General features: G+C 33.5%; 1 protein-coding gene across 3 annotated transcripts; it reads left to right on the top strand.

Moving 5' to 3' along the window:
- The first annotated feature begins 24,669 nt into the window (after positions 1–24,669).
- On the top strand, positions 24,670–101,949 carry LOC118199267 (WD repeat-containing protein on Y chromosome-like). Of its 3 annotated transcripts, XM_085817044.1 has the most exons (10): positions 24,670–24,933; positions 44,866–44,950; positions 69,890–69,952; positions 76,022–76,262; positions 84,075–84,121; positions 85,895–86,026; positions 86,139–86,330; positions 92,124–92,315; positions 95,995–96,181; positions 101,748–101,949. In XM_085817044.1, the coding sequence occupies exons 2-10, from the start codon at positions 44,918–44,920 to the stop codon at positions 101,852–101,854; spliced, it is 1,194 nt and encodes a 397-aa protein (XP_085673170.1). In that variant the 5' UTR covers positions 24,670–24,933; positions 44,866–44,917; the 3' UTR covers positions 101,855–101,949. The 3 variants fall into 3 exon arrangements, with proteins under 3 accessions (XP_085673170.1, XP_085673171.1, XP_085673172.1); XM_085817045.1 differs by lacking the exon at positions 69,890–69,952; XM_085817046.1 differs by lacking the exon at positions 44,866–44,950 and having other exon boundaries at positions 24,672–24,933.
- The last annotated feature ends 42,230 nt before the right edge of the window (positions 101,950–144,179 follow it).

The raw sequence follows: 144,179 nt of genomic DNA, 5'->3' as shown, positions 1-144,179 counted from the left end.
CAATCGTTTATGAGCTACTAGATGGTCAGGCTCTGAGTAGGTTACGCATTGGTGCATTGTAAAATGCATTAAATCCTCTCTAATACGATCATCCGCGTTTCTAATTATTTTGGCCTTTGGTGGAAGTGGTCGTCTTAAAGAGATAATACTCGGTACAAGTGTTAATTTCTACTCTGAAAAATTATTTTGGAAGAGGTCGCCATAAGAGGGTTCATTGCATATTAAATGTTTAAATCCAGATCGCGTGGTTATAGGATCCATTTTAATTAGATTTTAAAATTTTAGTAAAATAAAAAATCTGAAAGGTTTCAGATTTTAAATTACGTTCAAATGGGCCTTTTTTTTAACATTTTGTGTGTTACCTTTATTTATTAAATATCATATTCTTCGCACTTAGACCATAAAATTCAGTTCAAGAGCAGTATCGCAAAATAATTTTAAATTGAGCACATTTTTAGAATTTCCGATTCACAGTCTCACGCGCTGGAGATAAAAATGTTTTTTCTGTACAACGTTGCCATGGCTCGCTTTGAAATTCTTGAGTTTGTTAATCAAAAATTCGTTACAAAATATAAAATCGATAATAAAACTAATTCCAAATTTCAAATTTGGGCTTCCAGCAGTAGGATTACGTCATTCGAAACTCGATGGCTCTAGGTACCGTTGTTTTATCACAATATTTGGTGGCAACAGTTTGAAAAGTGAAACGGACATTCAGAGTGATTCGACGCAAAATCACAAACTGAAAACATTAGTCCCTCAGGGACTAATAATTTTGAAATAAACCTCTTAATTTTAATAACTGTGGTATTCTTGTTTTCAAACTTAAGTGCAAAATTAAACAATTGTTTCCTGTGCAGATGCGTTACTTTTAATCAAAATGAAATGAGAAAAAAAAATTATGCGAAAATTAATTAGGTAAAAAATTTAGTCCTGTTCTTATCGCAAACCGTAACTTGAAATTGCATCTACAACTGTTGCTTATACCAAAGCTCAGGATGAATTAGTTTTCTATAGTGCGTCAATAAATGTTTCACTAAACCGCAGCTTAAGGCTATAACTACATGGGGTGCGAGGAGAGTAATTACTAAAGACCTGACAATGACCGACGCTGGACAACCCGCTTTCTCCCCTGGCTTCCATCGCGAAAGCTTTCTTCTCTAAACAACCCTCTATTTTTAACCTTAACGAAGAAACCATGGAGGTAGGCTCCATGGAAGAAACAAGCCGCCAACACATCTGCTTGCTTCTACTCGCACATGTTTCCAGTCATCCGAAGTTACGGTTGTTGAGATAAAACTTTTATCACCCAGCTTGGCGATCTTTCTAAACATGCCTTATATTTCTCATTGCAAACGAAGGGTGACATTTTTTCCTTTCCTTATTTTCCGGGGACATTCTTTCCGTTTCCCTTTTTTCCGGGTGACATTTTTTCCTACAACCAGTGTGACACCCGATCACCAAGACGGCAATCCCCTGAGGGTTCTTCACCTGCTATGCTTTAGCTGGGCATGTTGGAACGGCCTTCACGACTAGGGTGGCCCTACCAGGAGCTATGCTCCCGACGTACTTCGCCCGTTCCGCCCAGTGACACCCCCGCCACGTTGGGGCAGCATAGCAGGACTTTGGCTAAAACCATGCAAAGCCATCACTCCCATTGAATTTGTTTGCTCAATTGTTTTTTTATTGAAGTACAAGTTAGTGTTGTAAGTAAATGCTTAATTGTTTTAATTTTTTACTTAAATAATAAGTAATTATCTAATGATGCTATATATATGTTATCTAATTTGTTGCGAAAAACACTATTTATATATGAATAAATATATATTTTTCTTATGAATAAATAGAAATTTTTTCTTATGAATGACTAGAAATTTTTTCTTATGAATGACTAGATTAATTTTTGTTTATCAAAAACTTTATTTATGCGAGTACTATTTATTGTTGGCAAGAAAAATATTTGGTGGCTCTTTAAAAACTTTGAAATTTTGTAAACTGTAATTTTTGACTCTTCCGACTCAAAAGGTTGCCGACCCCTGCCCTTGAGTACAGCTTCCGACTCCGCGGTTCAGTCTTTCCCGGAGCTCAACACACTCTGTGGCTGATGCACTAACCGCGATACAGTAAGAGACTCTTTCGGTGCACTCGACGACCAACTCGGCATGCGCTGACCAACTCAGCACTCGCTGACTGACTGTCAACTCGATCGACTCCGCACGGACTAACTAACTCGATACTGACGAGACACACTCACTCTCGACGTGCCAGCACAGTTTATACAGCTTTTGCCTTGTGTTCGAGAACATTCTGGGCTAAACCGGTAAGAATTCGTTCTAGAAGGTTCTCCATCCGTCCATGGCATCCAGCTTTCCCTTGCCATTTTATGGCAACCCCAAAAACTGCTTTGTGGGGAAGCTATCTTACCGAGTCTGTACATTCCGTAACAATATCATGCATTGATCCCTATACTAACTCAATGTGATTCATATAATGGTTTGGCGGAAGTCTCCACATTTTTTTGCCATATTTTAAAATTTCAATACAGTTCTACACTGACTACCAATAAGTATTTGAACACCTGTGATAGAAAAGGAAAACTAACTTTATTCAAAATCAATAGTTGGTAGAGCCTCCACGAGAGGTAATTACAGCGTGGACCCTCCGGGGCATACTTTCCACAAGTCTTTGTATGACAGCTAGTGGTATTTTCTTCCACTCGGCTTGGAGAAGACATAGAAGTTCCTTCACCGATTTTGCACGGGTAGTGCACCCCTGAATTCGGCGATGCAACTCGTCCCAGAGGTTTTCGACAGAGGTCTGGACTCTGGGCAGGCCAGTCCATTCGATGAATTCCATTAGCCCCATACCAAGCCTTGGTTAACGTCGAAACATGACAACTGGCATTGTCGTCCTGAAAGTAACAGGGGTCCAACCCGTAAAACTGCCACAACGTAGGAAGCACATTGCCATCCAAAATAGTGCAGTAGGCATCGGAGTTGAGCTTACCATGAATGGGAACGAAGGGTCCCAGCCCATACCAGGAGAAACACCCACAGACCATAATTCCACCTCCGCCGAACTTAACTGTTGGCACAATGCATTCTGGCAGGAGACGTTCTCCAGGTAGACGCTAGACCCAGACCCTGCCATCCGAATGGTAAAGGGTGAACCTTGATTCGTCAATTCAAAGAATCCGTTTCTACTGATCTCTACGGTTCAATTTCGATGTGCTTTGCACCACATTAACCTAGCAGCGCGGTTGGAATTTGTGATCAAAGGCTTATGGGCAGCAGCACGACCATGAAAACCAAGCAGATGTGCTTCCTTACGGATGGTATTCATTGAAACAATACTCCCGAATGCCTGTTGAAACTCCTCGCGGATGAGGGCCATCGGTTAGGTGCGGTTCTTCCGAATTTCTCTGGACAGCACTCGTCGGTCTCTATCTCCCAGTTTCGTTGGTCTGCCGACTCGGGGCACATTCCGACAATCACCGCTCACCTTCCACTTCTTAATCACATAGGCCACTGTCGATTTTGGGTACTTCAGATCGCTAGATATGTCCCTTAAGGATCGGCCGCATTTGTGATATCCGATAATTATACCTTTCTCGAAATCAGAAAGCTCCGAACTGCGAGGCATCTTGCATGCGACTAAAGCCGATGCTGTTTCCTACACGATATATACCGGCGGAGACCGTGACGTACCTTAGGACCGCAGATATCGTCATTTGCATAGGTGTCCAAATATTTATTAGTAGTCAGTGTACAGTTTAAAAAAAAGCAAGTTTGCTGAAACAATTTCACAGTTTCACTTTCCGCAATATTTGATCATGTGGAATATTTCTCCTTTCTGCGCACAGTTTCTGTTTCTATCAGAGCTGCAAATGGCGCGTTCTCTGCGGCAGCATTTCTTAATCTTTTTAGTAAGTGAAACCTTCAATTTCCACTTTTATAATGGAACTTCTGGTTTGCTGCAGTATTATGGTTTTAATGGCAGCATTCTGTAAACGGATCATTCGCTACAAAAATGAGAATTATTCCAGATTGTTTTTATTTCCCTCAAAAAGCAATTTCAAAAGAACCCAAAATTTCTTAAAATAACATATTCAAACAGGACGTGTAAATTTTAATGAAACCAGCGGTACCGTTTTTTGTCATTGCAGATAATATCAGGCTTTATGATTGAAAGCTGAATTCTCATGTCAGGTTCAGCATCAAATCTGCTGTGGTATGATTTTTGTTGACACTTAAGCTGAGAACCGATGTCAATACGTCAAGTCTAAGAAAGAGACGCTATCAAATTTTTCCATAAGTTGAATGTGAGCCAGCAACTGCATTCAATTTATTTGAAAATTTGCTACTAGCATATTTATATTAACTGTAAATAGATCGTACAAATTTCTGATTATTTTTCCGAAAATCTTGAAATTTATTTTTCAAATCTTGTATCAAATCGAAATTTAGGATTATGTTTGTCCCACGAGTTGCAATGTAAATAATTGCATTTATTGGGCTTGCCGTAATCCAAATTTCATTTAAAACACATTTATGGTTTCAAACATTGTACTAATAAGCTGGATTTTACCTTGAAGACGCGTCACTTAAATAGGCAGTCAAATAGAAGAGAAACGCTGATTTTGATATAAAAGACCCTGATGATACGTGCAGACACAAAACAATATATCAAAATGAAGCTAATCACTTCAAGAAAATGTCAAACGAAGATTTCAAACCGCCACTCAAAAATGCATTTTATTTGCTTTGAGTGTCAAATAACCTGTTCATCCATGTTGAAAGCCAGCCTTGAACCCCGATGGCAATAGTAAAATACATCTTCGGGGTAGGATCTTGATTATCTTTTGAACTTCGCGATGGCTTCTTGGACCACGTTGATACTTGCTCTGGGATGCAAGCTTCCCGCGGTCTGTGCTTTGGACATTCCTGCTCTACAACAAAGCTAGCCAAACTTGTTATAATTGGAGCTGCATGCTGGACTTCAAGAAATTTCTAGACTTTAGATTTTGAAATGCATATTTATGTCTTTAAAAAAAGAAGCTGTCTCTTGGAAAGAAATATAAAGTAAATCAAAAAAATTTCACCTTTTTATGGAATTAATATGGTTACGTATAATATATAACTCATATTCAGAATTCCTACGATGTAGAAACTTCACTACGGTACAATTTAATATCAGCAAGATTTGATTGATTGAGAATGATTTATCAGCATTATTTGCACATCGTAACGCTAATATATACGAAAGCCATTTTAAAGTGATATATAGTATAGCGGAAATGCGAAATATGTGGTACAAGCAGATTGAAATGTATGCCCTGAATACTGAGCACCTCATGAAGACTCCGAATAGAACAACTGAAAAGAAGTTTCATGAGACAGGGTGGCAGAATAAATAGGATGATCAGATATGCAAAGAAACATTTACATTCAAATTTCTGCCACAATTTTTAACATGATATGTATTTCAGATAGATGTTTGAGTGTTCCAAGTATCTAAGAAGCGCCTCAGCACCTGTCAAATAGCATCTTTTTTGAATAGCTTATAGAAATAGCCTACCATCCCTTCGGTAGGACCATTCAATTTTCTCATACAAACATAATTTTATCCTTTATGCGGTATTATTGAATTGCAAATGTATTTATGTTAGTTATTTTCATTATTGCTTGCGCAGAGTAGGAGTTTTCAATATTTCGTTCATAGACATCAATTAAATCTATTCTGCAGTTATATTGCTTCGCGTGTGTACTGTTAATTTGTTATTTTCATTACCACTTGCATAAAGAAAATAATTTTCCAATATCTTTAACTGCTGTACAGCAGGCAAGCAATACTTAATTTGGAGAATTATTCCAATACTGCTTGCAGTGGCGTAAATAAGGGTATGCAAGGAATGCCGTCGCATAGGAGCCCGAAGGCTTAGGGGGCTCTTAAATGTCCTGCTGAAGTATGTTTAAACTTAAAAGTTTAAACTTAAAAGACGGATTCCATTACATATATAAAGAAGCTTTAATTCGTTTTCCCTTGATGAGTTCGGAATTAGAATTTCAATAAAAGAAGATTAATTATTATTTTTATATTTTTTATCTTGTATTTTTTCCCTTTTGCTTTTCATTTTTATGTTTAGAATTTGTACTACTATAAATTCTTATTTTAATATTGATATGCTTTGATTTTGTGTTAAACCTCTTTTACACGATTGTTAATATTAATATAGTTAAGGAATAGCCTTGATTTGACTCCAATTTACTTTTAACTTTAGAATCTTTAAGTATATGTAGATAATAGAATTCGTTTTCTTTTAAGTTTTTAAGGGCCTCCTACCTATATGGTGCAGTAACGCAATTCTCTGTATGACGCAGACAGGAGGCCCTTGGAAGCACCTGAAATAGCTAAATTCAAGTGTTTGCAAAAGTTAAAATTCCAGCATTCGACTATGAAATAATAACTTCATGACCCTATGTTTAGGGATAGCAGTGAGAGGAAAATAGGAAAAGTTTCTTTGTATTCCTTAGTCTCAAACCTGAAAATTATTAAAGGCGACCCCCTAAAGAAAAGGTTTCTCCTTTTGCAATCCCAAATCAAAAAGCGGTGGAAGTGGAAATTAATTGTAACTATTTATTATAAAGTACTTATTTTATATATTAATTTGTTTCTGTATAATTCGCATTATGATCGAATAATCAGTAGATATATTTTCTAAGTATAAATCAAAGAAGTAACTAGGCAGGATTCTGGTATTTTGAAATGAACTTTGCAAGTTAAGAGAAATCTTGGTATATTATTTGCAGTTCGTAATTTTCATTATATGTCATTCCGTAGCGTTTAATTTTGTTCATATACTGAACATCTTACTAGCTTTTCCATTAAACGCAAGTCCAGAAATCAGTCCTAATATTCAATTTGAAATTGAACTTATTAATGTGAATGTTTCTTAGAATTTAACATAACATGTATTTCGTTGGTTCGCTGTAAACGGCGTATCACTTTTCAAATTGTTGCCACCAAATAATTTCACCCTGTATTATTTTTAAAGAAATTAAATAAGGAAGAATCTGCATGTTTGAATGTATAGTTCTCACAATGTAAGAAACGATGGTACTTGCAACCTGTGTAGTTGCACAAAGAGGCAAGGTAAGGGACAGAAACATTTTGGATTTAGAAGCACGATTGACATTACAAAATGGCAAAGTTAAAGGTGGATTGAATTTTTTTCTCTGTTTTTTACACTAACAAGCTGGAGGGGGGAATCATTCGTAAGTATTAATTACTAACTCCAGAATACATGCTTTTCTTTCTTAAGGACATAAAATCATTGACGTAAGTTGAGCAGTTGTGGCATGAAAGGACTTTGCTCCACCCCCCATGTCGAAATGCCGTTCTGGTCCAGGAAACGCAAAGAATTTATGGCACCACATTTGGAAAGGGGAGATTTCCCGTTCGGCTTAGGGATCTTTGAATTCAAAGTCCAAAAAAAAGGGGGGGGTAGTTTTACGACAGGCTACGAATGCACAGATGCTCAAACATTAAGCGGCCAAATATTTCAGTTAATTTCCGATGTAAATTTAATGACATTTTTTTCATTAAATTTATCGAAATTCATTACTTTTTCACTCATGAAGGTAGGAAATGAAATGGATGAATATTTTTACTTGAAATAATGAGCAAATAAATATTTATCCAATTTTTCATATCAAAATTTTCAAAATATTCTCACATTGCAGATAAAATACAGGTTAGGAATTCTTTAAAATCCCTAATCGAGAATTAAATCTGAAAGCACAGAACTCGTTTGAGGATTTACTTGATTTGCTTTAGAAAAGAGATGAGCTGTAGTGTTTCTTAACCTGTAAATTACCCATCTACCAAAAATTCACACTTATCTGTAAAAGATAATTCTGAAGACATTAAATTTGTTTTGAAAGTAATATATTAATCTCTCTTCATATCAAAATCTTCCTTTGAAAAAAATATAATAAATTACAATTTATTTTAACAACGTGAAACATTTAAGCGTATAATTGAGTAATGAGCAATAATTTGTACGTTATTTAAACGACATTGAATTGAATTATTATATAATAATAAAGCACTCGAGGACTATTTGGGAAAGAAGGGGAAGAACGCCTTCATGGAGTACTTTCTAATCGTTATTTGAAATGAAATTTTACAATTTACTCTACTTTTGCTTTTACTTTACTTTCCACAGCATTCAGTACGTAAAATCATCAATAATAGTATAATAATGCTAATAAAAATGGCATCGCACAACTAAAAGTATATACTACTTCGTAAATTTCGGTAAATTAATTACTGAAAATATTAAACATATCAATGGCAGCGTTGTCCTAATAGATTTAAGTTGCATTTCAACATCTGAAAGAACGAGAATTACATTGTTATTTTCACTACACAAACGAATGGAATACTTCAGAAAAGAATGCTCTCCCGTTATTGCAATATTTCAATAATTTTTGCAAATTAAAAATTTTAATTAACACGTTTTAATAGTAAATGATGCGATTTTTCACTCATAAAATCCCTTTGTACATTATTCTCTTTCATTTCGGCATCACTGCGTAACTTTTCTAAGACATAAATAGCTTCCGTTAATATATGTTCCCATACATTATATTTATTTTTTATATTTTTGTCATTAATAAATTAATGATTAAGATAAAAAAATTGATACTGCTTAATTTATAAGCAATGTAAAGACTGGAAATCTGAGGTCATTAATTTCTGAGACATAAATAGCTTTCTAAGATGCAAATAAAACATAACAATAATCATAAATATTAATGCTCCTAAAATAAATCCGCTTTTCCTAACTGATTTTTGCTTTTTGATCCACCTGGGGTACAACAAACCTATTTTCATAAATGAAGTTTTGCGCATTTCTCTACGAAGTGCGCAAAACCTGTTTCATAACAATTTTATTTTTACTAATTATGAAGAAACTTTCTACTTGTTTCCTAAAATATTTATGTGTACTACTTTTAGAATCCATGCGACAGAGTGTGAGTACTCATCTTAAAATATACGTTAGTATCAATAAGCTTAACTCTAAATTTTTAAACATTTCTGGGACCTTGAAACTTGGAAGGGAATCGTCACATTTTGCTACAGTGGGTATTTAAATTTAGATTAATTTTAACATTTCCATTTCGTATTACACAATCATTTTCAAAGTTCTTTGGATACATATCAATAAACTTTGTTTCTACCTGTTTATGATTTCATCGTAAACTTGCGAAGAATTTCCTAAAAATATTCGAATATCCATAATTTTTACTGTTAAATATTTAATAATTATACATTAACTGAAGTGCATTTATAGTACAGAGGAAATATAGAAAGATATTGCAGGTCATGTATTATGTATCATTGGAATTGGAATATGAGAATAATAATAGTACAATTTGATTGAAGGGAAAAAAAAAACCCAGATGTTCAGCTGTTTTAGCATTTTAAAAGGGAAATGGACAATGGACATCTTTACAGTAAAGTCTTGGATGAAAGTTTTACTGTGACTCAACTTGGGGAGACACTGGAAAATTATAGTGGAGGTAGGGTCCCTTTCTTCGTTAAACAGCTGCATTGAAGTGTGAAACGCTACCCTCTCAAGTATACTTGTAAATTGGCTGATGACTCAGAACAGCAAACTGAACTTAAACTTGCTCTTATTCTAATGCCATTTCTCTAGTCTATGGCGAGAACAAACAGAAGTTTTTCTTTAAAATTAAATTTCAAAGGGATCTCAAATATAATTCTTCATTATAAAGGTAAGTTATTGATTTGTAATATCTAAATTAATCATAAACTAAATTCTTATAATTTAAAACTTGCTAAAACTTTAATTCAACTAAACTTTTAATCCATTTATCTTAAAAATCCAAAATTATCACCATTAACAATGCAAATGTCTACTAATATTAATAACGTATGGTTATATTAACATGAAATATTTTTATGCTAAATATGAAATATAAATATAATCTATGTTTCCATACATTAAGAAACATCATAACAGGCCAAAATTAAAAACAAAATTTTTTAAACACGTCCTGCGCTATAGTGCAGGATCGATCAACCTATCAATCGGCTCGACAATCGAAACTCAATCAACTTGAATGGAGCACATCAACATCTAAAAAGCTTTTCTATTAATATGCAAGATATGAGAAACAAGTTTGAAGACATTATGAAAGAAGCTGAGTTTATTGCAAATAAATGGGGCATAGAAACTAAATTTGAAAAATAAAAGAGAAATAAAGAACCTAAAACACTGTCATTGTTAACAAATATGGAAATTATTAATAATGTTTAAAAAATACAGAAAACATATAAAGAAGACTTGCACTGGAAGTACAACCTTTATTATTTATAAATACTTTCAGAACAGAAATCCAAAATTTGAAATCCTTTAAGGATTTAGCTAAATTAGCAATGGTAAAATATTATGACATGACAAGCAGTTATTCGGGAGTGTGCAATTTACTTATATTGTATTTATCATTACTTGTAACCACAACCACGAGTGAGAGGTCATTTTCACTACTGAAACTAATAAAAACATATTTAAGAAACATATATAAGAAACAGCATGACACAAGATTGGTTGTCAAACCTTTCACTATTGAGCGTTGAAGCTGAGATGGCTGAGAAAAGGGACGTCCAATTATTGATAAATAATTTTGCGGAAATGAAGTTTAGGAGACGCAAATTTTAAAAGAAAGATTTTTTTCTTTATGATGAATTTTGGCCACCAATGTTATTACACTTACTGAGGGAGGAAAAAATTAGAGAAGAAGAGCAGTACGGACTGAGGAAAATGAAAAGGAAACAGTAAAAAACTTTATCATTCTTTTAGCTTTTTTTTATAAAAATCATGTATTTAAGTAGTTTAGTTTACCAAAAGGTTTTTTTAAAAAGGTAGAAAAAAACTTTACCATACATATTTTCTACAAAAATTGTACGTTCAAATAGGTTTCTTTATGAAGTTTATGATAAATATGTTTTATATTTAACAAATGTATCATTTACATTATAAAAGTTCTTATTTATTACTTGTATATTATTGCATAAATCATGTTCGAAAGGTAGGGTACGAACTGCGCCAAATTTGATATCACAGAGCACTATACATTAACGTAATAGCCTTTCTGTACGTTTATCAATTATCTTGTCCGTCAGTTTAAAATATAACTAATTATTTATAAGTTGGCTAACTTAAGCGAAAAACTTTGATAGGCGCAGATTTTATATAAAAATTTAAAATATTAGTATGTAAAACTTCTTGGATTTTTTATAAAAATCTCCGCAAATCTAGGCTTTCTACCTTTTCTTAACGTCGACATGTTCCTTTTTTTTATATAGACTTATTCATTTATTATCAGTATGCATCTCAGTGAAAGGAGAGAAAAATATGTCTCTCGCACTCACACAAAAAGTCTTAAGTAACTGAATTAAAATCATCTGACGTCAAATGCCCAAACTAAAGCAAATTTTCATTTCACCAGTTGGTCAAGGGAAATTATTTTCCTTTTTATTCTTTCTTCATGTTACGTACCTTTCAACTGGTTTCCTGGAATCCTTGATTTTTTTTTTTTTTTTTTTAAACTTTTCGCGGTTTTTTTTTTTTTAATTTTTTTAAAGCACATTAAATTTATTGGGAAAGGGGCCCAAGAAAATGTTTTGCATAGGGGCCCAAGAGTTCTAGTTACGCCACTGACTGCTTGTGCAGAGTAGGACAGTTTAATATTTCCTATACGGCTATTAATTAATTCATTTCAGCGGGTTTTCTTGTATGACAGCTGTATTAATAATTTTTTTCCTTCTTTATTCTATTTGATGATATATTGCTGTATTATTATCATATATTCTCTTTATAATATTCATTGTATTGCTTGTATATTAATGTTTGTTATTTCCAGTACTGCTTGCGCAGAGTAGGTAGGACAGTTTAATATTTCCTATACAACCACTAATTAACCCATTTCAGCGATTTTTCTTGTATTGCATGTGTATTAATAAATTGTTTATATCTATTCCTTTTCTCCTTATGGCTTGCAAAGAGCCACTTTTTTTCGGAATATCTAAAATTTATATTACTGCAGGCAAGCACTACTTAATTTGAAGTACTATCTGCACCAGTTTTACCGCTGGTATTGTTAAATAATATTCCGCTTTACTATAATCAGAATTCAACAGTGCAAGCCCTTTTATTTGAGAAGGTTCTTCAGTCAGATCATTGACTGTATTGTAAATTTTATATCCTCTTAATGGTCAGTTGCTTTATTACACCTTGTTTAAAAGTACTAGTTTTATTCGACGTTGGTTTTATGATTGATGTAGCACAGACTGGTGAATTACTATCACTGCTTTAAATATAGCGCTTTACTAGGACTTTCAGCAAATGGTTAAAGGAGACAAGACTTTATGTCTTGAAGAATTATACAATATAACTGATATACAAATAGGTACCAAAGCAATCCTGTGGTGAGTTTATTAAAAGATGTGCTTTAAAAATGGCATCTTCATTTGGACATAATAAGATAGCTAGAAATTTTGAAACAGTGTCCTTGTCCCATCAGGCAGTAAGTAGAAGAACTAATGATATGGGAAGTGAAGTTTCAGGTACTATAAAGGGCATTTTGGAAAACTGTTAATTTTTACTTTCTAGCTCTAGATGTTAGCACAGATATAGCTGACATATAATATATATAGCTGACAGATATATAATATATATAGCTGACAGATATATAATATATATAGCTGACAGATATATAATATATATAGCTGACAGATATAGCTAATATAATATATATAACTGACAGATATATAATATATATAGCTGACAGATATACCTAATATAATATATATAGCTGACAGATATAGCTAATATAATATATATAGCTGACAGATATAACTGGTCAAAACAATAAATGAAGAATTCGAAATTCAAGAACTGTTGAAATTAAAATCACTAGAAACTAGTACCAAAGGTATTGATATAGTCAACGTCCTGGATAATGTCATTTCTAAATATGAAGGCTTCGGGAAATGCTCTGGCATTGCTACAAATGGAGCTAAAGCAATGGTTGGTCATAGAACTGGGTTAGTAAGACTGTGTAAAGAAAAAGGAATAGATTGTTTGTTTTTCCACTGCATTATCCAGCAGGAGGCTCTCTGTAGAAAAATTATAAGGCTAAGTGAGACAATGAAAACTGTTGTAAACACTATAAATTTAATAAGGGGAGGCAAAGCCAAGAGACACAGATCATTTATTGCATTTGTGGAGAATTTGGATGCTGAATATGTTGATATTTTATTGTACTGTCACGTGCGCTGGCTAAGTGCTGAAAATTGTCTGCAACAGTTTTTTGGGTTGAGGAATGAAAATCTTCCTTTCCTCAAAAAAGAAAACATTGGGCATGAGTATCAAGAAAATTTGGAAAAAATCCAGTTTTTAAAATAATCTTGTTTTTCGGACAGATTTAACATCTCATCTAAATGTTTTAAACTTGAAACTACAAGGCAGAAAACAAAATATATCCCAGCTTTATGGACATATTGAAGACTTTCGCAAAATATTTAATGCAAAGTTAATTGCACTGAAGGCAAATAATACGGACATCTGAAAGAAGAAAATGACTCAAATTTTAGTATCCTTCATGAAATAATTACTGATAGATTCCAGGATTTTGACTCTCTAAAAACAAAACTTTCATTGTTAAACAATCCCACGGAAATTGAAGTAAGTATTTTGGCTAATTTAAAGTATGGCGGACGTCTGACGGTGTGTTACTAATATCGTTCTAGAATTCGCACTACTTAAGCTGGGTAGAGAAACTACACTTTTTTTTTTTTTTGTGCACTAATATCAATTACTGATCCTAAGAAACAACATGAGAAGTGTACATTACACAAGAAGAAAGATACGTAATATTGCACAACTTCTCGCAGTTTACGAGTATTATGTAGAATTTTCCTGTTTTATTTTGTACCCAGTGTATAACATTTTTCTGCATTCTCGTATTTTTTGCTTTTTCTCATATAATATTTATTGGTCATGTTATATCTTGCAGTATAAGCCTGTTTAAGGTTCAATGAGCTGAGTTTTTGATTTAATGGCACAGCTACGGATCTCTCAACTGATTTTTATAGATCTCTTCGCGTTCTTTATAAGAACTCCTTTGGAGTAGAAAAGCAGGTGTTCGGTTGAGTTCTTTATAATACGGGCACTTTGAATTAACTTATCTTTGGAATTGAGTCTGCATCTTTATGGTGCAATGTGACTGTAAAAATAAAAAATTATAACACATATTTTTTTCTCTCAGTATAACTAAAACATCTCGGAGCTAATAACTAAAACAATGAAGTGTATGACGAACACCAGTTTATTACACAAAAATAAAGTCACACACAAAAATAAAAGAGAGATGTTTTGTTAGGGTACATTACTCGCGCGCAGAGTTCAAATCCTAACGAAAATTCATTTATTCGCATGACCTGTGGAAAAGGAAATGAATGTTTATATTTTGGGGAACTTCGCATCACGTAACTAGAGCAGGCGCTCCGTTTGAAGAATGACTCACGCCGTCTGTTACAAGGTTATATTTAAAATCTGGAAGATTATATTGTAAACCTCCAACAGAACTTCATAGTTCATTTGCATGACACTGCATGGCATTGGTGCCATGATTCACAATGCATGACATTGGTGGCGATCGGGTAGAATTTCATAATATAGTCTTCCATCGTGTTGCTGGCTTTCATAAAGTATGTGTCAGGCGCACAAAAGCTAAACACCAGAAAAGTCAGAACAACAGACGAAGTAAGTATATAATTATGCTGGGATACAGAGGAAGAAAATTGCTGAGAAACGTGGGATAAAATATCATACACAGTTTTATCAGCATCTACATGTTGTATTTTGACAGAAGCTTTGTAGAACAGAAAGTTTGTGTCTTCTGTTCTTCTGTTCTATTTCTTCTTGAAATTTTGTTGAATCCATCACTCTTGATGCAATGTTTTGAAAGGGAGATTTAGTGATGAAAGATTTCTGTCACGGATAATCGTTTAAGAGCAAACGTGATTTACATACTTTGAACCATCGAGGTAAGATCAAAAGGGAGTGCCAGCCACGCTCTACGCCTGACGCAGTGCTGCTGAATTTCGGTTTCGGAAACGGTGTCACATCCAAAGCATTTTGACAGCGGTTTGGTGATACTTCCACCCACGACGATTCTACACAAATTGAAAAGTGGGAACACTTCTGAATCTTATTACTATTCCGTTAGAACGGCGTCAGTTAAAAATGCGCCACTTCTTTTTTTTGGCCGCCAGTTATTCCCAAGTATAAAATTATGAAATAATAATAGAGTTCAAAAGACTAAAAAAATTACTGTAAAAAGACATTTTTTTAAGTTCATAATTCTTTAAGAAAGTAAATTTTTATTTTTAATTCTTTAATCTAGAGAATTCTACCCATAAATAAAAAATAACAAAACAAAACGAAATTTAATCTAAACAGGTGGCATAAAGAATATTCTACACATAACTAAAAAAATAATGAAACAAAAGGAAATTCAATCTAAACAGGTGGCAACAAATTACAAATACCATTCAATATTATAGAAAAAAAAGTCAGTTTTTGAATATAACCGACCACATAAATTCTATCAAATATGACTCTAAAAGGTAACGAGCAGTGCTCCGCTGAAATTTATTTCCCCATTTAGCACTGCCGCACAATCGCTCCGCAGTTTGGATATGGCATCCGGTTTCGGGGGTCTTTAAAATTATAACTGCGATTCACAGTGAAGTGGTCAGCATTTCTTAATTCCTCTTTCTTATATCCTTTCCAGCACTCTGAAAGTATGCTGCCATCCGCGATGTTTTCCTGAATGGAAGTCATCAATGTTGTAGCCCAACGATCGGGGACGGCGACCAGAAAACATTCCCTGTTTTATCGATTTAAACTCCGAATACCCATTGTTCCGGAAGAACGTATCGAATGCTGTTTTTCTTTTTGTGAATGACTTTCGTTTATTTCTACGATTTTATTGGCTCCACCAATTTTACGAGACATCAAACTATTTGCACATACCTCCTTCAAGTAGTTATTTGATTATCTTATTATGCCTGATTTCTAAATTCACACAGACAGATAATACGAAAGTCACTGAGAAAAGGAAGACGGGAGCCTTCAAACCATGTTTTGGTTCTCAATCCTTTTTTTTTTTTTTTTTTTTTTTCACAGCAAGAACGTACTTAACAACGCCATATATGAGCTTTGGTTGAATTAAAAGTTAACTGCATCGAATGATTTTGAGAACAAAGTCCATTGCTATGAATAATTCCTTTGTCTTGAAAGAATCTTATGGCCTCTTCGCCTTTAGTTAATTTCTAAATTGTGTAGTCCATAATACTAAAAAAAATGGCGAAATATGCGCCCCCTAAATAACGTGATAAATAAATAATATTTCAAACGAAAATTGAAAATCTCGAGCCACAATATTTGGCGTGAAAGAAACATCCATTGTTGGATGGGAAATAATAATTTGTATAGTGGCATTTAACGCGAAAATCTTATAAGGCATTTCTTCCGCCTTCTTGGCATGCCTTCGTGGTGTGGTGGTCTGCACGCTGGGCGCGTATTCCAGAGGTCCGCGATTCGATTCCCGGAGAAGGCGTTGCTAATTTTTCATCTTGCCTGCTTCCAAAAATACCTAATGTCTCTACAATCTTATTTTAGTTTATTTTTCGATAACTTGCAACAGCGATTTTGATTATGAATTTGTTTTACAAAATACTAAATTACTGTACTATAAAAATATAGATTTTAACAAAATGTTTATGTTTAAAGAATGATAAATACCTTACGGTATTTTTAAAATGCCAAAATATCGCAAAAATCTAACACAATTTAGAGCTAAATTTCCTTATAACTAGTATTAACGTAAAAAATAGTGTACTTCTTTTGATGCTCTTGATAGTGTATTTGCCACTTTTTTTTTATGTTTCGATTATCAAAATGTTTTAAATAAAATACATTTTTCATCATCCACATAATACTGTAATATGCATGCCCCCCCCCCAAAAAAAAAAACTTAGGGGGAGGCATAATAGTAACTCATTTCAAACTCATCATTTTATTTTTATATAATTAAACAATTTTGCGTTTATTTATCGTAACTGAAGAATTAAACTACTCCAAATCCTGTAATCTTTGTTAAAATTAATAAATATATAGACAGATATGCTAATAAGTCAACTTTTCCTTCTTGTGTAAATGTAACCATATATTTGTGTAACATTGTATACAGAAATATTTGACAGTTCGGCGGAACTGGTATGTGCGGTCAATGTGATATGACTATGTGAACGTGTCTCATCATCTTGGGAACTTATTAGCAGTTTGAAAATAGGGTAATGTCAATGTTATTAACCGGTATATCAATACATTTTGCATTACCATGCAAAATGTAAATATCTGGTATTTCTGAATTAAGATCAATTTGTTCTTTTAACTGTTTCAAAAAATGAAGCAATGTTGGTACGCAGAGTAAGGCAATCAAGATTGCTATGTGATGACAATGAGGTTAATGTTTAATTGTGAAGTGGATAGCTGTTTTTATTATAATATCAAAGAACTGTTAAGCTGAGTAAAAGTGCTAGGAGAGGTATAGAATGCTCTGCCAAAATATATTTACTAGAAAATTTGAATTTTATAATTGAATGTGTCTAAAACGTGTTTTAAATCAAAAGTTTGAAACTTGATGTCTAAATGTAAATATAAAATTATGTATGTTACAATATTTGCAATACGCACTTAATAGGTCAGGTTACGTTTTTTACATAGCGTAAAGCATGCAAGGACTATCTGCCTAAGGAAAGAGGTGCCTTCCTGCAGGATGGAATTTCGAAGGAAAACTGACCTTTGAATCCGTATTAAAAATAATGCATGCCATTTTCATTCAATTTATATTTCTACATATTTCTTATGTAACACATTCCGATGTATGCTAAATTATTGTAAATTACTTAACTCGAAATGTATAGTAAATGTACAGAAATTAAAGAATTGTACACGCAGAAAATGAAAAATATTAAATATATATGGGTATTTATGCATATCCTCGTAAACAGCATAACATTTCACAAAATACTTAAATATTTATTAAATTATTTATAAATGTATTTGGAAATGAAAGGTTTATTCATTCATAAACTCCTGCGAAAGTTACTAGTTATTAAATATAGAACAACTTGCTTATAACGAGCCCTGATTTAACGAGAATCCGGATTTAACGAGGATACCGAAAATATTTGGTTGGCACAATATTAAGCCTATGGGAGCATAACTCGCTTTTAACAAGCAAACCCCAGTTATAGCGAGCAATATCTTTCTGAGTCATAAAATTTCTATTGACTTCCACCTCTCCAGCTCGGCTAATGCTTTCCTGGAAAATTTTCTTTAACATTCCGAAGTCTACCGAAAGTTAGTAATGAGTCATAAATCCTGCGAACACATGACGGCGTCTTTTTTATCTTGGAGAATGATCATGATCGAATTTTTACCACTGAATTCTACCGGCGTTATCCAGTGTATGGACCAAGGTATCATCAGATGTTTTAAATCAAACTTTCATAAGTACTTGATTTTGATGCTTCTCGATAGAAGAGAAAAAACAGGAATAACCTCAAATGCTAACGTAAACGTACTCGAAGCGATATGTTTGTAGAGTCATTAAGATTTTTTTTAGAGGCAGAAAAGATGAAAAATAGCAAACGCCTTCGCCGGGAATCGAACCACAGACCTCTGGAATACCGGCCCAGCGTGCAGAACCACTACACCACGAAGGACGCTAGGGAAGTGGGAGAAATACCTTATATATTTAATGAAGGATGTATGGAAAAACTTTACATCAACATGCATTACCAACTGCTTTCGTAAGGCTGAACTAGACAATTCTCAAGAGAGACAAATCACTGAGGATGAAGAAGTAGACGTCTTGGAAAATGTGAAAATGAGTAGAGAAGAATTTGAAAACACGCCAGTATTATCACTTTCGAGATATCTACAACCGAGGATATTGTAGCTGAAATTCAGGCTAAAGCAGAGAAAAAAGTAATGAAAGCGACGATGATAGCGCAGAATGTGAAAAATTTCAAGCTGCACCATCCCCAACATACGGAATTTTTTTTGGAGTGCGCAGAAAACCTTCAAACGTTTTCAGAAGCCAGAGGTGCAAATGACGGTGTTTATCGGGCCATGAGTCTTCTCCAAAGAATAGCAACACAAGAAAGGGATAATAAGGCAGTTCAAAGGAAATTAACACACTTATTACTTTTGTGCTGTATAGAAATAATAAATAAATAAAATATTTACTTTTGTGATTTTTTTTACGAACCCGTTTTTTACGAGCACTCGGTTATAATGAGCACATATCGTGGTCGTTTCACGCTCATTAAAAGGGAGTTCGACTATATATGAATTTATAATGATTATTAACAGCATCTAAACATATAATAACTTTAACATTTAACTGTAAACATAACTGAAATTCTTTTGAAAAATATATTTATAAAACTATTTAAGCAAGAATTGTTCGTACTCAGCGCCGCCTGAGATAACCACTGACCTGACTTTGTTGTAAAAGTCTTACAATGTTAATAGTCATCCTGGAAGAAGGGAATATTCCTTCCGTGTAAAAATATAAATATAAATATTACATGGGCATAGAAGGCCTGTGTATAAGCTTAGATATGTTACTTACAAACATTGTCTTGCACAAGTTACATATGATAGTTGCATAAAATCATGACAGCTATGTGTACATTTAAACATTTTCTGAATTCATATTTACAATACTTTTACTGAGACAATCAAAGTAAACTTGTAATTTATTTACACAGTGACTGGATTTTCAATGTCATTTTAAACTGCTTTGCAATATTATTTTTATCAAGTACATATAAACTGGATAGTAATATGCTTACATTACAGTCCTGTTACTATTCTACGGGGTGAGCTATTTTTTTAGTGTTGATTTTCAGTTGTTGTAGTATTTTGAATTACTATTAAAATTATCTGCGAAGATTCAATTCTCAAGGGAGGGAGAGAATTTCTTAGTACCTTGCTGAGCATAGCCTGATTACCTTCTCTATTTTAGTTTTCGTCTGCTTGTTGCCTCAGGTATTCTCCGCCATTGCGGCCAGTATTCACTGCTTGGCATTTTTAAATGCAGTTTATCGGTTTGTGGGCAGTTGAAGAGGAAGTGATCTGCATCACCTACCGCACCACAGTCACACAATTCTGATGCTCGTTTGCCGAATGGGAAGGGATTATAGCCAGTGTAGAATTGAGTTTGTGCTTCGCTGTATATATTAATTGAGCATGTAACTTTCGGAAAGAACTTGTAGGAACCCTGTGCTTTCCCTTTCCCATGTTTTCTGCCATTCTTGTAAAAGGCTATTGAGGGTGATTTTTTTTAAATAGGACTGCGGAACATTTACTGCGTTTTCCAGTGTACTGGAGTCACTGGTTGCAGATTTCGCAAGCATGTCCGCCGCTTAGTTGCCAGTAGTACTCACATGAGCTGGAACCCAGATAAGGATAGGTCTGTCATCTGGTGGGATACTTAGAATTTTCTGAATATCTTGCACCAAAGGACTCTTTGTCTTGTGCCCTCGGATGGACTCAAACTTGAGTCGCTGTATATGTTGACCTTTATTCCTAATTGATATTTTACCAAATTGATGGCTGCTTTTAATGCAAGAAGCTCCGCCTGAAAGACGGTATTTTTGTCTGCCAGTCGTCTTTCCCAAGTTTTAACCACTTCTCCTTCTTGGAGTACACAGCAGGCGCAGCCTGTGCCCTTCTCTGTCTTTGAGCCATCTGTATAAATATCTAATGCTTTCTCATTTGGCGGGGTGTATTGCAGGTGTATTGTGTGTGATAAATCTGTATCTGCAGGGTGTCCAAGCATGATTCCAAGCAATTGTTCGTAGTGGAAAACAATTTGTTAAAAGGTGTAAAAATTGATAAGTATTAAAAGAATTATTTTCTTACATTTTACAATAACTAAGTTACAACTTAAAAAAAAATATTAAAAAAAACCCCTTTTTCTTATAGCTTTTAGAAATCCTCATAGAAAGTTAAATACATGGAAATCAGTAGGAATATTTAGCGTATTTCACTATTAAAATAGAAGGTGCTCTAATTTGAAATGAAACGAACAGAGCATTTATTATAAAATAACTCTGAGTTTTGATTTAAAAGATGTCTCAGAAACTAAAAAATCAACTCACATTTGAGAAAGTTTTTCAGGAAGAAGCTCTGTAAACAGAAAAGAAATAATGCGTAATTTTAATATTAATAATACAATAAACTTTGATTTTAATTTTTGTAATCGTTAACAGAATAAAATCGAATTCCCTCAAAATTTCTGTCTAATGCAATTAACGAAAATTTGTGAAAATATTTCATTCAAATTAAAACTCTTCTGAGTAAATTGTTCTGGGAAAAGTATAGCATTTAATTCCGTTCAGAATGAAATGCTGTTTACTAATTTGTTCTTTCACATACTTAGGGCTCACATACTACTTCTCTCACATACTTAGGAATTATAGCAGAAAAAGAAACTATATACATTAAAATACATACATTTTCGACGTAATTACAAAACGTTTACTTATGATCATGTCAAAACCTGTTGATCTTAATGGCAAGTCACTGAATGTTTTTGTCTCCAAGTGGGGTGAACCACTGCTTCAAGGCAGTGCAAGGGGGAAACTCGTTAGCGCATCTCGTCTTATTTCCTACCCCGTGCTTTGAACAAGAATTGAAATTGCTGTCAAGCCAGTGCAGAAATTCTCCTCCTCATGATACTAAGAATTTCGACATGCACAGTGATAGGTGAAGTAAATGATGATCTCTACTTAGGATTGCCGAAGGAGGATAATGCAAAAAATGTAGACTTAAAGTAGGAACAAATGTGACGGCTTAGGAGTGGTTGGCCAAATTGTCCAGGAAATTGCACAGAACTCACCTCGCTTGCTAAATGGTGGGCTAATCATTGCTGAACAATCATGATTTAGAGTCTTTGAACGAGAAATGAAATCGTTGTCAATGCAGTGCAGAAATCATATTCCTTATGGCCCTAAGAATTTCGATATGGACGATGATAGGTGAAATAAATGATGATCTTTGCTTAGGATTACGAAAAGCTCATAATGTAAAAAATGTACACTGCATGCAGAAACAACGTAACAGCCTTCGAGTGAGTTCTATAACTAGTTCATTAAGTGGATGCTTAATGAAGTAGTTTAATGTTTAACCGTCGGTATTATACTCCTTGAAATATTTTTTTTAAATTTCTGTTCCAGAAAAGAAAAATATTCGTAATTCTTTTTTAAAATTTTAATACTTTTATATGTAACTGAACTTTATTAATAATTAATAACCTATCAAAAATTATCAATCAAACGTAATGCAAGAATGCTAGAAATTTAATATATTCCTAATAAATAAATTATACCAAATAATTATAGAATTCTTCTTGTCTTGCAATATGCTAACAATGACTTTATCAATATTCAGGCAGTCTTCGAAACTCCGTTTTTTTATTAAAGTCAGAATGAAATAAAATTTTCTTAGTATACACAGATGTGATTGAAAATTAATTCAAGTTATTTTATAGTTAGCTTTTCTAGCCCAAAGAAGCGTTATCCCAGAAGGGTTAGTTTCAAAACGGGATTTTGTGTTGAATCACTATAAAAATCTGACTAACTTTTCGAATTGTTGCTACCAAATATTATCGCCCTGTACTCTATTTAAAGAAATTAATTAACGAATTTTTGATTAATAAACACAATGATTTCAAAGCGAGTAATGCACGTGAAAAAACATTTTTATCTTCAGTGTGCGAGACTGTCTGTCGGAAATTCTAAAGATATGCTGCTTTTAAATATTTTTATCCCAAAGAGACATTAACCCAAATGCTCCGGGAACCTGTATGCCATGGGTGTCTAAACTATGAACGCTTGAAACCGCACTGCAAAGGCAAAAAATTTGCGGGGCAATACAATATTTTTTAACAAATTAAAATGAAAATTAGCTGTATGTTGTTTTATTAAAATAAATTATCTTCTTTTTATTATTATTATTTTTTAAATTTGAATTAGATATGTATAGGCACATATTTATTATTAATTTGTAAAAGTTTCGTTTCATTTAGTTTGGCTTTCATAAAGATGAAAAAAATTCAAATTAATGAAATGGATGAATTTGCTTTTGATATCGGGCTCAATGGACGAGGTTATAATTCTTAATCCCTTTTCAAGATGTTTGTCAGTGATCTTTGTCCTAATTTTGATTTTTGTATGCTTAATTCTTGAAAATAATTGTTCACAAATATAGGTACTGCCAAAAGCTGAAGACAATAAAGCATGATTGTGAAAATTAGGATATTTATCGCGGGGTAGGTAATCTTTATAAAACTCCAGTAAAGAAACATTTTCAAATTTTTCTTTCAGTTGAATGTCACTTTGCAGTTAATACATCAGCACATACTAAGATGTTTTTATTTAAATTTTTATTTTAAAATAAATGCCAACGAATCGATTATGTATGAATCAAATTCAAACATTTATTTTTTAATAAAAATGTGAAAATTTAAATACTTTTATAATTTGTGTTCGGGCCGCATTTTAAAGATTTTTGGGCACAACCGGCCTGTGAGCCGCACTTTAGACACCCATGGTGTATGTGTTATATAAATGAAAAAATTCCCCTTTGGGCGTAAATATAAAATCTGAAAGCTTCACATTTTTTTAATCGCTAGAAGTAGATTCTTGTTTACTTTTTTTACCGTTCATATTTATGCCTTTCTTCTAGTTTAAGAAGCCTTCTGAAATCAGAAGAGAACAGAGCAAGTTGAATTCAATGGAGTAAATAACGAAAATACCTTATGCATTTTCATTACTCATTTTATTGAGTTCAAATTCTTTTCCGATCGTACTGATTTCTTCTACAGTATTATAAAATAGGTTATTAAATTTTTCGAAATCAGTTGCCCATTCATTGACTTGTACTGAAATGCCACTTTTAATTAGATGCTACTTAGAGACACATATATTGACGAAACATTTCATTCACTGATTAATAACTGAAAAAAACACTACTCACTGATTGATAATTAGATAATATTGATAATTGATAACTAGACAATATGCTTAAAACGAATAAATAGTATAATTTAACTCAATCGCCCTGATTGTCAAGCGTATTCATTTTACTACAAGCAAAGTTTTCTTAGATAGAGATATATATATAAAAAAAAGACCAAGGTTTAATATTTTCTCGAAAAGTGCGTCAGTTACATTTTTATCAATCGATTTTGTAATTAAATTTTTATTCAAAACTTTTTTTCTTTTTAATGTTGGCATTGGGAAGAAGCATTTCAAACCGGTACTGTATTATACAATCAAAGTTGTCTGTGAGTTTTGTTGTGCGTGACTACTAGACGTAGTGGCTGTCCAGTTATCTTTTGTTACAAATTTTCCAATGATAGTAACTAGGCAACGGCGTAAAGATGCTGTTAATCAAATGCAATATCGGTAAACGGAACAGATAACTGCTTCCCATAGCGATCGAAGCGAATGGAGGTTTTTGTTTTGTTTCCTGTTTCTGTCAAATTTCCACTCACATGTTACACATATTCCTCAGCAAATTTCATAAGCACACTGTGATTTCTATATTTCCTTCTTCACTGCTTTGATGTTAATAATGTGTGGTCTTTCAGTTGTTTCAGTATAGTTTCATGGCTGGAATTTCAATATTCGCAAGCTTCTCATCTGTGGAAAGTGAAAGCTTTCAGTTTGGAGAGAGTTTATTTGAACAAGGTGAGGATCATTTATTTCATGGTGCGTAATTCCCATTGCAGTTTTATGGTTATGGGTGTGCACAGTGATTACGTTTGTAGAAACGGCCAATCAAATTATGTCTAAAATACAGGTAATAAACATTCAAAAGATTATTTGCATCATCAGAAGGCTTAATGCGAATGGACCGTACAGAAAAGTGCACTGATTAATTTAATTTTTTCTTTATGTACTTTACTATTTCTTTAAAGCTGTTAAAATTTTGTTAATATCTAATTATTTTCCGATTATGTACATTCTTTACGGGAATCGGTTTTACTATACTGACTTGCTTCGGTTACTCAGGTTCAAAGCTGGATTTAAGATTCACAAGGGCCTGAGCTAAAGATTTTCAGCCTTCCTTCAAAGCTGAGATTTGTGTATGATAATGCATATAAAAATTCCACTGATTTTAAGAAAGATAATTTATTATTAAAATAGTAATAACTGCTTATAATAATTAAAATACTTTATTTATTTATTTTAAAAAACCAGATCTATTTAATTTATTACCATCTTTAAAAAATAAACAATGTAAAACAATCTTCCTTTTTTTTTTGAAAATTTGACTTATCATCTTAAAATAAGTTCTCCAATTCATCATTTATTATGTATAAAATGCTCGAATAAAAGGACTTGTTTTGCAGCATGTAGGAGAATGAAAACCACTTTTATTCTCATTAGTTAATTTAATGAAAACATTTAGTTTCCTAAAAATACGAGAGACTCCTAAGCTGAATATATATCTTCATTCGCAAAACTATGAAGTATAGTATGAATTATAAAAGGCCAAGTTTCGGTATATTTATATGCACTTTCATGCCGCCCAGTTGGTATAGTCCAGAGACTCCAAAGTTGAATATATATCTTCATTCGCAAAACTATGAAGTATAGTATGTGGGTAGTATAAATTATAAAATGTCTAGTTTCAGTATATATATATATGAACTATCATGCCGCCCAGTTCGTATAGTGGTTGGCTTTCTTAACTGCCTCAGCGATGGGCCCGGGTGCGAATCCCAGAGAAGGCATGATTGTAACTGTCCTTCCCTTCATATGAGGTAATGGTGGCCACCTATTAGGTGCTTCCATAATGAGATTGTAAAGCTAATGGCTATTAAATAATAATATGGGCTAATGATAGGTGGGATAGAAAGCTAATGGCTATTAAATAAAGCACCTGGCAATTACCAAAATAAATAAATAAATAAATAAATAAAACATGAATCATCATTGCCTTGCTTACTACTGTTCATGTTCTGCTTTTGAAGTTTATTGGAATTCTTTATTTTAAAATTATCGTTTCATCTAAGTGATAAGTGTTTTTTGTAACTTTACTCCGTACTTTGTAACTGATACAGACCAGCTCCTTAATTATTCCTTAATGAATTTTTTAATTCGCATTTTTATTGTACTTACAGCTATCGCTGTTATTAAAGAATGACAAAAGGGAAATTTGTTATAAAAATTAGAATTCATATGAAAATGCTACTTTTACAACTAATTCGAAATTTAAGTGACGGCAACAAGTTACTTTTATGAATTTTCTGCTATTATGAATATTGTAACTTTTCACATTATATAGAAGCAAGAATAGTACCTAAACCTTTATGTACTTTATTGTATATACTTAACACAAATATTACTTTACGCATATAGTGTTAAAACAGTATTTGACCAAATACTGAAAAAAGAAGCAAAATAATAATATTAGTTGTATTTGATTATTACAAAGAGATTGTTAGTGAAATCTTGAAGAATATGTTTTAAAAACCAACGCGCAGTTTTGATAACATTTTAAAATTTTCATTCGATACGAATTTATTCTTATATCAGTTGGTCTATAAAAGTAATGGGAATTTCAGGAAATTAATTTTTAAGCTACCAGAACGATAAATTGGCAAGACCTATAAGTAATTACATATGTAAGCAAACAGGAGTGTAAAATATTAGAATTTAAGTGATTTTTTTAACATCTATAACAATGCATTCTCAATTTTAAGTATGCTTTCTTAAGCTGTATTATAATTTGTAGTCATTCTATATTGCACTTTTCACTAAAAATGAACTTATACGCTGAAGTTATTTTTGCATTGGTAAGCAATGTTTTATTGAGATGTGTTAAGTGATGCTTGAGAATGCATAAGCATATTTCTTATTACGATACTTTATCATTTCCATGGAGTTTGAAAGAGTTTTCGGCTGATCAAACAGAATATTGAAAAATTAGAATAACATAGGGAACTTATTATATCAGAAGAGATTTATGAATATAAAATAAAAAACATTTACCTAATAAGCATTATCGTTTGTCCCCTTTACCACTTTTCAAAGCTTGCATTGTGTTTCATAATTTGTCGAAATTATGTGATATTAATCGACTTCGAAATATCATATTCTTAAATTGAACTGTATGTGCATATATATTTTGATGCACTTCTAAACGAAAATATATTTTTGTTTTCTTAGATTTCTTTTTATTTATTTGACGAAGCTTTTGTGTTATTTCTCTTTCATCTGCTAGGGTTCCTTTTTCCTTCAATGCCATTTTTCTTTCATCTCCTAGGGTTTTTTTTCCTTCAATACCATTTCATCTGCTAGGGTTCTTTTTTCCTTAAATATCATTATCTACACATGTAGTTAAATCTTGAAGAAGTGAAAGAATACATTGTACACTATTTTAAGCTATCTTGTCCTAATCAAGAAAGGAGCTCAGCAGATTCAACGCTAAGAAGTAACGTCGGGAAAGGAATTGACTTAAATGGTTCAAAAGGAAAAGTATGCACAACACATTGAGGTTAGATCTAAATAACCCTTATCACGTTACTGAGAAGAAATGCTATTGGTTGCCGAGTTTGCTGGAACTGACTCATCTTCCGTATCTTAACTATGAGACATCACAACTTCCACATATTATTTTTGCAAGCGCCATCCAGTTTTAGCATTGCTGTCCTTTTTTCATCACCGACATGAGCTAAACAGTGCTTCTTTTTACATGGATTTGGAAATGATAAACTGAAAATTAATGGTGCTAGTACACTTCAGATTCTTCCGTTAATTGTTTTAGTAAACACATCAAGCATTTTAAATGCACAGGAACTTTGAGAACATCGTTTTTATTCCGTGTATTTCTTCAAATTTAAGTACTAAGTAATTTTACATGAACGTTTAAAATTACGTAGGTAATAAAGTCAGAATATGAAAATAATGATCTATAACTACAATCAAATTATCGTCAGGAAACGAGAGTGTATTTCCTGAATTATTTAATTTTGTTATTGCAAAACTAATTATCTTCTCATATAAAACTCCTACAACAGTTTAGAAACATTTTTAGGAGTGACTAGAAAAAAAAAAAAAAAAAAAAGTGTGAAGAAAAGAACATAAAAACTTTACCATTGTTTAACTGCTTTGCGCGCATTTCTTTCAATGATATTAAAACGTTTTTAGACGCTATGCAGCAGAAAATACAAAATACTGGTGTGGTAGCCTTTGTAAATTAAACAGGATGAACTTTTAGCGTTGAATGCCAGTTTTCCATTACATACTTTTAAAGCAGATAACTACAAATTTATATAAAATATTAAATGTAAATTTATATATTATTTTCCTTTAAATTTTAGCAACGCAAAATATGAACTCAAAAAACGGTATTCCGACACTCGCAGAAGAAATGTGGAAAGGGTTATTAGAGACTGGAAAATACTTTTAAATTATTGTACCATTTTAATTCAATGTTCTAAATTACATACCGTAAGGTATAATTTGATTCTGAAGTCGTGAGACAGCAGATATGTTAGATTAAAAGAATTCAAAAAAATGTTTTTGTTATTTATTACAAAAAATGCAATACATATTTGAAATATAAATGAATAAACGAATACTTTGTAAGTATCACATAACGGGTTTTGTGGCAAATAAAACTCAGTCTGTATGACAAAGTGTTTTCATTTCAAATGAAAGAAAGTGATTGGTAACAAATTAACTAATAACAATAACAACAACAAGAATAATAATAATTTTTTCTGAAAATTGATAAGAAGCAAGAATTTAAGGTTGTCGTTCTTGAAAACAGACCTTATGTAAGTGAAGTGAATCATGAGGGATTGGCTAAGAATCATTTAACTGAAAAAAATAAAAAAGCTCCAGACATCAGTTATTTTAACTGAAGAGAGAATTACTGAAGCACACTAATTATTGAATCTTCATATTACCTTAAAATAAGATAGGAACAACTAAATAAGTTACTTGCTAGTTGCTTGGAAGCAAACGACGTAGAATCATTTGACTAAAATATAGATAAATCCACATAGTTAGACTGACATTTTAAAACGAAATTTGATGCGAAGTTCTCAAAGTATGAAAAAATAAGGCATTTTTTGGCTCTATATTATATTAGGATAGTGACCTAAAGTTCGCTGTCATACATGTAAAGTGTATTTATTACGTAATTATCTTAATGTCCATAACTCAATAACCATAGCTTAATGATTAGATTTTAATGACATGAGAAATTTATAGGATTATGCTCTACAATTAAATAAGACAAAGAATTGTGGTGTACTTATAGTGTTCTGCTAGAATATCAAAAAAGAAAACGAACTGAGTAATTTCATTTTAAGATTGAAATAGACGTAGGGATAAAAACGAAATTCATAATAAACAATTTAAAAACCATTTTATTAATATCCAAAACTTCAAAATATGACAAATACAAGGGAGGGAAAAAACTTTAAAAATTTTGGATTTAAAACTACGTATATGAATATCAGCAAGAACGGACCTTTAGGTTCTGCATTGCCAGTTCTTCCGTTTGAAAATAATTATGCTTTTGGAAAAGAAAAGATGTCTGATTGAAATGCATTTTAGCCAGAAATGTTAAATCCTCAATTTCGATGTATTTTAAACCGAGATTTTTCAAGAGGTTTTTGATGCTATCAAGATGCTTTACACCCTTTCCCTGTCTCTGTGGTATATACATAGTGAACATAGTGAAAATTCACTATTTATCTTTTAGAGTTTTGGTTTAATTTTATGCTAAAGAAGGCCATACCCAATAGTTTAATGTAATAATACATATGTATCGATTGATTTCATTGGCTAAATGCTAGCAAGCTTTGCAAGAAAACACAAGAGATATTAATCATTTTAAATGAAATCGGTACACTTAAATGTTTTGTAATATAAATGGGTAAATATTAATTATATAATGTATGCTGTTGCTTAATGTTACATATTTGGTTGCCAAAATAGTTATCCTAGATTATTTAGAAAAAAAAATGTATTATCCAAAATGGTTCGGCCTGAATTAGTTCTGACCAACGGGGTTATATTTTTTATTCCAGAATCATATCATATAATATTTTAGAACCGCTATTTACCATAGAATCATTTTTACAACTTGCAAAAGTAAACACGGCCAGTCTATCCGACTTAATCACATGGAAATTTCGAGCATAACAAATTCGAAATTTACTTTCGATCATCTGCTTATAAGTAGATATATAATAAATAATAATGATAATGTAATATCATAAAAGAAAAAAATGTTTATATATTTAGAAATCTGCTCATTCCAGTCCAAAACTTCTGTTTGCAATAGCTTAAATATGTTTAAAAAAACCGAGTTAAATATGTTTAAAAATGTTGAATATGTTTAAATATGTTTAAAAAAACGAGTTAAATCTTTTGCAGGAAGTTAATAATTAAAATATTTAATTTGAAATAAAAATTCCTATGATATATACATAGTTCTAAAAGCATTTTAAATTTGTCAACAGTTTAAGTTAACACTTGTTATCGATTCATCCAGTTGTTTTAAATTTTTAGTTTCTTGACAAATGAAAAACAGATTTATAATCCTTGAAGAGTATGGCAAGCAATTAAATATTAGTTCGCAAAAGTTTCAGTAAATGAAATTGTGAAGAGTTCTAAAATTGGTTATAAGTTTTTTTAATTAATTTTTCTTAACTGATCTCCACTGATTATAATGAAGCATAACCGGTTGCTACATCTTAAAAAAAAAGGAAACTATATTTAAAAATATTTATTATTTTACAAACTGCCGCGATCGGTATAACTGTTTTAGTGTTCTTGGCTACTGTATCGTGGGTTTCTGGTTCGAATCCCTGAAGAGACATGGATATTTTGTAAGCTCATAGTGTCGTTGAGGCATGGGGTGCACTTAAAAACATATCCATCCGAAGTCTTTTCGAGTGGTTTGGTGGAAGGGGAAGAGGGTTAAGAGACCCTATGCAATCCCCAGGGCGCTTTTCGTCAAAACTGGAGGGAGCTGGACAAAGACGTACTGTCATCTATAGGATGCCGAAGACCCATGCCAACGACAGACGCAAACTTGCGGTCCTTGTGAGGATAAAACTCGTCGACTTATTTTGATAAGGTCAGAGAAGTGAGATAAAGCCTCAACAACAACATTATTCTGCGGTGGATGTTCACTCCCAAAGCCACTTTTTTTTTCAATAATTAATTCACGACATTTTTATATATCTCTTCAAAAAACAAAATGCATTAGTAATTAAAAAAAAAATATTGAACATAATGCATTGTTACGATGCTGCATTTGCGAATGAAGTTCCCTTTGTCTCTTTTCGGCTTGCAATGCGCTATATATTTTAGACAATAATACATAAAATTGTCTCTCCAGAGTTGGCAGCAGCATTTGAATGAAATATCCCCATCCTTTTATTTTGAATGTCAAAAAAAATTTTTTTTCTTCTTGATTTTAAACAGGTAAAATAAGTTTCCTGCTCTACGACCTCTCGGAAATGGCTTCTCGTCTGACTGGCTCTGACCAACGCAGTATCCTCGCCTGATTTTCTTCCTCTAAACGGCGGTCACGTGAGCATTAACAATTAGTTTGCGGGGTGAACTATGTAATTTCATCGCTGAGCATAACTTTGACCTTGCCATCCTGTGGCCTTGCATTATTGATGAAGCCACGTTATTCCTAGGTACTTAGAGCTAATATATAGCTTATTTGGACTCAAATGTAAAGACGCTCTTCATTCAAATACGTTTATGTTTAGATTGATTCGATGGATATGTAGCCAAATATAGAAGAGGGGGATTTTTAAAGCTGCATAATATGTATTTGGATTAATTTTCTTCGTGTCTGTCTACTATATACAGAAAAAAAAATATTTTCTTTCTCTACGTCTAGACAATTAATTTTATTAACTGAAATTTTTCTTTCAAATGTTTTGCAGAACATTTGAGGATACTTAAGTAGAATTTATTTTTGAAGTTTTATGATGTATGCCTACGCGCATAATTCTATACTTATTTTTATTAATTTCTGAATCTTAACTCCAAAATTATAAACATGGAGAGAAGAAATTTGAATACTAACAAATTTTCCTGAAATTTAATAAAATTGTCCTGAGCTTCTGGTCTCAAAGAAGCTGCTTTTTTTAAGTTATTATTTTAAGATTGGAACATATTGAGGAAAATAGCATTCAGAGTAAACGTCTGCCCTTTAAATAAGAGATGTTGAAATGCGTCAAAATCAAATCAAAAACAATAATAAATGTAAAGATAGTATTACCAGTACTACGAATAAAGGGAAACGGTAAGGAATTAAAATTTAATAAATGTAATAAAACTTGTGAAACATATGAAAATATGAACGTATGAAATAATGAATGAAACATATGAAAATTTTTTTTTAAATTCAGAAGAAAAAAGACCCGAGTAAAATGCAGAACGGGAAAATATTTTAGAACCATACGGAAAATTTTGCAATAAAATAAGTCTGGAAAATTTCAGGGCTAAAAAAGAGAAAGGATTTTAAATAAAGTTTTAAGGACTCCTATTCTGTGTCTACAATTTATAAGTAAGTTATAGCCGTAATCTAGATTATGAATTTTCAGGGGGTGTACTCCAACTACGCTGATGAAAATCCCCCCCCCCCTCGTCCTGCTATAGTCCAACTGCGCCGATCAAAATGTCTTTCCCCCGTTGCCTACAGGTTTACAATTTTATTTTTTGAAGCCAACTGTAGCCAAGAGGAAAATAAAAATAAAGAAATATATTTTTTATAAATGAATAGTGGATTTGTTGCCAATCTAGAGAAACTAAGCTTCGGCAACAACAAAGATAACGCTTTCTTTTATTATTATTGCGAATTAAGTCATGCTCAATCCTTTCTGGAATTTATTCCAGGAAATAAGTGTTTAAGATTTACTTCGTTATTTTTAATACAGATACGTCGAATTTTTATGTATTTTTGCCTTGTCGTGAAGTAAGAACTGAATTAATTGATGAGAAACACTGAATTGTCTGTGAAAAATCGTTTCTTTTTTGTTTCATTTCTTTTATACATCGTTTTAGATTTACTTTTGTTAATTGCTCTGTAATACAAAAGAAATTTTCAGAGGACTTGCCAAAGGTTTCGTAATACTCTTGCAGACAATAAATTTATCTTTGTAACTACATGTGGGGCTACAAGGCATTCTTCATGAGCACAACTATTGGCTCTGACCTTTTTCACCCCTACAACCGGAAGTCAGTGTATATTCCTTAAATAGCTAAATTTTAAATCAGTTCCGAACGATTCTTTGACTATCTTGGTGAAATATATATATTCTTCTTTTATAAATTCAACCTTGAATTAAAATTGGTGTCATTTAAGCATATTTACCTATGATGGAGTTTATTCGCAATCAGAGAGGAAAAATTCTAACTCAGGACATAAATTTTATAAGGACTGTGGAAAAGCAGAGTACCAAAAATGTCGTTGTACAAGCAAAAAATGCAAAGCAACACTTTATCTTGATAAGCCAAATAACGTGTTATCAAAATCTTATCTGTGTCACTATAATGAGCGTTGAAAGACTATTTCTAGACAAGTTGTTTCAAACGGTGTTAAACAGAAAGCAGCGGAAGATACATCTGAAAAACCTCATAAATTAATCAGGAAAGAATTGACTAGTGTTGCAGCTCATCATTCAGATACTGTTAGCAGCCATGATGATCACTGTATTCGGAGAAATATGTACCGACAGAGAAGGAAAGTCCTACCTCCACTTCCAAAATGTATTTCTGATGTGTATTCTGCATTAAATGTAATGCAAGTGATATCTTATCGACATGAAAATCTTCTTCAGATTAATGACGATAAAAATAATATAGTTTGTTTTTCAACAGATTCAAATTTAAGGATCTTATGTGACAAAAACGTTTTTTGTTGATGGCACTTTCACATTTTGCCCAAAATTTTTCTTTCAGATGTTTACGTTTCATACAGTGAAAAATGGACACACTTGTATTTTTTTTTTTTTTTTTTTTTGCTACCAGGAAAGTCTACGGCAATATACGAAACTATGTTTCAAAAACTGAAAGAACTCTGTTCTAACTTGCATTTGAATTTTCAGCCAGAAATTGTGGTGGCAGATTTTGAATATGCAATCCATGAAGCTGTGAGAAAAATGTGGCCTGAATGTGCTATTACAGGACATAGATTCCACTTGACTCAAGCTTGGTGGCGAAAACTTCAACAGTGCGGATTGCAGCAACAATATAGGAATGGTAATTCAGAAATTGGCAGATGGCTTCGACTGATATTTGGATTACCCTTTTTGGATGCTACTGAAGTTTCGGATAGTTTCGTTGAAGATCTGATGTCAGAGCAACCACGGGATGCAAACATCACACGCTTTACTGATTACATAAACGAGAACTACCTAGATGAGGATGCAAAATTTCCCCCGATACTTTGGGCTTGCGCTGATATTTCATCGGAAAGAACAACTAATGCATGTGAAGCATTCCATTCAAAATTCAGAGCGAATTTTTATCATTCCCATTCTAATATATTTGTCCTTGAAACTGAAATACGGACATAGCGGCACAGAAAAATATTTTTTGAAAAGAACTATGTAGTAATGCATAAATGAAAGAAATTAAATAAAAACTATCAAAGAAAATATATAAGAATTATTACATCCAACACTCTCTTGACCGCAGGTGATAGAATTTTGTTTTCTCGTTTATCAGCAAAGCTTATACAATTAAATAATCACTTTCATTCGCGTAAAATTATAAACAAATGTAAATTATTATACAAAACGCATAAAGTTAAACACTACAGTGTGAAAGGAAAATTCTGGAATAAAAATGTTAAGAAAATTAGATGAGAAATAATCCATAATTTATTGATATCCATATAAACTTTATGCTTTTGGAAAAAGTTACACATAAATTGCACTGAGTTATCAATCACCGAAACCAAGTTAATTTCTTTCCTTACTTTTTCTTATCAGAGGGATTTGTAAAAAGATACGCTAAGGTGAAAAATTTTGCAATATTTTTAAAAAATAAATTTTAAAAGTATTTTTACTATACATTTTTACACAGTAAAAATAAGTACAAAAAAAGAAAGAGCTAGGGGATCACTGGGACTAGAAACTCGGGTCGAACTACCAATGTTTAGTAACTTTTCCACAAAACCTTTTGAAATTAGGCTGAACAGTATATTAAAGAAAATAGAAGATACAGCACACGTAAGAACAAAAGTGGGCTGAATTAGAGATTTACATGTTTGGTGAATGAGTTAAACTTACCTATATGCCATTATGAAATATTAATAATGCAGCATAAAAGCACGAGTGAAGAAGGCAATGGCAATCTAAATCATTGTAATCTAAATGTATATCATTATCAGTATCTGCTATTAATTTCAATACTGCTGAAAAAATTATAAATGAATTATATTATAAATCACATGAACTCGTTGCGTTATAAATTACAACAGTTAAAAATATTATTAGCGTGATTTAGCGACCATCTTTGTTAACAAATAATTTCAAGTAATTAATTTTACAAATAATTCAGCCTGAAACTACGTTGGAAAATAAGCTACATGCTGAAGATCAAGCTTTGCCAAGGTGTTAGAAACATCTGCTATTAACTAGAGTTGTGGTGCAAGAATTTGTAAAAATTATCATTTAAATATAAATTGGCATAAATACAATACAAAGTATATAAATTTTACATACATGAAAACTTGAGTACAGTGCAACAATATGTGAAAAAGGAATGGATTAAAAGGGAACTGAAAATCCCAGGAATTGAGTATAAGGGAGTTTGATTTTTTTTTTTTTTTTGGTTAATCATGAAAATTCTGCTGACGCTCATAATTATTAATTTATTAATTAAATGTGTATTAGAAATTAAATCTATGCCAAAGTACATCAGGTGGAAAACAGAATAAATATTTAAACGTTTCTAGTATTAAAATATGGAATTTGTAACAAAGTTAAATAACCTTAAAATAACTTCAATGATTAAAAATGGAAAGCTTAATACGGGAATATATTGCAATAATATTAGTGTGAATTTAGAACGACTTAAGAAGTCCAATTTTTAGATTTAATAAAGATAATTTTTATAATTAAATTAAAACTTTTTACCTAAAATGGTAAATTTGAAAGTTAAAACCATTCTGCTATCTAAGAAGATTTGTTAATATTTATCTAGACAAGAAACTTATTGAGCTACAAATCCGATATTTGATAGGTTGATTATGTATCAGTTTTGTGTATGTCATTAATCTATCAATTTTACTATTCAAAACTGATATATATATACTCATGTCCATAAATTAAGGATAATTCGGAGTCACGCGGAAATCGAACTCTAAAATAAATATATCACCTGTAAAATCACTACACACATCTTCAAGAATCATATGCAAATTTCAGGAAGTAACCAGATGACACCGATGGTACGTCACAATGACGAGAGTGTAGGAGAGGGATATATAAGGAATACAGGCAAAGAAGTAAAATTGTTCGCAGGAGCTTTATAAGCATTTGAGTGCAATAACCGAATAGTTATGACACAAAGGAAGCATTTGGATGATTTTTTACGTGGTAGAATTATCGGCCGTCCGGAATATGGGCGTACCCAACTGGAAGTATCAGACGAACTTGAAACTGCCCAGAGTGTCATCTCCAGGCTTTGGCAACGATTCCAAGATGATGGTAATGTTACAGCACAGATCGCCCCAGAGTTACAACGCCGAATGAGTACCGGTATTTTCAGTTACTGTCAAAAGAAACAGGCGGAGCACAGCCTCAGACCTGTCTCGTCAGCTCTCTTCAGCCACTGGCACAACAATTTCAAGGCAGACCGTGTACAGACGCTTAGGGCAGATTGGTCTATATGCTTGTAGACCTGTCAGATGCGTTCCACTTACTGCAACTCACTGTCACATGCGGTTAGCGTGGAGTAGAGAGCATGCATTGTGGACACCGCAACAGTGGGCTTGTGTCATGTTTACCGACGAGTCCAGGTTTAGTTTGCAGTCTGATTCTGGCCGGACTTTCATATGGAGAGCTCCAGGTACCCGTTACCACCGAGCAAACATCATTGAACGATACCGTTACGGTGGTGCAGGAGTGCTCATTTGGGGTGGAATTATTCTGGGTTCCAGAACTGACCTGCATGTTAAAATTGGAACCATGACAAGCCAAATCTATCGGGACGTCATTCTGGAACAACATGTACGTTTGTTTCGGGGCGCCATGGGCGCACAATTTGTGTTTATCGATGACAACGCCCGTCCTCACCGTGCAAACATCGTAAGAAAATGCCTTCAATCGGAGAATATCATCCGTATGGACTGCCAGCATTCTTACCGAACTTGAATCCAGTAGAGCACGTGTGGGACATGCTTGGCCGACGAGTTGCAGCCCGTCAACCTCCTCCTACATGTCTACCGGAACTTCGGAGAGCATTGCTTTTTAAGTGGTGTAATATCCCCCAAAATCAGATCGATAATTTGATACTCAGCATGCCTAGGCGTTGCACGGACTGTATTGCATCGTCTGGGAGACATACAATGTATTAACAATCATACCAACCATGCAATATTGTTTTTTTTTGTAATTTGCTCCAAGGGAGAAAAAATCGCTATTTTTTTAATAATATCAAACATATAGCATCTTTTTTTGCTCTTTACCTTTTGTTTAATAAATAAGCTTTACAAATTAGTCAAACTTGTTTTGCTTCTAACTCTTCCTTTGCCTGATTTTGCATTATCCTTAATTTATGGACATGAGTGTATATATATATATATAATAGTAGGTAGAAACATTGCAGCGATCTTGCTAAAAAGTTACCAGGAGCTGTAGCTCCACGAAATAGTTCAACGCTGTATTTCTAAAATATGAACTAAGAAGAATTTAAAAAAAAAAAAAAATTATCTGGAAAAACTGGATAAAAACTGTAAACACGCGAAAAAAACCGTTAAAATTAATGTTGGAAGACATGCGAATGCACGAAAAAATATATCTGACCGTTGTGATATGTGAAAAGTTAATACACATAAAAAATACATAAAAAATACACATAATATATATATATATATATATATAATAATTTATTTCCTAAACAGTATTGATAAATTGATTATATTATCTCCTAAGTTTAATTAAAGTAGAATTATTTTAAAAGTGTGCATCCATACTGGTAAGTTATATTTTGAAAGATGTTTTGAAGTAATTTGAAAGCAAAATGTTAATAATGTTTTAACGGGGACTGGAGTTAAAAGTTAAATCATCACGAAGAATAATATTGCAATTGTAAAAGGAAAAATTAAAACATGTAATCATTGTCATTGATCGGAAATTAGTTGACTTTTTAAGGGGAACAAACCAACTCCCGTTCAATGAACAATAATTGATAAAAATACGTAAATACGAAAGTGTTTCGTCTTTACTCGAGTTATAAGTTAAAGCCAAACCGGCAATTTTAGTCAGGCCAAATATTTCCGCGAATAGTAGGAATTATGAACTAATGCTGATACTCAAAGAACTTATTCTCATGAAGCATTTTAGTCAATTCAATTTGGAGTAAAAATCAATTACTGAAGAGAAATCCTGTAAAACTCGAGTAACCGTCCCCGACACTTTCATCGTTAAGCATTTGAGTACTATATTATTTGTAGAAATTAAACATTGGAAATTGTCATTATGAAATCGAATTCAAAGTAAAGTTGAAATAAACATAGAAGATTATAAAAAAGATAAATAATGCAAAATTTGTAAAAACAAATCAAAGAAAATATAAAAATAATATAAAAATAATAGTAATATAAATAAGATCAGTGAATGCACATGAAGATATAAAGGCCAGAAAGGTATTAAGTAACTTACATTCTTTCTAGTGGGGGAGTTGGCAAAGTGTTCTCTTCGTGTCTGACTCAGAAGTGTAGGGTGTCCGAAAATTCTTAGCGGCAGTAGGGGCTTTGAATAATATCAGTCGGTAAGACTTGGGTGAAGTAATTTATGGTAGTGGGTGGGACTTGGATTTCTTGAGGGATGTATTTTGTGGAGTTCTTATCTGAGAGAGACCGTCTGTTAAGATTTTTGGAAAATACTAGTGAATGGAAATTAATTAATTTCTGGCTAATTGTCGTGTCGCAATGAATAAGAATTTAAGAAAGGAAAAAGGCATTTTCGCTGTCCAAGAGCTAATGGACAGTCTAAAGGCAGGAAAGAGGCCCATTTTTTTAGTAACAGTATAGTAACAGTATATGTCTGAGGACAATTAGCTTTTTACAATATATACAATTGAGTAATTACACTATATACAAATCTTTCAACTGACAGTCATCCAACTTATACCGCCTTCTCAGGTTTAGGAATAAATTATCATATCCCTATCAGTTAAATGATTTAGAGTGAGTATTTAACGCCTGCTCTTTTAAGGCAATGGTTGATAAATTGAAAGGGAATTAGATTATTTTTGAGAATTTTGATAAGGATCAAAATTTCGTGTTGTAAATCTATTGTATCTGTGCATATAGTTTTAATTCGTTGTATTTGATTAATTATAGTATTGTTAATTACTTTTTTGGATATGTTGGAGTTCCAATATATATCAGCGACTAAAATCTAAAACTTGGAAAGTTTTTAATTCTTACAGAGAATAAAAAAGATCTGGCTCATCATTACTTTAAGCATCATTAAAACTTTAAAATGAGTGTAAAAGAAATTTATTTTTTAGCACACGCCAGACTTTAAATTAATATTTGTTTTACATGCACAATTTTTACAATATTGATAAACGAAAATAAAGGCTTGCAGTCTCAATAGAATGTCCAATTAATGGTGATAAACGACTTTTTGTAGCACCCAATCTTCTTGGAAAGAAATGGGCGACAGGAAACGTGCTATAGCAAAATGACTGCTATAGCATGTAGTTGTGTACCTCCCTTTTCCGTTGCAATCGGTCGCATCAAACGTGTACATATATTTTCCCACTCTATTACCCGGCTCAGTGAGTTCAGTTTTTTATTCTTATACGTTGGTAGATTGTGCATTTTTTGCTTGAGGTGCTCAAGTGATAGAATTATGTTGTTCTTATGTTACGATTAAGGTTTTTATGCTTTAGTTAATCTGAATGCAATAGTTGTAGACTTACCAAAAATTTAAAATTTTAAGTGCCGCTAAGCCTAACGAGGCCGCCATTTGTTTACATTTATAAAGAAGGAGGAGAAACTCGTATTACAACTTTTCCCCAATACTGTCCACTTTTTGTCACATTATTTATAGAGGGCGCTGCAGTCATCATCCTTTTACCTTACCCTAGTATTTTACGTAGGCGATAATAGAGGAAATACTGATTTAATATCGATTTTCATTATGCATAAAGCATCTATCATCCCCGCATGCAACAATGGCTATAGAACTTTGAGGGACAAGAACAAAAGCTTGGGAATAAAAAACCCAACCCTGTTTATAACTCTAAAGGAAAACAACATTTATGTCAAACCTGATTATAACTAGACGAATTTATATAAATTATTAGAAAAATGACAAAATATTTGCACTTTTATTTCAGTTACTGAAAACAATGAACATTTATTTCTTTCCGTGTTCTTTTCCGTTTGAAGTATGCTTTTATACTATATGGAAAAGAACAAAATATTTTTATACTATATGGAAAAAAACAAAATGTTGTTTAGGATTAACGTACTTATATGGTTAAGTGAAAATTTAGGGGCAGCAGATGATTGTAATAAAAAATGGATTGCTTATGAAATAAAGTCAAAATATTAAATAAGTTATGACTATTATGAAATCGCATGAACAGATTATATAAATAAACGGTTATTAAAAACTAAGATTTTTAATCCTGGCACAGTGCAGGGACTGCTATGAATTTTTTTATTATTGCGCATTTTTTTAAACTATAAAGATTTTAAATTTGAATTCTTTGAACTAATCCAGTGTTATATGTTAAAACTAATTTTTAATTTGGCATTAAATTTTCAAATTAAATCTTAGTCATTAAATATTAGATTAAAATCACAGTAACATGAAAAATTTAAGAGTAAATTAATCAATACATTAAGCAATTTTTGTCTCTTACTGAAGTGATTTGTAATATTTATATGTTCTTGTTGAAATACATATATATATACATATTTTCAAGACCCTCTTCTGTTAGGAAATGTGGCCGAGCGCTAAAGTCGCTGAACAATGATAGTTAGACTTGCGCTCGATTCCAAGCGAACGGGCTGGCTGCATGGGCATTTCTGCGAATTTTCCTATGTCTTTTTAAGTTTCTTTTAAAAAGTCCTCCATGAAGGCATCCTTCCTAGTGCACTTTTCCACAATCAAATGAACTAAACCAAACCAAATATATTAGAAGAATGGAGGCACGTAATTCCTCGAGCAGACCGAATACTTTCGGGAAATGATGTTATTTGTGAACATCATTTTTCAGAAACTGACCAAAAGTTAACCTTCAGTTTTGTGCACAGAAAATTTTGTCTTCCTGTCCGCTGGTAGATTTGCTTGTTTTTGTACAGAAACTCTGATTTTAATAAATAAAAAAAAAAAAAAAAAAAAAAAAAAATTAACTGTAGTTGGTGTTATAGGTTTTTCTGCGTTTTACAATTTTTAACGAAGATTTATTTTTTATATATTTTTGCTTCGCCAAGAAGTGAGAACTGAATCGATTGAATTAGAAATACATTTCTAATGAAAATCGAGGAAATAAATTTAAACGAAGTGCAGCAAAAACTGTGTTTAATTTTGTAGACCATACAAGGATGTCATGTGGTGCATACATGAGATAATTTTTTGTAAACAAATATCATTAAATTTTTTATTTTACTTTATTTATTTCTATAATTTCTTAAAATTAATGGGTCTAATACGGAAACTGTTTTCTTAAATTAAACAATGAAATCCTCCAGACTTAAAAAAAGCAAAGGGTCAAAAATGCATCCAAAAGAATAGATATTTGCATTATTTTCAAGAAGTCATAGAGAAATTTATGAAAATCCACATTTACAAATAAGTGTTGCATTTATGACTTATCACACTTGCCTGACATTAACATCAGATCAAGTTCACAGATTGTATCGCAGCCAAGAAGCAAACGTTGTGACTATCGTTTTCTGAAGCTTTGGGCACTGTGTTGAGTGATGGTGCGAATTTACCCAGCTGCTTCTCAGCTTTGAAAGAGAATAGCTTAGTGTCCTTAGCTCGTCTTCTCCTGCCACTAAACCTCCCGAAATGACTTTTGGCTCATCAGCACTTTAATTGCTTCCATGACGCAGATACACCATTATACTTGAAAACATTCATGCCTTCTCTGGGACTCGAATTATAATTTGAAAAGAAGAATATAGTTCTTGGTTTTCATGAAACGTTTTGACTAAATGATAATAATATGTCCGTTACTAGACCATTTTTAACTCTTCGCATATCATGTTGTTACGAAAATACAAAGGAGAGTTCGTGGTTATCTGCAGAATGCAGTTCTGGTTACTTGGAATTGTTTTCCATTGGTTTTCGAGGAATACGCCCAGAATGACCACACGTAACACAGTATGGAAATGAAAATGGATTTATGAACACGTATACACATGCAATTAAATTGTGCTACACATAGAAGTGCGCTTCGTGAACAATTACTTAACCTGTAACTTATGTAGGAACTCGCATGTTGCTTCAAGCGAAAAATATGTAGGCACGTTTCAGCAGACATTAAGACCCAACAGGTATACGTCTCAGTTCTTGAATTGAAAAATCCTTTTTTTGTGTGTATTTTTAAACAGAGTCATAAGTGATAAGTTTTTTAATCGTCTAAGTGGTCGCCAGAAGAAGATAACAGTTTGCAAGCACGGATTGTTTACGTAATTAATAGAGACTTAAAATTGTTCAAAATGACCTCTGGTCTTTGAAACTGTCACATGATTAAAATTCTGAGTGAAACATTACCTAAAGAGCACAATTCCTAATAAAATATACTTAAAAATATTTTTAAAATGTGTTTCGTCATTTACAAAAGGCTCGATTATGTATATATGTAAAGCATTTTATGTTAATTAACGAATTATTCTGATTTAAACTTTTATTATAGCTTCTACTTTTCCCTAGTCCTTACTAGGATGCAAATTATTTGGTAGAGTATTTAAGTTGAAGATTTTAAAGGTTTCAGTGTTAGAGGATTTGGCAGCTTAATCCTGCAGTTTACTAATCCAAGTCTGTCAGTGAATATCCTGGCTTTAACCATTTCTTTAGCCGACGTTAAAACACGCCATTAAACTATTGAGCCAGCTTAAGTAGACCACATTGTGTACCGTAAGTGGCGGGTTTTTGATTGCAAGCACAAACGGTACCCTATGTTTAATATCACAAGTTAATAAAAAGGTTATTTTAACCTTCGTTGGATTTTGTCCTTAATATTTTTATCCTCGTGATAGTGTCATTTGATTTAATTTCTACGCACTAGGACCCTATATATCATTGAACAGACAGTAAATAAACTTTCCGTTATTTTCATACGTACCTTTTTTCAATGGTTTAAGTCTTAAATTATGTTTTTGGGTTTACTGTTCATTCCCATATTACAGCATATAGACCCCGGAATGACCTCCCGAATAATAAAGTATCGAACCATAAATGTCTATTGTTGGTTTAAATTCTTGTTGTTGCATAAAAGTCTTGGGTACTTGTGGTGGCAAAATGAGTTTTTTAATTTCCTCCGAAGTATAATTAAGAGCATTCCTGTTGGAAGAATCGAGAGGTTTTCTACCCTTCTTCACTTTTTTCTAATCTCTCCAAGTAGAAGTGGATTTATGAGATTGCGCATGTCATAGTCGCGAGAGAGCTCCGAATCATTAATTAATTAAAAGAATAATGAATATAGTGTCTTAATGGCTTAGGTGAGATAATCCACATTTCAGAAATCCTCCAGCATCTCCAGGAATTTTTGGCTCAACGGGTTTTTAAGTTCTTCATTTTCCTCAAAAACGATGTACATTCATTAATATCCATACTCTGCCCAGACGGGAAAGTGATTAGTGACTCTGACTACCATACCGAAGGGTTTGGGTTCGAATCTCGGAGAAAGCATGGATTTAAATTGTCTGTCCCTTTATAGGAGGCAACGGGGGCCCACCTGTTAGGCACCTTTATAATAAAGTGACCAACGCTTCCGGCCTTAATAGTGGCCAACTTCTGTAACGGCTAGTACCCGCCATTGGAAAAAAAAATATTTACATCCATACCTTCTTCGAGATTAGAACTTGACCTTAACGAATAAAACCGCCGGCTTTACTAAACACCATACCTGCCAGCCTTAAGTAAGCCTCTTTATGCTTATTGGAAATTCTAAATATTATTTTAATAATTAATAAAGGTAAAACTGAAACGTTAAACTTAAAACTTTGGAAAAGAAGATCAAAGAAATATTATATTTCATTCGTGAATCCACTTATTCTTTGCTACATTTAAGTTTCATTGTTTGCCATGTAATAAGTAATACAGAAAATCTAGTACTACCGAGTTCTAATGAACTCCTAAGCTCTTTATTGATATATAACGATATATATTTATTTAATTGTTTAGAGTATAATGGATTTTGTTTCAGATAAAAAATGTAATCTGAACTAGAATAAGAACAGGAATTTTATTGAAGCATTATGTTTAAACACGCTAGGCTACAAAGTGGCACGGTAAGTTAGTTTCTTATTTCTTTCTTCAGATAACCATTTTAATTAAATTTTTAGATTTATACTCTCTATAAAGAAATCAAGCACACATTTGAGCATAATAAATGAAATGTTATAAATAAAGCATTGGAAATGCCTTAAGTGGCAATGATGATTATAAATTCTTAAATTGTTACATGGCGAATAATACAATAAATCAAACTGTTCATATTTTAAGGGAAGAATGATATAATAGAAGGATCTTCGACATTTTAATGTTCTAGAGATCGTAGATGCAATGAGTGAGTTATATACACAGTTAGAGTTACAGATGATAATAACTCATATTAGGATTTCATAAAATGGGATATAATATTAATAAATTTTTGTCCTATCAATTATCAGATCTAAAAAAGGGAAACTTTCAGAAGTTGATATCTTTGGCTCTATAAAGAAGTCTTTCTTCGTCGGTATGTTCCGTCACTTTCTTCAATTTTTGTTTAGATGTTTTACACTGCTGTTCATAAAAAGTGCAATTTCATGGAAAAAAATATGAAAATTTTCAGATTTTATATTACGCCTATAGGGGCATTTTTAACGTTTTGTGCGTTACATTTATTTATTAAATATCATGTTATTCGCACTTAAATAACATAAAATTCAATTCAACAGCAAAATCAGAAAATATTTAAAAACAGCATTATCTTTAGAATTTCCGGTAGACAGTCTTGTGCGCTGGAGCTAAAAACGATTTTTTCCATATAGCGTTTCCATTACTCGCTTTAAAATCTTTGAGTTTGTTAATAAAAAATTCATTATAATTTTGCAAAATATGAAATAGATAATGAAACAAATTCGAAATTCAAAATTTGGGTTACTAGGTGCCCATGTTTGGGTGGAGGATTAAATAATTAAAATTTTGATGGCTCTAGGAACTGTCGTTTTTTGCACAATGTGAAAAATATACATACATTCATGGAGATTCTTCATTATTTAATTTCTAACACAGGGCGATAATATTTGGCGGCAATATTTTGAAAAGTGATTTAAAGCAAAATGCCGTTTCGAGAATAATAGCCCTTTTGGGCTAACGCTCCTTTGGGCTAACAAGAGCTATCATACAGATAACTGAAAGTGCAGAATAAAATTGTTTTACATATCAGTTAAACCGTTGTGGAATACAGAGAATTTGCTTTTCATTTAGCTACCATAGACGGCAATAATTACATTTAATTCTTATTCGATCATAGACAGCGCATATTCAGTGGAAGACAAATCCAGTAAATACTTAAAAAATGGAATATGAAGGCTTTCCTTAAATGCTAGATATTGCATTTCGTGTGGTCGTGATTATTATGTTGGTATGTGGCTCCAAGTAGACCCTGATGATGAGCTAGATCAATAGATTTCAGAATTTCTGCGATGGAATGGTAGTTATTTAACATACAAGAAATTCATATTATTATGTGAGAACTTGACTGGAATGACAATGTTATCGTATAATATAAAGCCATGTGCCGGACCTATAAAGCATAATGTCATAATACTACCAAACAAGGCTGAACTATCATGGTGCAGCAGAAAGAAACGGGATTTACCTATAATGATGAGTTATGCCATTCATCTTTCCATTCATACTGTTCATCATTCAGCTCAGAGGATTGTGGCGTACTGTCAAAAGTAGGAAAAGCAGTGGGTATTTTTAGGGGGGGGGACAACAACCCACCACTCCGATTCTACAGACGAAGTTGAATAGTAATGTTTAAATTGGTTGCTGTATAACAGGCCTTATTTCTGTGCTAGAACTGTACTATCCATAAGTGCTATACATATAGGATATCTCTCTTCTTTTGTTACCATAGAAGGTTTTGTTGGGATCTATTATGAGGATAATTTTGTATCTTCTTTTTCGATGGATTTTATGTACATATCACTAGCCGCTCTGATATGGTGGTTAGCGAAGTTATCAGGACTTGTGTTCCTCTTCACTTGCTTTGGAAACATGAACTGTCCTGACTCGGAACAGGGAGCTTACTCAAGCTATGTTCAATAAATTGTGAAGTAGACAATACACACAGGAAGGGTATACGAAACCCTTTATTTTTCTATCTTTACAGAGATTTCCGGAACTTCGGAATACAGAGACCAACCACTTGTGGTCTGAACGTAAGAATATAAAACTACTAACTAAAACTCTAACTAAAACTAACTTTGGATTAATACACAAGTGCCTAGCTTTAAGATTGGCCGTTATTTAACAAAATCCGTATGTAGTACAGAGAGCTGCTAAAACTACGATACGTTTGAAATTATCAAGAGGACTAAACCTCTGGCCTTGAAGGCAACCAGCAACCGAGTAAAACTACTATGGCAAGCGGCTTGCTTCCAATAACTCCTTCCTCTCTCTTGCTTGGCAAAAAACCACAACTTAAGTACTTGGCGTTAGCAAGACAAATTTGCATAAATAAGTTAAAGCTTTTAATTCTGGCCGGAAGTAGAAAATAAGAAGTGATAGTAAAGATTTAAAATAAAATAAACGTTAGTAAAACTTAGGATCATTACATACTTCCCGCCAGAGTTAATTAGTTTGAAACTGAGGTCTAAAACGACCTTGTTGAAAACTTTTAGCTCTAGAATCTAACGCGATGCCAATTTTTTACAAACATTTCTCACTAGAAATTATCTACTCTAGAAATTAAAAAGTCGTTTTTACATTATCAACTTCATGGACAATTACTTTTCATCTGTACTGCATCTATAAACAGGAGTTTCTTAGTTGTATCTGGTTCCTTCCAGAGATCTAGAAGGAAAACTAGCTTAATGAAATGTTACACAATCAAATGGCAAGTAACATGAATATTTATATTTTTCTTTTAAAATTCTTACTTCATTCATGACGTTATTTAATTATCTCCCCGTGCTCTCTGACATGTGTTGTAAAGAAAAACACCAAACACGTGCGTGTCTATGTACAAGTGTTCAACACTACCGCCTGCAATCAAAACACTAACGTGTTAAAATTTAACATAACAAGACCTCAGAACACGCCTTATATTCATCTCTGAATCCTGAGGTACTATTCTGAAAAGTGACTAACTCTGAAGTGTAGCGTCAGAGAGCCTAACTACATTCATTCAACCTTTAACACATATTCACAATAATTTGCTCTTTTTACAGTCATACCAATAAGTTAAAATTTCTGGGCATTACTCTAATATTTTCACTTTTAACATATCACAGTATTTCTTAACTTTTAAGATAACAGTTAACATTGTATATAAGGACATATTAACATGCCGTTAATTTTACGCATTTTAAAACATACATTAGTAGTACATTGTTTGTTAACTTCTATTCTTTTCCAAGCAAGTGCCAATTCTTCTACATTGAAATACAACATTTCAAAAGTCTTTCAGACTAAAACTTCTTTCTTGCCAGAATCTTTTAAATAAAATTTTATACAATAATTTTTACAATTTTCTTAAGGTACCTTTCTCAAAGATTATCAATGCTTTTACAATATTCAAGTATTTACACATTCCTATTATACAATAATTTTAGTTTTACTCGCGAGTAATTGAAAAACATAATACCAAAATAGGTAACAACTCATTTCTCGCCTTTTTGGCATTAAAGGTAGGTCTCACATGAGGTAAAACTTCTTGAATTCTGCCACTTGCAGTAAGAATGAAAAATTAACTTAAAAGTTTCAAAGTAACATAAAGTTTTACTTATCTTTGTGATATTCAGACATCCTTTTTTCTCCCCGGTCCTGGAAAGTGGCGAAGACTACCGTCTGGTTTATCTTCCTTCTTGTGCGGGTTCGCCCTTCGGTTCCTTCCTCCATGAGCTTTCTTTTTCTTCCAGTTCGGTCAGCCTTGAAGACCTTCTTTTTAGCATGTGCTTGTGGTCTCGGCCGTTTGATGGCAGCTGGTCTTGGCGGAACCGGGACAACTCTCTCTCGTTGTTGCCTGGATCTCGTTGCTTGCTGTTCAAACTTTTCTTGCTTCTTTGCATCTGCAGCTGGTTTTCCTTCATCAATTCGTCGACATTTGCTGCGTAGACTCCTATTCGATGGGTAGATCTTCCGTTTGGGAGCCGTGTTATAGTTGCTGCCATTTCTCCTGGCTCTCTTTGCATTAGTCGAACTTCTCCCTTCTTCATTCTGGGGGTGGTCGTGCCCTCTCTTTTCTGGTCGGTGGAACGGCTTCTTTTTCTTGTTACCTTCAGTTTTCCAACGGGGGGAACTTTCTTTTCAATTGCTCCTGTCTACTTATGGCTTGCCCTTGTGATTGTCGTTGTTCCACCTCTGGAGATTGTGCCTGCCGTGCCGGATACTGCAAAAGATCTTGAAATATTGGCATTTTATTACGATTATAAAATGGTTTTATCTGGTCAACGTTTGCGGTGCAGGTTTCACCATTCTTGGCTTTTAACACCACTACAGCCTGAGTTACTTTTTTATGACATATGGTCCTTCAAATCGTGGACAGAATTTGGCAGTTTTATCTTCTGGTGCTGAAGAAAAGTGAATGCTTAAATTTTAATACTTCATTCCCTACTTTATAACTTACTCCCCGTTGTTTCATATAATAATACAGCTTCTGTTTTCTTTGTGCTACTTCAGTGTTTTTTTTTTTGCTTCTTTAATTAATTTTTCTATATCGCCCATTTTAAATTCTGGGGCTCTTTGTTGAACATAAAATAATTTATCTAACGGCGTTATAATCTTTCTGCCTAAAAATAACTCAGCAGGAGTTTTGCCCGTCGTATCATGTTTTGCGGTCCTAAGGGCGAAAGCTAATTCATGACTAATGACATAGTTATCCCAGCTTTTATGAAAATTTTTAACACAACTACGGATAATTTTCACTATATTTCTATTAACCCGTTCCGCTATATTTGATTGCGGCCGATACGGGAACATTTTTAAATGACGTATGCCCAGTTTTTGGCACATGTCTTCAAATATATTACTTACTAATTGAGAACCATTATCCGATATCACTTTTAGGGGCGCTCCGTATTTTAAAATATATTTATTTAAAATAGAATCAGTAACTAATTTCGCGGAGGCTCGTTTTAAGGGAACGATTTCGGTCCACTTACTAAAATGATCAACCATAACAAGGAGATACCGACTTTTATTTAACTGACTTTTCGGGAAAGGGCCCAATAAATCGATGCCAATTATTTCATTTGGAAATTCCGATTTAATGCTATTTAGAAACCCGGCCGGGCGGAAATTAATATAATTAACTGCTTGACATGTTGGGCAGGACTGGACATACGCCCTTTTTAACTTTTGTAGCTCAGGAAAATAAACTGTTTCGCGTACGCGTTGGATGGTTTTTCGAATACCAGCATGAGAAGCTAGAGGGGAGTCGTGCAACTCCTGCAGTATATTTAATCTAAGACTAGCTGGGATAACAGGACGAAATTCGTTGTTGGAATTCGTAGTTTTTGTATAAAATAATAGACCATCTATTAGTCGTAATGGGCCACCCTATTTCTTATCGCCACAATATCTTGGTGGCTAAAATTTTCAGGATCTTTTAAATAATCATAAATATTTTTAAATTCCGGATCCTTACCCAGTTCGGTTATTACAGTTTCTCGGGAATTTATTGTACATGCTGTGAGCATTGCCACCTTTACAGTATTACCTTCTTCATCTATTTTTATTCTGGATAGGGCATCTGCTATGATATTTTTCTTTCCGGTGGTGTGCTTAGTTACCAAATTATACTCTTGTAACTTGAGTGCCCATCTTATTAACCTTGGGGGTAAGTTTTTTCCTGAGTACAATCTAGTTACCGCCGCATGATCAGAATACACTGTTACTGGCGCCCTTCCAAAATAGACTCGGAAATTTTGCACTGCTAACAGAACTGCAAGTGCCTCTCTCTCAGTCGCGGAATAATTTCTTTGTGTTTGATTTAAAGTTCTACTAAAAAATGCCACGGGCTGCTGATTTTGCGAAAGTACAGCTCCTACCGCATAATCCGAAGCATCCGCTGAAATTTCTAAATTCTCATCGTTCTCAGGAAATTTCAAAACAGGGGCTTGCGTTAATGCTTGCTTTAATTTTTCAAAAGCACTATTGGCTTCGGCAGTCCACGAGAATCTTGCCTTTTTAATTTTAACAATGGTTCAGCAATAGCTGCAAAATCTTTTATAAAGGACCTATAATATGAACATCGTCCTAGAAAAGGAGACAGCTTCTTCGCCGTATTTGGCGGCGGATACTTTTGCACAGCGATTATTTTTGATTCGTCCGTCTCTATTCTTTTCTGAGATATTTTGTAACCTAAGTATTTTAATTCAGGGGCTGCAAATTTGCACTTTTCGACATTAACTTTTAGACCGGCCTCATTTATTAATGAAAACACCTCTCTTAAATCCTGTACATGTTGGTCCAGATTATCACTAGTAATAATGATATCGTCTAAATAGATAAATGTGGTCTTTCCTAGAACGGGCCTTAGCACAATGTCCATACATCGCTGAAATGTTGCCGGTGCCCCTGAAAGGCCAAACGGCATACGCAAGAATGCATAAGTGCCAGACTTGGTTATAAAAGCAGTCTTAGGCACATCTTCTGGTTTAACACCTATTTGAAAATAACCAGTCGTTAAATCTAACGTAGTCATGTATTTCGTAGAAGTTATGTTCCTTAAAATTTCTTCAATAATAGGTAAGGGATATACCGGATATTTAGTCATGGAGTTTAATTTACGATAGTCAATTGCAAAACGCCACCTTTTCGGATGTGTTACTGGATAGTCATTATTTTTCTTACATAACACAACCGGGCTAGCATAACTACTTGAGATGGGCGTTATGATCTTTTTACGTAACATATCTCGAATGTGCCACTCTATAATTTTTTCTTTATTCTTATCGTACCGATACGGCTTGTGGCGAACTGGCAGTGAATCTCCTGTGTCGATACTATGGTTAGTAACTTGAGTAAATCCGGGAATATCACTAAATAACGAAGCAAATTCACTTACCACTTGGCGAATTTTTTGTTGCTCTCCCGTAGGCAGGTGGTTGAGATTTAACGTGGGTGGTTATCTTTTTTCTTCCAGAACTGGTTTCATGGTCAGCTTAAGGGACGCTTGTTTAAAATACAGCGTTGCTTCTGCCTCTGAAAGAAAATCTATCCCTAGAATTACATGTGCTTGTAGATTTTTTACGATAAAAAACATGATCTTTACTTGCTTGTCCTTAATGCGAATATATAATGGTATTTTACCTATGCATTTGCATCTTTCTCCCTGCGCAGCTAACACTGTCGTATTATCCGAATTATATATTCTGTATCTACGGAAGTACTTCCTAAAAAAATCTTCTGCCACACAGGAACACTGCGCGCCTGTATCCAGGAGTGCGGTGGCTGGGTTGTTGTTCACCAACACTTCAATCTTCGGAAGAGTCAAATTTTTCACCATTACTGTATTTAACTTGAAGGAAGAGGGGATTTCTTGGCCTTCGGATTTCCGCACCCTCCCGTCAGCAGAAATCCGTTTTAGTTTAAATCCTTTTTTCTTTTCATGCTTTCCTTCTTTTTCCACTGGCCTCGAGACTTTTTTCTTGGATTGCTATTGAACTGTCGACGTTCGCCGGCTGTTTTTGGATACTCGGGTTTCCTTGCCCACTGATTCGCTTTGCTTCCGTAGCCGTGTTCTTGCATTTGATGTAATCTTGGCGCACCAAATTGGCTTCTTTGCTCATACTGGCGTCTTCTTTCAATGTCCGCCGTTCTTCTACTTTCAAACTGGATTGCTATCTCAAATAAATTTCCAGTGTAGTCGGATTCCTTAATTCAATAAAGTCTTGTACTTGGGGAAGTAAACTAGGCAAAATTACTTGGATTATCTCAGGATCCGGACGGCTTCCATACAAGAGTTTAAAGACGTGAATTTTTCTTAAAATAAAGCTTGAGAGATTTTCAATTCGTTGCTGGTATATGCTGAAGTGTTCCGCTTCTAATTTTGCACGATTTCTTACGACAGGAAAAGCTTTTACTAAGGCAGTCTTAAAATTTTCGTAAGTATAGTTGGGACTTCCCGCTTGACCCAAGAGGTTTCTTCCTATTTATTTGAACCAATTAAGCGCTTGGCCCTTCAAAGCGCTGGTAGCTAAGGTGACTTTCTGGAATTCATGGACTGGATACAGCATGAAGTGGTCATCCAATTTTTCCAAAAAACTTGTTACCCGTGAGTTTCCATTAAATGTTGCTTCTGGTTTCATCGATGCGCGCATGGTCTGGACGGTGTACCCAAATCCTTCCAGGGCGGCAGCTGGCATTTCTGGATTCTGAGCCGCTTCTGCAGGCACCACAGGTTCTTCTTGAAACTCGGCCATGGTTATTCTTCGTCGAGCGCCACTATCAGGACTTGTTTTCCTCTTCACTTGCTTTGGAAACATGAACTGTCCTGACTCGGAACAGGGAGCTTACTCAAGCTATGTTTAATAAATTGTGAAGTAGACAATACACACAGGAAGGATATACGAAACCCTTTATTTTTCTATTTTTACAGAGATTTCCGGAACTTCGGAATACAGAGACCAACCACTTGTGGTCTGAACGTAAGAATATAAAACTACTAACTAAAACTCTAACTAAAACTAACTTTGGATTAATATACAAGTGCCTAGCTTTAAGATTGGCCGTTATTTAACAAAATCCGTATGTAGTACAGAGAGCTGCTAAAACTACAATACGTTTGAAATTATCAAGAGGACTAAACCTCTGGCCTTGAAGGCAACCAGCAACCGAGTAAAACTACTATGGCAAGCGGCTTGCTTCCAATAACTCCTTCCTCTCTCTTACTTGGCAAAAAACCACAACTTAAGTACTTGGCGTTAGCAAGACAAATTTGCATAAATAAGTTAAAGCTTTTAATTCTGGCCGGAAGTAGAAAATAAGAAGTGATAGTAAAGATTTAAAATAAAATAAACGTTAGTAAAACTTAGGATCCTTACAAAGTTTGATTTCTATATTCATATTGTGTTTATCCTCGGCGAAGTTTAACGACCAAATGTTGTTTGGCAGGAACTGTATTAAATAAAAATATCGCGTGACTATGGTCTAATTCCATCAGTCACGAAACTAGATTTTTAGAAGATTAATACTCAGTTTTGATGTTCAATGATTTTCTTGGATGCAATGTAAAATCAACTGGTATAGGCTGCCGTTTACTTCGACGAGGGCCAGCTTAAGCTTTTTTTGCAAATTCGGCAAGAAAACCCAATGCCAGTATATAGGACAGCTGTCTGTTTTTAGCTTTCGTACTGTTTTCAAGAAATGTTTTACTAGATCGCAAGATTTATACATAGGCTAAAATTTAAATTATTTATAGTTCTTCTCATGATCTATATATACATCATGTAAAACTTCGATCTGGTGCGCCTTTCTTAGTGTTGAAATTTTAAGAGGTAGAAGTGTAGTACTAACATTATTAAAACTTTGCTATAGAAAAGAAATCGAAATTCAACTAAGTAAGCATTTATCTAATTCTATCAATCTGTTAAAATTGCTTTCTCATCCCGCAGATACGATTATGCATTTTATTTTGGAGGAGGAGACTTGATAATGTGTAATGCCATGAATTGAACTCCGGACCTTCCGATTGTTAAATACATCTGTTTTCTAATTATACCATGAAGACATGCATTAAGGAGAGAGACAAACTCTACGGTATTAATATTGCTTCATGGAGTTTAAATGTGCATTCAAACAGAGGTTTTAAACAACTCTGTTTAGATTTTGAGAGATTCCCTGAAATTTACTATGATAAAAATTTACATAAAGCTACAAAATAAGTTCACAATTATCAATAATTTCCACGTATTACTTTATCTTTAATTACAGATTATTTCAGTAACTAAGGATTTAAATGAAATTATTAAATTAGCTGACTATATGAAATAACTAAACAATTATTTTTATCATGAAGCAAAAATAAGGCTACAAAGATTGTAGCTTTATTTTATTAAAACGACATTGCTATACATCAAAAGATGATTTAAAATATTTATTTAAAATGTGCGAGTTCGCGAAGGGTTTTTTTTAATCGTATTAAGGAAATGGTATATTTATTGAAAGAAAAGTTTCTGATAAGAGCGAAACTGCCAAGCTAATCGAATGGCAAAAAATGTAACAATAAATCTTAAGTTTTATGATTGTATGATAATACTGCTTATAAATGTTGGATAGATGTAAAAGTATACTTACTGAAAATTAGATCCTATTTCTTTTTTAGATAAAAAATTCATTCGGAAATTTCATTGTGTTTAAAAAATTACCATAGCCCTATTAATTTTGCCTTAAGATTTATTTTGCAAGATTATTAACCATTATGTTATTATTATAATGAAGATGGCATTACCTCAATTTACCAAAGGAAAATAATTGTTTGTAAAAAATTATTTCTGTTCCTGAATTCTCCAAGAATAAAATTCAAGTTCTTGAAGTACGGGAAAAAAGAAGTCACTACTCTGACATTTTTTTAGGAAAACTCGAAGTATACTTTTATTATTTTAGTAATTAGCATTTATGTTATTGAAACTCTGAATGAAATGCTTTGTTTTTTTTACGGATGACAAGCAATTATGTCAATACAAATTATCAACTATTCTTATCCAATATTTCAAAGGTAAAGCTTAAGCAAAAGAAAAATTACTTTACTGTTATATATTATCATACGCTACTTCCATCATGAGAACAATAATCACTTAATATTCAGAAGTCTTATATCATCTGCTTCACCAAAACTATATCACAGAACATTATCATAGCAAATATTTTGTTAACATTAATGATGGCTAGCATTGTATTGATATTATTATTTGATATAAACCAAAATGAAAACGTACACATGCAGTACTGCTTTCAGATCTTATGTATATTGGTTAAATTTTATTCATTTACTGCTAATTCAACTGTAAAAAGGAACTCTAAAATTGAATCTTTATTTATTTATTTTTTGTTGTTATATATCTTACACATGACAAGTTGTATAAAAAGTACTTATATGTGATAAGTAGTTACAGCGAGTTTAATGAATTTAAAATATTTAGGCTAGGTATCGCAAGAGTTCGGCCGCCCCTGATTTTCGCCGTCCGCGTACTTTTACGCTCTGCACCCCCGATAGGAAAGGCCCTGAGTAAATCTTTCCTACCTCTTCTTACCGAATTCGCAAAATAAAAAGTTATTTTTCCATGAGAATTTAATTTATCTGCTTTCTCTTCTTCTCACCATAAGTATTTTTTGAAGAAATATTTGCGGTGGTATTTGCTTTGAATAGTATATACTCTTATTAGTGTATACCCTGAATTTGCAGCAAATAATTATGAAATTAAAAATTTTAAAAGTAAAAATTCTGAAGTTGTTATGATGTTTCTAATGAAATTCTTAATGTTAAAGCACTAATGCAATGGCGCTCACTCTTTAGGTCACGAACATAATTACCAAGCATAACTTTAAGAATGAAGGAATTTTTAGTAAAATTAGAACGCACTTCCAAAAGAAGGAGAGTAGTATTTGTTTGCAGTGCAAAGCAGGCTATAAATCAGACTGAAAGTAAACAAAGAAAGAGTAACATTTTAGAAACAATTTTTGCTTAAGCTAATTTTTTCAATAAATTTAACTTAATTTTATTTGATTTTGCTAAATGGCCGTAAAAGTACACTCTCTCTTTTATGTTGTATTCCATCAATGTTATTGCTTATGTTGATTCAATAGTTAATCATTTGTTTCTTCTCGGCATACTACATACTGAGCAAAGAATATAGCTTTTTATATCAGAGTTTTAGGTTGATAAGGCAAATTGATATAGCAACGAAATGGCAACTTACTCTAATGAGAAAATTTCTTATACCTCCTTTAAAAGTGATAAACACAATTTTGTCACTTTTTCAGAGTTGGTATTACTCTAAAGTCTCCTCTCTAAAGCTTTATATATTTGGATAATAAATTATGTTTCTTCAGGGTATAAGATATTTGGTCCCAACTTTTCGCATGCCTTCGTGATGTAATTGGAAGCATACTCGACGCGTGTTTGAGAGGTCCAGGGTTCGAGGCCTGGCGAGGGCATTGCACACTTTTTCACGTCTCCTGCTTCAAAGAAAAACAATTCGTTGTAGAGACATTAAGTACTTTTTAGGAAGCAGGCAAGAGAGATTGAAAAATTAGCAACGCCTTCACCGGGAGGCGAACCGCTGACCTTTGGATACGCGCCCAGCGGGCAGATCACCGCACCATGAAGGCATGCCAAGAACGCGGGAGGAATACCTTATATCGTCACAACCAGGATTTGGCGATTGGATCTAAAAGTGTCACCCAACTAAAAGGTAGTGGACGATAATTCACCAGCACCAGGATTTGGCGATGGGATCCCCTAATCTCAGTCGTCCTTTCAAAGGAGAATTATATAAGATATTTTCTCCGTCCAATCTGCCCGCCCTCGTGGTGTAATTGGAAGCATACTGCACGCGTATTAGAGAGGTCCAGAGTTCGAGTCCCGGAGAGGGCTTTGCATATTTTTCACGTCTCCTGCTTTAAATAAATAAATCATAATAAAAAAGAAACTAATGACTGTACAAGCGTATCTAGCACATAGTCACTTATAGTTCCCGACGTTTCGTTACGAATACTTTTTAGATCAATATTTTTTGTTTAAATTCATACTGCTTTCCTTCTGAAATGCTGGATAAGAGCAGCTGATACTTTTTTTATTACCACGAGTGCTAGAATTTCTTAGAAAACAAAGAATTTAACTCACAATTTCAATAGAAATATCTGAATACATGAATAACAAGAGCTCTTCCACTTTTGTACCTTTGTAGAAAGCACAAATACTGTCATTAGACATATGGTTTCAAATAAAGCTAAATACGTAAGCTACAGTAGCATCTACAAGGCTCTCTTCTTTGTCTGATTTTGGAAACTTGGAATAAGAGAAATAGCTGTATTCAAGCGTAGTACTAATATATTAGCGTACCAACCAACATATGCTTCCTTTTTGTTAGAAAAATTCGACTAGAAAATATTAGATATCTGGCTCGCAATACATCACTTTTAATATCTCAGATATTGTAACGAAATTGACTGAAAATGAACAATGTACCGATGCATGAAATACGTACATCTTTCCAGGGCATTTTGAGCTTTCTTTTCCCAACTGATGAACAAGTGCTATCGTTAAGAGATTCATGATTCACCTAAATTTTCGAAGATTTCGATGAAACTAATTATGTTCGAGTAAAAGGTGGATATTTCTATACATCCCAGAAATGAGTGGAAAATAGTAGTTTTAAAAGCTATCGAATGCTGAAAGTTTGATAATCTTGATTATTACCTCTTTAGAATCATGAACGTATTTTTTATTAAAGGGCAGTTGAAGTTTTTATTTTATTTCAGAGCATCTTATATACTGTTTCAACAAAATGAAATCATTACCGTTTTGATTTCTTAATATAATTGTTATGTATATATATATGAATATAAATAAATATCTTTTTAATAATGGGTATTTAATAATTGTTTATGAACTAACTGCTTGTTTTATTTTTACGTAATAATTTATTAATAGATTAGCGCATGTATAAAGATTGCTCAATTCTACACTGATGAGCGATTTGATGTAAACACACTCTTTGCTCAAAGCATAAATAAAAATGAGATAAAATAAATGATAAAAAATTTTAAAAAAATGGTTTTAAGTTTTGTTTACAATTGCACAAGTATTATTTCAAAAGCAGGAGAAAAAGTGAAGATATGACTGAGATACGATGCATAAATTTGTTCCGTTACATGGTTTACATTCTGGAAATTATAAAATTTCACGGAATTTGTTAAAAAATAATCTTTTAACGTTCTGGCTGTTTATCAATCATGATTGGCTGATATGTTTCCTAAAAAAATTCTCTTTTAAATTATAAGAATTTTTCTCTTTTGGAGAGCTGAATTTTATAATGCTTCCCTTCAGATATCCAAAAGAGTGCAGTTCGTCTGAGCCAAAATATCTTCAATTGTAAGAGTGAAACAGATAAGGCGCAGCGGGAGATCATCCGAGCCATAAACATTAAATACTTTCAAAAACCACTTAATTAACGTAAACAGAATTTCAAGTAGACCAAATAAACATTTGATCTTTCTGATACCTCAGCAAGAATAATGAATATACGCATCTGAAGAGTCAAAATTATGTCAGTGTTTGATGCGTTGTAACAAAGTTGGTTTTTCCCTAAAATTTTGGTTCTCAATCTTTTAGAAATTGGAAAACGTTAAAAAAAATTTTTTTTTCGAGCACAGAGTATTTACAGTGACCATTAGCTTTAAAGCAGGGTAAAAAACCTTTTTGAAATCAAGGGCGTGAAAACCTTTCCTGGCAAAAATATGACAAGAAAAAAATAATAATGTGTTTAGTGTGTTTCTTTGTTATACCCGAGTATTTGTTTTTAATAGAGATCCAGAATTTTTCAGGAGTATTTTCGATGAACTTCAGTTTTAATTCCCGGTCGGAAGAGAGCGATGCCAATTTTTCATTCAGAGTAAAACGGGAGAAATCGTAAGAAAAACAAACAGATTGATCCACTCGAATTGTTCAGTGTTTAAGAATGAACATTATGTTTCAAAATTTCCTTCTTTTGTTGATTAATTCCCGATTATTGTAGAAATGATTATCATTTCTATAACTCTCTCTCTAACGAGTCCCTTCTACAATAGAAGGTCTTTTTTCAGTGTACACAGTTTATTAATCGATGTAAGAATATTTTCATCGTTTCCGCACATACTTATATTGACAGTATTAAAGGAAACAAAAGTATTAGCCGAATGCGCCAGTCTGCTAGGCCTCGTTTGCGATTTTTTCACAAAACAATTGCTTCTAACAGGGCGCAGCACCACCGTCTCTTGGTGGTGAGTGCGCCGCTAAAATGGTTTCCGACCACGGAGGTGAAACAAACGGAATACTATCACAACAGAGAAATCTACTAACTTACAGTGTTGAATTTTATCTAATAATATCAGTTTCTATATTTTACAAAGTCTTTCTTGTCCAAAGTTAATTCATATTGTTGCGTGCGTACGGGTTCGTTATGAAATGAATGCACAAGTCCGATGAAAAATGAACAAAAATTTATTATTATCACAACAAAAATTATTAAATTTTCTCAAATTATCATGCAGTATTACAATATCTCACAGTAGTTATCTTTTAACTACTCAAATATCCAATAGAACGTAATTCAAAACAGCTAAAGAACGCTAATCCGCGAATTCGCTACAATCAACAACAGTAGTTTTCTAAACAACAACAAACTAAGCAACTACTACAAACTGAGATGTTTTCCTCCTTTTATAAGATTTTAAAATCACGCGCTAGAATTTTCCAGTACTTTCTCGAAATCAAAAAGAGATATTTATTTATTTAATGCACGCGCTCTTGTATTTTCAATTTTCCGGCTTAGCTTTCTTTTAATATTCGTCACGCGCTGCACTGCGCGAGAAATAAAACCATTTAATTTCTAATTGAACTAACATTAGCTTTTTAAATACCAAATTCGTAACACTGCCCCCTTCCCAAGGACTGCACGTCCCGGGCAGTACAATCCCTGGACAGGAAGCAAAACTTACAACTGTGGCATAAATGCATTAATAAGCATTACATTACAATAATAAACAACATGAACAATAAATGCAATACATAAAACAAATCAAATGCTATCAAATACAAATCAAATACACATTTAAAAACAAAAATGGACCATGGTCTTATACTATTTACAATTATTTACATTATGTACTATGGCCATAGTAATAAGCTAACCTGTCGTAAGAGTTCGAAGACTCACGGATCCGAACCACGATGTCATTCGTGTTCAGTACTGTATATGGACCATCCGAAGGTGACTGTAATTTAGGACTCAGTCCTTTTCGTTGAATCGGGTTCCACAACCTCACCTTGTCTCCTTTGTTGGATCTCTGTCTAGTAGCTCTTGTGTCGCATCTGATCTTCATTTTCTCCGTCGCCAAGTTGACTCGCTTTCGTGCAGAACGGTGCATCCCCTCAAACCGGGCCTGGGCATCTTGGACGTGTTCTTCAGGCGATGAAGGCGCATCCGTAGGGCGACTAAACAGGCGGTCACAAGGCAGACGAAGGTCTCGACCGAAGAGCTTCTGGGATGGAGAATAGCTGGTAGTCTGGTGTTTCTTTTCGACCCTAGCATGATTTCGGCTGTTTCTCGAGCTGGTTCTTTCGGACAAAGCGTCGGCATTTCCAGGTGAGGATCCCTTCTTAGGATGGATAGTCATGTCTTCAGATCCTGAAAGCAGTTTGTTGTTTTTCAAGTCTAAGGAAAAATTGTATTTCCTTAAAAAGTCCAATCCGAGTATGCATGGATCTGTAATATCCGCCACATATGCCGTGTGATGGTAGGCGGCACTTCCAACGTGATGTTTACGTTTAACTTCCCAGTTATGTCGATCTTGTCACCAGACGCAGTCTGAAGGGTAACACAGGATGGCGTCCAAATAAGTTTATCTTTAAACTGTTCAGCTAAATCTTTCCTAATGATGGTAACATTAGCTCCTGTGTCAATGATCATTCTGCAAGGAACTCCATCGATATTCCCATTGATGGACAGTCCGTTATTGTTGCCACTCACTGTATAAATTTTAAGAGCTTTAAAACAAGGTTTTTCACTATCTGGCAACCTCCGTTCCTCGATATGGTCACTAATTTGTTTACTGCGTTGTTGCTGGGAAATGGTCTTATTTTCCGTACCTCGGGGTGTTCTGCAGTTTCTTCGTATGTGGCCTTCAACTCCGCAGTTCCAGCACTTTAGAATTAGTTTCTTTTCACTTCTGTTCCGTCTCAAGCCACTGACTTGTCTGGTAAAATCATCTGCTTTATATTCCGTACCCTGGATAGTTCTGCAATTCCGTCTTAGGTGACCTTCACTACCACATCTCCAACACCTTAGAGCCACTTTCTTCTCGCTCCTACTCCGTATCAAATCTTCGACTTGTCTGGCTAAATCATCTAAACGAGCCATCAGTTGATCCACTGGCTCATGGACTCGCACAGCTCTAACTGGGTAGCGATCTCTACTAGTTGCTTGCTGGGCTGCCTCGAACTTCATGGCGTACAACAGAGCGCTTTTTAAATCTTTTACATCCGCCATTCGTAGAGCTTTCTGTATTTCAGTATCTCGGATGCCGTCGATAAAGTATTGCAAGGACAGGATTTCCCTTGTTTCTGTCGGGCATTCCGAAAAGGCGAGATGGGACAGCCTTTCAACATCCGCGGCGAGCTCCTGAAGTGTTTCGGTAGGCTTCTGTTGACGAGATTTTAATTGGAGCCTGCTGTAGTCTTTTAAACACTTCTCCCCAAAGCGCAACTCCAAGGCGCCGGACAGAGCTTCGAAATCTAACCTTTTGTTTTCGGGAAGAGTCTGAAGGATATCCGCTGCGTCGGCTCTTAGAGAAGCGGCGAGATGACAGGCCTTAGCTTGGGAATCCCATCCATTCGCATCCGCCACGATAGAAAATTGTGTCTTATACACCTGCCAGGAGGTCTTCCCATCATATGTGGATAGCTTCAGAGGTGGACGAGCAGGCATTGGTAAGAATTTAAAATCATCACTCCTGCTCCCTGCCGACGCTACGAATTTCTTTAAAGTATCCATTTCTTTGGCAACTGCAGAAACTCTCTCATCAATTTGTTCTTTTACAGAAAAAACTCTTTCTTCTATTTCTTCTTTCACCGAAGAAACTCTTTCTTCAATATGTCCAACTTTATTTTCAACTGCGTCAATTCTGCCTTCCATAGCTTCAAATTTATTTTCTATTATGCAAGTAATTTCTCTTTTCATTTCTTCTTGACCAGCTTGAACGGCTTTCATTTCGTCCTTAACGGATTCCTGGCCCAATTTCATTTCTTCCTTAACGGATTCCTGGCCCAATTTCATTTCTTCCTTAACGGATTCCTGGCCCAATTTCATTTCTTCCTTAAATGATGCTTGGCCAGCTTCCATCTTTTCTTGGAATGCAGCAAAAGCACTAATGAGCTGTCTCAATTGTTCTTCCATCTCTCTTGTTATTGGCATTCAAATCCCACTTCTGACACCAAAAATTGTTGCGTGCGTACGGGTTCGTTATGAAATGAATGCACAAGTCCGATGAAAAATGAACAAAAATTTATTATTATCACAACAAAAATGCTTAAATTTTCTCAAATTATCATGCAGTATTACAATATCTCACAGTAGTTATCTTTTAACTACTCAAATGTCCAATAGAACGTAATTCAAAACAGCTAAAGAACGCTAATCCGCGAATTCGCTACAATCAACAACAGTAGTTTTCTAAACAACAACAAACTAAGCAACTACTACAAACTGAGATGTTTTCCTCCTTTTATAAGATTTTAAAATCACGCGCTAGAATTTTCCAGTACTTTCTCGAAATCAAAAAGAGATATTTATTTATTTAATGCACGCGCTCTTGTATTTTCAATTTTCCGGCTTAGCTTTCTTTTAATATTCGTCACGCGCTGCACTGCGCGAGAAATAAAACCATTTAATTTCTAATTGAACTAACATTAGCTTTTTAAATACCAAATTCGTAACAATATTAATACATGTTCTGAGTACCTGAAACAAATGCTCAGTCTGATATTCCTTGCTGAATGAAAACAAGCCTTATCTATCTATTATAAACTTACAAATAGTTTGGAGTTTACTTAGCTTGATAACTGCAAACTTTAAGCATTTTCCTGATTATCTGCTTTAAATTCTGATTATTTCAAACATAACCTTGTTCACTGTGGTTTCTTACGCAGCGTCTTGAGATTTTCGCTATTTTACCAAGGACTACACTATTTTTGAATGTGTTGAACGTACCAGTTCCCCGGGCACTGTCTGCTGATTTCTTTAAGTGTTAGATCCTTAACACAACGAAAGTAATAGTAGTTTGTGTCACCTTCCTCTATGCACTTGCAGAAGGGAGTATCTTTAAGTCTGAATCTGTTGAGGTATATTTTGGATGGCCCTAGGCTGTTCTAGTAATTCCGTGCTATTAGCTGCCTGCCTGGGCCAGAAGGTCTGCGGCTTTATTGCCTTGAATCCCTGTATGAGCGGAAACTTATTTTAGAGTGGATCTTTGTGAGATCACCAAGGAAGTCTTGCTGTTTTGTCCTGCAATAGCCGCCAGACTTGACTCTGAATAGCTAAGTATGGAAAATTTCTGCTGCTGATATGTGTTAGTTTACCTAATAGTAGCGCTGACAGCTAGTAGCTGTGCTTGGTATACCGAGGAGTTCAATCCTAGATTCCTGTTTCACTCAAATGTTACAAAACTATTTTCCAGTCTATAAAAGACGCTTCTCGTGCCGTTCACCGTTTTGGAGCCATTTGTAAAAAGGCTATTACTGCTACTGTGAATTCATTCGTGGTTTAATGTTAATGCCATAGGAGAGTAAAAGTAGTTGCATGAGGTTTTTGCAGATCTTTTGCTTCTTATCTCTTGGTTGTGAAAGATGACACCCTACATTACTACCTCAGCAACTTCACACGATTAAATTGAAGCTCTATCATTTATTTTCATTGTTTTTAACATACCACCAACCTATATAAGCATAGGTAAGAGAGGTAACGTTTTTGGCCCCAAAATTCGATAGTCAGTTTCAGCGAATAAGCCCGAATTAGGGTACTCGCGATCTTTTTTTCTATTTTTGCAATGATGGCTGCCTGTCTGCGTGTTTACATGTGTGTGAAGAAATTTTCGCTTAAGTCCTATATAAAACTTTAAAAAATTATATTTTCTATATTCAGGCTTTCTACATTCATTTAAAGAGTTGGTTAGATTTGGGATAAAATTACAGAACTGCAAGTGGTGCCTTATAGGAAGCCCACAGCAATCTTTAAAAGACACAACAGTCTTCCTTCTGTATTTAAAAGAAGTATGTGATTAAGAACAATATATTATATTTACAAGCACTAAAAGTATTCTTGGAATTATTCTAAATACAACGAGAATAAGGACAGTGGGAAGACGAGCTCTCATTAATGAAGCTATAAGGTATTTCTTCCACTTTCTTGGCATGCCTTCGTGGTGTGGGGGTCTGAATGCTGGGTGTGTATTCCAGAGGTCCGTGGTTCGATTCCCGGCGAAGGCGTTGCTCATTTTTCACTTCTTACTGTTTTTAAAAAATACAAATGTCTCTAAAAAGCAATTAAATGCATCAGCCTCAATCCTCAATTTTGTGTTTCACTTTTGTATTAAATCACTTTTAAAATAAAAGGATACTACAGTTAGATGTTATCGCTATGTATTATTTTTAGAGAAATAATGTAGCCAATATAAATAATATAGTGAATATAAAAAGAAATGTATGGCAAAACTTAATACTCTATCGGGAATACTATTGATATACTGCTTTTAAAAGTTTTGTGATTATTAAGACATTAATTTATGAATCCGAAAATATATATGATCAGAGGGTATACTATTATCGATGCTATATTTCCAAATTAAAGCATGAGGACCGATGTGTACATGAGAACGTATCATTATCATTGCCCATCTTATGAAAGAATAAAGTAATGAAAAATGAGTATTTTTTACAATTAGCATTCAGGCATAAACTTTTTAAACAAATTATATTTTATTTAGGAACGATAAATTGAAAGTGATAGATTATTTAAAGCTCGTCGCTTCTACCTGTTTCATATGTTAACATAGAATTGGTAGGAGGACATGAGCCCACTATATCAGATTTCTCAAATTGCCTTCTTTGTTTAGCTTGCGTTTTCAAAAGCCTTTTGAAGTATTCTTTATTTTTTGATGGAAGAATTTTATATTCAATTGAAAATGACACTTTAATTTAGCAGATGGCGTTATCGGCAAGTTTCTTTCTGCATTTCACACAGTGGGTAGTTGGACAACCTGCATTTATTGTACCCGAAATACAGATTACCTAACTACTCGAATTTTAAGTACACTTTGCCGTACAAGCGATTGACATTTCGAGTTGGTTCCAGAAGTTTAATTTCTTCCACATTGTCTTCAGTTCTAATAATGCTTGCAGTAGCATTACCATCGATGACAACAAGATGAGATTTCTTTATGATGAAATTATCTATCATCTGTAATAAAATATTGCGAAAAATACATAGTTAACCAATAATATGAGGAAAGTCTTGTATAAATTTATTTAATACAAAAAATCGAATTGATACGATTACTGGAAATCAGTGAAATAATCCACACTGACTGCTCAAAATTCAAATGTGAACTGCACTGATACACGAATGATCCATGACTTTTCTCGCAAATTCACCAGAATAGCATGGCTTTCCTTTTGGATGTAATCTGTATAATATGTGGTTGATGGGGGTAGATTTCATCCATCAAATAACCTCGTAGGAAAAAAGCCGCTTGTTGATGTATTCGTTAGATGAAAATGAGCTTATTATAAAGTAATCCAGAAACTGTGGCCTTTATTCCCTTGATATTTACAGCAATTTTCTGTTAAACTAACTACATTCAATGCTCTTCCGAGTAATGCTGCATGATAACTAAAAGCTTTGCACTGCTTTACTCAGCGATATATGGTTTACCGTGCAGGCTTTAAAAATATCGGATTAGTACCAAATTTAGATCGTCTAATTGTTTTTGCCCCACACTGTATAACATTGTAAAATTGAAAATGAACTGGCTTACCAGCGGAGAAAAGTGGAAGCGCACGGTAATTCTAAATTCGAAGCTCAGAATTGATCCTTGGCCTTCAAACGCCTCCATGCACTTCCTTTTTTTATCAACCGTTTACTTATTGAGCGTTTTTCTTTTGTTTTCATGTTCTATGTGCAACGCTTTCATGCCGGCGATCGACATAGAGCTGTCTTTTCGGCTCCAGGACTCTTCCCCGACAATCACCGTGACGTAATTTGCCGGTTTTCTTTACCACTCGGTCTCCTAATATATGACGTCTTTTTTATAGCAATTAAGTGTGTATTAAATTTAAGGTACCACAAATATAACTAAAAAGTTAAATTAATTAACTGAATGCAATCCCATAAAAACGAATTTACATTGTATCGATTTTTCTTCTGTAATAATTTTTAACTGTGTATTTAATTATTTCTTGGAACATTTAAACTGGTTTTATGGAATACCGGTGTTACGCGAATTCTTGATTAAGAGCAATGGCCTTAATAAGAGAGCTAAGAAATCTTATTTATTGGCGGAGAGGGAAGGAGAGATTCTCTTTTGCTCGCAAAGCATATTTTGAAAGACCCTTGTTAAGATACTGAAAAAGACAAAATGCATTTTTTAAAGTTTTTAACACTGATTTATTGAACTGCGCTTTGGGACTCAAGAATTTAACACAAATAAAAAACAGAAGTAACAAAATCGCTCTCCGTAAAAATTATTCAAGTACGCAACGAAATATTGCGAATTCGGCTCCAATTAATTAACGAATATAACTCGATGAAGCGAGTCAGATGGTAGATTTCGTCTCCTAGGGAACATAACTAATATATTAAGAAGATCAGACTCTCCGAATTGTAAGTCCTATATTTCAACGTAAAGTTCTACTTCAGGATTTCAGGATGTATTCCAGAAAATATCTCGTATTTTGTAAATATACCCGGATTATGTAAATATAATTGGCATGAATTTTCGTTATTCCCTCACCATACGGTCATGAAGATGTTTTTATGGGATAGGAAATATAATCAATAAATGAATAATACCGTTTTTCAGGGAACTCGCTAGCTTTGCAAAAAAGCGTGGTGTATTTAATTACGGCAAAGCACACGAGGGCTATCTGCCTAAGGGGAGGGATGCCTTCGTTGAGGACATTCTAAGGAAAGCTGGCTCGTATACACGTTACACATGGGGAAAACCACGAAAACACCCATGCAGCCAGCCCGTTCGCGGGATTCGAACCTCGGACCGAACTACCAGCGTTCAGCGACTTTACCGCTCGGCCGCTGGTGGGCCTTTGCAAAAAAGACTGTTTTGTCAAAGAATTTCTGGGTTTCTCTTCATATCGCGTTTCGTACTTGGAATATAGACTATAGAATTAAACCCTGTAAAGAGTTTTAAATGGATTATATATTGTTAATTGTGGAATGCAAACAAAAATACTGAAGAATGTTAACATGTGACAAGAAATCTAATTTTTGAAAGGAAATATTTTTCTAAAAAATAATTACGTGATAGCTAATTATTCAGTAAAATATCGTATTTAGAAAGGTATAAAATGCCTGAAAATTAAACATTTATCCTAGTATGAAACTGAAATAAAGCGAAACTTGTTTCATATTCAAAATAATCATGTTTTTTTTTCTCAAATCTCTAACATTAAAAACGTCAGTTCAACATAATTCAGATAATAAGCTGAGCAAAAACTGCCAAGCGATAACCTCTATTAATGAGAAATATTTATCACAACAAGAATAAATATTAGTATTGAATATCACCGATATTCGTGCCTTTGAGAAGACCATCTTCACAGACAACCAAAATGTGTTGGAATACTGATCTGTTTGGGTGTTTTTATTGCAACACGTAACTGAGGGAAAATAATTAATCATATTAATTTTTAGAAATGAGATTATGCTTAAAACAAAATAGTTTTTTTAACTTTTTATTAGCACCAGATGTGCTTAAGTCTCAAACCTCGCTTTTCTGTCCGTTTAACTTTTCAAATGTTGCCGCAAAATATTACCGCCATGTTTAAAGAAATAATACGGCGATTGAAAAAAGAAAAAAAAATGACAACACAGTCAAGAAAACGTTGCCAAAAATATTTTAAATAAACAATTTTTAAAGAAATAATACAGAGAATATATATAAAAAAATGTATAACATTTGACAGTTTACTAAGAATTCTAAAGATACGCTATTTTATTTCCCGATTTTGCTCTTGAATTTTATGCTACGAAAGGGCGAAGAAAGTGATATTTAATTATAAAATTAGGACAAAAAAAGGTCAGCAGGAGCGAGTCCGAGATCAGGATAAACTACGAACTCAATGATAGCATAAAAAACTTTAATAAATCCTTTGTTGTGACGTTAAAATCTGAATACTTTCAAAATTTTCTTTTCTTTTTGTTTTTAATAAAGGCAATTTTCTTGTACTAAACTGGCTTCGGAGAAATCTGCTCATTTTAATTTACCAAAGACTCTTATTACGTTTTATTATCATTCGCGTTGGCTTTGCAGCAGCACTTTTTAATGAAAAGTTGAAAAGAGTGAGAGATTTGTCTGAGACAAAAAATAAGTTTAGGTGCAGTATTCAAGTGCAATAAATTGCATATTAATGTGAAATAATTAAAGGGGTTGAACTTGGAGATTTGTCTTAAGTTATAAAGTTCTGTTACTAAAGCTCTGCGTTTGACTTCCTTCAAGAAATTTTCTCTCAGTTTCTAAGTCAGCAAATTGTTTGGAATAAGAAATTTTATTTTCAGTCTATCTCGGTGTTCAATATGTCTTCGTTTTAAAACTTTTACTTTGCGTTTGACTTCCTTAAGGAACTTTTCTTTGAGTTTATAAGTCAGATAATTGTTTGAAATAAGAAATTTTATTTTCAGTCTATCTGTCTTCCTTATGTCTTTCTTTCTAAAACTTTTATTTCTGATTTAAATTAAAACACATGGAGAAGGAAAATCTACTACATTTGAACTCCATTTGAAAAATAAAGATAAGTAATTCTAATATGGAAAAGAAACTGTGAAGGTTTTGATAATAGTTTGAAGGTTTGATACTTATAGCTATAATCTGTTTCTCAAATTCTAATGTTAGATACAGATATAGAAACGAAACAGATGAGTTTTTTTAAAAGCATTTAGCTTCCATTTGTGCCTTTCTTTCTTTATTTGCTATACAATATTGTTATGATATGCTCATCCTAATGCAGTCTATATTTTGTTCTAAAGTCTGAACAGGTGGTTAAAATCTTGGACATCACCGATTTCTGTTCCTACTTATTTATCGGGCAGGTAAGTTACAGTTATATATTTATATTTGGAAATTATATATTTTTTATTAATACTAATATAAATTTATGTAAATATTTGTATTTATTTCAGTGCATTTCTGTTTTAATATATTTTAATAGCGTTACTTGTTTTTATTAATTAATTAATTATTTAGTGCTTTTTACGAAATATGTAATTTTTATTGTATACCTTTATTTAACCGACTTAATGTCCACCTATTGTGCTTGTAAGTGTCTGTTTTGTGCATCATGTTGCAGAACTGAGTAACTCTGAATCGATCAAAGGGATTTCTCCGACAGTTTCTAGAAATGCTGCGCAATCTTGTAAGTACGGCTGGCACTGGAACCGAGTATTCCTTACCTCAGATATCTCAGTTCATAATCATCTGAACAGTTCAGTTCATAATCGTCTGATTACATTTTCTGCTCTGAAATTATTACTTTAGATTTTGTTCTGTGAGTAATTTTGGTGATCTGTGATATTCTTCTTCTGCTAAAGAGAATTTGGTTTATCGGTGTTTCCTTCTTGAGCTATTTATAACTATTTATTTTACTCTACGAGCTGTGGTTTACTTCCTGTTCATCTGATGAAATTATTAAGGAGATCTTTATGAACCTGCGCTTCAAATGTTATTGTTAACCTTAAGCTTGATTCTTGACACGTTTAAGACGTAACAAACTGCTTGTTTTAAGACCTGTTTGTGTTTGAAGCATATTGTTGATAGTTAAGGATTAGATTTAATTTGTAATTTATGTCAAACTGAAAAATTTTATGAACAATTGAAACATTGCTGTAGTTAATAAAAGATGCTTTTAATGCAATATGTTGTCTTACATATGATACAGAATTATTTTGTTTTTATAAGAATCTGCAGGATTATTTTAATTAGTTCAAAATGTTTCTAATTCTTATATTATGTATCTCGGTACGGAAGCCTTGGGTTTATTTTAGCTAACTTAGGAATATTTAATAGTTCTTCAGATCAGAAATTAATTTCGTTACCGATACTAAGGGAACAGTTTCTTTCCGGCGGGCGCGATCTTTTTAATCAAATTCTAAAGAGCCATTCATCATATTTGATTATTAAGAACTAAGAGAAGCATCGCAATATGAAATTAAAAATTAGGGATAGTTCATCATTAGATTGATACAGAATTAACAGAGGAAACACTATTCATTTCAAAAAAGAGGGCTCATTATACTCCTTCTTTTGAGAAGCAAAAACCCATCAGGAACTCACTCTTCAACAAAGCTACCCAAATCCTCAAAACCATGGCAGAACTGTGAATGTCAACAAATCCTCAGACACCAGGGAAAGGCTTGGGGAGTTTTTCGCAGACTAGCAACCTTGTCAAATTTTTTAGCCAAAGCAAACGCAAGAAAAGTAAGACGACAAAGCAAGAGGAATTGGTGGTTATCTTATGTTTCACCAATAGCATCCTCTTCGCCAGGGATCCATAACCCTTTTGCACCTTAGAGAGCATCTAGATTACTGTTGGAGGTGTGCATATTTATTTTTGCAAGATAAATTGAAAGATTGACATAGTTAATGATACACATAATATGCAATATATATATATATATGCGCATATGTGTGTAAAACATAAAATAAAAAATAAATCTCTAATAAATTACTAATTTAATTAGCAATAAATTTATTAATTTATTCTTTAGACTTTTATATGTTCCCCTCCTCGCATTTGCAATGCATCAAAATAATTTCTAGATCAATCCATAGATATGACTTAATAATGCTGATGACGTTACTAATGCGAAACCTAAATCGAAACTTTGACTTAAGTAATTCGGAACTTGGAATCAAAATTTTGAGAACTGAAACCTTTCTTCTGGTAACCTTCCAGATCGATTATGAGTTTTACTGATATCTGTATAACACACAACTGGGAAAATATCCTTGACGGGATTGTCGAAAACTACAAAATTTTCAAAATAGAAGTTTAAAGAACTCGTGTTTAATATAATACACACTTCGAGCAAGAAAACTACGCTTTCTACGTTTTAATTGAAAAACGATGAGTAGGGTGAGGAAAATCCTCAGATTATACCTTATTATCGAGCATATCTTTTTAATGTAAGCATGAAGATCAGTTGGGGGGGGGGTAGCCTCGCAGTTGCAAAACAGGCTTCTGTAATCACGCGCAACTCTCAGCCAAATTTTCCTTTGAAGTCTGTGAATTCGGAGAATTCTTCTTTGAATACGGAAATTAATCTTTCTTTTTAATAAAGGCTGCATTCTAGAAACATAGCAAACAAAAGGAACTACGTCTTGTTTATAAATCATACCAATAACGTAGATTTTAAGATAAAAGCATTGCAAGAGACACGATTAAGTCTTTTAAGAATAATTTCATACTTTTTTGGATAAATGCAGAGTATGGATGTTTTTTTCAGAACTTATTATCAAGAATAATGCTAAAATATTTTATTTCATTCATCGTTTCTAGTGAAATAATATAAACATACAATTGCATGTTTGTACAACTAACATGTTTTCTTTTAATTATCATAGCTTTAAATAAAACTCCTGCTCTCTAGATCAATCTGAAAACCCATTAAAAGATATTCTGAGTCATATTAAAAATAGTGTCGGGTCAGTTCCCCTAAAAATAAAGTTATCTTTAGGTTGTAAATAAAGTATCGACATTTGCCCATTGTCTAATATATTTGAAACGTATGGAATTATTTGCCATTTCAATAAAATTATTCCTTTTCATTTGATTTCGTTTGAAGAGACATCGGTTGTATAAATTCAAACAAAAAATTCAATTTAATTTCTTATCCTTAAAGTGCCGGTATGTTTAAGGAAAAAGTTGTGATACATTAGTAATTACCGTCAAAAGTCATCAACTAAGGGTCCACCGAGACTGATTTAAACAATCTAGTCCTAAGACTTAGATGCACTGCATATTCTGTATAGAAGATATTTTTCCTTGAAAAAGAAGACCAACGTTTCAACCTCCCTTGAACAACACAGAATAGTTTTACAAAAATATAAGATTAAACAGTGCTTAATTTTTAATATCAGAACTAATTTCAAAAAGAGCTGAGATCCTCAAAAAGTATATATATTAGTTTAAATAATTCAGTATAACATTAATATTTTATATCCATTTTCAAAGAATCCACACTTAATATAAACCACATTTTCAGTACAGAAACTACGCTTCTTGTAGATCCCCGTTTCCACTTACATGCGATGGACAAAACGGTGCATTTAGAAAATACTGTTACATTTGGTGAATCACCGTTGTGGTGATTAATATTCAAGTAAAGTAAAAGGTAGGAAAAAAAGAAAAAATGCATAAGTAACGTAAGTGCATTAATAAGCAACATAAGCATTAATGCATTTTCACTTTATTTTACAAAAGTTCCGTAAGTTAAGTGCTGTAATGAACTTCCCCCAAATAGATGCATTTTGTGCCGAAATTCTCTATTTTTACAGGAAATAAAAAATTAATATTTTAATAATTCATTTACTTTAGTTGCCATTAGAGTATATGTAGTCATTTTTCTTAATTCTCATGTTTAAATAAATCTTAAGACTCAGCTACTGATGTAATGTTCTTTTTTTACACAATTTCACCAGTTAACACAAAATGTCAGTAAATTTAAAAAGCATTTAAAAGAAAAAACATAGTCGGAGTCGAAGTGGTTCTGGTAAAGCGAGTTTTAAGAATGCTTAAATCAATCACAAGGACAATTTTTTTTTCCTACGCATTTTGTTTTCTCATTTGTTGCAATTATCCTTGTCCGCTTTGCATGTTGTATTCAAAATAATAAACTTTTTTCGTCTTCCTGTTATTAACGTTTTGTATCCGATTCAACAGAAAAATCACAAAATATTTCAAAACAGCATATCTTTAGAATTTCCGGTAGACAGTCTCGCGTGCTGGAAATAAAAATGTCTTTTATTTTTGGATAGTGTTTCCACTGCTCACTTTGAAATCGTCGAGTTTGTTCATCGAAAATTCGCTAAAGCTTTACAGAAATATGAAATAGATAGTAAAACAAACTTAAAATTGAAAATTCGGCCTTCCAGGTGCCCATGTTCTTGTGGAAGACTACGTTATTGAAAATTTGATGGTTTTAGGTAATGTTGTTTTTTCAAAGTGCGAGAAACATGCATACATTCATGCAGATTATTCATTATTTAATTTCCTTAAATGTAATACAGGGCAATTATGTTTGATGGCAACAATTTGAAAAGTGATGAACCGTTTTTGGTGTTTCAACGCAAATAGTCATTTCACATTCAGGATTAAAGCCTTTTGGACTAATAATTGCTAGTAGTCATCATTTTTTAATTTCTTTGAAATTGCTTGAAACATTTAGACCTGAAGCAGGTGCATTGTAGTATATGCATAAAATACGTGACGTTGATTTCAGTAAAATCAATACTATTGAAGTATGAAAAAAAGTTGTTAATTTGGATTTCAAACATTTTTAATTAAAATTCCCGAATGACCTTAATGAAACTAAATTTTGAAAATTTCAAAATTAATACTGGAGAAATTTGAGGATTTAGGCAGGAATTCCCATACTAAAATAAACTGACGGGAATTATTTAGCAAGTATTACTGCTTTTCTTTTACAGTGGATGGACAAAAATATGGAAACACCTTGTGAAATGCATGTTTGAAAAGAAAGATTGATTTTAATGAAATATGTAGGTGGCGCTGGCGTTTTTGACTACTGACGCCACCTATACAACTTCGTAAATGTGCTAAATAGTTCAGTTGTTGTCGGAGTACTGTTATGTGAGGTTGTCATTACATTATGTCAGAGTTAACAGACTTCGAACGTGGGCAAATTGTTGGAGCACGTATGGTAGGTGCTTCCGTAAGCAAGGTAGCCGAGATGTTTAGTGTTTCAAGAGGTACTGTATCGAAGATTTATTCCGCATATTTGAAAAGCGGAAAAACATCATCTGCTAAATCACAGCGCGGACGAAAGTGTGTCCTGAGTGATCGTGACAGACGATCATTAAGGGCAATTGTGACGAAAAATAAGAAGACCACAGCTGCAAAAGTTACTGCTGAAATGAATGTTGTGTTACCGAACCCTGTGAGTACCAAAACAATTAGAAGGGAGCTTCATAAACAGGGAATTGCTGGCCGTGCTGCAATTGAGAAGCCACTCATCAATGATGCTAATGCCCGTAACAGGAAAATGTGGTGTTTAAGTCATAAAGTCTGGACTATAGAGCAGTGGAAGCGAGTAATATGGTCTGACGAGTCTTCTTTCACATTGTTTCCCACTTCTGGCCGAGTTTACGTCTGGAGAACGTCATCTCAAGCCTATAATACAGACTGCTTGTTGCCAAGAGTGAAACATGGCGGGGGTTCTGTTATGGTTTGGGCAGCCATATCGTGGTTCTCTGCTAGCCCCATGATAACTGTGTCAGGGCACATGACTGCCAAGACTTATATGAACATTTTGGCCGATCAAGTTCATCCCATGGTACAAACTTTGTTCCCCGATGGTGATGGTGTCTTCCAAGACGACAAAGCCCCTGTTCACACAGCTCACATTGTCCAGGACTGGTTTTCTGAGCACGAGGATGAGTTGTCCCATCTTCCCTGGCCACCACAGTCACCAGACCTGAATATTATTGAACCTTTGAATCTACATTGAAACGGAAAGTACATTCTCGTTATCCACCGCCAACATCGTTATCTGAACTTGCCACCGTTTTGCAGGAAGAATGGTATAATATTCCCTTGGCAAACATACAGAAACTGTATTTATCCATTCCGAGAAGACTGCAAGCTGTTTTTCATGCCAACGGGTTTTCTACACCATATTAAGCAAAGAAACGAGTTTTTTTAAAGGTGTTTCCATATTTTTGTCCAACCCCTGTATGTCTCTCTGATAGTCTTCATTCCAATGATTTGATACTTTTCTCAATGCTTGCTAACAGTTGTAAGCATAATGAAATTAGCTGCGATAGGACTTGCATAACATTAGGTTAAAATGTTTTGATGATCTATGTCTATTACGTTAGTGCAATGAGCTATTTATTAATATCATTTTTGATACAATGCTTAGAAAGGAACTGTGATATTCCGCAACAGTGATCTTCAAGATGAATTCAAATTCAAGTGGGATCTCTGCTCTGAAAAGAAGAAACTGCATACGACTTGTATGAAGACCAGAATAGCTTCCTTTTCAGTTACGGATGCTTCTTATTTGGAAGTCAGTAAACATTACTGTCTATCGACAACTCACGGAACTTTGCATTTCATACACGGATCCCCATCAGCTCATTGGGAGACATTCAGACTCATCGGTGAGTTTTTAATTTATTTTCCTTCCTTCATTTTTTTTTTAAATCTAGAGAAACAATTACAGCTTATAAAATTAAAAACTACAATCCCTTAATAATTAAAAATACAAGTCTATTAAAATCACGATCAAAGCTTCTTATATAATAAACTTTGAAACTGCTTAAATATTTAAGCAAGTTTTTGTTAATGGGAACCCAATTTTACCTAGAATTACAGATACATCGCAGTAAAATATTTTCAATTGCATATGAAGAGTAAGAGCAAAAATCGGTAATTTGAGCATGATTTTTTGTTGTTTTCCCAATGAAACTTAAGGTAAAAACATTTTTCATCTAACTTTTGTTAAAGTTTAAAGTTAATTATTGATAGATCAGTTTTGAAATATGGTAAAAGCAACTTTTATGATTTCCAAACTTTTGAAATACGAAGAGGAATTCTTTGTTCAGGAATGTCATAGATATACAGCGATGAGCTGTAGGAGGCTCATGAGAGCTCACGCGAGTCCTTTGTAACATCTGTGCCTAATTTGCGAGTCCCTTGTTCTTTTTATTTTCTTTATTCAGTCCAAGAAAAACATATGTGCTGCATGTCATATTACGTTAGACTTTCTCTTCTTAAGAAATAGTATCTCCTCTGGTTTCGTTTAAATTTGATAATTATGATGGGATGAAGTTTCGTGTTTAGTTTTCCATCGGTCTTTGACGGCCCACCGGCGGCCGAGCGGTAAAGTCGCTGAACACTGGTAGTTCGGTCCGAGGTTCGAATCCCGCGAACGGGCTGGCTGCATGGGCGTTTTCGTGGTTTTCTCCATGTGTAACGTGTATACGAGCCAGTTTCCCGCAGAAAGTCCTCCACGAAGGCATCCCTTCCCATAGGCAGATAGCCCTAGTGTGCTTTGCCATAATTAAATACACACACCATCGGTCTTTGACTATACAACACACGTCAGATTTCATGACAACCTCTTTAAATGATATCATTTGTAAAGGATTTAATTTTAAGCTTTATGTAAAAATGTTTTTGAAATTGATGTTGTAGAAACATTAGGACTTTTTTTGAAGCAGGATAATAAAAAAATGTGCAGTGTCCTTGCCGAGATTTGAACTTGGACCTCTCGAACACGTCCGAGTGTGCTAACCGTTTTAGTCCACTGGGCCTTCGAAGAAACCTGTCGTTTGACATGAGCCTTGAACACCATAAACGTGAGAGCATGTCTTCTGCTCCCACAGCCTCAGTTTCAAAAGAAACTACTTGGATGGACGGATCGATGGTCTTCCACTCCTCTTACTTACCAACATACCACAAGAGAGGACTTTTGGCTTGCTATATATTTAGAATGAGACCGTCCTAGAAGATAAACCGACGTGAAAAGGAAAGGAAATAATGTTCGGCAGCTTCTGGCATGAATTGCACTGCATAGTTAAATTTACTGGTTATTTTACATAGTTTTTGTGATTAATTTTTTTGACAAAAAAAATTTAGAATTTTTTACTTCCTTGTACGAAGTAAAAAGGAAGTATTGTAATCGCGAAAAGTTTCAGGCAGCATATTTCAACGAAAATAGCCATTTTGACCGCTATCGAATGCTATTTAACGATGTTTTTGCAATATCTGTATGTAAGGACAGAATAACAGATTCGTTTCCTCCAAAAAACATATAAAACTGCTTTCAAATGAATTCTGAAGAGAATGTTTCGTGGTGTCTGTACGTACGTATTTATCTCGCATAACTCAAAAACGAGTAGCCTCAGAACGTTGAAATTTTGTATATAGGACTGCTATAACATGTAGATGTGCACCTCGTATTTTGGTTGCAATCGGGCGTACCGAACGTCTATAAATATATTTATATATATATATATCCACTTTGTTGCCCGGTTCAGTGATCTCAGTTTCTTTACTCTTATATGTTTGTAAATTGTGCATTTTTTGCTTTAAAAATGATTGAATTATGTTGTTCTTATCTTTCCTGTTAAGGCTTTTCATGCCTTTAGGAAATATGCAAACAATATTTGTAGAAATATCAACAATTTAAAAGCTGTTTAAGTACGGTTAAGCCTAATTTTTAAATAACATGGCGGACATGTTTGTTTACATTCGAAACAGCAGAATAGTAGATTTTTTTGCCAATATAGAGAAACGTAGCTTCGCAACAACAAAAATAACGCCTTCATTTATTATTGCGAATTAATTCATGCTTAATCCTTTCTGGAATTTTTTCGAGGAAATAAGTGTTTAAGATTTACTTCGTAATGTTTAATATAGATATTTTGAGTAGTTTTGTATTTTTGCCTTGTCGCGAAGTGAGAGCTGAATTAATTGAGTGAGAACAAACATAACAATTTTAAAGAGTGCATTTATTCTATTGTGGTTTATGCGCTATCGACGAAGTAGATTTAATTCAATCCAATAATTTTAAATGAAATGCAAGAAAAAATGCGTATAATTAATTATTCCGTGCAAGGAAATCATGTGATGCACACATCAGATTATTTTTAATTAAATTTTTTCCTTCAGTTACAAGTACTTGTATTATCTATTTTTGTAAAAAGTAAAATATTTACTAATTAGAATTTTATATTTTGTTTTCATGAGAATAAATGCAAACTCTTTGCCAAAACATTTACAGTTCCCCCTGACGATACATTGAAAGGAACTGTGGAATTATTCTCTTGCGTATTTTTACGGTATGCATATCCAGCTAGCAAATTGCAAGATTCGTGCTTTAAACTGAAGAGAGTACAGTTAATTTCTTTATTTATTTATTTATTTTTTTTTAAGTCTCGTAGTGGTTCCCAAATTAGAATGTCGTGAACAGTAATAATTCGTTACGATCGGATTTCGTCGCACTAAGTCTTTTGTTAAGGAGGGAGCATATAAAGAATTGGAACATTTATCCTAAATATGCTCTTGAGGGAAGTTCATTTTTCACTTTTCTGCCTTAAAAATGCCAAATAGTCTCCAAAACACTTTGAAATAATTTTACAGAAATTTAATATAAAGTTTTAATAGTGTCTTTTTGATATATCTCATTATTAAGAATTTCAAATAGTTGAAGTACGAAAACACTGCATTCATAAAATCATTTTGCGTTACAAATGACGCAGTGTATACAAATAATGATAGGTGCCTTTATCGGTTTAGTAGTATTTTAGCAATGTTAGATTACTAAGTGTTAGCACAGCATCCACTGTTTAAAAATAACTACTTTAGGATTTACTGTATAGTCCGGCCTATAACGCACATCGGTGTATAACGCGCACCTATAATTTCTAATTACATGTTTCAATTTTTAGGTATATTCGCCGTATGATGCGAACTCTTTTCCTTACGAAGAAGCTTGAAAGATAAAATGTGCAATGCTCTTATTTTTTGAAGTCATTCATTCGAAGATTTTTCCCAGACTTTCGAACAATAGTATACTGAAACGACAAGCCATAAGGGAAACAATATATGTGTGTGGAGGAGATGCATGAGAGAGTAAATGATTTTGTAAAGAAGGTGGGTTGTACTCAATGCAGGTGTGCGCAAGAATGTTATTCTGGGGCTTCGCGAAAAGGGGGACATAATTTGGGATATGGATGGACTTCTGATCCGAATGAATTTGTGGAATTTAGAATCCGATGATTTCTCTTTCTGTAGTCATATGAAGCCGTGAGTTTGAAGTGAACATCAAAGGCTTTAGTAAATCTCATTTGCTTTAGTTCAAATATAATTGTTCTAGTATTCCTTTTTAGTAATAAATATGGCTGCAGCCAAACGAAACGAACATAGTGCTTGTTTCAAATACAGTCATTCAACTGGCGCAAGAGAATGGAAATCATGCTGCAGCAAAAAGTTTTGGTGCTGATGAAAGCTCCATATGTGAATGGAAGAAAAATGAAATTACGTTAATTATTATGTAAAAGAATAAATATGCTTTGCATAAAGGAGTAACGAAATGGCCTATTCTAGAAGAAAGTGTTGCGAACATCGTCATACAACATCACCAGAATCGCCAGAAACAGCATTTAGGTACATATAGAAATATAATTTTTGCATGTTCATCTTTTCCTCATTTTTAAATCTATCATTTTTCATATCATCCGGAGTACAACGAGCATCCGTAAATTTCTATCCTATTTTTTGTATTAAAAGTATGCGTTATGCACCAGAATATACGGTAACTGTTTTTGGCAGTAACATATTGTGAGAAAAGCACGTTATACTTCCATTCGTTTCGAATATACTTTTACGAATTTTATAAGCATGTAAATAAGTTTAGTGAAATTGTAGTACTTTTTTTGTATGATGTAACATAATAATCTAAAGAAACGAAGCTTTGTCGGAAAAGTAATAAAACAGAGGCAAGTCTATTTAACATTGAGTAAATGGCTATCTCACTAAATTGGCGAGATATCAAAAAGCTAGCAATAGTTTTTGGCGACTACTTATTGTACCAAAATTTGGCGAGAAATCGCTAAAAGTCGCCAAATTTGGCTACCCTTTAGCGACGCTTTGGTCCGGTCCCTATTTAACTAACTGTATTACGTTTTGTAACTGAATAACTGTAACTGATGCTGTATGTAGCTGTAACCGTATTCGGCCCTCATATGCCTTCCAGTAATTTCGAAAAGGGAAAGATATTAGAAATCTCTCATCGGCCAAGAGAAATCTCTCGGTGGCCAGGAGGAGCATCTGTTTCTGAATAGTTTTCGTTAGTTCAGAGTTGGATTCGGAGTATTGAGATAGCCGTGCGATCTTCGTCTTTCAGATGCGCTTTGCATTGCGTTGTGTTTCATGTTCTTACTAGTTTGAAGTTTAACTACGGACTATACTCTGTGATACTGTGAAGAGCTGTACGAGTATTTTTGTGAAAAGGTCCAGAACTGTGAATTGTTCTTTTGGTAAAATAAATTTTATCAAGCTAACATCAATTCTGTGTACATTCAATCTGTTAATAACGCCTACGCACGCAACAGTACTGTTGAGAAAAACACCCGGGTTTTAAATAACAACTACGCAAGACGACGTATTTCATTGGGGGAAAACCATAATTTTACAATGTTTGTGAAAGTTAAAGAAGTAACGTTTTATATGATAATTCTGAAATTACAAGAACTAGTAAATCAACGTAGGGAAATCTTTTCCGGTGAATACCTGTTTAGCTGTTAATTATTCCTGAGTACCGTTTTACAAAGAATTTTGCTGTGGAAAGTTATCAGATGTTACCGAATGAAAATATTCGCATTTATTAGTTTCAAATTAAAATGAGTCGTTATTAAAAAGCAAGCAAAGAACTTATACTATAGATAAATATTAACAATCAATAAATTATTTTTTTGTAAGCCTTTTAAGTTTAAACTAACAAGTTTACTTTGCTCTATCGTTTCCTTGCTCACTCTCCGATATCAGTTAATCTAAAACAACAGATTTAACTTCCTAATAGGTTGAGATTATATATATCATATTATAAACTAGCTACGGAGTTTACCTTGATCTGCTAAAAGTTAAATAGTCCAAAACCCCTAACAAACGTGAAGCGAATTATCTCTATATCTGAAAGTAGCTACTATGTCTAATAAAGGTTTAAATAAACCTTTTTATTTAAACAAAACTTAGAATATAAATGCAACCTATTGTGCTAACAAAAATCAACCACGGCTCATAGTGATGCAATTAAACAGGAACAGCCAAATTCAATTTAAAACGTGGGATCGTAGTCAGAGACTGCTCAGTTTAAATATAAACGAAGCTGGCTCAGTAACTCTACCGGCATAAGAAATTCAAATGTCGGCAGCAGTAACGCAAAGCCGAATAACTACAAATTATCAGAGCTGGCAGGAACGGTAACGCAACGTGCACGCATAGGCCAAAAACACCTCAATCTTACAATCCCAAAACCTCAGTTTAAATACTAAGCTAACTGATTTGTATTCTGGCGAAGTAACGGAAAGGAAAAGTTCTAGTAAAGCCTGAAATTATAAATAATTGGTTAATTTAAATAATAATAACAGAACAAGCACCTAGCAGCTAACGTATTCTACATTGCAAACTTTGCTTGCCTATGCTACTTCTAACAGAAATTTCTTAGTTGTCATTGTTTTCATTTGCGTAACTGACAGACTAGTGATATAACCGTGCTACTAGAAAATGTTTTAGGTATTGTCAGGTATGTGTGTGATGATTCAACAATGTTGAATTGTAAACTCTGCGTTTAACGAAAACTTTGATGATGCAATCGGAGCTTAGCCAAGAATAGCAACGTGATTAAAGAGTTAGAGTTAAGAACCAAGTGTTACATAACTCATTTCCCTCCGTCCCATTCTATATTAAGGAACGAAAGTTAAATTCAACACTTTTGTTACGAAGATTTACTCTTAACATAAAAGAGATGACATTTTAGCATGCGTGTTAAAACATAATACTTGTATAAATAATTTAAGATATTAATTTTATTTGCGTAGTTTTCGAATTGGTGAAATTTTTGACAGAGATAATCGCCATTATACTAAATGCATTTTTTACATATGTTCCTTTTTGTAATTTAGTACGACTAAAAGATACGCTTGTGAATAAAAATACGCATCTTTAAAAAAATGAGAATTTAGTTTCTCAGCAAAGAAAGTGTTAAGAAAAAATCATTACAGAGTCATTCTTATTTTAAATACCAGAATAAAGAGAAAATTCCGAGTAATTATTTAAATTGAAGTGAGTTTGAATTTCATCCAAAATGGCACTGAAAAATCATTTCTATTTTTATGAAACGTTTCAGTGTCTCTTGCTTAAAATTAAAAATAACTGGAAGCAATTACCTTTCATTTTCAACTCTGAAAAAATCATAGATCTTATGAGAAAAGAATACTAATTTACACTAAAAGTTATGAAAAGTTTATCTAACAAATACCAGTACTGGATTATATCCACCCCTTTTCGAGCGCTCTTCTGTAATAAATCCAATTTAAATTCTTCTAAAAATACTTTTAAAATTGCGTCTACATCTTTTATGCGATTTTTTAAAAGCCTTCAAGTATGGTGTGAAGATTTATGTGAATATTTAATGCATTTGCCAAATATTCAACTTTACTTTCGAGACGCATTTCTTCCGCGCTAAAATATGTTCCTTTTTTCGTAATCTGCGTTGAGTATAAAATTGAATTCTGTTATTAAATTGGAAAGTTTTCGAATTTAATCTTGAAGTGTTAGCGTTTGGTTGCTGCAAAGATGCGATAAACGTTTGAAAGCTTTATTTCAGCTTGAAACTTAGAAATCTTAAAAATAAATAATATAATCCAATTTTCTTTTAGTTCAGTATTAACAAATCTTGTAGTTTCTATAAATCTTTGCAGATACTAAAGGAAGACAATATTACTGAAAACGGTTCTTTCAAAGTTTTTCGAATGTCTTTTGTATTTTTAATTCGCGCTTATTAGTAACTTAAGCAAGATTATGAAGCTTTCATAGCAATTAAACTTTACTAAATTCTACGCTGTTTTCTACTAATATTAACCCGCAGAGAATATTCATCGAAAGTTTCTGAAGATTATCTCTTTATTGCTGATATTTTTGTTCGTTATTTTGGTTTTACTTGGATGTAAAGCGAAGGTACAAATGAAGCAGACTGCTTATCTATCTTCCCTTTTTTGATAAATGTAGATATGTATAAGTCTAAAAATTTTTTCTTGCTTTTTATAATTTGCATGCGTCTTGTTGGCTATGTAAATTTTACGCCATTCTATTTAAAAATTTAATGATTGTGAATATACATAACTGCTTTTCAAACTTGTCTTTTGAAGATCATTCCAACATATTAAATAACGTTTGGCTTATTTCAGAGTTTCCCACTGTTCCGACTTGCCTTGAGAATAATTTTCAAAAGACGGTAAGTGAATTTTTAGTTTGAACTTATAAGTTTAAATTCATTTGTCCTTAAACTAAAACTAGCCTTACATTCAAGCCTGACAGATAAGCTTTCTTTCTGGTTTCGATTACAATCTCTCAATACCGAATGAGCTCAATAGAAGAATAAAATAAGATAAACCAAAATTAATTATAGGCTTCAGTTTGAAATACAAAATAAATTTAATACAAAGTTACTTCATCTTCTCGCGCAGATAACAGAAAACATGTAAATTCAGATTAAGTGCAACTTACAAGTTAAATTCGATTGGTTCAGTAAATTTCAAGAATAATTACCTAATGCGCAACACAGAGTAAAACGGTAACTCAGAAGTTTAAAGAATTACTACGTGCGTCAGGTACTGCCAGAGATGTTTCATGGCACCGGCGACGCCAGTATTAACTTACATAATTTACTTTAATTAAAACTCCTTATTTACCTAATCTAGTGGAAACAGATAAAACTGAAGGAATATGGAACAGATTTTTAACAAAAAACCAGTTAGTTAAAATTAATTTTTTGAAAATATGGGAAGAGCTTATGAAGATGTAACGCATGTTAAAATAATGCAGCTATAAATTTATTTTTAGCGCAACGTTTTAAGCTTATAGGTATTAGAAAATATTTAAAAGCGCAAATAATCTAAATTAGCGTAAAGCAAAGAGTGTTAAATCTAATGTTTCCTTTAGATGCTTCTTAAATGATTTTCTGGTTTAATATTTAACATTTAGAATTAATACTACACATGAAAATTTATGAAATGCTTAAAACAGATGAATGATTTACAGTCCTTTTCAGGAATTAAAAAATAGACTTTCATAACAGAAGGAAAAACTTAAAAAATCATTTTAAAGAAAAAAGGAAAAAAAATAATCTGAAAGCTTTCAGATTTTATATTACTCCCAAAGAGGCAATTTTGTTTCATTTACACACACATACAAGCTTCGAGTGCATTTGGGCTAAAATATTTAAAAACAGCATAGCTTTGATATTTCCGATAGACAGTCTCGTGTGCTGGAGATAAAAAGGTTTCATTCCAGAAAGTGTTGCCACTGCTAACTTTGAAATCTTTGAGTTTTTTTAATTAAAACTTAGTTAGAGTTTTACGAAACATAAAATGCATTATAAAGCAAATTCGAAATTCAAAATTAGGGCTTCTAGGTAGGTGCCCATTTTCGGGTGGAGGACCACGTTATTTAAAATTTAATGACTCTAGGTACCGTTGTTTTTCATAATGCGTATAACATGGATAAATTCCATCAAATTCTGCATTATTTAATTTCGTTAAATAGAATTCAGGGCGATAGTGTTTAGTGGGAATAATTTGAAAAGTGATTCAACGCTTTCAGTGATTCTACACAAAAGGCTGTTTCGAGACTAATAGCCTTTCTGGGCTAACGCACCTTTAGGCTAAAAAAATTCGCAAGATTATATTTTTATTAAGTCTTTCTTAATTTACAGTGCGGTAACCATGCAATGTGATATTTGTCAGGAAATTATGTAAGTTATTCTTTCTTTGAAATACTTCTTTAATAAAATATGAAATATTGAGTTTACTATATTCTTTGCATTTTCTTTTTCATTTACTTGCACAGAAGCCGAAAACTTCTTTTAATAATTACATATATTAATATAATTGTTACTTAAAATCTGCGACTATAAACATTCAATTTGTTAGGCTAACTGTAGTATCTTTTTACTTATATGCAATCGAGCTGTAAATTTTATTTAATAATTATGTTTCTGTAATTACAGAACAAAAGCAGTACCTGCCAGTTGTTCATCGGAGATCATAAAGGAAATGTTTACATATTAACTTTTCTTTTCCCGCTTACCATGTTATTTGCACGAGATTATTCTTTGGGCACGCAAATAATTCGTTTTGAGGTACGAGGTTTTTGCATTTTTCTGTTATGTATTTATTAATACTTTTACTAAAATCTTAGTAACCTTTTCTTAAAGTTTATTATTCATTATTAAAAATGCTTCTTTTAATAAGGATTTAAAGAAGCATAGGAGCTACATAAAATACAGGAAGGTCTCCAGGGTACACTGGGATGTTATCGATAAAATTCAGCACATACCACAGCATGATTTCTTGATTTCAAATTCGAAACTAGATACGCTAAATCCTTTGGTCTTGCAAGATATTTCGACAGTGCCTTCTTCGAAAACTTACAGACATATAAAGGTAAATTCACTTACTGTTTCCTTTTACATCCAAAAAATTATACTTAACATGAATTTTAAGACATGAGTTATAACTTTGAATGGAAGATATTCTGTTTAAAATAAAAGCTGTAAAAGATATTAGAAAATTAGCCTTTTGTACGCGAGAATTGTAAATACAGACATTTTTCCCATCAACTTGCTGATTATAAGTGTAACATTTTACGAAAGAGTTCCAGTTCCTTTTTAGCTGATAAAGGCTTTTATTATTGCATGTTCTGTTCAACTCGTTATCAGTTTAGGTCTTCCGGGCAAATGTATTTATCTACTCTAGTTAGATATGTTTATCAATGAGCATCTGTTACCGAACAAACAATTTTTTTTTTTACCTTCATATTAAATGCATGCCATGTTAGAAGGAGAACATATTCCTGCAAAGCACAACTGGGATACAAATGGAAGGACTGAACAAAGTAACCAGACTAATCAGTTACCTTAATAATGATAATTTATTGCTGCATTTGTTCAGATTTTCTTCCGTAATATCTATTTATTAACAAATAATAAACTAGTAAAATTTAAACAATGCTTTCGTTTTCGAATTAATTCTTCAAGTCAAGGGCTTTCGGGAGGAATATAGAGATTTCAGGGTTATTTCCTTAAGACGGATTAGCAAACCGATAGTACATTCATTTACATATGAGCAAAATATACTGAGATGCTTTTTGACGCTCAGAATAGGAAATACAATCGTGCTAAAAAATAAGTAACAAAAGTAAAAGAAAAGATACGAATATAAAAATGGGAATTTTATACAATTTACATATGAGGTAGAGATTGCATGCAAATAAGAAACCAAAATTAGCGTAAAACGCAATCCCACAGTTGCACCACAACGCCGTATAAAGAGGCATGCCGGACCTATGCGTCAGTTTGCAAGCAGCGAATAGTTCCATGTAATCCGAAGTAGCAAAGTGGAAAGCATGAGTCTACGACACCATATACACGATGAAATACGTTGGAGAACTATTGGGATGTTACAAGTTGGTGCAAGACAATCCGCTGTTGCGAGAGAGCTGAATGTGCTTCGTACTGTAATCAATAGGCTGTGGAATCGTTACTAAAAGGATTCAAACCGCTGTAGAAGACGTTGGTCTGGACGCTGGAAGATTATCACAATGGCAGACGATCGCTTCCTGTTGCTATGTGGAAGACTCCGCAGATCATTAACAGCATGAAGCTGGCCCAAGGCCCAAGGCTTTAACTTCTGGAGTACCTTTGCAAATAAATGCAATTACCTCCACAACTTCGTTAAGTAAAACTGAATAATTAAGAGATGAGCATAGCTAAAGTAAAAGAACGAGGACCGTTAGGGGTTTAAATGCCAGAAATGAATAAGAAGCCCACTCAAGGGACGAAAACTGCCTTCATCTTTCAACTTCGCTTAGGAAGGGGTCAAAGACCTCTGAGCGATAAGAAAGAGAAAGAGATATCAGATGAACCTGGCGTTACATTAATCTGCTGCTGCAGGATGGCCCATACCCCGACAAACTGTGTCGTGTCAACTGCATGAAAGTGGACTGTGCGCTCGACGACCTGCGATTTGTGTTCCTTTGTCCCCATGGTATGTCAGAGCACGGTTGAATTGGGTCTGTGAACATCGCAGATGGACACAAAAACCAGTGGGGCCACTTACTCTTTATGAATGAGTCTCGATTTATAGTCTAGAACGATTCTTGGAGGGCAATGATATGGAGAGAGCCAGGGGTACGGTATCGGGTGCAAAAATCTTCGAAAGAGAGAGTAGTAGGCTTACTTGTATGGGCTGGGATAGCAACGAACGGACATATCGACTTCTGCGTGATTCTTGGTGGTTTCGTCACAGCCGTCCGATATCGCGACGAAATCAAAATCAAAATCCTCCTGTGCATCCTTTTACCACTGCTATGCGTACCGAAGCGATGTTTATGGACCATAAAGTCAGCCCGCATAGACTCCAAGCCGACGACAGATTGATCTGGCGTTATCTGGAGATTTAAACCATTCCACATATGCCATCGCCTGCTAGATCACAGGACCTAAATTTCATACAGTATGTGTAGGACATGTTGGGATTATGAATAGTAGGTCGCAATGTGCCGCCAGGCAACTTCCCCGCGAGCTCCGATATACATTACTACAGGAATGGGCGCTACTGCCACAACAAGCAATCAACGATACTATTGCCAGCTTACTTCGTCGCTGTCAAGCATGCATTTCAGATAGAGGATATCATACCCGTGTACATTCTTCAGATCCATTTGCGATAATCGAAACATATTTTTTTTGGTATAATAATTTCGTAATACGTGTGGTTTTGTATGGCTTTGTTTTATTGTTTGCTATGTGGTCTTATAACGCCACACCAACATCTTGGATCAATTTGATGCAATGTACATTCAATAGTTTAGTTTTATTCTGTATTTTGCCTTTACTGCTTATTTTTTGAGCAGAAATGTATTTTTGAAATTCAAGTTTTCGAAATCGGAAACTTCTTGCCTTCGAAAGATTATTACTAAGCGAAATAACACATATAAAAAATATGATAAAATTTCTGAGACGCTCTCTTCTAATCATGGTCAATGCTGGAGAGACATAAAAAATTCTAGGTCTAGAAACTACATTGTAAATCTGCTTAATCGGTTTAAATTCAAATGGTTGTCCCAAAATGGTCTGAACATTAAAATAATTGTCTAACTTATCAATTTTACATTATTCTATCAATCCATCTTGTTTTATCTACGTATTTCTTTCTAAAGCAGGAAATTCCATTTAATGTATGGGATTTTATAGTCCTAATAATAGGAAAAAGTCATTCTGATTAAAAAGATTTTACTCTACGAATCATTATGGGGAATCTTTATTAATTCTATATTCAATATATCAGCGTAAAACTAAGATCTGGATGTTGGCCGTTTGATATAATTTTCAGTAAAAATTTTTACATTACAATCGAGCCTTCGATCACTTTAGGAATGATTCGTTTCATGAACAAATCAACTGTCTTAGCTTACTACGAGTATCTCGAGTTAAAAATACTCAAGAGGGCAACATGTTATCTTAAAAAGCGAAGTAATCTATATCCAAGTAGCCTTCTGCAATTTTCCATTGCTTATTTCTCATACATCTTGCAGTGTGCAGCAAATGTCTTCGGTTTGGAAAATATGGCCAGATTCAGTTGCAGGCAGAGATTTTGACAATTTGATACTTAAGGCATTTTTGTTATACATGATATTGTATCTGCAGGCTAAGAAAATAAGAACAAAGATTTAGAGAAGCTACTAGAGCACCGCAAAAATCCGATCGACAAGAAAGAACAACTTCAGAAAGAGCAACTCAAATGATAGTGGAAGAAATGTTTTCAGAATAAGAGAAAGAGAAAAACATTACCCTAACACTCTGATCCTCCAGACAGCGTTAAATGGGATAAGAGACAAACTTTTTACGTAACAATATTACCCTGATAAAGGCAGTAGCAAACAACGTCATAAGCACTTAGGTGCTAAAAGACTAAAATGATGCTTACAGATATTTCTGACTATTAATTTTGTGTTGCCTAAAATCGCATCTGAAAATCGTGTTGTCATCTTGAGTATTCGTAATTCGAAATATCATTTGTCGTTTAAAACGGTTTAAGTTCAGGTGATAAATTGTTGATGAACCGAGTTATTCGTAAAGCGAATCATTCGTGATCGCAGTTTCCACTGTATAGAAATATCAAAAGAGGTAATACAATGAATGTAATACAAAAGTAATAAAAGGTACTTAAAAGACACAGTTTTGAGAATTTCAATATTATCATGTCTTTCATGCAATATATAAGATTTTACATTTGTCGAAACTTTTTAGAATTTTTCGAAGTCAGGAAACTGAAGAAATGCGCTATGCATTCCCCAGGATTCGAACTCCGGACCTTTCGAATACGTTTAGGGCATTCTTCCAGTTACACCACGAAAGTATGCGGAAAGGAGGGATAAAATACCTTACATACTCCCTCTTTTAAAGGGCGACTAGGGATAATGCGACTCAGTCGTTAAATTCTGATGGTGACAAATTGCCGTCTTTAGTTCGAGCGCCAATATTGTAGATCCATTAAGAGTTTTTTCGAGATCAAACGAATGTGTATTGTCCTCACCGGGATTCGAACTCCGGGCTTCCTGAATACGCATCCAGCATGCTTCCAGTAGCACCACGAAGGCAGGCGGAAAGGAAGGAAAAATCTTTTACAAATTGTCTTTTTTGCATTATCTTTCTTCTTGTTTTCGGCCTCAAATTTAAAAGAATTAGGAAAAAATTAAGAATAAATTCATTAAATTAAAAAAAAAAAAAATCAAAAATCGTCCATATGCTTTTGATCTTAGAAATAAATTTTTCCCCATCTATTTCTGAGTTACAATAAATGCTTTAATTCTTTTTACTTCCTTGTGCGAAGTAAAGGAAGTATTGTAACCACAAAAAATTTCGGGTATCATATTTCTACAATATTCGTCTTGACCGCTATCGAATGTAATTTAACTATGTTGTGGCGTGACATCTGTACGTAAGGACAGAATAAAAGATTCTTACCCCAAGAGAATTAGAAACTGATTTAAAATGGAGATTTTTTTCCGTGGCGTCTGTACGTACGTACGTATGTATGTATCTCGCTTAACTCAAAAACGAGTAGCTTAAGAAAGTTGAAATTTTGTATATAGGACTACTATAATATGTAGTTGTGCACCTCCCTTTTTGGTTGCAAATGGCTGCACCAAAAATATATAAATATATATATACTGTGTTACTCCGCTGAGTGAGCTCACTTTTTTTATTTCCCTTTTTTTTTTTTTTTTCTTTCTTTAAAAATGATTGAATTTAGTTGTTCTTATCTTACGGTTAAGATTTTTATGCCTTTAGGTAATCTGCATGCAGTAGTTGTAAAATTATCAACAATTTAAATGTTGCTTAAGTGCGGCTAAGCCTAATTTTTATTTACTATAGCAGCCATATTTGTTTAAATTTGAAACTTAGCGGAATAATGAATTCAGTTTCTGCATTTTCAGTGCCTTTTTGCCTAGTGGGATCAAAATTAAACTTTCAGTTTTCTGCACCGAAAAATCTGCCTTGTTGCCTGCTGGCCAAATTGCTTGTTTTTGCGTAGAAACACTATTTTAATTGCTCCAACTGAGAACAGAATTAATTGAACGAGAAATGTATCTCTAAAGAAATTCGAGGAAATAAATTTAAATGAAGTGCAGCAAAAAGTGCGTATATATAATATTCCGTACGAGGAAGTCATAAGTGTACACACCAGATTTTTTTAATTTAAATAACTCATACTGTAATTTAAATAATTTTTTTTTCCATAATTCTTTAATTTTGTATGCCACTCTATCACAACGTCTTCATATGAAAAACTATAAGAAGAAATTTAAAAAAATGTAGCATTCTAAGTAAAAACAAATTAAACAAAAATTATTATTGAGAATTTTTATTCGCATTAAAATGGAATACTCCTTTGGATCTAAAATAATTAAGAAGAAAAAATTGCCAATTCCCCCCCCCCGTGTCCAATTTGTTTTTATTCTTCCCCTTTATTTTATTTGTCTACGTGTCATCTGTAAGTCTATATCTTAACTAGAACATTAAAGAAAGGTCACAGCCAGTTTAGAGCTTATCCATAATCAGAACTTGTTCTGTTTATTATTTTTATAAGCGGCTTTCAAACTTGTAACTTAAGAAGGTTATTTTGCGCAAGTACTTTTTGAAATCCACTTATGTGACATTTTTCCCCCTATAGGGAGTGACTTGTTTCGACCTGAATAATCTTCTGAATATCATTGTCACAGGAAGCAGAGATTTCATTATTCGCACTTGGGATGTCAGCTTTTGCAGATATCCTGTAATGCTTCTTGAAGGTCACAAGGCTGTTGTCTCCGACTTACGCATCTGTTCCAAAGGGGACACTCTTTTGTCTATATGCAAAGAAGCGGTAAGAAATTGATATTTTTTATCAAATAAAAGGTCCTTTTTAAACACTTGGGAGGGTAGTGTTACTGAATCATGATACAGAAAGACCTATTAGAATTTATGAAAGATTCTTGTATACTTAAGTCTGTGATTTTATTACATTGTTTGGCAGAGATAAAGAATTTAACTTGGAGTTAATACTGTTAGTTAAATTACAATAATCAATAACACTTACCAAATTTCAAATAGAAAATATAGCAATAAGCAAATTAAATCGATGTACAAGAATAAATGGATAATTAATATGCAATTATTTTGCTTGCATCTCAAAATACTCTAAATAGAGGGAGGTATGAATAGCTTCAATCGGCTTTAATTTTTTTCTTAGTATTAAACTGGTCGAAACACGTTCGAATTAATTTTTTCTGTATCAGATCCCTATAGCGATTGCAATTCCGGCATTTCGTGCTGCTTTGCTATTTCATGAAACCGGTATTTTCTATTGTAAAATACAGGTATTTTAATCATTAGCTAAAATTAAATGGTACAAAATTTAGTCTTACATTAATGAACGCACAAATGTAGAAAACTAGAACTCTGGTGGGAAAAATACTGTTTGAGGATTTTAGGCAATTAGCCTAAAATTTAGTTGATTACGGCACAGCACTCGAAAGCTATTTGTCGGAGGGATGTTTTCGTGCAGGATTTTTTAAGGGAAACTAGTTCGTATCTATATTGCACATGGGGTAAAATCACGAAAATATCTATGTATTCAACCTATTTCCCGGGATTCTAGTCCGGTCCAAGATACCAGTTTTCGGCCATTTAACTGCTCGGACGTTGGAGAGCCGTGCTTGGCCTAAACTGTTGGCCATATGCCGTGAAGTAATGTACTACAACTGAGAATTGTTTGATTTTTTATTCATTCTGACGTTTACTTATCTGAAACGTACCCTATAATCATTTGAAAGAAATTAAACCCATGAGTTAATTTCCTCCAGTGCAAAAAACTTTAGATTCAACATAGAGTTAATAAAGACCTGCGCTATCTGCTGCTGGTTCTAAAAATTTTAGCTCTGCGTGTGAGAAAAAGAATCGTCTACGTGATAAAAGTATCTGGTACTTTATAACCACTCTGAAAGCAGAAATTTTGAGTTGTTTTGTGATACACGTATTTCCAATGTTTATAAACTTTTACAATAACGTTGCCCGTAATTGATAAACCACAATAAAATAATCCGAGATAATTCTATTCATAATACCTTATCTATAAAGGTGTTAATAGTGTGAACTGTAGATGTTAAAAGTTTCGTTTTTGGTTATTGAGGTGAAGCGACTTAAATACTTAGCATTGTTTAGATTTTTGCATTTTTCTATTTTAATTCTACACATAATAAAACTGTAGTTTCCCTAATTTCAGTTTTCTGAAATACCAACTGTTTGATTAAATATTTTTTTTAACTATTTGATTTACTATCATTTTAAGCCAACCAACCATTTTACCAACTATTTGATTAACTATCATTTTAAGCCAAGTGAAATTAAGCCTTTCGTTTGCTGCTTATCGTACTACTTTTTTAATAATGTAGAAAGTTATACAAAATAAGGCACATCCGTTTAAGAATTGTTAAATTTAGATAAATATAGAGTTACAAGTTTTCTACATATGTAGGTGGGCGGGGGGTATAATGTAACATGAAAATTCTAAAGAGGCGATGCTTTGCTAGAAAAGTAAGAATACACGGGCAAGTCTAATTAACATTGAGTAAAGGGTTATCTCACTAAATTGGCAATATATCGCTGAGCTGGCGGCAGTCTTGGCGACTACTTTTTGTCCCCAAATTTGGCGGGAAATTGCCAAAAGTCATCCAGTTTAGCAATATTTTAGTCCGTTCTTTGTATCACTCTAATAGGCATTGTAACTGAATTACTGTAATTGATTCCATATGCAGCTGTAACCGTATCTGGCCATCGTATGCCTTCTAGTAATTTATAGAAATTTTAGAGATTTCTCGGTGGCTAGGGAAAAACTATACATGACCGAGGAGTGCATCAGTTTCAGAGGAACAATAGTTTATAGTTCAGAGCATTGAGATATCCGTGTTAGCTTTGCTCTTTAGATGCGTTTGCATTGTGTTTAACGTTCCTAGTAGTATGAAGTGTATTACTGATTGTACTCTCTGATACTGTGAAGAGTTGCACGAGTATTTTGTGGAAAGTTCTAAAACTGTGAAGTGTTCCTTTCGAAAAATAAATGTTATCAAGTTATCATCAATTCTGAGTGCTTTCCATCTATTAAGAACGCAAAAATAGCCTACAAAGATATAAATAGTATCAGAGACTATTAAATTGGCCATTTGCTGCACGACAGCAAGCTTTGTATTTGATTTTGTATCTCTGTCGCACATATGAAATAAATACAACTTCTGTCTAGAAAGTTAAGTGAATGACGTCGTAGTGCTGACGGTCGTAAGAGTGTGGAGCCTTCAGATCCTGTGGCGGATAGGTTAAGACTGCTCTGAATTAGTTCCCGAGCGGTGGCATTCCGAGCATTTTTATCCTGTGGAAATAGCTTATTGTAGAGTAAAGGTATTGTGTGTACTGTCGAAACTCAAAATGGATCAGCGAGGGAATATGCTGTTCTGTTTCGAAATGAAAAATCAGCAAAAGAGGATCAAGAAATGCTTATAATAATTTACGAAGAACGTTCTGCCACCTTGAAGTGCGTGTTTGAATAGTTTTAACGCTTCCGAGAAGGACGGGACACCACTGAAGACTGGGCTCGAAGTGGTCGACCTGGAACTGCATGCACCCAGCACAACATATAGAAAGTGAAGTAAATTTTGGCCTAGGATCGTAGTGTGGCACCGTGAGTGATAGCGGAAAAAGCGGGAATTGGTTGTGAGATGGCCCACCTCCTAGTGAACCACAATTTTGGTAAACGCAAAGTTTTCTCCCGATTCTTGAGTCACACTGTCACGCCGGAACAAATGCAACTTCGGCTTGTTGCCTTTAGAAAGCTTATCGACGTAACGATCGAAACCTAATAAAACCTAGTGCTTAAGGAACGATCCCGGCAAGCGTCAGATATGAAATGGCGGGGTCCAGGATTGCCGAAAAGCAAGAAGCTGCAAAGTTAGAAATCCCGCATCAAGACAATGCTTGTGGTGTTCTTCGACTCTCGAGTGTCTCATCCTAAACAATTCCTCCCTTCCTCCTGAGAATTGTCTCCACCCAGACTTTTTCTTGCTCTCCAAATTGAAATCAGTCCCGAAGAGCCAGAAGTTTTCGGACATCTTAGACATCCAACGCAATGTTACGACCCAGCTGAAGAACATGCTTTAAGACGACTACGCCAGGAGTTTCTAGGACTTGACCAGCCGTTACCAGATGTGCATTACCACCAACATGAGTTACTTCGAAAAGCAGTAACAGCTGTTTTATGTGAGACAACAACCCATTGTAACTATGGATACATTCAAACTAAACTTTCGGTATAGAGGTTGCAAATCTGTATTAATACTAAATTTAATTCAGTACAGTGAAAACGCCAAAATATTATGAACATCTGATCGTTTTAATTTAATATTTGGATTACAAAATTTTCTAGTTAGCGAATTTTTTGCCTACATTTAGAGGCATTAGCTATTATATGTTTCATTAAACTAGATGCTAATTTTTTTTGTAATTTCTTATTATAGGAGTTAATAATCTGGGATTTGAGATCTGGAAACACTCTGCATAAATTGATTCTTACATTTCCCACTCTTCGCCAGCAAATCTATGGGAAACCTACTCTGCATATTTCTCCGAAAAACGGAAACTACTTTTTTGTGACTTGTTGCGATTTTACATTCAAATTGTTTTTCAACGATATTCAGGATGAAAGTAAGAATATGACTTTATATATTAGTGCAGCAATTTAAATAAATCCGTAAAATCCTTTTTCAATACCAATATATATATTCTAAGATTCCTGCCTTTTTATATAAGTTTATTTTAATTTTTATCAATAAGTTAACGTTTTATGGACAGCAAACATATTATGCTAATGAGGTTCTCAAACGTTGGGTTATAATTTAGTAGGTGATGCAAAATTAAACTAAAAAATTACTTTATTGAACTAAACTATCTGCATTGGGCTAAACTAAAAATATAGCTACAATAGGAAGAATGATTTGTATGCTTGTGGTGGTAATTACAAGCGATGAAATATCAAATATAAATATGCGCTTTGAAGTGAGTGTTGCTTGTGAAGAGTAAATGGAAGAATAAAGAAATACTGTTGCGCGTAGTTCAAAAAAAGCAATGAACCTTTACACGAAAACGTGTCGCGACAGCGAGTTCCTTTTGTGAAAAATTTTTAAGTTGAAATTTGCCTTGTGTATCAAATCGTAAATTAATGTGCTGAACAAAAATTTGAAGATTTCTAAAGTTTCGTGTGACGTACGAAGTTTTACGTGAGTATTTTTGTTACGATTTTAGAAAGGTTTATGTGGATTATTTCAAAGCACACGAGGGAAGTTCTCAAAGAGAAAAGGACCTGTTTAAGGAAAAATTGCCTTTATTCAATGCTTTTGGGAAATTCACTTCCATCTTGCATGAATATACTTTCGCACTCTTTGTTCAAACAGTCAGATTACATTAAAGGATAATCAGAACTCATATTTAGAATGAAATAAAGGTATTAGATGAGTTTATCACAATACATAGGTGAAATATATAAAGTTTGGACGGATAGTAATATCTTATAACGAACGACATTCTAAAGCATTTTTATCATCTGCCAGATTTTCAGTCTTTGTTTCTTTCGAGGCAATGTTTTACGATTTTTGAAATTGTGACAATAAAATTTCAAGATTTTATCTCAATCACAGGAAAAAATTTAGAAATTCTTTAATATTTAATTGAATGCCACAGCAGTATATATATATACATATACTGACTGCTGTGGCATTCTAATAAAAATATATATGTATTTATAAATCATAAGTATATATATATATATATCATAAGTATATATATATATATGTATAAATCATAAGTATATATATATTTATAAATCATTAAATGCAAAATGTAATTTTTTGATTACTCAAAGTATAGGCCAAAATGATTTAAATAACTAGACAAAAATTTTTGTTAGCGAGCGAAGAACGCTCATTTTTGTATTAAATTTTCTTTCCGTTACGAGATTTGATATTTCTTACAAAAACTTCTCTAATTGTTAATAAATAGAAAGAACCTGATATCCAGAAATTTGGTGCATTGTATCATTTTTGGAAGATTAATTTATAAAACAGAAGTCAGAATAAAAATTTCAATAACTGGTAATATTCTGAATATTCGACTTAAAGGTTCAAAGGAGCTACATTTATCTCTGACTAACATCTGTATTCGAGTCGTGCTATCTTAGCGCGCTCGTAGTTCCACTTAATAGTATATTCGTAATCATTTTATCTCAGTCTTAGAATTCTCGTAGGATGTCAGACAGATGTTTAAGAAGTAGCAGAATAACCGACAATTTCACAAATGAATGTGATATTTTTCTTACTAAATTTCACCTTTACGAATTACCCATTGGAAACTCATTTAAAAATCTTTGCTATTATTTATTATTGGATTCCATTTTTTTTTATTAGCACCAGAGGCCCTGTTAGACTGGAAACTGGCTTTTTGTCGCATAACCTTTTCGTTCGTATCACTTTCCAAACTGTTCCCACCAAATATTATCGCTATGCATTATTTAAATAAAAAATTAAATAATGAAATATCCGTGTGTATGCATAACTGTTCCTTGCATTGTGGAAAAACGATGGCACCCAGAGCCACAGCATTTTTAATACACGTAGCACTTCACCCGAACATGGGCATCTCGAAGACCAAATTGTGAATCTCGAACTCATTAGCCTAAAAGGAATTTAACTCAAATGTGCAGCTTCGAAATGTCATTTTACGTTGAAACGCTTAACACTTTTAAAATTTTGCCTTTAAATATTACCGCTTTGTATTATTTTTAAAGATATTAAATATAGAAGAAATCTGCGTTTATGTTCCTTGCACCGTGAAAACGACGGCACCGAGAGCCATCAAATTTTGGATAAAGCAGTCCTCCATCCCAACATGTGCACCTGAAAGCCAGAATTTTAAATATCGAACTTTATATTTCATATTTTGTAAAACTTCAACGAATTTCTGATAAACAAACTCAACAATTTCAAAGGGAGCAGTGGCAGCACTGTAGAAAATAAAACTTTTTAATCTCCAGCTCGCGAGGCTGTCTACCGGAAATTATAGAGATATGATGCTTTTAAATATTTTAGCTCGAATTCTTTCGAAATTTGTATGTGTGCGTTAAAAAAACGCACCTTTAAGCGTAATATAAAATCTGAAGGTTTTCAGATTTTTTTAAAAAAACTTTTGCGCATTTAAGCGCTTTCAGACATCTAATCATATACACCCAAACTCATATAGTTGTTATTGTAAGTGTTGAGATAATCAATGTTCATTTATGAAAAATGTGTAACGATCCAAGGCACATATTGTGGGGAATCAGCTGTTCTGTTACGGTAAACTCATCTATCAAATATCTAAATACGAGCAAATACTAAATCACAGTTCTGCATGTATTATTAAGCATTTTTATTGCTAATCCATCATTTAGAGCGCATTATTGTGTACTATCAATGGAGCAAGATCATCTTTCAACCACCACGCCTCATTGTGATTGAAGATAATATCCCTGTGGTTGCTATAACGGAGTTATAGGAGTATCTGAAGCTGCTGCTGTTCATCTCTCACATTAATACAGTTTGTGAATTTGAATGCAGATAGTATGATTAAGCTTGAATATAATGGCCGAAAATTACATAATTTAATATGAAAGAAATAAGCTTCTACTACGTTATTTAAATTCTCACTAATACATTAACAAAAATGCCAATAACAGTAGAAAATTGCATTAAGGAATACTATTCAAACCTGTTCAGTTATTTTTCATCATCAGATATCATGAACTGATTTCAAGAAGCATGCATTATTGTTCTTATATCCTTATATATTATATATTATTGTCTCATATATTATTGTTCTTATATATTTAGAATTTTGTTTTTGCAGTTTTACTTAAATTTTTGCTTTACGTTCAATGTCAAATTATCGACCTGCTGTGTTTAGTATATGATTAATTAATGTTATTTTATGATATATTCTTTTAGCTTTTATACTACATGCAGTTTTAGAGAGGATTATGCCTTTTATAAGATTCGTGTAATCTTTATTGTACAAACTGCGCAGAGTAGAATGAAATTTTTGTATCCTTTAAACCTCATCCAACAGAAGCTAATTTTTTGTGTCTTGCCTTACTTTGACCTCAAGCCTTATTTTCTAATTTGGTCTAGAATCAAGATTTTAAATAAGAAAGAAATGAAAATTAATTTCTTGTGCTTTTATGTTACGAAATGACCATGGCAAATGTTGAAAGAAGAATAGAGAAATAATATGAATTCAATAAAGAATGAAAAAAAAGCACGTCTTTAATTAAAGACAAGAATTACAGACCGATCCGAAATAATAAAATTAAACAAAACTTCGTGAAGTTTTGGCTTTGAATGAGACTCGAACCTTATAGAACTAATCAATTTTATTTATTTCGAGTTTCAGCGAGGCTGTGCAAATTCTTACTTTCTACTGAGATAGATATCTAAGAGACTCTAAATTTCAACTTAAATTGGAATCTAACAGAACTAACAAATTTATGAGTATCAGTCGAAGCTACAGTCTCCCTTTTATCTGAGACAAGAATCTAACAGACTTGAACTGAACAGATTTTCATTTTGGATGGCACTTGATCCCACTAAATTCGGTCGATATTTCAAATGCTTGTTCCCGATGAAAAATAGATTTCAACACACTGTGCTGGGAAAACCTTGTAACTTGTAAAACCTCGGTGTCAACAGATTGGAGACTTGCACTGCTTTCGCTTTCTACAAGGCTTTATAAGATCAAGTCATCTTAAGAAGCATACAATTAGATCAGAACTCTAAAACGACAGCTAGTGAATTCTCACTGTGTCTTATAAATACCGTAGAAACAGGGAAAGGGTGTATTTATTAATCCCTTTTATTAATCCAAATAAAGTTTAACAAATGGCACCAACTCGTGCTTACTCGTGAATACTTGTGACTTAAATCAAAGATAACGGATAAACAAACATTAATGAAGTATAGCCTAACGGCTTCACAATATAATTAGCGCGCAAGCTGGCTCTCATCGGAGCCTACGTAAACAAGCCTAATGGCAACGATAATTCAACGCCGCAAAATTCTAATCGAGAGAATCAAAGTTAGGAAAGTAGCCTTCAAGCAGACAGAATACGCCCTCATTTCACTCTCCATAATCTTCCATTAAATAATTACTTCATTCTGCCTAATTTGAATATCGCGCGCTCTGGAAATTTACATTCTGGCAGGGAAATAAAACGAGGATTTATAGGAAAGCAACTTAAAACAACTAGTTAGAAAATTAAAAAAAAAAAAAAAAAAAAAAAAAGACCTTATATGTTATTACTATCGCATTAATGCAGGTAGTCATTTTTTCGGTTATCTGTCTGAATGATGGTGGACAGATTTTGTTTCATTTTGTATTTTCTCACAACCCACGAATGTTTTTAAAGAACAAAGGCCCCTCTGTTAAAGGAGAAAATTATCTTTAACTACACTGAAGTCGGAGTAAATCCTGGTTGTGCGCGATATCGGCGGTATCCCTTTATTTCATAAAACTTTATTCTTATCACGGGAGTCACTATAAATATCTAAAATCCAACTGATACTCAAGTACACAGTGTATTACTTACAGAAGTGTGCCCTAATTTGAAGCTGGTGACCAGTCACTTCGAATATTTTTTCGAGTTTTAATCCATCGCCAGTAGTTTCAAAAGCTTCCATGAGGCACTTAGTTTAAATTTCAAATCTTTCTTGGAAGAATTTATAATTTGCGAGATTTATGTAAGATAAATAAGTGGAAAGGTATTTTGAAGACAGAAAAAAGTGGCTCTAAGTCTAGCAAAATGAACTGTACTCTTTATAATTAAATGTTGACTAAATCTAAGCAGAAAAAATATAATATAGTTTTGGGTTAAGGTTAGTGAACGATTTTGCCTTTGTGTTTGTTTTACGAAGGCAACTGAATAAAAGTTAGGAAAAGAAATTTTATTCGTGCCCTTATATTCAATGCATCATTTTTCAAGATATCATTTCGATGACTGTTTACTCAGCTTGATTAATAAAGCCTTTTTAGGGAGTTATTAAATTTAAGTGGAAGCTTTAGGTGCCTGTTGATAGGACAAATAAGACAAAGGAATATCGGGGCTTCTTATATTAATTGAATATTATTTATATATTTTTTATACAGCTCCTTATTTTTCTCATATTTATTTGTATTCTTCTTCTTCTAGGAAAAGAAAAGAAGCTCATCTCTTTGAAGAAAGGAAATGGGAAAATGGGAATTATGTGTAATGCAAATTTCACTTGCGTTGATAAAAAGACTGTCATAACCTCTTAAGCCTATTACAAACAATGCCTTCGAACTATACAAGAATGTTTTCTTGTATTTTTTGTTTTCTTTGCAAAAAAATAAACATAATAAATTAAAATTGATCATTTGTGTACATCTGGTTTCATTTAAACAGCTGCTGTAAAATTTAAACTAAATCGCTAACGCAATTTTAGAGGCTAGGAAAAGTAATTCGGAAAACTGAATATAGTAAAAATGCAAATTCCAGTCTTTTTTAAACCTTATTTCATTTTTATTTTAACAACAGATGAATATAAATAGCTCACTGTGAAAGGTGTGCCGAAAGTAAATAACATGCTAATGTGTACTTAAGCTAAATAACACACTTTATATAAAAAATAATGCAATAAAAAACAAAGGCATATTTTTAAGGATACCAAATACGAAACAATGCAAGAGAAAAGAGGATTATTGACTTCATACTTCTCATTAAAGTGAAAATGACCAAAAGAATAACGTATTCAGAAACCGGCGTGCTTGGCATATGTACTTGCATTTAGTTCTTTAGAATTTTTTTCGTTTTCTATTTACCGAATATTTTTCTGTTTCATACATAACAAAAATAATAATTCGTTCTTCTACATTACAATAATAGTAAGACATTGTTATATATTCATTATATTGTTTTCCGGATATGCTCGTGCAATCGAAAAATTTAAGTAAATTCCTAAACGCTAATTTTTAGCCTTTTAAGAAAAAAAAGTTTCTTTTAAATAATTGTCTAACAAAAATCTAATTACAGCGTGCAATATATCATTGTATAATCTATTTTTTTATTCAATACATTAAATTTTAGATGCATTATCAAATAAACTGAATTAGTGAATCAGTCGTTTCCATTTTTTTTTTCATTTCCAAGTCTCCACTTTACAGTAATTCAGTTCTTATACGTAATTAGATATTTTGTGAAGAAAAGAATTACTGTGTATTATATACAGAAATGCTACCTTATGAATTTTTTATCCACTTTGAGAATATGCCATATCCAAGAATTTGCCTTCTAGCTTAATTTACTAAAAAATGAAAGAAGATACTTATCTACATCCACTATGATTACTAACGAACGTAAATAAGTATCCGCTCAGTGATGAATGTGGCCCATTGCCATTATTAGAGGATTATGGTGGGGAAAAAAGTCCTTGATTTAACATTTGTGTTACAAAAAAGTTTTTGAAAGTGTTTAAAATAAAATAAAAAATGAACAATAAAAAATAAAAGCGGGAATTATATTTGTTAAAAGTGCCAATAAATTTCAAAGCAAACGAATATCTCAAATGATTTTTGAGAAATTAATCTGATGCAAACTTTTCAGAATTTTTAAATGATGACATACGTTAGTGACTCCAGTGATACTGATGGTGCTCCTGACCACAACAACTGAAAGAAGAAGTTGATGGTTATTTATGCGACATTTGCCAAATTCCTTTTATATAAATTAGTCTTTTTTTTTTTTTTTTTTTTTTTTTTTTTTGAAGTATTTTTAAACTATTGATTTTTAACTTGCATTTCTCCAAATGTTGTTTAATGGCAAATTAGTTAAATGATTTAAAAGCAATAACTTTGCCTAAATTAAAAATTATCAGTTTTACCTTTCGTTATTGAATCTGACAAAAATTATTGTCATAAATCAGGAGCATTAAAATGAACTATTTTGAATGAAAACGAGTAATCTCTGAACTAGGAAAAAACATCACATTATTTAAAAAGCAATATTATTCAGATGATATTGCAATAAATGGAAAAGTTTTTTTTTCCGGCCCGGGGGGGTAGGATAAGGAAGCTTGAATACCTTTCAGATGACATTCCTGGATTTTAAAGTTGTTAACTCATTTGATTCCCAGAGAAATAATTACACTCACGTTCTTTTCCGTGTACTGAGAATTTTAGTTTCTTGAAAAAATTATTTTGATAAAGATTACAAATTTTGGGATTCATTTAGTTCTGTGGCTGTATTTTGTAAGACTTAACTTACAATATATCAGTCAAGAAGATAATTTCAAAATTGCTTATTATTAATGGTAATATTTCAGAGTCAATAGGGTTTTTTTTTTTTTTTTTTTTTTTTTTTTGAAGCAGGAGAAACTCTCCCTTTTAAAGGGAGAGTGGGGATTAGGGTACACAGTCGTCAAATTCTTGTGGTTAAGAATCATCATCCACCACTTTTTATTAGTTCGGGAACCAGTCTAAAGACATTAGGATATTTTGAAGCAGCAAAGTAAAAAATGAGCAATACCCTCGCCGGGACTCGAATCTGTATCTCTCGAATACGCGCCGAGTGTGTTGACCGTTACACCAGGAAGGCATGCTGAAAGGAGGGAGAGAATACCTTATAATATAACTAGTTAAATAATTAAGGAAAATTTTTGTGTTTTGTTAATAATTCAATGAAACACGGATCGTAGATTTATTTTATATTTTAAAATTTTTGTAAAATGAATTAAGATTTTGAATTTGTCTTCGTTACATTTAAGAAAAGAATTTTAATTTATTCTGCAACAATTTAAATCCTTAAAAACTGTATAATCAAAAATAAAAAAATAAATGAAACGTAAATGAGCTAATCTAGAAATTAGAATGGTATAAATTGTATTTGGACAAGTATAAATGTTCGCAAAAGATTTTCTTAATTTAAAAATTAATAACTAACTAAATACGATGCGATAAGCTGTGTGTCAAAGAGCGTGAGATTTAAAAATTTAAAAAGATTTAAAAAGGCATTATGCACCTTGTCCTCTTGTCTGGAAAACCTGTTACTATTATAATCAATGAAAATTACAAATCCACGAGAGTGACGTCAGTAATCTCATTGTCAAAAGAGGCAACGACATTTTTAATAAAGGGGTAGTGTAAGAGCTGAATAAGGCTATTGTGTGAAAACTGGACATCGTGCGCCAATTATATAACTTAGGGCTAGTAACTAGGAGTCTCTTTCGGTATAGGCTGATGAAATGGCGTTTGAAAAAACAGCAGTAGAAGATTATTATAGTGCCATTTTTCTGTAGCTTATTTTAATGCTGTTAGGGGTACGTCCTTCAGTAAAAGGTACGTTGCCATAAGAAAAGACTGTAGAGGTATAACACAAATATTAAACTTAGGCAAATAAATTAAAAGTAATTTGATGATTAAAAACTCGTAAATTAAAAGTGATCCGAATTAAATAATCTAGGTTGACTAGTTATCTAGAAAGCGGCGCAAAACAATTTTTTGAACCCTTTGATTGTCGTGTCACCCGTATTCGGATGATGGCAAAAATTCTGATTAGGCCGCGTCATCCGTATTCGGCTGACAGTCCTTTGGGTTCTTACGAGGTAAAGCAGATGATTGAAAAAATGACTGTTGATTGCTGAAAGAAAGAAACAAAAATGATTGTTGCCAACAGCTAAATTAATTCCATTCACTGAACTGAAATATGCTTTCTTCAGTATAAATTTTTCTTTCTCCCTAAACAACCAGTTCTTGTAAAATATGATCAGTAGTATCCACATCACATTTATTATTATTGCACTTATCAGTATTCGAATCAGAATTTGAAAATGTAATTTTGTTTATAAGTATCTTTCTGAAAAATCTCGACTGTTACTCAACACTATTATTCGAATTTTTGTATAAAGCCACACGATAGGTTTCTTTTCACTGCTATATGATTCACTTTCACTTACTCTTTCATTTTTCTTTTAGACATCGCAAAAAGTCGAAGCAACAATTTTAAGACAAACAAATCGCAACCATTTGTCACTACAGAAAAAAATATTTGGAAAGGAAGAAATAATTTTCGAATCTCACTCCCTTTCTTAGATACTTCATTCTTGAGGAAAAATTTTAAACTGAATGCATGTCCCAAAATGTTTCGTTCTAAACGTTCTAAACCAGTGGCGGCTCGTGGTTAAAATTAGTGTGGGTGCTGTTCAAAAAAAATTTAACCTTTGTTTTAAAATTGTCCAAAAGAAAACAAACATTTATAAAAATAAAATTTATTTTGACACTTCATGAAATCTTACAAGAAAAAAAACCAAAATTGTTACAGTTCAGTGTTTGTCTATTCATTTAAAAATGAAATCCATTCTTCTTGTTTTAATTTGAGCGAAAAGATCAATAATTTTCTTCTTGATCTCTGGATGACAACTGAGGAAATTTTTCTTTATTGAAAGCCATGCAAGCGCATTTAGTCTTTCCGAATTCCTAGAGCTTCTTAGAAAAGTTTTCATTCTTTTCAATGTCGAAAAGCAGCGTTCTGCCTCTGATGTAGTCATGAGAACTCTCAAGAGAATTTTTATCAGCTTCGTAATTTCACTAAGAACATCATCTAGATTATTTTCGAAGATAAATTTCATTAGCTCAATTAATTTGCAGTATTCATGGATATCAGACCTACAACAGAATACTTTTAGCTCAGTTTCAAGCTTTTTTTTTTTTTTTTTTTTTTTTGTCAATTATTGGATATGCTTCAGTGGTCAGTACTATTTCTTCTGTAGAATGTTCATTCCTAAAACTAGCGAAACATTTCTTGTTTAACAATTTAGCAGCTGTTAAGTGTTTAGTGGAAGAATATCTGTGCATTATATCAATACATAGTTATAAAGTCACGTATTTCCTTAGCTTCTGCCATCAGTGTCTTTCAGAAATTCTCACAGTACTTTGAAATTCTTAATTCTAAAATAGCAGTTTTGAAATTTGTTATATATATTCGTTAACTTTAAACACATTAATTTCTCTGGATTGCATTTAGTTGTATATTATTTCAACATGAGGCATCTGATAAGAAAGCTCTAACCAAAACTTGAAGTTAACACCATTTAGATATTTTAAAATTCCTGTTGCTTTTGCAATAGGAACAATTGTTTCATTTATTGTTGTTTTGCATTTGATGTTGATTGAATTTCAGTAAGGCAATTTTTAAAGGTTGCAAATTTTCATGAACTCTGTTTATGATCCGTATGATGAAGTTCCTCCTTGTGGAGAAATACCACACGCGTGGAGTAAAAGAAATTACGTTTCCAACAACATACCAGAATTTCGGCACTGCAAGAGCGACAGTGCTATTCTCTCTGCCTGATTCGCGTACTGCTTTCTGTGTACGCATGCGTAGAACAGCCAAACACTACTTCGCTGGAACTGTGAAGCGCGGAATTCCAAAGACTTTCGTACGTTTCTCACAAAGTGGGGGATGGCTACTGACATTAAGCTTAAGGATTATGTATTCTAAAAGTATAAAGAAAGAATTAAAGACTAAAGGGCATACTGTATTAAATATTAAAAATAATAATAACGGGAAATAGGAGGTGCTGCAGTTCCACAGTGCTTATTACGAGCCGCCACTGTTCTAAACTTACACGATCGGAAACAATTGACAGCGCTCGTAGAGTATTTTCTTACACACTCATGTAGCAGTGAACGCGTTAAATGAAGAAAATAACATTTATAATGCAATTATGAGAAAAGTAGGGCAGAAACGTAATCAAAAGGGAAACTTCTGAATTATTAAATAAATATGAAAAGACTTAGTTCATTTACAATCATATTTGTAACGTTAGAAAAGATCCGCGACAGAATCTTGTGACAGAAGAATTTAAACTGTGCTTGAGCAACAGAAGGAAATTGTCAGAGGAAAAGGATTTGCAAAAATTAAAAAGGATTTACATACATGTGTTTAAACAAAAATGTCAGGAATATTCAATGTAGATTTCAAACGCTTTGATTAAAAGTAGTAATCAAAAAAAAAAAAAAAAAAAAAAAAAAAAAAACGGCGATTTTTATCTTTCAACCAAATATAGAGAAGGTTAGAATAGGCAAAGCGTATTAATTAACCAGAGTATCGAGCACAAACTAGAATATCCACGTCTGATAGTGATGGAATATAATTTGTTAATGAAAGAATATGGGAAAATTTGTCGTCTGAGTACATAACATTTACTCTGATGTGTTCAGTTAGTTTTATATTTCGGGAGATATGCCAGTAAAAGTTGTGGGGGTAATTTGATATACTAATGACATTTTAACAGTAGAAAACAGGTAAGTGCTATTATTAAAATCAAAACTGTAAAGTCAGCCCGTAATATTTTTTGAAACAATAAGACTTTAACTATTTCAGCATGAAATATTCTTTAAATTTCATATGAAGCTTGGCGGCGGAAAGCTGTCTACTTAGCAACCAAATTATTTTCATTTCTGCAAAATCTGTACGATTTCTTTGCTGCGTAAACATCAAGATGGGAAATTTTGAAAGAAACGCTAGCATCAAAGAACAAAGTTCTCAAACAATTAAGCGACATTCGTTGATCAGTAACAGCTAATTAAATGGAGACTGATCTTTAATAGTAGCATTTTGGAGCGTAATTTTTACAAATTTGGAAGTATAAATTTGTCCGGATGCGATGAGCATGATTTATTCCGCAAACGAAAGAGAAACAATACAGTCAAAAGTCGTTAATTCGGACACTCATAATCCGGAACACCCATAATCTATAATCCGGACCTCAAAGCTAAAAACTTTCTGCGCATGCGCCGCGTTGACACATGCGCATAGGCGTTTACGCATTCGCGTAAGACCATTTACCACTGCGCATATGCGTGTGCGCAAGCACAGAATACGTTTTCGCGTGCGCGTTTTATGTCTAACGGACAGTATAATCTAAAATTATCTAATTATCTATTTCAGTTAATGTTGATGATTGCGTTGTTCCTTAATCTTCGAATTGGATCCGGCTTATTATTTTTTCCAGACTGTAAGAGCAATTTTATAAAAGTAAACTTGAACTTTCGATTATGTCAAATAGAATTTCCGATGCTGGAACTTCCAAAGGATCTACAAAACGAAAGTATGTTTCGATGTCCAACAAACAAAAAGTGGAATTGTTGCAAAAAATGGATAAAGACATGAAGAATGTGACAGAGAGGTTAGTGAAAACGAAAAAATTTCGATTGACAAGTTAGTCGGTATTCTCGGCACAGATTACGAGATTACGGGACTTGAACAGCGGAACTTCGTAACTGAACAAGAAATTATGTCTGTTTATAGAATTAAAGAGAAAGTATTATCACATAAAACGAAGCAACTTAAACAACTTACATTGAAAGAAATGTTTAATAAAGTAAACAAATAAATATTAAGCTTTTTTTTGTAAATTTTGATACCCTTTGGATCATAATTGTTCTTTATTTCATAAATTACGGTTTCATATTTTTAATTTTAGAATTTCTGCATGCCATCTTACGAGATTTAAACTGATGATCTATAATCCGGAAAAATCGATAATCCGGAATCGCCGAAGTCCCGACGAGTCCGGATTAACGACTTTTGACTGTACGACGAAAATATGTCGGAAAAGTTGAATGTGATTCCAATAATGAATTCTGCATAAATAAATATTATGCTATTATTGAAAAACTTTTAACAAAAGAAAAAATGTGCCTGTGATAACATTTACTCAAAATTTGGGTTTTTACTCAAAACTGCAAGCTGATTCCTCTTCTGTGCTTCTTGGAATTATTACATATATTCAATTTTGTTATTTTTTCTTTAAAAGTGATTGAATTAGGTTGTTCTAATCGTGCAGTTAAGGTTTTTATGCCTTAGGTTAATCTGCGTATAGTAGTTGTTTTATTATCAGCAATTTAAAAGTTCAAATGGCTAAGCCTAATGAAGCCGCCATTTGTTTACATTTGAAACTTAGTAAAATAGTAAACTATGTCAGCAGCTGCATCAACTTCAGTCTTTTTGCCCAGTGGGACCAAATTTCAATTTTGTGCACCCAAAATCTTGTCTTCCCGCGGGCCGAATTGCTTATTTTTGCGTTGAACTATAATTTTAACTGCAAATTTTTTTTAATGGTTTTAACTGTATTTAGTGTTTAAGGTTTTTCTGTATGTTACAGTTTTTAATGAAGTTTGAGTTTTTATGTATTTTTACCTTGCCACGAAGTGAGAACTGAACTGATTGAATTAGAAATATGTCTCTAGTAAAATTGGAAGAAATAAGTTTAAATGAGGTGCAGCAAAAAGTGTTTATAATTTAATAGGGCTTACAAGTCATGTGGTGTCCACATCAAATTATATTTTTTTTTGGGGGGGGGGGCAGAGCAAATTAAATGATTTGAGCATTTTGTCCATAGAGAGTGACTTATTTAATAACTTAAATAAGTGGGATATTATTAACCAATTTGCCTAAGAAAAAGCTGAAAAATAAATATACGAGTTTCTTTCGTTTTTGTTCATGCAATTTTATTAATTTATTATTATTATTATTTATTTCAAATTTTAATTAATGGTAATAAATTGACATTTTCTAGCTTTGAAATTTTGGCAAGGCTTTTCTAGTCAACCCGCTCTCACTATCCTTATCGTGCATATTTTATGAAGATGGACGCATTATTCTTAAAACCCAAGAGCGCCAAATGCCTTATGACGACCCTAGGTACTTAAATTCGTGTTCTGATTTATTTATCTTATTTATAATTAAGTTACTTCCTTTTGAATGAGAACAATTTAATGTATTAACATTAAAACTTTCAAAACTTTAGGAACGACAGATATTAAATTTATCCCTTATGTACGGAAAACATTTTATTCCGAAAATATACCGTTAATATGTAATAATTTTAATATTTACAAGAATATCTCATAGATGGCACCACTATTAGCATTAATAGTTCCAAGCTTGCTATTCTGCTGAATTTGCGCAATTTTGTCTTAATTAATGAAAGTTTGTCCATTAAAATTTTCTTCATTTACACAGACTTCTGTCAAAGCGAGCAAACATATGAATAATATCAAAGATGTAATCTCTAAAAAGCATTCTAAGTGATGCATAAGTGAATCTTGCTATTATACAAGAAAACTTCTCTGAACTACCACGATATTAAGGAAAAGATTTCCGAAATTGGAAGCTCGTATTACTTACTAGTTATTAAGAGTTTCTTTTTAACATTTTTAGATTTTATAACATATATTTAAAAAATTTTATAGTATTTATACTACACTGTTGATGGTTATTGAAATAAAAACTAAAAAATCAACATTGATTTCATAACTGCAAATCTGTATTAATTCCTTTAAATAATTTAACAGACAAGAAGAAGTTTAGAGTTTTCCAGTTTATATGAAAAATATGTTGAAAAGTTTAATAACTGTGAAAATGAATCATTTCTTTTTTTCTTTTCTTTCTTTTTTATGCGAAAACGATTTTTATGTGTTAAGTAGTAACCCTTAAAAAAATTCTGCTCGATATGTCAAATAGCCAAGTATTAAGTTATAAAACTGAGTCTGTTGTATATTCTCCTCTTTTTCCTTATTACATGTAGTAATTAATGCTGTTAAGTTTCTTTTTAAATTAAAATTTCTTCAGCAGTTTTCTAATTAAATAAAAAAGCATTTTAATATCCTAAATGTCTTAATATTGAATTAGAATCCATGAACTAAGAAATGACTCATCATTAAGCAGAATTCATGTGGAAAGAAACTCTATTTATCCGAAGTTATGCATTAGCTTTGACGGCTGTAGAGATTTCGGAACTGAATTCAAATATTGAAAACATATTGAAATTTTCAGGCACAATTTAATTTTACCATTTGCTACTGTCGTGAATTTATTTCTCTAAGAAAAAAAAGAAACAATGCATATTCACCCTATTTTCCTAGCGTATAATTTATTTTACAATTAATAATACAAATGTTTTAAGTAGAATTCTTGAAATTGCTTGTTAAAATAAGTAATTATGGCTCAATTAAAGGAAAAATAAAACCATAAAATGTAGCAAAAACAAATAATATTGAAATTATATTTTGTCATTTTTTGAAATCGATCTAAATAGTTTTCAGTGCCAGACATCAATACTTGAAAATTGAAAATCATCTTTCAGATATAAATTTCAACAGTTGACTATTTGCATGCAACATATGGTAGTTAATTGTTTTCTCTGTAACGTAGGTAGTTATCTATAAGAAATAAAACAATAGAAAAGGTGAATTAAAAATAAACTATAAAAATTTATATAAGCCCTAGGGAGCGTTTTTTTCATTTACGTTTCGAGAACATTTGGGCTAACACCGTTTTGGGCTATATATATTTAAAAATAGCAAATCTTTAGAATTTCTGATAGACGGTCTCGCGAGCTGGAGATAAAAATGCTTTATTCCGTACACTATTGCCACTATTCGCTTTGAAATCCTAGAGTTTTTTTAATCAAAAATTTATTAAAGTTTTACAGAATATGAAGTAGGTAATAAAACAAATTCGAAATCCAAAATTCGGGCTTCCAGGTGCTCATATTCGTGGGAGGACTACGTTATTCAAAATTTCATTGCTCTAGTTAACTTTGTTTTACCACAGTTCAAGAAAAGTGCATACATTCATGCAAATTGTTCATTATTTAATTTTTTTAACTATAATATGGGGCGATAAAATTTGGTGGCAACAGTATGAAAAGGGATTCGACGCTTTTAGTGATTCGACGTAAAATGTTTTTTCGAGACTAATAGCCTTCTGGGTTAACGCTTCTTTGGGCTAAAAATAAATGATTTGTATTTAATATGGATTGAGATCGTTAAGATCGTTCATTTTCTCTACCTATTTCTGTTAAATGATGTTTGGTTAAGCGGAGTTTTTATTACATATGAAAAAATGTTACGTTTCCTGTAACGCTTAGTTAGCTTTGATTAGTCTTTACCATAATTTAGAGATTTCAGGGCAAACATCTTTAGCACAACACATGTGGCATATATTAACATATTAAAAACCTTAAACAAATCAATTTACATTAAAATCTGACGAATTTCTCTCTCAAAATTACTCAGAAAATATGCGAAAGAAAATAAAATGAACTTGTGGTGCTTTCGAAATAATTCAAGACCTAAAGAATATATACATAAGAATTTAGAACACGGCAAAATACTTTTAAGTTAAGCAATATTTTAGTATAACTTATTTTAAGTATTTAAATTATTAAAAATAGAATTTGTTAAAATATAAAGGAATTTTCCTTTTCTTAAATTTAAAATATATTCTTGAATACATTTACTCTGAGGAATGCATCAAAAATTTAAACAAGAGTTAAAAATTCATAGAATTTACGTTTCATTTTGAGTGTAATTTGATAACGAAACTATATGTTCTAAATGTAGAAAAAGTTTTACGATTCTTAGTTATTTCCAATTCCAAAGAAGTGTATTTAATTATGCAAAGCACACTAGGCTATCTGCTTAAGGGGAGGGATGCCTTCGTGGAGGACTTTGTAAGAGAAACTGGCTCGTATACACGTTACGCATGGGGAAAGCCACAAAAACGCCCATGCAGCCAGCCCGTTCGCGGGATTCGAGCCTCGGACCGAACTACCAGTGTTCAGCGACTTTACCGCTCGGCCGCTGGTGGGCCCAATTCAAAAAAAATTGTATTACACTGTATATAGTAATCCGATACAATAGGTAAAGTTGCAGTATGAATAACAATATTATAACTTAAATAATTAGAGAAAAGGAATAAAAATGAATGAAAGCGAACCGAATTTTTAAAATTTCTTTCTTCCCCCTCCCAAGAACTATTTAACTTGTGAAAATGTATTTATGTTGCTATATATCTCATGATAAAAATCTTATAACCTTCTAAATTACTTTATAAATAAATTACAAAACATCATAGATATTCAGACATGCATATTTAAGATTAAAACTTTTCCGATATACAACACTTCGTTTCGTCTAAGATTTTGTAAATGTTGCTTCGTAGAAAAATTACTGTAAAAATTCTATTCAAACTTATGAAAGATCGAGTCTCATTTTATTAATTAGAAACATTATGGTATTGATATTGCTTCGATTTTAGTTTTTAAATAAATTAAGTTTCATTATGCAATTAAAAACCTCTGTTTTTCTCTGAGTTACTTACATAAATAAAAGTAGATGCTTAAATACTTAGTATGAGTCAGATAATGAACGTACTTTCTTATTTGTATTTTGAACTGAGGTTACGAAATACATTCAAAATGCTTTTAGTTTTCAAATGGCAAATAACTTTATGAAATAGACAGTATTTCCCAACAAGAGTGCTTAAAGAAAAAATAACATTATATTTTAAACCCGTTAACAGATGGCAGCACCAGTTAATCAAATTTTCCCTGCTTAATTTAGTGAGGGGAATTTTTTATAAAGTATTGCTCGGCTTACGCTCGGAATTTAGAATTTTATGCGAAATATGATAAAAGATATTATATATACATACATATTTGCATAATTTATTAATGTTTCCCCATATTGCATTTTATCTATTTTTAAATAAACAAATTAAAATTATTTTGCATTAGTTAACAATAGACATAGAAATGTTTTTATTGTTTAAATAATTTCGATGGAATTTATTGTTTCAGAGAGATTGACGTTTTTTAAACGATTAATGATATTCCCTACTTTCATTGGTAAAATAAATTTAATATTTTGATTTGATTAATTAGTCGGATGTCCGACTAAACAAAAGTTAGCTTCATTTTATTCCTATGTTTTCCGTGCTCTTCAAGTTTGCTCCTCCAAACTAGCCCTTGATGAAGAACTAAATTATTTAAAAGCAATAGCTATTGACAGGGGCTTTCCACCCAACATTATTAATCAAGCAGTTAAAAAATTCTCATCTCAACACACTAAAAGGCACACTCTTGTTTTAGGAGATTATAAAAATTCTGTTGTCATTCCCTTCTTTCCATCAATTAGCTATAAAGTTGCACATATTTTGCAGAAATTTAACTTTCGGGTTGTTTATTCTCCCATCAATAAAATTCCGAGTTCCATACTCAAGGACCCCATTCCGGATATGAATTCCTGGGGTATTTATAGGATTCCTTGCCAGTGTGGTTTAATTTACATTGGCCAAACTAAGAGAGCCTTAAAATTTCGTGTCAAGGAACATGAGGCATATGTTAGAAAAAAGGAAACACAGAAGTCTTCTGTTGCTCAACATTGTTGGTCCGAAAACCACACTTTCAGTTTTTCTGCTGCCAAAATTATTCAAAAAACATCTTCCATTGGAGAACTGGATTTTCTAGAGGCATTTCACATTCATAAAAATCTTTCTGTTCTAGTTAACGATCCTAATTCCAATCCAAATTTGCCTTCGGCCTTTAAAGAAATTATGTTTTAGTTCTGGTTTCACCAACAGATAGCGCCACTTGCCTATTCTTGTCCAGGCTTTCTTATCGTATCTAATCATTATTTCCTATCTGGTTCATTTGCGGTTCTGCAGCTGAAGATGGTGGTTCGGTAAAACCATCGAAACTAGTCCTGTGAAAATTTTGTAAATATAACGCTGATTTTTGTTGTTTGACTTCTGAATTAGTATTTATTCGGCGTGTTATTGTGTCTTAATTAAAGTAGCATATATTTAAAATATTTAAAACCGGCATATATTTAGATTTCTCGAGGAAATGTTAGTGGTTGACTTACATTTTTTCATATTTGTTATATTGTCTTTGAAAACTAGTCTCTCGGGCCTAAAATTTGCATTTTATTGTTTTTTAATCACTCGATTTGCTAGTAACAGAAAGACTAAATTTGAAAGTTAAATTTCTTACACTTTACAGAATGATAAGACGCTGCTACATGGAGGTAACATTCCATTTGAGGCAGTGGCAACATATTATTTTCAAATAGCCAAATTATTAAAATTCAAAGATAAATACCTTACATTTCCTCGAATGGCAACAATCTGGCGAATGCTTTATTTTGAACAGTGTTGCCATTTCGATGGTAAAAACAAATTTGAAACTCAAAATTCGGTCTAAAATGTGCCTATGTTCGGATGGAGGGCTATATTTATTGAAACCTCGGTGGCTCTACGAGCCGTCATTTTACAAAATGCAATAACATACATACTTACTTACAGATTTTTCATTATTTAACTTATTTTTAATTATACATCGCGATAACATCTGATAGCAACTATCTGAAATTTGATTTGGGCACAAAATGTGATACGGACAAAAAGAGAATTTCGAGACTAATAGCATTTTGGAGCTAAACATTAAAAATTTCACTTCAAGTTGTAAGTATTTTATATATATATCAGTGTTGTATCCTGAGTTTTCCTATAGGGAATGTTGCTGAATACTAAACTTTAAAGAAGTATATTTATGAATGTAAATTAGAATTACATGTATTCGAAAGTTACCTATTACTTTTGCATAATAATATGAAGTTCAATATTGCACAGCATAAAATAATAAAATGCAGAAAATAAAAGATTAAAAATTCCTCAGATATAAGTTCTGAAATGCTGATATGGAAATTTTTTTCAAATAATGCTTACAAACAGTTTAGGTTCTAAAGTCATAATTCAATTTTACTTATTGATGAAGATTTCATAATAATTTATTTCCAAGTATAATCAGTAAGTAATTTTTTACATAATTTTCGTACAAGTGTAGAGCTCAAAGCAAGCGAAGCAATACTTTGGCTCGAAAAAACAAGGTAGTCTGGAATTCCTTCCGTTAAGCAATTTATTTCTGTCGGTCTTGGCTCCTTTGTTCATAACTGCCTTAAATCAAAACCAACCTGCTTGGCGATTTAATTCCTTACTTGACGACACGTCTCTGTGATTTCTGTACTAACCTTATTTGGCAATTTTTATCTTTGATTTGGCGACTTTATTTTAGTTTAAGAGACTTATTCTGTAATATTTCAGTAACATTTGTAGAGTCATTAGGAAATTTTTAATTAATTTAATTAGGAAACGCAGGAGATGTGAAAAGTCTGCAATACCCTCTTCGAGATTTGAACTCCGGACCTCCTGACTACGGGTCGAGTGTGCTTCCAGTTACACCACAAAGGCATGTGGAAAGGAGGGAGAAAATACCTTATACATTAATTGACTTGTTAATCACAATAAGTGACGTATTTTACATGTTTTCTTGAATAAACGGGCGAGATTTCGAAAGATCCTTAGCAATATCTGAATGATAACATTAACGGCAATCAGTATTAGGCGCTACTTATTGTAAATCGTTAAAAGTAAGCAGCTGGGAAAATATTTTACGTCTTTGAGAATTTGAGACTTCTCCAAAAGGAGCTCAATGACGGATTCTGGACTATTGTCTTCGCCTATTCGCTAGTCTTAGATGTAGGCTTAGGCTTTTATACCAGATCATTGAAATTCTGTGAGAATTCTGGTCATTGAAATTCTGAGAGAAAGTTCCAGTTTTTCAAAGACCTAAATTCCATTTGCAGTTATCACAGTCTGAAATTAATAGATTCAGTAACATATTCGAATGAGTTTATCAGTTTCAAATCAATGAGTTGCAGATGGCAGTAAAATATATAAAATGTAATGCTATTGTAGATTATTGTAATTATTGCAGTGTGATTTAAGAAACTTCAGTTTAAATTAAAACTTATTTAAAAATTAGGGTGATCTAAAAATGTACCCCAAACCTTTTTCAAAAAGCTACTTTTCTACAAAATTTAATCGTTTGCTTAACATTATTTTATTTAATGTCCAATTTGGCGTTATATGCTGGCATTTACTTGCTTGGACTTTTTTAGTAAAAACATCACTTTTGGAATATAATGTTACAGATCTCACAGAAACCGAAATACTACATCTTGATGATTCTGAATAATAGCGCATTTTCTTTTAAAAGTTTTAGATCTCTTAAAAGAACCTTTTAGCGAAGGCGTTACGAATATTTACTTCTGTTGTGACAGAACATTACAAATTATCCGATAAAATGCAGCAATTATGTTGGTTTGACTAACGGAAAAGATTTTTTTCAGTTTGCTTGGTTTCGCGGCGATTTTAATCTCATTTTTTCTATTGATGCGTGTCTTGTGATATTGTCATCACAAGGCTGAGAGGATATTTTGCACGACACTTCACTTTATTAGATTAATTATTAATTTTCTACTATCTTCGCATCACGATAAGACATTCAAATTCTAATGACTTGCAGTTGCTATCATTTAATTAATTTGCATTATTTTACTTTTAGACAATTAATGAATATAAAAATATAGTGCAGTTCACACATATAGATTCTATTTCTCTAACAGAGCAATTAATAAATTGAAATGAATCTACACAACATATAACCTGCAATGTTCAGCTTATCTGCTACTACAACTACATAAAGCAACTGCGTGATATATATATCTATGTATATAGGTCTAGAGGCCTTTGTTTTATTCTCTGAGTATAAATTCGCAGCTTAAATTTCGTCCAAAGATTGTGCTTTGTATTTTGTTTTATGAAAACTCAGAGAATTCTAAGTTGGTCACGATCGGTTCCGGACGATTTTTCTCTTTTATAAAGATGGTTATGTTAGAAGCATAATTTTCAATACCGATGTTTATTTAGGTTCTCAGATACATTGCTCACTTTCAGAGTTGTCGTCTTAGGAAGGTGGTTACCATTCGTATAAAGCTGTGATTCAGTTAGTCGGGATATTTCCAGACCTTTTTTACATTAAAAAGAAAGAATTTTTCTCAGTATTAAAAATATGCCTTTAACATCACTCTAAAAATGCAATTTTAAAGAACATATTCTGTTGAAAATATACTATCACGTGCCAGTGCGTCAATATGTAATTGATACTGGAATCTCATTTTTATTATCCGTATAAGGTATTTTCTTCCTCCTTTCTGAATGTCTTCGCGGTGTAATTGGCAGCACACTCGAAGCGTATTCGGGAGATCCAGCGTTCGAATCCCGGCGAAGGCATTCCACATTTTTCTCTTTTCTAGCATCAAAAATCCTAATGACTCTACAGCGGCACCCGAACTAAAAAAGGTAGTGGACGATAATTTATCACTACCATTATTTGGCGATTGGGCCCCTTAATACCCAGTCGCCCTTTAAAAGAGAGAGCATATAAGGTACTTTCTGCCTCCTTTGCGCATGTCTTCGTGGTGTAATTAAAAGCACACACGACACGTATTCGAGAAAACCAGGGTTCGAGTCCCACCGAGAGCACTGCACATTCTTCACATGTGTCTGCTATGGTCTCCGTATTAAAAGATGTTGTACGATCACCACCACGATTTGGCGACTGAGTTCTCTCATCCCTAGTCGTCCTTTAAAAGGGGGAGAGAGAGAACGGAGGACGTGGGCACTACCCCTTTACCAAACGTTTAATCAGTATAACACCACGTCCACCACTATCTATAGCACCCATTCAAAATACATAATGCCACCTGAAAGGTATTCAACGTGCATGACAAGACATACAAAATAACATGTTACAGAGTTACAGATTAATATTCAAGATAACATTACTGGTACATTACTGATGCAGATATGACTGATGTAGAATTAATACAAGGCTGATATTAATACTGATACAATACTGATTCATTGATATAACACTGATTATTAATACTGATTAAATGGGAATGATTTTGCACAAATCGGTAAATAAATCCACGAAATAATACGTTACAGAGACTCAAAATATTGCGAATTAAAATATCACAGATCAATGTTTTACTGTTACATTACTCTTGTACATTACTGATGAAATATAACTGATACACTGCTGATACAAGGCTGATATAATACTGATACAATACTTTACTGATGTAAGATTGTTGTATTGCTCATGCAATATGCATATATAATACTTTACTAATATTAATACTCATACAGTACTGATATTAATATTCATACAATACTCATACAGTACTGATTAATATTGATTAATTGTTAATGGGAATGATTTTGTACAAGTCGGTAAATAAAACCACGAAACAACACGTTACAAAGACTCAAGCTATTGCGTTTTAACACATCACATATGCATTATCGAAACATTACTGTTACATTACTGGTATATTACTGATGCAAATATTACTTATACACTACTGATACAAGACTGGATACAAATATGCATATACGATATTTAACTGTTACAGTACTGATACAATAACTTACTAATATTAATACTGACACAATACTGATTAATACTGGTACAATACTTTGTTGATGTAAGACTGTTATATTACTGGTACAAATTTGCATATAATCCATACGGAGCATACGTTTATGGCAAAGGGAGAATTTACGCTGTCTGACATAAGTCCATACCCAGCGCAGACAGTTTGTCCATTAAACTGAAAATCTTTGTAATCAGATATCTCGGCTTTGATAGACTTGCAGAAAGCCTGCCTGTGTGTACTTGGCAGCTGAATATGAAGATCAGTTGTCAATGGACAAGTGCTCTGGGAACCCAATATCTCCGCAGCAGCAAAACTCAGTATGGCTGAGTCCGCGTTTTGCAAAATATTGCGGAAATGGACCATGGCCAGTGATAAATCGGACGAGCTGAGGGTTGGAAATGATACGGTCAGTGTCCACATACGCTGTGTGATAGTGCGTTCGTCGACCGGTTGAGCCCTGGTCCCATTCCTCTCGCCATCGTCCAATGGCCTTCAAGCTCAGGCATTTCTTTAGATAAGAAATAGGCCATGGGATATTGACTTGAGTATCTGCGTTGCCTGAAGCTGCCTCTTTAGCTAGACTGTCTGACGTTTCATTTCCATAATGCCCAGCGTGGGCTTTTATCTGCTCAATTTTAAGCTGATGGGAGAAGTGCTCTCTTAGATCATGCTGAATGTTTTGAATGATGGGTGATGGATGATTAGTGTTATTTCTAATGCATAGTTCTATTTGGGAGAGCTATGAGACACTGATTATTCATTTCGTGTTCAGTTAGGATTATCCAAAGCATGCAACAAAGATAGATTGTCTGTTTTTATAACTGCTTTTATAATGCCATAAGTGATTAGAAAGCGTAAGGCTTGTGCAATAGCAATCGTTTCACTTTGCAAGACTGAATTTTGAGAGCGCAGTTGACCTTTCCAATGATGTGTAACTATATGATCCCGCAAAAGAGCAAAAACACTGCCTGTGTTTTCGTTAATTTTCGAGCCGTCTGTATAAATTTCCATTCGAGAAAACAGAGCTGTAATATCTGGCTGGACTTGGATGCGAATACCAACGCCTTTAAATGATGGATGGGTACGAAAAACAGGATCCGGTATTTCATACTCTCCTGGAAGGAAATATTCATCGCAGAAGGAAGCTGGTCGCCGTAACTGTTTGATGAGTTGCCTGACAGCCTCTTCTTCAACTCTTAAGTGGAGAGGTAATAATCTCGCTAAAACATTGATTGCATTACAGGCTGTTGTGCGATAAGCACGAGTTATGTTTAGGGCAAAGGGTCTCTGGATTACTGACAGATGCCTAATTTTACGGTCCTGCATAGGAAATGCCTACACAGCTGCTGTGTACGTAATAATCTTTTCGAAAAATGTCTTGAATAAAATGTTCTGAATATGTGGATTAAGACCCCATTTAATGAAATCGAAATCGATCGATATTCGTTTGATTTGGTTTCGTACGGGAAAATGCATCAAATGTGACTCCGAGCAACTTCTCTTGTTTGTATTTAAAGTTTCAGGAATACAAACACACATCTGAAAATGTTCTTACTTCCTTACTCCTAGCGTTTCTTCTTTATCTGCATGCTCCAGGAAATTGAAAATAAGGTTTCTTGGAATGTTAGAAAAAACTATCATTATAAAATATTAATAAACGTATTAGGTATTTATGTAACCGATTTATTAAATATACTATATATTTATTACATTTATAAAATATGAAATGTATAAAAATTGCGTTAACCTCTTCTTCTTTACAGAAATAATTATAAGTGTTCTGTTTTTCAGGTTGAGTGTTATGCTTAAAACTTTGCTGTGAAATAGATTAAAAATTCTTAGTGGTTTGAGATCAATGCGCATTTTAATATGTAGTGATTTTATTTCTTTGCTACAGTTATTATAAAAAATCAGCGTTTCAACGAAACTTCCTGTTGTAATTCAGGTTATTATTAGAATCTTTCAAGATCTTGATATCGACATTCTTTGCTTATGTTCGTGGACACTGTGGAAATTTTGGAAATGAAAGGGTTGATGCTCTAGTAAAGGTAGCCACGAAACTTCATATTCGTTTAAATCTCCGTGCTCTGTTTCTCGCTAGAAGGAAACTTATATAAATGATGCTATCTGTATATGGAATAGAGAATATTCGATCTCACCAAAAGTATAATGGACTGAAGCTTTTTTTTTCCTTGAATTTATCACAGAATAAAAGAACGCATAATTCCGGAAATTTTCAACAGATTTTAAGGGGAGTTGGAACTCCAAAATATTAAAAAAATTGTGATTGCGGATTTTTGCATTTTCAAATTCTCTACACTTTTATCTTTCTAAAAATACCATTCTTTAATCTCTATGAAAATTAGAACTATAAAAAAATCTAGTTTTAATATGTCATTGACTGCTTTGATCAATGATGATTTTTACATAAAAACGCGTTTTTCTCCAAACGTGATTTTTTTATACTCGATGTACCTTTTCTCAGGAACTACTGCTCATAGGTATCTAAAATTTTTATGGCTTATTTATTAGGTTTCCTAATATTTACTGAAATGAGCTTTTTTGTGATAAACTTAGAATAAAAAATTTTAAAAAGTTTTTGTGTGAGAAAAGTGCTAAATTTTACTATGCCTAACAAAATATTCTATAAATTACTCTAAAATTCAAAATGTTTCAAAAGCTCATTTCAGTATAATCAGATAGGTGTACTTTAATTACACAAAAAATTTCAAGCGTGTATCTACAGCAGATTTTGAGAAAAGGTACATCGAAAATGGCCAATTTAACATTGTCGGTATAGGGGTTTCTGATACCCCTTAAAGTAACTCAATTTTTGACGGGATAAGGCAATTTAAAAAGCTATCTGAAACGTTTTGGACTTGCTGAAAGTTAAGCATATTTTCTTGAGTGCAGAGGAAGATATTTCAGGCTACTTTGAAGCACTTATCTGTATCTTGGCCATCAAATTTTTCTGAAAGTTTTTGGATTAAAGAGATAATTTCTGTTTTTTAAAATTTCATTCTAAATTTAGATTAATGAGTTTTCTTTATTTTAATACTTTTTATTTTATTTATTTTCTTTCAGTTATTATTATTTTTTTAATAATTTTACTCCCATCTGCAGTGCTGCAGTACATTTCTTATTTATTTTGTGTTATAAATTACTTATGTAAACTTCGTGGTTTACTATTTGGAACATGAGAAGTTAAAATTAAAGTTAACAAACAAACGAAAAGGGAAAAAAAACTTAAAAAATAAAAATCTGAAAGCTTTCAGAATTTTTATTACTCCCAAAGGGGTGTTTTTTTAATGCTTTGTGTGTTACCTTTATTTATTAAATATTATGTTCTTCGCACTTAAACCATTAAATTTAATTCACCAGCAATATCGCAAAAATATTTAGAAGGGCGTATCTTAAAATTCCCGATATTTTCGAATTCTGCAGTCTCGTGTGCTGGAGATGAAAAACGTTGTTTTTTCCCCCTGTACAGTGTTGCCATTGCTCGCTTTGGATTAGTTGAGTTTCTTAATGAAAATCCATAAATGCTTTATAAAATATCAAATAAATAATAAAACAAATTCTAAATTTCGGCTTCCAGATGCCTATACTCAGGTGGAGACGTACAAAATTCAAAATTTGATGGCTCTAGGTAGTTGTTTGATGTAGGCTAATTTGATGTTGTAATTTGTAGTTGTAGGCTAATTTGATGGCAACAATGCGAGAAACATACATACACTTATGCAGATTCTTCATTATTTAATTTCTTTAAATGTAATATAGGACAATGATATTTGGTGGCAACAATTTAAAAAGTGATTCGCCGTTTATAGTGAACCAGCGCGAAACACCATAACGAAATTAATAGCCCTTCTGGGCAAGTTGCTCCTTTGATCTAAAAACGTAATTCTTCTTTTTTTGCCTAATGTAGGCAAAGTGTGCAGATTTTATTAATTAATTCTGGAACTGAAACTCTCAAGCTTTCAATGCAGTGCGCTAGGGAATACTTCACTTGTTAAATTGTTAAAGTTCCTCTTCTACTTCTAATGTCTCTTATTGATCTTGTATCTACTTATCTTCTTCATTTGAAGGAGCTAAAATGCGTAAATAATTTGACTGTGCTGAATATTTAAATTCATGTTCTTAGCGATTTTATGATTTCCCACTCGTGTATTCGGAACACAGAAGACGTCTAGCTGGGGACGCCGTGAGAGATCGAAATTCGTCATAATTTTACATTACATACATTAGAAAGTGCACATGATTTAAAATTTCATTGAACAGTAATGGAAGTTTAGTCAGTTAATTTATTTATGATGCTTAAGTATCACAGTCAGTTATTTAAGTTAAACTAGACGCTACCAGCTTTAACTAATAAGTTTCGCAATAAGAACTTGCGGTTAATATAACTCCGAAACATTTGTTTTCAAAGTAGAATTTGTGAAATATAATTTAAAAAATCACAGAGTAAAACTATGTATAATTTATTTCAGTTTGATGAGCACTGACTGCTATATTGTTGCACAGACTGACTGTATAGATGTTGTAAATCACAGTTTTGTATCTTCTAAATACCAGAAAATTCTTTTCTAGCGATTAGTTTTATGTAAAGGGAATATAAATTTAAATGGCGCAGCGAAAAGATGATTTCTAACACTGAACTGAGATAATTCACTTATCTCTATAATCTTCTTTGTAATTAACATTATCATTATTACAATTAACCAGAATTAATAACATTCCGACATTACTATAGTTATTGGTTCATTTTTCACAGCAACCGTCTTTTGTTTACATTTTGATTCGGTGATTCATTTCAACTGACTTAAAAAATTATATCAATCTGTTATTGTCAACCACAAATTAATCCAAATTACTTAGGGTGTCAGTCTAGAATCTGAAAGATTAGTTTATAAATTTCCATTTTTTAATTTTTCTAAAAACAATTTAAGCAATTTTATTGCTTAGAAGGTCACACAGTCAGTCAAGAAAAAAAAAAAAAAAAAAAAAAAAAAAAAACTCTGAACGTTTTCAGATTTTATATTACTTCCAAAGAGACGCTTTTTTAACGTTTTGAGTGTTATCATTCATGTTCTTTGCACTTAAACCATAAAATTCAGTTCGAGAGCAATATCGCAAAATAATTTTTAAATCAGCATATCTTTAGAATTTCCGATACACAGTCTCGGGCGCTGGAGATAAAAACATTTTCTTTTAAGCACAGAGGCCCACCAGCGGCCGAGCGGTAAAGTCGCTGAATACTGGTAGTTCGGTCCGAGGTTCTAATCCCGCGAACGGGCTGGCTGCATGGGTGTTTTCGTGGTTTTCCCCATGTGTAACATGTATACGAGCCAGTTTCCCTTAGAAAGTTCTCCACGAAGGCATCCCTCCTCTTAGGCAGATAGCCCTTGAGGCTTTGCCATAATCACACACACACTCTTTTAAGCACAGTGTTGGCATTGTTCGCTTTGAAGCCTTTGAGTTTGTTAATCAAAAATTCGTTAAAGCGTTACAAAATATGAAAGTGATAATAAAACAAATTCCAAATTAGGGCTTCCAGATTCCGTATTCTGTGTAAGATTACGTTATTCAGAATTTGATGGCTCTAGGTACCGTTGTTTTATCAGAATGCGAGAAATATACTTTGTAACAGACCTATTTAAGTGTAATTGAACTATTTTATTCATGTCATGAACTGTAACCGAACTATTTTATTTAAAACGCCATCTCGTGGCGATATGAAAAAACGTCAGTCGACCTCCAGCCGCCATGATGATAGCTTACTATGTTATGTTATTCTCAATGTTTGATGTTCCATTTCGTTTATGTTTCATTTTTATATATATTTCTTTTGTTTGTAACCGTTCCTGTGTGCTCTGTTAATAAATCCTTTTAAAGCTAGCCGGCATTAGTGTCTATTGAGGAACGGCTACATCACATTGGCGCCCAACTAAATTTGAATCCAAAATGGCGCAACAAAATGTTTAGAATTTCTGTTTGGCTTTAACAAGCTCTTACTTCCGAATTTAACTTTTAGTTGCTGGAGATCGGCTCAGTTTCTTTTCAGGTGTGGACTACTGGTCAAATATTCTGGAAACCAATTCTGGAATTAAAATTGTCATACCGTGCTGCTAGCACATCGAATCATCAACTGGACAATTTCAACGGAAAAGATAAGTTTCGTTTACATTATCGTTTAATCTGAGTTTAAAGTTCTTTTAAACTGATTATTTAATATAAGCTGCTTCTTAAAGCAAATATAAATTCTTTACTGAAATCTCATTTATTGAGACTACTTAAGAGTATTAAACGAAAGCAAACGGCTTTCTGTTAACCAAACGTTATTTCTTGAATTGTAATTTGTTATTTTAAAATGTTAATGCGCATAGTAAATTAATTTGTGAATAATATTGTTTCACTGAATACATGTTTTGATGTTAAAGTTTGAATATATTCATGGACGTTGTTCATTAGAATTTATTAGTTTCGATTCTGACATACAGCAGCAGATGTTTTCCCCCCGCGGAAATGTTTAGACTAGCAATGATTTATGATGTGTTTACGTCAAATGTTTTATTATTTTTATTTCCTTTGAGTGCTGTTGTTCCTTATTAAATGTTTTATTCTACATAAAATAAAATATTGTATTTGTTGATTTATCTTTCGACGAACATTTTGAGAAAATGATTATAGTATAATACTTTAAGAAAATACGATTGTTTTCCTTTAATGAATGCATGTCTTGAAAATATTTCTTGAAGCGAAAGAAAATAATTATGAATAAAATCGAATGACTATTTAAATAAAGTAAAAGAGTTACTAAGTGTGTGTTGCTTAATCAGCTTAATATTTTGTTAAGATTAAGATTTCGAAGAATTCAGCTTAAATATAAAAGCTTATGGTAAGACATTTATGTATGTTTTGCTAAGTAGTAAACAATTTTTGAGCAATTTATTATATGTTATTTTCTTGATATAAGTTGAATTTATGAGGGCATTTTATGATATTTTTACGACTCCGAAATAATAAACTTTGTGAGTATTATTGTTTACATTTATAAATACTGTTTAATAGTGGTATATAAATGTACGAGTACCATTGTTTACATTCATACATGCTATTTAATAGGGGAATATACATTTTACTTAAAGGTATAATTATAAATTTTAAAATACTGTATTGTGAATAAAATCGAAATAACAACAAATTCAACTTCATCTTTTCCCTCCCCCCTGACCTCTCATATAATTATGGCTTACCTTGCCAAAGCACGAAAAGAGGATTTAAAAACTCTCGCTGCAGAACTGGGTTTCACTGTAAACGACACTATGCGAGTAATAGATCTTAAAGATCTTATTGTCAATTCTGACACTTATGATGAGGCTTTTACCAGGAATCTTCTGGAAACTTTAATCGAAACTAGACAACAAAAACAACGTGAAAGCAACGATCTGGAGACACGTCAAAGAAAAGAACAAGAACTTTTATTAGAATTGGAACGTTTAAAATTAAACCTGGCAGCTGCTAGCTCAAACCCTAACTATGCCGCCTTTGCTTCAAATGCAGCTATTGGAACAAATATTCAACACCTAATCCCTAAATTTACAGGAACTTCTGACATTGCAACCTACCTGCAAATTTTTGAAAGACAATGTGAGAAAGTTAATATAAAACAAATAGATTACATCACTCATCTCCTACCTCTTCTGCCTATACATATTTCGCAAATTATTTTAAGAGAACCAAAAGACAAATTAGAAGATTATTCTTACATCAAGAAGATTCTGCTACAAAGATTCAAATTAAATGCTGAATCATTTCGAATTAAACTTACTACACACCAAAAACACCCTGGGTCTTTATGGAAAGATTTTACTTACGAATTAAACAATTATCTCGAAGAGTGGCTCCATAGTCTCGATGTTACAGACTTTGAATCACTCAAAGACTTGGTCCTGACGGATCAGCTTAAAAGAAGAGTCAGTAGTGACGTTAAGGAGCATTTTATTGATACTTGGGGGAAAATAAAGAGTTCATCTGAATTAGTACAGAAATTGGATGATTATGAAGCTGTATGTGTTAAAAATACGAACTATAAAACTCAACTTCCTGGCAGTCGGAACTATTCTTACAAACCGACTAATCCATCCAAACACAAAGTAGAAAATCGAACAAGTGACATACAGGGAACTCATAAAACCTTTCCAAATCGTGTTCAGCAACAAACAGAGGAAAAGCGACCTCCTTTAACATGCTATGGGTGCGGAAAAACTGGTTTTATCAAGTCTAAGTGTCCAGACTGTAACCCCCCAAAGACTTCAAATTCATCAAATTTTGGCACTATCCAAATCCGATCCTGTTTATCTTCCACTCGGACTGCTATATTTCCAATTAGTATTGGTGGTGTTTCCGGTACAGCTTTCGCCGACAGTGGTGCTAGTCACTCAATTGCAAGTGAATCCCTCTATCATATTCTGCAAAAACAAGATGCAGTATTTGAAAAGACAACACTACAGGTGTCTTTCGCTGATGGTTTGGTATCTGAAAAAGAGGTACTTCGCACCGAACAAATTATTCTTCTCGAAGGCAGAGAGTTCAAAACTCCGCTCCTTGTGTTGCCTGATGCCAAAAATAACTCGACTCTGTTAGGAATTGACTTTCTTCAAAAAGCTAAAATTGTTTTAAATCTTGCTGAAAATAAGTGGAACTTTTCTGATGAACCTCGAAGAAAATATAGCTTCGTGAAACCTCATCAATCCCAAGTACTGGAAGAAACCCCAGTTGTTGTAAACAACTGCCGTCTACGAGAAAATGAAGGACAACAATTAACTACAGCCCAACGGCTTGCAACTGATGCATTGCTTAACAAATATCACACTGTCTTCAAAGTAGGGGGAGAAGCCACTCCATTCATTGAACACCATATTAACACAAGAAACAGCCCCCCTGTTTCAGTCCCTCCATATCGGATGAGCCCAAGTAAGAAAGAACTGTTGAAAAAGGAACTTGATTCCCTTCTAAAACAAGGTATCATAAAAGAATGTGAAAGCCCCTATGCCTCTCCTGTGGTTCTGATTCCCAAGGAAAATGGAAAAGTACGGTTATGCATTGATTATCGTAACCTAAATGCTCAAACCGTCCCAGACACTTATCCTTTGCCACGTATAGATGATTTGTTGAGTGAAGCAAAACCGACACCTTATATGTCAACTATTGATTTGAGATCCGGTTATCATCAGGTGAGAGTAGCTGAAGAAGATCAAAATAAGACTGCTTTTGTTTGCCCTTTTGGTACATATAAATTTACCCGATTGCCCTTCGGATTGAGAAACGCTCCTGCCACTTTTTCTAGATTGATAGATAGGTTCCGTTCTGGACTTAATAATGTGTTTGCTTTGACATATTTAGATGATATCATCGTGTTGTCATCTAGCTTCGAAAAGCACCTTTCTGATTTAGAACAAGTTTTCCAACGTCTATCGTTATTCAAGCTCAATGCTAATCGTGAGAAGTGCCACTTCTGTTGTGAAAAAGTGAAATATTTAGGGCATTACATTACTAAGCATGGTATAGCTGTTGATCCACACAAGACTGCTGCTATTGCAGACATGCCATCGCCGAAAACTGTTAAGCAAGTGCAATCGTTCGTACAAACGTGTTCCTGGTATCGTCGATATATTCCAAATTTTTCTCAAATAGCCAAACCGTTAACGGATTTAACAAAGAAGAAAGCGCTGTGGAAGTGGGAAGCACAACAAGAAAATGCTTTCCAAGAGCTGAAATCCAAATTAATTAGCCCGCCGATTCTTAAGCAAGCTGATGGAACGAAGCCTTTTATCATTCGCACAGATGCTAGCAATGTAGCCATTGCAGCAGTGTTGCTACAAGGGGAGAAAAATGAAGAACACCCTATAGAATATGCCAGCCGCTTGCTGACTGCATCAGAACGAAACTATTCCACCATAGAAAAAGAAGCCTTAGCGGTAGTATGGGCACTCAACAAATTTAGAGGATATGTTGAAAGCCAGTCTATCACAATCACCTCTGACCACCAACCATTGAAATGGCTGATGTCTTTAAAATCACCAACTGGTAGGCTCGCAAGATGGGCCTTACAAATCCAATCCTACAATCTGACTATCAATTACATTCCTGGACGATTGAACTTTATTGCTGATCTATTGTCTCGTCCTATTTGTGAACACTCAAGTACAGATTCTTGTCAAGTATGTGCTGTCTCTGTCGAAATCCCTACTATTAGCCCTGCAGAATTAAGACAATCACAGCTAGAAGATGATGATCTTCGGAAGATCATCGAAACTTTTGAGAGTCCAGAGAAAGAAGCAGACTGTGCAACTTGGACTGGAAGAGGCTACGTTATGAACAGAGGAGTTTTGTACCGATATTCCCCTGATTCAGAAGAGGAAGAAGCTCAACTAGTTATACCTCAAAAAAGAAAAGCAGAAATCTTGAAAGAATATCATGATTCGCCAACGGCCGGTCACTATGGATCTGAAGGAACATTTTATCGAATAGCAAAAAGATACTACTGGGTTGGAATGAGAAAGGATATAGCAGAATATGTCAAAAGCTGTCTCGAATGCTGTCGTTATAAAGCCACTAATCAAAAGCCATCTGGTTTACTTCAAACTCCAGTCTATGCTCAACGTTTTGAGACCTTGTCAATTGATCTTTTCGGTCCCCTTCCTGAAACACCGTCTGGTGAAAAATGGATTTTTATTGTGCAGGACTGTGCAACGAAATGGACAGAACTATTTGCTTTAAAGGAAGCCACGGCCAGAGAATGTGCCACTATTCTTTTGGAGGAAGTCGCTCTTCGATTTGGGTTACCCAGGAAAATAATAAGTGATACTGGTACCCAGTTTACTAGTGCTGTTATGCAACAACTATGCTATATCTTGAACATTGATCAAAGTCTTACTCCTGTCTATCACCCACAATCTAACCCAGTTGAAAGGAAGAATAGAGATCTGAAACCACGTTTAGCAATACTTGTTGGTAACGACCATCAGTCATGGAAGGATAAACTGCCATTAATAAGGTTTGCTTTGAATACAGTCAAATGTGATTCAACTGGACATTCTGCTGCTTTTCTTCAATTTGCACGAGAGTTACGAACCTTAGATGATGTAAAGCATGATATAAAAGCCGTAATTGAGAACGATAATTTTGTTCCCGAAATTACTCCATATTTGAAACGTTTTGCAAGAAATGTACAACAGGTACGAGAAAGAGTCGAATTGCATCAAGATAAACAGAAACGTTATGCTGACAGAAAACGAAGAGAAACACCGAAATTCGTTCCTGGAGATAAAGTTTGTGTCACCCTCCACCCAATCAGCAAAGGTCCACTGAAGAAAACTGCTAAATTCATGCCCAAGAGAGATGGTCCTTATGTGATAGTGACTACAAGATCTCCAACCACTTATGATATTGCCGATCCTCATGAACCAGACAAAATTCTCGGCAAGTATCATGTTTCAGCCTTGAATCCATATCAAGATCGAAATAAGTTTCAAAACACAGCTCGTGTAACTCCAGTGGTTCCCTTAAAGAAAAGAGGACGCCCGAAACGTGTAATACCACCCGAATCTGCACCTGTTGCACAAGGTGCTGGTGACGCTAAATTTCCTGCTTGTCAAACTGGAGCCCATTCATCTGATTCTCCGCCCGCTGCACAAAGTAGACAAAGGTCAGTTTCTGACTTCTTGCCGAGACGTCTACGAAGTCAGAGAGGGAGGATGTAACAGACCTATTTAAGTGTAATTGAACTATTTTATTCATGTCATGAACTGTAACCGAACTATTTTATTTAAAACGCCATCTCGTGGCGATATGAAAAAACGTCAGTCGACCTCCAGCCGCCATGATGATAGCTTACTGTGTTATGTTATTCTCAATGTTTGATGTTCCATTTCGTTTATGTTTCATTTTTATATATATTTCTTTTGTTTGTAACCGTTCCTGTGTACTCTGTTAATAAATCCTTTTAAAGCTAGCCGGCATTAGTGTCTATTGAGGAACGGCTACATCACAACTTGCATTTATGCAGATTCTTCATTGTTTAATTTCTTTAAATTAACGCAGGGTGATAATATTTGGTGGAAACAATTTGAAAAGTGAACCGACATTTATAGTGAACCAACGCAAAATGCCAAAACGAAATTAATAGCCCTTCTGGAATAACGCTCTTTGGGCTAAAAAACAAACAAACAAGAAGATTGTTCCTCTGATAATAATAAATGAAATGCAACTTCTCTCTTATCAGTTCATAATCAACTACTAATATATATCAAAGGAACGTAAAATGAAATAAAAGTAGTTTTTGTTAGCTGAAATATTCGTCATTATTTGACGACACTGAGAAAAGAATTGATAGCTATTGATAGTAAACATTACAATGGTATGAGTTGATGGAATTTCAGACATTTCCATTACGCTAACTATTACTACTGGAGGAATTTTGAAGGCATAAAACCAACAAAAAATTCCCATTCCCCTATAGAATTACCTGGCAGCACGCCATCGGAATTGACGTGTTAGATATCTGAAAGAACGATCTCGAAAAATAACAGCGCCCTCTATTCACGGGAGGTTGAAAAAAAAGATCTCTTCGGGCAGAGTTATTCCCGAAATGACAGACGACGTGTCGTAGATCCTTATAATGGAAGGTTTGGCAGATCAATCCTTGCACTTTTTCGCACCATTTTCCTTTATTCTGTCTGTCTCTTACCCGCCTATCCAATCTCTCTCGCTCGACTCAGAGCTCAGTTTAAACTGTCTTTCTTCTCAATTTCGCCGCTTTCTTTTAAAAGCTGACTCTTAGATCAAGAGTGAGATTTCTGCGAAAGCTATCACACGACTTTCAGAGTAAATAAAACTTTCGCTGATAATGTTTCCCATGAAAGGAAAGTAGAAGGATTTTGAATGGGTTATATGAGCCGAGGTAAAAGGTTTAGATGCTGTAATATAGAGTGGAATTTTAAGGTTTCAGGAATAACAAGATAAAAATTAATTTGACAGAAGCCCTATATTGGATAATTTAAAATGCTATTAGGTCACCAATTCAAAAATCACCCTTAATTGAAGAAGAATAACGCTCTCTTTTTTCGGAAACATATTGCTGCTTACTTCTTAATGTCTTGTGACAGCAGTTTCACTTGAATTTCTGCTGTAAAAGCCACTGTAACTATAATTTATCCTATAAGAATGTTTTTTTTTTAAATGACTAAGAGTACGATAGAATTTTATTATATCTTCTTTATTCTGTTAGTTTGTGATGCCATCAGTAGTAACCGTCCGTAACTGACCGGCGAAAGGGACGTCACAGAAAAGGGGCGTTGCCATTTCGAACCACGTGATACCCGGGAGCGAAGTAGTCGTCTTGGATTTTTTTGGAAGTAACGTAGACGATTTTGAATGATATCATCCACGATAGTTTTATTTTTGCGGCAACGAAAATATTTTTTGAAATTTTTATTTTTATGACAACGAATTCTTGAACCACGTGTTTGGGTTGCCATCAATTATAATTAATTTTCATTTAGTATTTTTAAATATTTAATCCGTTGTTGTTTTTAATTTAGCATCTCATTATTTAACACGCAATTATTTTAAACGCATTCCATATTTATTTGACTAACTTTCCATAAAATTTATAAGCTCCGATTCGAACCTGCCACCTCTGGTATGGCAGACGCGCACTATACCATAGGGCCACAGTTTGCCCTTGAATCCTGTTACTTGACTTGTCCACCAGAGAAAAAAAACCATGATATCACTAGACTGGAGGATTGCGCATGAGGCAAGCCTGTTCCAAAGTGTTCATATCGTTTCACGTCTTTGCATTTCTGCAACGATGAACGCATATACTCTTAAGGAGCAATCACCATCTCGCTAATAATAGTCTTCTTGTTTCAACCAATTAACATGTTTGTTTCTTGAAGTGGACATAGATTTATTTTGGCTTTCTAAATCATTACTTTGTAGGGTTTATATTTACTTTAACTAACATTTATTTTAAGTTTAAACTATCTTTCCTGTCAATCCTTACTTTCCCCTGGAACTGCCAATGCCAGAATATGTAAATTTGAGTAGAACGCGCAAGCATTCAAATTATCAGCGGAAGTAGTATGATTTAAATAGAAGGAAACAAGTTCGGTGAGAGAGAGTTATTCTTACTTCGCGAGCGCGGAGGTAGAAATCGAGAATTAAAGAACCCCGCGTTGCGGCCTATGTGCTTGGCGGGAAGTAGTTGCAATTGTTCCAGTGAGCTTCAAGTCTGCTGAATTAGCTGCGGTATTTGTAAAACGCGGTGAGTTAGTTATTTTAGAGAGCCTCGTAGTTAGAATATTGTCTTTATTTTCTTTTCAGGTTATTATTTTATTTTGACTGCCTAGTTGGCAAAGTTTGTAAGCGTCAAGAGGACGCAATTGTAAATTAGTACGTTGAATAAAAAGGGACTTAAACCCTTTATAAGACTCTGTGGTTTATACAAGCTTTCACAGTCACCTCTTGGTTGCGTGCTAGTTAGAGGCGCGCAACGTTATATTGGCGCCCGAACACTTATCGAACTGAAATGGCCGAAAACTGGATGGAAGCCGCTGGACAACACCAAGAAATGACAACGCAGTTAGAAGGATTTGGATACCTGGTCCAGACTTTGAGAGCATCAATCAAGCCAAACGTCTATTTCGACGGAAAAAATTCGGTGTCCGTATTTTTAGAAGGTATAGAAAACCACTTTCAGCTCTATCCTGTGCCTGAAAGACAAAAAGTTGCTATTGCCACATCAGCACTAAGAGGACAGGCCGTGCTATGGTGGAAAAATATAGGCAAATTTCTTCTAGGTGAATTTGGAAGCCCGACGTATACATTTGAAAATTTCAAAAAATCGTTAGTAAAGGCCTTCCCCATAGTGAAAGATCGCGCACGGCTGGAAGCCGAGCTATATAGTTTCTATCAACGGGATACAGCACAATTGACGGACTTTATTTTACGAAAAATCAAGCTAACGGATATGCTGTATGGCAAGAAACCCGATGCGGATTTTATTGAAATAATATTACCAAGATTGTTACCCGCTGTTCAAGACTACTTTGAAATTAGAAACCCAACCACATTGCAGGAACTTTTCGAATTGGCGGTGAAGTTTCAAAATCGCAGAATCGCGGAAAGAGCGAGAGGGGAAACATATTCTCAAAGTACCAGAAGGAAGGAGGAAACAAGAAATGGAAATCGCTCATATGGGGGAAAGAACTATCAAGCTAACGCATCGAAACTTGAAGGGCAAGGCCCAAAAAGAAAATTTGAAAATAAGCATCCGCGTACCCAGAAGACACAGATTGAAAGGAAAGCTTTAAACGACTAGAGGGGCCTGTGAAAGGGAGGGTCCAGACCCCGGAAGTTTTAGAAAAACCCTCAAATAGACATCTAAATACAGTCATCGTAAAAAACTCACAGCTACCAATTATACAAGTCCTGGTTGGCGATGTACCAGTAGAAGCCCTCATCGATACAGGAGCAGAAGGAAATTTCATGAGTGAAAAGTTCTTCAAAAAGAATTTTTATAGGATACGACTCTTTAAAACCAGAAATACGGAAATTATAGCGGCGCAAGGAAAAACATGTCACTGCATCGGGAAAGTATCATTAAACATACAGGTAAAAGAGGAAAATCTCAAAGTATTAATTTTTGTGGTGAAACACTTCCAACACTCTCTTATTTTAGGTATGGACTTTTTAAGGGCCACGAGGGCCAAATTAAATTTTCAAGGTAGTTCCGTGGTGCTGGAGATGGACCAGAGGGTGGTGGAACCTGCGGAGACACCTGAATTGGACCTTAGCCATTTGAATGACCAGGAAAGTAAAGCAATACAGCAAGTGGTGAGTAATTTTTCTCATTTGTTTTCAGAAAAACCGGGAAACTGTCAGATCGTGACTCACAAGATTCAATTAAATGCCGAAAAACCTTGTAGGACTAAACCTTACCGCTATGACAAACAAAAAGACGTAATCATCGAAGAACATATTCAGGAGATGTTAAAGAATAAAATAATAACGCCCATAAATAGTGAATACGCGAGTCCAGTCGTACTATGTAGGAAAAAGAACGAGTTTCCTCCTTCGGATAAAAGGGCTTGGAGGTTTGCTATCGATTATAGAAAACTAAATAGCATAACTAAATTCCCAGTTTACCCTTTGCCGGTTATAGACGAGATCATTAGACAGATCAAATCGACGAGATATATGTCTACTTTGGACTTAACGTCTGGCTACTATCAAATAGCTATGAGACCCGAAGATATACATAAAACCGCGTTTATAACAAAATCGGGCACTTATGCATTTTTACGCATGCCTTTTGGGTTGTGTGGGGCCCCATCAACATTCCAGAGAGCTATGGACATTGTTCTAAAGCCTGTCCTAGGAAAATCAACTTTAATTTATTTAGATGATATAATTATAACGAGTAGTACGTTGAAACAATACGTTAATGACCTCGAACAAGTTTTTAAATTATTAAGAGGCCGGTCTTACAATTAACGCCTCAAAATGCAAGTTCGCAACTAAAGAACTTAAATATCTCGGTTATAAAATTTCGCAAAAGGGTATAGAAACGCAAGATTCAAAAATAAAAGCTATTAAGAATTTCCCACCGCCCAACACCGCCAAGAAACTTTCGTCTTTCCTGGGACTATGTTCTTACTATCGATCTTTCATAAAAGATTTCGCTAATATTGTTGAACCACTCTTAGTAATCAAAAGAAAAAAGAGTAAATTTACGTGGACAGCGGAAGCTAACACGGCTTTTGAAAGATTAAAAGAAGCGCTTATTAATGCCCCTGTTTTAAAATTCCCTGAGGGGGACGAAAACCTGGAAATTGCGGCAGATGCATCAGACTATGCGGTGGGTGCGGTTCTTATGCAAAATAACCATCCGCTGGCATTTTTTAGTAAAACATTGAATCAAACACAAAGGAATTATACAGCTACAGAAAGAGAAACATTAGCCGTATTAATGGCTGTACACAAATTTCGAGTTTATTTCGGCAAATCGCCAGTAACAGTCTTTTCGGATCATGCGGCGGTTGGTAGACTTTACTCGGGAAAAAACCTAACGCCCAGGTTAATAAGATGGGCTTTAAAACTCCAAGAATATAATATCACAATAAAATATAAACCGGGTAAGGAAAACAATGTAGCTGACGCACTTTCTCGTATAAAACTGGACGATGAAGGTAATGAACTTAAATGCGCTGTGTTGACTTCAAAAATTTTAGATTCTAGAGATACGGTTATTACTGAACTGAAAGCTGATCCTGAATTTGGAAATATCTATGCTTATTTGAAAGACCCCGAAAGCTTTGAGCATACAGATATCGATGCGATAAGAAATAGAGCAAAAAACTATGAAATAATAGATAATTTATTATTCTATACGAAAACAACAAACGAAAATCTTGAGTATAAGCCAGTCATCCCAGCCTCGCTTCGATTAAGCATTTTGAAGGAGTTGCACGAAAAAAAAACAGCGGGCCACCTCGGGGTCAGAAAGACTTTAAAAAGTGTACGCGAGGCGGTATATTTCCCGCAATTATACAAAATAGTAACGGCGTATGTCAGGTCCTGCAATCAATGTCAGTTAATAAGTGATATTGATTACAGCCCGGCCGGGTACTTAAATAGCATTCGCGCTACATTTCCGAATGAAATTTTAGGCATAGATCTCCTTGGTCCCTTCCCCCAGAGCGAGTTAAATAAAAATCGTTTTTTTTTAGTAATAGTAGATCATTTTTCAAAATGGATAGAAATTGTTCCACTTAAACGCGCGTCAGCCAAAACAGTCGCAGATGCATTCTTACACAGATACATTTTAAAATACGGTGCACCGATAAAAGTCATTAGCGATAACGGAAAACAATTCATTAGTCAAATATTTGAAAACATATGCAATGGACTTGATATACGCCATATCAAAATGGTTCCGTATAGACCACAGGCTAACATAGCAGAAAGAGTTAATAAAAACATTGTAAAAATAATTCGCAGTTACGTTAGCACACATCACAAGCGCTGGGATGGCTACATAAATGAATTAGCTTATGCTTTAAGAACGGCACATCATGATACTACGCGAAAAACTCCAGCAGAATTATTTTTAGGCAGAAAGTTAATTACGCCTTTAGATAAATTATTCTTTGTGCAACAAAGAGAGCAGGAATTTAGACAAAAGGACGTGCAAAAACTAATTGATCAGGCGCTTAAAACTTCGGATACGGCAAGAAATAGACAAAAGTTATATTACGATAGAAAACGCCGTGAAGCAGATTTTAAAGTTGGGGATAAAGTATTGAAACGGAAATTTTCTTTATCAAGTGCCCCAGACAATTTTATGGCAAAGCTAGCTCCAAAGTTTGAAGGCCCCTATGTAATTCAGGAAATCAAAGGAGTAGTCTTATATCTTAAAAACGAGAGAGGGGAAATCTGTAAAGCAAGTCCCGACCAGGTGAAAAAATACTATAATCCAAATGATTTTGAAATCCTTAAAAGTTTCTTGCAGGACTCAAGTCTAAACGAAATAGAAGGGCCAGAGACTGCAACAACTATTCCACCACCCAAGAAACGGAGGACTGAAGAGAGACCTAGCAATTCTACAACCCGGACGTCGGCATCAAAAAGAAAAAAGGATTTTCAAACTCCGGCGTTTAAGAAAAACAAAAATACAGATGAACCGGGTAAAGAAACCGTAGTAAAGACGAAAACACCACCTACAAAAGATGGCAGGAGAAATTACACATCAAGGAGAACGCGCACACGGCCACAGAGTCAGGTGCCAGCAAGGCCGCCGTTCCGGAGACTGAAACGCCAACAGGAGGCACAAAAATACGACGAACAGAAGAAATTCAAGAAGGACTCCAGACCGGAGGACGTCAAGACCAGCCGTCCCAGGCAGAAACGCAAAGGACAACAACCAGACGATTACTCCGTCAAGAGGCCAGCATGTAGAGGACGCAAAAGAAAGATCAACGGGGACGACACGCGGAGATCAACAAGGAGAAGATTGACATCCATGACACCTCTAACTTGGGATCAATTTTGTCAAAAACGGATGACGGAGTTTCAAGTATCAAAAACTCAAAGATAAGTTAAAACCTTCTATAAATTTTTTTCTCTTTTGTTCCGAAATGTTATGCATAAGTACGAAGTTCTATGTTTTGACGAAAGTCAATATGTCTCGGTTGAGACTTAGTTTTGTTTTACTTTATTTAGCTAAGGCAAAAGTATTATTTTCTTTAAGTGTAAAAGCTAAAAACAAGCATTTTCTGTTGGTCGAAAGACTAATTCTGTTATGTTAAAGCCAAAATTTGGCCGGAGATAAAAATAACTTCGTATTCTTGTACTAATAAGAATTTTAGTTTCAGTGCCGCCAGCTTGGCGAAGAATGAGTAAAGTAAAAATTTATTTTCTCTTATTCATTTTATGGTAAATTGTAAAAAGCATATGTATTAAACTTTTGTAAATGTATGTAAATACTTGCATGTTATGTAAAAGTAGAATTTAGTCTAGAAGCATAAAATTGTAGATGCTAAAAGTGAATGCTTAAAAGCAATGAAGTCAAAATTTAAGTATTAAACTGTAAAGTCATGCTTTAGAGCGAAAGCCTGCATGTTTAAAGATGAATGAGGGGGAAGTTAGAATGAATGTGTTTCGTAGGGTTCTCCACCTACATTTGAATTTTTAAGAATATTAAAGTAGCTCATTGAGTTGTAGAATGTCGAGTAAGGTGTGTCTATTTGGTTGTTGAATTCTAACAAATCATGGTGGTTAGGGGAAGTGTTGTAAGACTAAAACACGAATATTCCCGTTTGACACCACACATGGTGGAGAGCCAGGGTAAAGTTAAATTAATGCTTTAAAAAATTGAATGAATGTGAAGTAAGCAATAACTAAGAAAAACGAATCGTTAAAAACAAAAATTTATTGTGTCAAGAAAGTGTAAATTATAATGTATGTAGAAAGATACTGATACTTATTCCTTCCAGATGCTGGAAGGAAAGACCAAGATTGATTGATGAAGTCCAGGAAAAGTTGCTGTAAGAAGAAAGCTTTGTAACAAGCAAAAGAATTTTAGTATATAATTGTTACATAAGATTTTTTTTGTGTAAACGAGGCTTTCGCCAGTTAGTTCAGAATTAGATAAACTTACAACAGGTCGTTTGTAGGACCTGCTTCCAAGTTTTCCAAATTCTGGCAGCGGCAAATGTAGGGTTTATATTTACTTTAACTAACATTTATTTTAAGTTTAAACTATCTTTCCTGTCAATCCTTACTTTCCCCTGGAACTGCCAATGCCAGAATATGTAAATTTGAGTAGAACGCGCAAGCATTCAAATTATCAGCGGAAGTAGTATGATTTAAATAGAAGGAAACAAGTTCGGTGAGAGAGAGTTATTCTTACTTCGCGAGCGCGGAGGTAGAAATCGAGAATTAAAGAACCCCGCGTTGCGGCCTATGTGCTTGGCGGGAAGTAGTTGCAATTGTTCCAGTGAGCTTCAAGTCTGCTGAATTAGCTGCGGTATTTGTAAAACGCGGTGAGTTAGTTATTTTAGAGAGCCTCGTAGTTAGAATCTTGTCTTTATTTTCTTTTCAGGTTATTATTTTATTTTGACTGCCTAGTTGGCAAAGTTTGTAAGCGTCAAGAGGACGCAATTGTAAATTAGTACGTTGAATAAAAAGGGACTTAAACCCTTTATAAGACTCTGTGGTTTATACAAGCTTTCACAGTCACCTCTTGGTTGCGTGCTAGTTAGAGGCGCGCAACGTTATAACTTTAAATTTATTCTTTGTTGTTTTAAATGTAAGATTTTTTCATATTTTAAATTTATTTTCCCTTTTTTTATTTTAGAAGCCTTTTATTGTTTTTTTCATTCTTACTAAATTAAATTTATTAGTTTTTTCATCCTACGTTTATGCTTCATGCAAATGTAAATTCTATTCTTAATTTTCACAAATTAATATTTATTTCTATAAAAGTAAATTTATTTTTAGCCTAAAAAGGACTATTAGCTTCGATATTCTCCATAATCATAACTTCTTTGCCGTATTGAGTGGTGGATAATTTTCTAACGTTACGGTTTTAGAGTCTTCAGTTTCAATTTCTATTTGAGATATTTTATGGCCTAAGTATTGAAGTTCTTTGGCCGCCAATTTACATTTCGTCACACACACCTTTAATCCTGCTTCTTTTACATGCTAATAGGCTCATTTAATCCCAATAAAGTATTAAAAGATTCTCTTTAATGATGGTAACCCTTCTAAAATTAGCTTCGCTCTTAAGTCAGCATTTCAGATTGTAAAAAACGAAGAAATATTCTGCTTTTAATTTCCCGAGTTGATAAAATTCAGGGCGATATTACAAGTATTCCGAAATTTTTATCTTTCTTTATTTAGTGGGTTGCAAAAGAAAAGCCATTATGTATCTTTATGGGTATTTTGATAAGACTAACTGGGTTAGGAAAGTAAATATACACTCAGGTGTAAAATAAGACATTTGCACAGTATGTTGAATTTCTGAAAAGCTAACGGAATAGATTTTAATCACATTTGGTATGAATTTACATTTGTAACAGAGAAAGAGTTGTATCATTGAAAAGTCATATTATGTACACATGAATATCATTAAAGCACCTGGCACAGGAAGTCTGAAATCCACTTTGTAATATCGAACTGAAAATTATTCTAATTTGGGATATGGTTCCCTCTCATAGACAGACAGGTCGTGCAGCGTGATGGCACACTGGAGAAGAGAAAGTTAAGAAGTCCCTATGGCAGCCGATACCCCTCCTGCACCAAGGAAGGTTTCAACTCCGGGTTGGTTCTTGGAGGGAGATGGCGAATTGAAATTGCACTCCCAAGAGCTTTCCAGAATGCTGTATAGGGTTAAGGTCAGGAGATCTTGCTGGCCAATCCATACGGCGAATATCCTTTCTTTCTAGATAATCTTCAACCAGTTGAGTCTTTTGTGGACAAGAATTATCGTCAAGAATTAAGAGGAACCTAGGACAAACTGCGACCCTGAAAGTCGAACATAGGTTTCTAAGTTCGCCTCTCTATACCTCATAGCACTCAGGGAGCCTTTGTCAAATACATGCAGGGCTGTGAGGTGATCCAACATAATGTCTGCTCAAATCATTACACCTCCACCACCATAATGATCCTTTTCCTTCTTGAGGGAGGTATGATACCATGTTCTAGGCTCTCTCCAGATACAGATACGTCGAGAATCAGTGTACAGGCTAAATCTAGACTCATCTATAAAAACACGGTACTTCACTGATATCTAGTCCAAGGCGCTTGTTCTCTGCAACTTGCTATACGCGTTCTCTTGTGTGTTACAATAAGCGAGACGCAAATAACGAGTCTTTTGGCATATAGCCCTATTTCACATCTCTAGACCATAAAACTCCGGTTTCAGGGACAACATTCAGCTCATGTGACAGCTGTGAAATTGTAGCGGTCCTGTGTTGACCCGCTGAGAGTCCCAATTAACGATCTTCATTCGTCGTTGTGGATTTGGTCGATCTTGCTAAGGTCTGCTCGATATGATTCCAAGGTCCTGAAACTATTTCCTGAAAGTGAAGACCACAGGTCGAATACCTATCTGCGCTTATATCCCCTTAACAATCAGAGTTACTCAGACACACATGTGTACGCTTACATATTCGACTGTGAATACTTGCACAATTCTTCAGCGACATAATTTGTACTTTGATTCAATACTTTTCTCAAAAAAGATACATAATTTATAAATTCTCTTAATTTTGCACACAAGTATACATTTACTAGAACTTTTGGTGTTATCAGAATCATGTGAAAAAGGTAAAAGTTTTGAGGATTTGGATTTGCTTATTTCTTTCTCATGAAAATTTTGTTTCATATACTATATCACTTTTTATATGCTCTGACTTCTCATATAATAAAAATTGAATCAGACGTTTGTATAACAGTTTTATGTGAGTTTAAATAAAATGCAGGATATTGCAAAAATCCGCCTTGCATTATCACATATGACGCAAAACTAATGTAACTTTTCTGTTTTGTTAATTTCGATAATGCCGCTAAACTTGAGTAGAAAACTGATGTTGCCTATTATTTGTTACTAAAAGGTTTATAATGATATACAGAAACAAAATGTGAAACATAGCGAACAGGAAACCTTAACATGTCTGTGATTCACCAATGAATTTTTATGGGATTTTGTGAAGAAGCTTACGTTTATAATATTCCTACTGCAGACATCATAAATTTAAACAGAAAAATTACAGAGGTAATTAATAAAATGAACACTGACATGCCAGAAAGAATGTGATTAGAATTTAATTGTGTAAATAATGCTCAATCAGCAAACAGTGCCCATTTAGTCCTGAGAGAAAGCTTGATTGAATTTGCGTATGGATGAAAATAAACTGCGTATTCTTATCTTTTTTATATTAAAAGTTTTATTTATATAGACAGACCATTTACGTTTTAATGCAAGTGATTGGACATTTGCAACAAGGTATGCAACTATGTTCGACACCCAAATTTTGAAAAATAGCACAAAATTAAAAAATCTATTATTGGTGTTATTTAGCAGAATACTACTTAAGATGATAGAAACATGCGATAAATATATTATCAAAGCATAAGTTTTTTTTCTTACATTTTGGGTTAAAAATGTGATAATTTCAGGATTACTAGATATATTCCTACAAAAATATTTATCGATATTTTACTTTATATTTATCACTTATGTTTAAAGGCATCAGCAATTAAATGGACTAAAATCAAACTGATAAAATAAAATGTCAATTAAATATACTTGTTTGAGTATATGCACTAGCTATTTTTAGAGACATTTCTCTCTTTCCATTTGCAAAATTAGCTGAAAAAATTTAGATGTATACATAAACCTAAACGTTTAGTTCATTTAATTCCCAATATTTCATAGAAAATTTGTGGAAAATTTCTCAAAATTAACTGTGGTAATTTAAGTTAAAGTAAGTAGAAAAACCGAGTTTTTCAAAAAATCGGTTTAATATAATGCAAACACGAACAGAAGAAAAAGTAAATGTTGCCCAGTATGAAATGTAATTGCAAAACTAATCTTGTTTCTGAGCACTAGTACCCAATAGAACGGTTCAAAATCATCTTTTGAACATCAACAAGAGTATTAAAATCGAAACTTCTCGTTTTAAAGTTATTTAGAGTAGTTTGTGTACCCTTTGGACATCAGCTTCCGGGCTCTTAAATAGAAACATCCGATTCAAGGCGTCAAAAAAGACCAGGCATAATTCTGCTTTTTTGCCTTTTTTTAAAATTCTAATCCATTTAGGCAACTAATTTAAATATA

The sequence above is a fragment of the Stegodyphus dumicola genome, chromosome 5, assembly GCF_044657685.1.
Source record: "Stegodyphus dumicola isolate Sdum_Otavi_A_Nest chromosome 5, ASM4465768v1".
NCBI classification, from domain to species: Eukaryota; Metazoa; Arthropoda; class Arachnida; order Araneae; family Eresidae; genus Stegodyphus; species Stegodyphus dumicola.
The sequence above is the reverse complement of the archived record's forward strand: the minus strand, read 5'-3'. Positions and strand labels throughout refer to the sequence as shown.

Coding starts and splice junctions, on each gene's coding strand:
- LOC118199267 (XM_085817044.1), top strand. CDS start 44,918: ATGTTTAAACACGCTAGGCTACAAAGTGGCACG. Junction 84,122..85,894: donor AGAATAATTTTCAAAAGACG/GTAAGTGAATTT, acceptor CTGTAATTACAG/AACAAAAGCAGTACCTGCCA. Junction 96,182..101,747: donor CAACGATATTCAGGATGAAA/GTAAGAATATGA, acceptor TTCTTCTTCTAG/GAAAAGAAAAGAAGCTCATC.